The sequence below is a fragment of the Cebidichthys violaceus genome, unplaced genomic scaffold (genome assembly GCF_023349555.1).
Source record: "Cebidichthys violaceus isolate CVI_PGR_0920_01 unplaced genomic scaffold, fCebVio1.0.p SCAF_13, whole genome shotgun sequence".
In the NCBI taxonomy this organism is placed as follows: domain Eukaryota; kingdom Metazoa; phylum Chordata; class Actinopteri; order Perciformes; family Stichaeidae; genus Cebidichthys; species Cebidichthys violaceus.
This window is the reverse complement of record NW_027176296.1, coordinates 6,937,649-7,080,273: the sequence shown is the minus strand read 5'-3', so window position 1 is coordinate 7,080,273 and position 142,625 is coordinate 6,937,649. Positions and strand designations below refer to the sequence as shown.

The 142,625-nt window shown below is 39.4% G+C and overlaps 8 protein-coding genes and 1 long non-coding RNA gene across 15 annotated transcripts in view; 8 read left to right on the top strand and 1 right to left on the bottom strand.

Annotated features, from left to right (window-relative positions):
- The window catches only part of zap70 (zeta chain of T cell receptor associated protein kinase 70), a 13,319-nt gene extending 5,211 nt beyond the window's left edge, over positions 1-8,108 (top strand). For both annotated transcript variants that reach the window (XM_068707571.1, XM_068707572.1), the window contains exons 2-13: positions 1-349; positions 2,340-2,500; positions 2,595-2,733; positions 2,843-2,924; positions 3,095-3,117; positions 3,199-3,232; positions 4,153-4,357; positions 4,471-4,677; positions 5,164-5,356; positions 6,227-6,367; positions 6,463-6,575; positions 7,631-8,108. The exon at positions 1-349 is cut by the window's left edge and continues 78 nt beyond it. In XM_068707571.1, coding sequence (XP_068563672.1) covers positions 1-349; positions 2,340-2,500; positions 2,595-2,733; positions 2,843-2,924; positions 3,095-3,117; positions 3,199-3,232; positions 4,153-4,357; positions 4,471-4,677; positions 5,164-5,356; positions 6,227-6,367; positions 6,463-6,575; positions 7,631-7,748 — 1,765 coding nt within the window. In that variant the 3' untranslated portion in view covers positions 7,749-8,108. The remainder of the gene's footprint in view (positions 350-2,339; positions 2,501-2,594; positions 2,734-2,842; positions 2,925-3,094; positions 3,118-3,198; positions 3,233-4,152; positions 4,358-4,470; positions 4,678-5,163; positions 5,357-6,226; positions 6,368-6,462; positions 6,576-7,630) is intronic.
- Positions 8,109-9,433: 1,325 nt separating this feature from the next.
- On the top strand, positions 9,434-15,266 carry mob3a (MOB kinase activator 3A). Of its 2 annotated transcripts, none has more exons than XM_068707575.1 (4): positions 9,434-9,637; positions 11,499-11,968; positions 13,316-13,518; positions 14,647-15,266. In XM_068707575.1, exons 2-4 carry the CDS (start codon positions 11,551-11,553, stop codon positions 14,674-14,676), a joined length of 651 nt encoding a protein of 216 aa, XP_068563676.1. In that variant the 5' UTR covers positions 9,434-9,637; positions 11,499-11,550; the 3' UTR covers positions 14,677-15,266. The 2 variants fall into 2 exon arrangements, with proteins under 2 accessions (XP_068563676.1, XP_068563675.1); XM_068707574.1 differs by having other exon boundaries at positions 11,397-11,968.
- Positions 15,267-21,186: 5,920 nt separating this feature from the next.
- mknk2b (MAPK interacting serine/threonine kinase 2b) lies at positions 21,187-34,467 on the top strand. Its single transcript, XM_068707570.1, has 14 exons — positions 21,187-21,283; positions 21,882-22,105; positions 22,508-22,589; positions 22,829-22,930; positions 23,048-23,145; positions 26,125-26,204; positions 26,416-26,489; positions 26,581-26,685; positions 26,918-26,973; positions 27,175-27,270; positions 30,723-30,917; positions 31,051-31,215; positions 31,313-31,353; positions 31,468-34,467. Exons 2-14 carry the CDS (start codon positions 22,055-22,057, stop codon positions 31,739-31,741), a joined length of 1,419 nt encoding a protein of 472 aa, XP_068563671.1. The 5' UTR covers positions 21,187-21,283; positions 21,882-22,054; the 3' UTR covers positions 31,742-34,467.
- Positions 34,468-38,736: 4,269 nt separating this feature from the next.
- On the top strand, positions 38,737-50,930 carry rexo1 (REX1, RNA exonuclease 1 homolog). Its single transcript, XM_068707568.1, has 16 exons — positions 38,737-39,045; positions 39,997-41,879; positions 42,020-42,121; positions 43,012-43,213; positions 43,367-43,515; positions 43,726-43,863; positions 44,104-44,227; positions 44,372-44,497; positions 45,331-45,471; positions 45,594-45,707; positions 45,862-45,935; positions 46,162-46,272; positions 46,521-46,636; positions 46,802-46,940; positions 48,065-48,185; positions 49,842-50,930. Exons 1-16 carry the CDS (start codon positions 38,856-38,858, stop codon positions 49,928-49,930), a joined length of 3,819 nt encoding a protein of 1,272 aa, XP_068563669.1. The 5' UTR covers positions 38,737-38,855; the 3' UTR covers positions 49,931-50,930.
- Positions 50,931-58,940: 8,010 nt separating this feature from the next.
- On the top strand, positions 58,941-61,333 carry dmbx2 (diencephalon/mesencephalon homeobox 2). The gene is made up of 3 exons (XM_068708003.1): positions 58,941-59,103; positions 60,263-60,438; positions 60,821-61,333. The coding sequence occupies exons 1-3, from the start codon at positions 58,941-58,943 to the stop codon at positions 61,331-61,333; spliced, it is 852 nt and encodes a 283-aa protein (XP_068564104.1).
- A 1,478-nt stretch (positions 61,334-62,811) lies between these two features.
- Positions 62,812-101,600, top strand: csnk1g2b (casein kinase 1, gamma 2b). Of its 5 annotated transcripts, none has more exons than XM_068707564.1 (12): positions 62,812-62,957; positions 66,508-67,289; positions 85,694-85,763; positions 93,775-93,923; positions 94,239-94,473; positions 94,676-94,761; positions 96,568-96,652; positions 96,748-96,893; positions 97,120-97,203; positions 98,554-98,655; positions 99,612-99,718; positions 100,450-101,600. In XM_068707564.1, exons 2-12 carry the CDS (start codon positions 67,062-67,064, stop codon positions 100,502-100,504), a joined length of 1,347 nt encoding a protein of 448 aa, XP_068563665.1. In that variant the 5' UTR covers positions 62,812-62,957; positions 66,508-67,061; the 3' UTR covers positions 100,505-101,600. The 5 variants fall into 5 exon arrangements, with proteins under 5 accessions (XP_068563665.1, XP_068563663.1, XP_068563667.1 ...); XM_068707562.1 differs by having other exon boundaries at positions 96,745-96,893; XM_068707563.1 differs by lacking the exon at positions 62,812-62,957 and adding an exon at positions 63,099-63,149 and having other exon boundaries at positions 96,745-96,893.
- A 2,324-nt stretch (positions 101,601-103,924) lies between these two features.
- On the top strand, positions 103,925-120,491 carry mfsd12b (major facilitator superfamily domain containing 12b). The gene is made up of 9 exons (XM_068707567.1): positions 103,925-104,195; positions 105,634-105,844; positions 106,570-106,702; positions 106,783-106,968; positions 107,534-107,626; positions 107,741-107,833; positions 107,992-108,165; positions 118,583-118,677; positions 120,062-120,491. Exons 1-9 carry the CDS (start codon positions 103,925-103,927, stop codon positions 120,195-120,197), a joined length of 1,392 nt encoding a protein of 463 aa, XP_068563668.1. The 3' UTR covers positions 120,198-120,491.
- On the bottom strand, positions 111,804-117,660 carry LOC137870372 (uncharacterized). The gene is made up of 6 exons (XR_011102699.1): positions 117,578-117,660; positions 116,131-116,184; positions 114,191-114,867; positions 113,880-114,035; positions 113,225-113,315; positions 111,804-112,491 (listed from the first exon to the last, which is right to left on the bottom strand). It is a non-coding gene; the product is annotated as an uncharacterized lncRNA (long non-coding RNA).
- Positions 120,492-122,510: 2,019 nt separating the features above from the next.
- On the top strand, positions 122,511-141,345 carry si:ch73-61d6.3 (occludin). Its single transcript, XM_068707561.1, has 9 exons — positions 122,511-122,729; positions 129,138-129,744; positions 130,636-130,827; positions 131,408-131,575; positions 136,665-136,828; positions 138,078-138,293; positions 138,940-139,111; positions 139,609-139,650; positions 139,977-141,345. Exons 2-9 carry the CDS (start codon positions 129,157-129,159, stop codon positions 140,073-140,075), a joined length of 1,641 nt encoding a protein of 546 aa, XP_068563662.1. The 5' UTR covers positions 122,511-122,729; positions 129,138-129,156; the 3' UTR covers positions 140,076-141,345.
- The last annotated feature ends 1,280 nt before the right edge of the window (positions 141,346-142,625 follow it).

Below are 142,625 nucleotides of genomic sequence, written 5' to 3'. Positions count from 1 at the left end.
AGACGCTGAGCAGCACCTGAAGCTGGCCGGGATGGCCGATGGGATCTTCTTGCTGCGACAGTGTCTCCGCAGTCTGGGAGGCTACGTCCTGTCTGTCGTGTGGAACCTGGAGTTTCACCATTACCCCGTGGAAAAGCAGCTCAACGGGACTTACTGCTTTACAGGAGGGAAGCCTCACTGTGGACCCGCAGAGCTCTGCGAGTTTTACAGCAAAGACCCCGACGGGCTGGTGTGCGCCCTGAGGAAACCCTGTCTGCGCTCCCCAGATACAGCGATACGTCCCGGCGTGTTCGACAGCCTGAGAGAAAACATGCTGAGGGAGTATGTGAAGCAGACCTGGAGCCTGGAGGTGAGGCTCTGCTGAGGCTGATGGGTACTGTTGTACAGTTTGCAGTCTCTAGGAATTAAAATAAGTGCAGCCATAATTAATAAATGCAAGACATGCATTTAGTAATTAAAGGGTCAGTTCTAGTGGTGTAACGTAACTAATTTGATTTTCTCAATTGCTATGCTGAATTAAAAGTTTGAATATAAGTTACTTTATTATGTGTACTCCACTACAATTCAGAGGGAAATATTATAGTCTACTTTTTACTCCACTTCATTCATTTGACAGATATAGTTACTGTGCAAAATAAGATTTTCCTTAAAACACATACACATGATAAACTTTTAAAGTAAAACACATTAAATCAAGTTTTAACCATTTTCTTTTTCACAGCCATTTGGCTAGACAGTATGTGTGAGTTTGTCTGCTACTTTTGATCTACTCGTCCCTCTCTTACACACCTGAAAGAGCGTGTTCGTCTGCTTCTTCTTTCCTCTCCCATTAATCATCTCATGACCCCCTCAGATACATCTGGTGACCACTTGGAACGACCCGACCTCTAGCTTGGGAACCACTGTACTAAACTATCTGTACTGTAATTAAAGAAGTTTAAACTAGCTCCACTGATAAAGTCATATCATATTAAATGGGTTACAGTTCACAGTTTACTGCATAATGACTACTTTTACTTGAAGTACATCTTACTGATAATATTTTTACAGAAGTATGATTTTAATGCAGGACTTGTAAAGGAGTATTTTTACACTGTAGTATTCATTTTTATTATTAAGTGAAGGATCTGAGTAGTTCTTCCACCGCAGGTCAGTTCACCCAAATAACAGAATACACACACACACACACACACACACACACACACACACACACAAAATAGGAAAGAATCTCCAGGTGATTTCGGAAATTGCACCTTTTGTTTAGTGTTATTGTTTACTCAGTTTGAGGTCTGGCTCTATGAAGTCCAACTTCAATCCAAAATCCTGTAGTTTTATGATTTGTCTCCTGCTGCAGACAGTTACACACTGAGACCAGTAGCCTTTTATCACTGGTGGGCTTCTGCTTAACAGCCAAACTGGCTCCAGATGTATGTGGACTCCCAGCAGCGATCAAGAGGAGCCAGAGAAATCATAGTCGTCTCTGCAGTAGGACCTCTTAGCAGTGGTGGAAAGTAACTAAGTAGATTTACTCATGTAATTTTGAGGTTCTTTACTTCTGTTGAACTGTATTTCAAAAGGAAATATTGTACTTTCTACTCTACGAGTTACTTTGCAAGTTAAACATTTACACAAAAACATATGAAAAGCTCATTAAATACCATGCACTGCTGAAGATTAAACGAATGGTTTCATTCCATTCTTTTTGGACTTGTGACCCACAGAAAAAGCAATTTTTAGTTTATATATTTCAGATCAGTTCTGTGACCATTTGTTTTTCACTGAAATTACATTTCCCAAAACTTCTAAAATATAATTATTTAATTTAAATAACTAGAAAAAATCATTCGATATTTTACAAAAGATAGAAAGAAGCAAAGATTAAAGAAAAGTAAAAATTGACCCGTCAGATTTATTTTGTGACCTCTGGAGGATGATTGAACACAAGGTTACCACTGGAGAAAACTACCTAACCGCATATAAAGTTACAAGTCTACCATTGAACTTATGTCACTTTTATGACTGTAATGGTGCTTCTCCTCCCTTGTAAAATGCTCTTTATGCATCAAAGCATCAGTACTAACGATGTAATAATGTCATTTATCATAGTTCACAGGAGCTATTTCTCTACTTTTAGTACATTTTACATGCAAAATGTGATGTGCACCTCTTTAATAGTAAAATATATCTCTGCAGGCTATCAGGTGTTCAGAGGCAAACACTTTTACAGACTTTGCTGAATGGATTTGTGCATATCGGGATCTTGAACCATGCAAAGTAACTGCCTATTAATTTAAATTTGTAAATTTGTCTGTTTCTTTGGCTATTTTTTTTCTGCCCAGGGAGAAGCCATGGAGCAGGCCATCATCAGTCAAGCTCCTCAGCTGGAGAAACTGATTGCCACCACGGCCCACGAGAAGATGCCCTGGTATCACAGTAAAGTCACCCGACAGGAAAGTGAAAGGCGGCTTTACTCTGGAGCACAACCAGATGGCAAATTTCTGTAAGTTGCTCAAGGTGATGTTTTTGCATCTCTTGTCTTTTTTTTTGTAAGGTCTTTGTGCAGTTTTTAAGCAACACTATTTTTTGGTTCTCAGAGTGAGAGACAGAGATGAGTCGGGTAGTTTTGCTCTCTCCATGGTGTACGGGAAAACAGTGTACCATTACCAGATCCTCCAAGACAAATCAGGGAAATACTCCATGCCAGAGGGAACAAAGTTTGACACAGTCTGGCAGGTTGGCCCTCCATCTTCTTCTCTTCTTGTGTTATCTAGTGATTATGTTGAAACTGAAAGATGGCCTTTTTTTTTCTTTCTAAAATGTAATGTTATCTCAATCTCTCTAGCTGGTTGAGTACCTGAAGATGAAAGCTGATGGCCTGGTGACTGTTCTTGGGGAGGCGTGTGTTAACGGAAAAAATGCTGAAAGTACTGAACATCTAATTTCTTTTTCTCCGGCATATCAACATTATGTACTTGCTGTAAATCTCACTGAGTTTCCAGTTCATGTTTGTGGGTTATTTGTAACATTCAACCTAGTTGATCATTACACATATGGCTGGAATAGTTTGTAAATGTCTAATTTTAAAATCTTTCAGAGACACCCAGCCTTCCTGCAACAGTGAGTACTGACAACATCCTGTTTTGTTTAAGTCAGCAAATGTTTCTTTCTCTGAGATTAATTTGAACGTTTCTCTTTCAGAGGCGGACAAATGGATACACACCGCCACCTCAAGGTCAGACACCTGAAGTACAACCAGCGTATCTCTCACATAGCTGCTCTGTTATATGTACTTGCAGCAAAAATAACTTTAATTTAATGTAGATTTTTACAGATGAAGTATCTGAACCAAAACCACATACCACAGATTGTATAGCCCAAGCAAGTCTGCAATGCCTGTCCCTAGATGTGCCTTTAAAACACACAACACTGAACAAGAAAGTACATACGAAACAGCACAAAACAAAATGATACAATCGGCAGGGAATGAAGTATTCAGATCTTTCACTTTATTAAAAGTAGCAATACAACAGTTTAAAAATACTCAATGACAAGTAGAAGGCCTGCATTCAAAATCGTACTCAAGTAAAAGTACAAAAGTCTTAAGTAATTCAAACTAATAATAATTAAGAAGTATATTTTTATCGGCAAAAAAAAAAAAAAAAGTACTGTCAAAAGTAAAAGTACATTATATTATAGTACATTAATACAAAAGTATTATTACGCTTGTAATGCATGAGCAGCATTTTAATGTTGTAGCTGGTGGTGAAGCTGATTTTAAAGTACTTTATATATTGTTGGCTCGTTCGTAACAATGCACCGTATTTTGTATACTGTGCGTCAGATTCATGTATTAAAAAAAAGTATCAAGTAACATAAAATGTAAATGCTCAAGTAAAATACAAGTACCTAAAAACTGTAGTCAAGTACTTTACACCACTGCCTGCATTCATTTTACAGTTACTGCAGCAGCATTTCCAAACTCACTCAAGTACACACAAGCTTTTACAATCAGTTAAATAATTGAAAAAAAGATCCTATTGCCTACTGAAAACCATGCTGAAAATGCTGACAGCTGTTTAATAGCATGTATAGCACATACAAACCTGTCAAAGTTGCATTTTACTCTATGTGGTTTGCACCTTCACTTGTCAGCTGTTGCAGCGGCCTCAAGGCCGGTCACCACTGTGCCTGCAAACCGCGAGCTTCTGCCGATGGACTGCAGTGGATTCAACCCGTACCACAACCCGAATGAAGTGAGGAGGTTTAATATCCAGAGGAGTCAGCTGCTGATCGATGAAGTGGAGCTTGGTTCTGGGAACTTTGGCTGCGTCAAGAAAGGAGTCCTAAAGACTGAGTCGTGAGGACTAATACATTATGAAACATAAACTTGTTTTTTTAAAAGAAGCCAGTGGCCTCCAGATGCCACACGGTCTTGTTCATCCAAAATGTTTATGGGTTGTTTTCTCTCAGGGGCCAGATTGATGTGGCCATCAAAGTCCTGAAGAGTGAGAACGAGAAGCTGGTGAAGGAGGAGATGATGAGGGAGGCAGAGATCATGCACCAGCTGAGCAACCCCTTCATCGTCCGCATGCTGGGTCTGTGCAACGCTGAGAATCTGATGCTGGTCATGGAGATGGCCTCCGCCGGACCTCTCAACAAGTTCCTCTCCTCCAATAAGTGAGTTACCGCCTCTGATGATTTAGAAATAGTCATTATTAGTATACATTTTGGTACAGATGTTCCTCTTACTTTATATCATACTTAGTAAGGAAAGTGCCCGTACTGTAATTCAAGTCACTTTTGTTTACAACCCTCTCTGGACATTACTAAATGTTATGAGATCAAAGAGTGTTTTTTTTCCTTCTGAGTTTTCATTTGAAGTATTATTGGAGGCTCCATGTGTTGATAGTATCCTGTATTTCACAAGACAAAATGAAACATGTTTTTTTTTTATGAAAACATTTTTGTGTTAGTATTCTTATTTCGTATCTCTTTAATCATTTTGTGACTCCTCAGATTTATGTAGGACCCCAAGGTTGGGAACATTATCTTTCGTCAGACCCTTGATTTAAATAAGCAAAATTAAAATGTCTAAAAGGAAAAGAGAACATATCCTTAATCGTGGTCTGATAACTGTGACGATCAGTGTTTTTGACTCCATAGGGATACTGTAACTGTGGAGCACATTGTCGACCTGATGCACCAAGTGTCGATGGGCATGAAGTATCTGGAGGAGAAGAACTTTGTGCACAGAGACTTAGCAGCTCGTAACGTCCTGCTGGTCAAGCAGCAGTTTGCCAAAATCAGTGACTTTGGGCTCTCCAAGGCCCTCGGAGCAAATGACAACTATTACAAGGTATGTACAACAGATTTTGTTCAAGTTGTTGTACTGCAAGACAAAGTGACGCAACCACTAAAGGACGGGGGTGCAGGGATTATCAGCGTTGCAGCTAATGCAAACATGTAAAGCATGTCTTAAATTGACTGCTTTTCTGGTAATTACTGAACTCCCCTGCTCACATACAAACCCAAAGGTGTTACTGGCTCTGTGCAAACTAAAGTAAAGACTCAGTGGATTTCCTTTTTACGGGTTTATTGATCTACATCTGGAAGGAGTGTCGGGATCAGAAAGTCCCAGGAATTCCAGACTCCAAAGAAATAATATTCAACTGAACACTATACTGTATAATTCAAAAACACTTTCATTGTTTGAGAAATATTCGCTTTGCAAATCCATCCCCTCAATGTCCCCCTCTACCAAACATAAACTTGTGACGTATATTAACAACAGTATTAAGTTAAATAATATAGGTCTGTTCTCAATCCAAAAAAGACAGAGGTTTTAGACACTTTTGCAGTACGGATTTACAGATAAATATTGAACTTGTTCAAAGTTGTACATCAAAATTGGTATGCTATGTTTTTTGCAAAAGTAAAATTAGCTCACATATAGTGAATACAATATGTATTGCTTATTTCTTCTGTTTTGATAGATTTTAAGACGTTATATGTAATAAAATGTAGATAAGGTAAACCATTTTTTTTAATGTGGAGAAGAGTTGCATTCAAAATATGGAAATGAACAAATCTTGCAGCATCCTTTGCCCATCCTTAAAGCACCCCACGACCCTTACCCCTTTAAATACAGTATGTCATCTCTAATTACTGTATCAATACTGAAGTGGGCTGACATGTTGCTTGTTGTCATACATGTTGTGTTGTACAGGCTCGTACTGCAGGTAAATGGCCTCTGAAGTGGTACGCTCCAGAATGTATAAATTTCCACAAATTTTCCAGTAAAAGTGACGTGTGGAGTTTTGGTGTCACCATGTGGGAGGCCTTTGCCTACGGAGGGAAACCTTACAAGGTACCAAGTGTTTCTGCAGAGCACCATCAAAGTCATCTATCAATTGTACATATTAGCTTGAATTACAGCTCTTTTTGTGTCCCAATTTTGTCTAGAAAATGAAAGGACCAGAGGTGATGCGCTTCATTGACAGTGGCAACCGCATGGAGTGTCCAACAGCATGTCCAGAGCGAATGTATACAGTGATGAAAGAGTGCTGGACATACAAGTAAGAAACTGATCGTCTGACTCTGCTCTAAATCCCTTTCAAAAGACAGACCATAAATATAAGATACAACAACAGAATTCAGTCACACAAAGCAGTCATCACACACATACACTCATTAAAACAGTCACAGGTATTATTAAATATATCACACAGTAGAACTTCAAAGTCCCTCTGAGGAATTAGTGTCTATAACTTCAGCATAGTTTGCCCAGTTCAGGAAATTTAACTAATGCTTTCTGTGATTTGGTGTCATGGTTATCTGAGGCTATTGCACCAAAGAAGTGAAACATTTCAGCAAGTTAAATAACATGGCACATAAATGAAAACACTGCTTTTTTGTTTTAAAAAAGTGAAACATGCTCTGTTCTGGTATAAGAATCCAATTTGACTGTTTTTGTTATTGAGTAAGTTAATGTGAGTTCAGTAAGACAATCTGCTATCTACAAATTCCTAAGTACTTACAATGTTGTATTGTATCTAATAGATTTCCATTAAGGCTATGGCTCAGAACATTAAAGCTCTGTTCTCTTGTATATTGCATACATTATTTTTTTCATTACTCTTTTTAAGATTAATGAAAAGAGGTTTGGAGGTTGTTAAAAGACTGTAACCTGAAGAAGATTTGCGTTAGAGCTGATGACACGCAACATGTTATCGTCAGCATAAGAATGACAATGTCATTTTTAGCTGGAAAATATTTGTTGATTTGAGTTGATTTGAAAACAGTCTGAAATCTACCAGAGAGATACGATTTGAACCATGGATGGTAAGATGTTTATTTAACCAAAATGTTATGATCAACAGTATAAGAAGGCCTTGGGCACATCTTATCAAGCAAGTTAACAGTGTCACCCACAACAGCATTAGCAGCAGATATTGTGTCTGGAGAACATAATTTTCCTCAGTCAGAGATACAGAGATAAAGACAAATCACCATGTAATATGTTACATTTGAGATTCTGTCAGTGTCAGACAGATCTGCGACTTCTTAAGATCTTTTGGGATTGCCTTTCTTTAATCATAACCATTCTAATGACCCTCATCTCTCTCACCAGGCACGAAGAGCGGCCTGACTTCAAGAAGGTTGAGGAGTCCATGAGGTCTTACCATTACTCCATATCGAACAAGGCCAAGCCTGAGGGAGCTGCAGCCACCGGCGAGCCTATCAAGTAGACAGCAACAAAGCACATTCTGTCCCAGTGCTTCACAAAGCATCCTTTCTACTGGCCATTAAACAACCAAAACAAAGAGCTTTTTATGAACGGCACACACTGGCAAGCTTTGACTACAGTTCTCATACAGCTAAACAGGCCTCAGTGACAATAAATGTGCATTTGTAAATTGGACTTAAGTGTGTGTGCAATGTAAGGAGGATCTCAATCTGTCTGTCTATCCGTGGTGGTTTAAATGTTAAGAGTCAACCTCCCTATAATGGGAGTATGTGGTACATGTAGAAGTTCTTTTTCACTTCACTTCATCGTTTTTATGCCAAACCAATATAAGTAGAAATAAACTGATAACTGTACACTTTAACTGTATTCTTTCAACATTCCTTGTGAAGTCAGTTATCAAAGGTAAGATTTTGGTTTACTTCAACACAAAGTTGACCTGCAACTTGCAGGTTATAAGTTGAGTTCATTATCAGGTAATACATGCATAATTATGATAGTTATTTTTATTTTAGACACCTCAGAGTAAAAACAAAAACCATATATAATGTAACGATATAATCATTACTCTTATTGTTGACTTACAGAGGGATGACCCACACGTTTTAAAAAGGCCTCAAGATGAATAAATAAAACCAAATTTGTAATTGTATTAATCATGTAAAAGAATATATGGAATAACCTCCTAGTAACATGCCTTGTGTACATGTGCAGAACACTACATCATCAGTATTGGAAAAGCACAAGGCAGATTTTTTGTACTTACTTAAAATATTCTCCAAAAATAAAAGGCACAAGTGAAAAAGTTTACTAAATTTCGAGACGAAATATATCCATTTAAGATGTTTTTGTGTAGGACTAAGTAGTTATATAATCAGTATAAATAAAAGGGGCAATATGGTTTTAATTAAATATTAATCTTGAATCATTTAAACGTCTTTAATTAAAGTGGTTTAATTTAAAGTGGTTTATATTGACCGTGTTATTAAGTAAAAGTCAGGCTCCCATTGCCTTACAGTCACAATCTGTATTAAAGGAAGTACTTCTGAGCTGCCAGGCAACAACTGAAGGGCGCGCTAAACCCGGAAGTTGATGGATTAGTCAAAATAATGGCGTAACGTTTTTACAGAGTAAAACCTCAGGCCTTCAAATTGCATGTTACATTCATGGGCATAATGGAATCTCAAATTAATAACAAGACATGTCATGCTTTCAATAGTTGTGTCAGCAAGTAAGCAAGTACTTAACGTCTGCAATATTCTATGAGCTTTCAGGCTGTGTGAAATCTTTAATCTGTGCAGTGGTTCATAACTACAGCAATCAGAGAATGGTTGTGTTGTAAAATATACAATATTTCCCCCGAAATTTAGTGGAGAAAAATTAGGAAAGTGTCCTTAAAAAGGAAGTGCAAATGATATGCAGCCTACCAGTACCTCAAAACTGACATTTTAGAAACTAACCTTTCTTCTCATTTAATGGATATATATTTATAATGTGAAATATTTTGGGGGAAATAAAAGCAGTGAAGCCGTTGCTTTGAACATATTGTGCTTGATCATATAATTTCAGTTTGGTGCTTACTAATTATAACTGAATACATGTTGCATTACATTACGCTGGTCAAAGGGGTACCTTATTTTGAAGGTTCTGACCGGAAGCGGACACAAACAGCTCTAACTCGACACTGGTGTACTTTTCGTTTCGTAGGGAGGAGTCAGACGATAGTTTCTTTATTAAAGTGACATGTTTATTAAATTACCAGTAATTATACAACATGTATCGCTCCACGTGTCCATAATGTAGTCTATACATGTTGTTGACGTAAAGCTATTGTTTGGTAATCAGATAATTTTCGATAAAAAAAGAAACTGACGGAACAGGAAGGCGGAACAAGTAAGTTCGTGAAAGTGTCTTTCAACCGTTTCATCGTCCGTCTGAGACAGTGAATGTTTTTACACGGTTTTTATGTACGATGTGATGTGAATTACATAGAAATAATGCGGGTTGCGCCCGTCTTGTTTGTGTTGTTAGCTTCTTTACAAAGCAACAAGTCCGACGGGGCTAGCTTGTCACGTAACAAATAAACTTAGTACAGTCGTCATGTGCTCTGCTGTTTAATCTCTCGGCTTTTACGTCCCTTAAAGTGTGCTAAACACGACGTAAAGTCCGCAATGTTGGGACGATAAGAGCGCCGATATTTGGATAAAGGCACAAACAAACCCAGCAATGGCCTGTTGTATTGGTGTCAGACGGTTTGACTTGGTTTTATTGTCATTCCGCAGATTCTTGGTTTCACGGCGGAATTAGTACGTGAAATAGGAAATGACTCATGTTCACTTTGAGGCGATGTTTCATCTGTGAGTTTATGTTTCATCTGTGATGTTGCTGTCACTGTTCAGACTTGTTCTTCATGATGCTCAAGCAAAAGATGAATTCACGTTGCCATTAATTCATTTGGCTTTTTCTCACCATGTAGTTTAGTAAATGACATAATAATAAGTCCTGCATTTAGTGATAATCATTAGCTCTCACGTTTATTTATGTTCTTGTACCATACATGTATGGCTTCATCTTTATGCCACCTCTCAAGATTGTTATGATTTATATTTTAACAGAAGGTAGGTGAGGGGTTTATACTTCTGCTGCCACATCTCCACAAGCAATTTAAGCTGATGAAAAAAACTGGGACACAGATGCTATTGTTGTGCAATTTCCCATCCAGCTCTGATGTATTACATGTTTAATTAGATTGTAATAGAGCTGAAAAGATGACTTGATTAATTTATTATTATTTCAACTGAACTTTTTTTTTTATCATCAATTATTAATTTACGTATGTTTTAAACTTCAAATGCCAAATATTACTTAGTTCAGACAGATTTGCTGCTTTTGTTTAGGTTTTGGACTCTAGGAAATTGAAGTGATGGACAGTTATCTCTATTTTCTGACATCTGATGGAACAAATGATTACTTGAAGAATAATCAGTGATGAAATTAGGGATGCACCGATGCCGATACTAATATCAGCTAATTGGCCGATACTGACTCAAATACCTGGATCGGATATCAGTGACAACGCCGATAATCCGTCTAGATCAATTCTTTGTTTCTGTGCTATAGACATAAAGCATATACGGGAATATTGCTGCATTAAAAAGATTACACTTGAATTGCAATTCTTGTTAATTTTGAAGATTTTTTTTTTACCAAGTTGCTGAGCACCATTTATTATTTTGATAATAGATAACAATATTTATGTATTCATTTGTTACATTTTGTTTTATAAAGTCAGGAAAGCAATGTTTAAGTTAGGCCTGATGTTGCTTTACACATAAATTAATGATCACAGTCACTTCCATATAGTGAGGCATACGGCTTATCGATTAATAGTAGCAATTATTACTACTGAACACTGGTGTTCAGTAGTCGTGTGGGCCGATACCAAAAACCCAAAACACAGGTATCTGTATCAGTACTGAAAGAGTTGGATGGGTGCATTCCTAGAAGCCATAGATTGCAATGTTTTGGTGGTACCCTAAAATCAGGCTTGACAGAAAGTGTGCGCTTAAGTGAAAATTAAAAAAAAATGTAATTTATATTTATGAATCAAACTGTGTCCCTTTCTTTCTCTCCCTCCTCTAATCATATGCAGGATCACAGACTGAGTCTAAACAAAGACCAAAAGCGTGTCCATAACATCATTGCTGCACTGGTTGTTTACACAACCTTTTGACTGCTTCTATTTCAACTGTAGATAATTCACCAAAAGCATTCAAACAAATTGCCGGGCAACACCACATGCAACCATGTCCATGGCCCTGAAACAAGTCTTCAACAAAGACAGGACATTCCGGCCCAAGCGCAAGTTTGAGCCCGGGACCCAGCGCTTCGACCTCCACAAGAAGGCACAGGCGTCTCTGAACGCGGGGCTGGACCTGAAGCAGGCTGTGTCACTGCCCCACGGCGAGGACCTCAACGACTGGGTGGCCGTCCACGTCGTTGACTTCTTCAACCGCATCAACCTCATCTACGGCACCATCAGCGACTCCTGCACCGACCAAACCTGCCCCGTCATGTCCGGCGGGCCCAAGTATGAATATCGCTGGCAGGATGAGCACAAGTACAAGAGGCCGACGGCACTGTCGGCCCCCAAATACATGAGCCTGCTCATGGATTGGATTGAGGTACAAATCAACAATGAGAACATCTTCCCCACCAACGTAGGTAAGTGTCGAGATTAGCTTCGGATGGTGTGTTAAGAATCCAGAATTTTCAATTAATTTCAATCCAGGTGTTATGTGTCTTCTAAAAGAGAGAAACTGTAGTTTAGTTGTCAACTTCCAATAAATCCTACTGTAAAGAAGGGGTTGGTTCAAATCAGGTAGTGAACTCGGTATTTATAATGTCCACACAAACGTCACAAACACGGCAGTGAGCAGCCATTACCTTCATTGTCAATTATGCTATTTCAGTTCATTATCTGCTCTATAAAATGTCACCATATAATCAGTGTCCATCCCAAAAGCTCAATGTCTAGTCCACTTTTTTATGTAGCACATTTCATACATTATAACATGCAACACAATGTTGCTGATTAACCACAGTCAGTCAAGTTTTGTCATGCAAAATACTGAATTATTTAGATTTTGGTGGATTGAAAAAAATGTTTCTAGTAACATGCAGGAAAATATCTGTCTTTGGTTAAACTGGTCACAACCGGTAGACATAGGCAACAGAGATTGTTCAGTTTGAAAGGGTCAAAAGCCAATAAAGTTGGGAACCCCTGCTATAACGTGCAAATATTTTGTATTTTTGCCACTTGAATGATTTATCTTTCCTTCAATGGATGAATCATGTCAGTCACACGAAAGACCAAAAACAAAAGCCACTTAAATAATTAACGTGTAAGTAATACAAAGGAAAATGAATGAAGGCATTTCAAATCTGAAGACAGAGTTTTGCGGTAACCAAAAGACGTTTTAGATTTAATCTGCGAGGCCACATTCATGAGATTACCTACATTGTTGCACATTGCAAACACCACCAGTTAATCTTCTGATGCTGTGGCATTCTCTCCATCTCATTATGTCAGTCTGGAGCTCTGTGCATGTGTGCTGTGGCCTCGGCATCTGACTAACTATAGAAACATCCACGCAATGGGTTTACAAAACGGGTCACACGACGTACAGGAGGCTATGAATAGAAATGACCTCTGATGTGTGTGTCCTCCGGAACAGATTCCTGAAATATTATTGAATTAGTCAAAGCAAAACGACATACTTAATTAATCACTTGGTGAGAGCAAAAGGCTTATCCCCCACACCGAGTTGTGTTGGTTTTTCCATTCATGTATGAAGTAACACTGGCTGGGTCCTTCTTAGCATGCTGGTATCCAACCTGACTCCAGAGGACAAAGAAACACATTGAAAAGTTAACCTCTGTTCAAATATTCTGTAGCCGTTGAATGAAATGTATCATTATTTCAATGTGTTCCTTTTTGTGAAGCAATTAGCATAAGGTCATCTTGGATTCACCGCGGTGTACTCCCATCTCCATGTGTTTGACTCGCAGGTACTCCCTTCCCTAAGACCTTCATGCAGGTGGCTAAGAAGATTTTGTCTCGTCTGTTCCGGGTGTTTGTCCACGTCTACATCCACCATTTTGACCGCGTGAGCCAGATGGGGGCCGAGGCTCATGTCAATACCTGCTACAAGCATTTCTATTACTTTGTCACTGAGTTCAACCTCACGGATCACAAAGAGCTGGAGCCCCTGGTGAGTCAAAACATGGAGCTGAATGCAAAAAAAACAGGTTTTAGAACGTTTTAAAAAGGTTTGATATGTTTTGAAATAATTTAATTTGAAATGCTCTCCCAAAAACTAGTTAAACGAGAGTTGTAAATATTTGTTTTCTCAGACCAATAAAAGGTGTAAATATACAAAATAGAGTTTGACAGGATTTTAAATGGGACTATTGATATTTGAGTGTTTAAAAAATATCAACTGAACATAACATAAAACCTTTTGATAAATACTTTGCGGTTCATCTAACAGTTGATAAATAAACTTGTCGGTATCCTCTGATGGACAAACAATATAATTGAGACATTACTCATCAACCGACATATATGGCAATACTGACATACTCCCGATGAACATGATCCACATTCTGTTATAGGAGGAAAAAAACACACCCTGGCTCGTTTGTATTTCTTTAAACCAATTACAATCATCTTGCACAATAGATAGCGGAAGGGGTGCAAAATGCGGCATGAGATAGATGGCCAACAGCAGGCTTGTGCCTACAGTCTACATCCTGTGAGGCAGTCTAAGCTTATATAGACAGTAAAGTAGTGGATAAAGCTCTGTCCTACATTTAAGTTAAGACAAATTATAGTTGTGTGGATTAATAACAAAAGATACTTTCCTCTCGCATTCATTTTAAGACTTTTATCTCTTATCCAAACACTGGACTTGTGAACCATGCAAGAGCTCTGAAGGACTTACGTCAAACGGGACCCTGACTGGGGACCTTTGGTTCAAAGATACATTTATGTTTGTTTAGCAAATGTTACATATTTAAACAACATAATTGTTTTCAGGATCTCTAGAAATCGCTATTTTACAATAATCTAAGTGGAGAGCAGGGCCGCCTTTCAATCAGAGGGTCGGCGGTTCGATCCCCGGCTCCTGCTCTACTAGTCTCATGTCATTGTGTCCTTGAGCAAGACACTTGACCCCAAAATTGCTCCCGAAGCTGCGTCTACGGTGTATAGATAGAGACTGAATTGTAAGTCGCTTTAAAAGCGTCTGCTAAATGACCGTAATGTAAGTGTGTTGACATTTTGGGGAGTATTTCTTTCACTGCTCTAGCTCCTTGTTCTGTGTTCATTGTGTCTGCAGAAAGAGATGACTTCTCGAATGTGTCACTGAGGGAGCACAACTGGCCGGTCGACACATGCCAGACGAACACATCCGTCCACCTAGAAGACTGCAGAACTAAGAGAACAAATCTATTTTTATATTTAAGTACTGTAATCTATTTTAGCCACATACTGTAGGTTTTAACCTCGTCAGGTGAGGCATTCTGTTCATTTTAAGAAACGTTTTCAAACATTTTATCACAGTATTAAGACGTGTATGTTTGTGTTGATGTTTTTCTATTTTATTTGAATCGCAATCATTCCAGGATGCTTTTGTCTTTCTGTCTGTCTGAAATTATCTGAAATTAGTATGATACTTTCTTTCTGTCCTTCTAAAAAAATCGCTATGTTGTTATATCAAAATGATCCTCCACTCTGTTATAAATTGAATTTGACAATCAGTATTTAAATGAAGTCTGAATGGTTTTCCTTTCTGAAGCTAACAGTACTGGGCTACTGCCCACCTAATCTATTGATTCTTTGGCCCAGGTGTTACTGACAAACATCTGAACAATCAATGCAGTAATTTGGTATTTTTATCAGACAGAGAAAGTATTATGTACAAATGTTACAATAAGAAAAATACATTTTTTTTCGGTTTCTGTGAGTCTTTTTTTATATTTTGGAGACAATTTCATACATTTAAATAAATGTGGGGCTTGGTACCATTCATATAAAAGTTATACACATTTATTGATGAACTCAGAGTAAAGTAATGGCCTGCTGGTGACTCAGACATTATCAAGTCTGAGTCATTGCACACGTTGGGCCTCTGGCCACCAGGAAGGTTCTCAGATGTCAAACCTGCAGGTGTTTGTTGCAGATACGCTCTGCAGCTGAAGGTCACACGAGACTCAAACCTCACACACCAAAGCTCTGGAGGCAGCACACGTTTAAAAGACTACATGTTAAACTGTCCACCGGGTGGCGTCAGACACCAAAACCCATTTGTTCTGAGGAAATGACTGTAATCCTACAGTTTAATGTTGTAAGCTTTATGCAATCTGCCCAATGCCCCAGTTATTGTCATGAAGAGGGGAAGTGGGGCCTTTCTAGACCTGACTCGGGTTAATGATTCGATTAAACTGCTTATGCAAGAAACAGGCCAGACTGTACTGTGATGAATGCACAGAGACTTTTTGTTTTGAATGAGCCTGGCTCTGCATGTCAACAGTCATGAATATGCTTGGGAACAACACTGTTGTTATAAGCAGTTATTGGTCATAATGGTTTGGATTTCGTAAATAATGTTCAGCAATCTTGTACACAAGAAACACCCATGTGTGTAAAAAGTATTCTGACCCAAATAATAACAATAATAGTCCATTACAAGTAAAAGTCCTGCATTCAAAATTGTACTTACGTAAAATGTACAGAAGTATTCTTATATTAAAAGTACTCATGGCCTCTTTCAGAGTGCTATATCTTTTCAGTGAGAATACTTACTTCATTATCACTGAGTTGACTTAATGATTTGGAGCACATTTTCGTTACTTAAGTTTTTTTAATTACATTTGTGGCAAGTTTTCATTATTTAATATGCAATTCTGCATATATTTGTTATAAAGTGGAAACTCAGAAATATGATACTGATTTCTGATATGACCCAGCCTAACTTGACACATAACAATAGTGGAAGAATTACGCAATTTTTTTACTTCAGTAAATGTACCAATACAACAGTGTAAAAATACTCTGTTACAAGTAGAAGTCCTGCATTCAAATATTAATTTGAGCAGATAAGTAGTAGTAGCAGAATGAACCATTTCAGAATAATTTACATCACATTATTGAATTATTATCATTAGTGCTTTGATGTATTCATTACTTAAATGTTGCAGCTGATGAAGGTGGAAATACTTTTAAATACTTCTACTTTGTACGCTGTTTAATCTATGATAATGCACCAGAATGTATCTATTGATAATAATTTGTATTTATAATCTGAATCTGCAAATTAACTAGTAATTAAGCTTGTCAACTACAAATGAGATGTATTGGGGGATTAGTATGAATTAAAAAATGGAACTAGTCAAAGGGAATTACAAGAACCTCACAATTGTACTTAAGAACGTGTAAATGTACTTAGTTACATCCCATCACTGTCAGTAAATTCATAATAATATTTGACACGTTAATACAAATCTCAATGAACCAACATGATGTAACTATCTGCCCCAATAACATCAACCGCTGAAATGACCTCATTGCCTGCTGAAACCTGATCCTCTTACAGGATTGTCCCTCCTCTCTACCTCCTCTCAGAGTAGTCACTTCCTCCGAAACTCCCCCCTCCCTCTGCTGTGTTTTTCCTCTTCTGGAATGTACCAGACTGCTCCAGAAGGGGTTGCAAGACAAGAAGGAAAGTACTGGAAAGAGGCCAAGTACAAAGGGGAGTGGTTACAGGCTGCAACCAATCAGCTGGGAGGTTGTCCAACTCTGTCAGGGTTCACACAGTAATGTCTGCCTGTTGTTTTGATGGTGCAGTGTGATCATTTACACGTAGAGAAAAGGGTTTGGGAGATAATGTGACTCAGCAAATGTTGGAATTGGCAACACACCCTTAACGGTTTCGTGGCTTGTGAGTCAGTTGCCTCGTGTATAGATGCAGCTAGTATAAGGAGGAAGAGTCATCGTGATTTTAGGGGCCCAGTGCTGAAGAGGACGCACAAAAGTTACATTAAGATGAGGACTTATTCAAGTGGAGGACCAGTGGAAAGTATTGGTCCAACCTAAGCCCGTGCCCTCTTTAAATAATGAATCATTAAAACAGTTTTCTTACGCAGAAATGCCAAACATTTGCTTATATCAGCGCTCCATGAATCTGCTGCTTTTCTTTGTCTTATGCTAAATTAAAAAATCTGTCATGGACAAAACAAACTAATTAAAAGTGTCAGCTACTGTCTGATGTCTAACAGGCCAAATTACTTTATTGAGAAAATAATTAGCAGATTAACAAACACTGAAAAATAACTGTTAGCTGCAGCTCCATTGTAGTGCAATAACATCAATGTGTAACATGATGAAAGCCCCCTCTCCTCTCATGTAGAGATATTTTTACATGACCATAACATTTCCATCCCATGTGTGTAACTTTAGTTTCTAAAAAGGAGTGCACCAGTGATGATTTATTACATAAGTGTAAACACTAAAACGTTGTGCTAGTTATTCAGAATGCTACAGCCCAGCCTGAGAGGTCAGGAATGACCAAACATCTCAGCTGTGTGCGGACTAGAAACAGATTTCAGTTAAAAACATTATTAATTTCAAAATGCTGTGTTATGTATGGTTACGTAACAAGAGCGCAGTTAAAAAAAATAGGACAAAAGGTTTTTCAGAGCACAACAGGAACAAAGTCGGAATAAAACAAAGGCTGGTAAATCCTTGGTAACTCTTTCTGTGTTAAAGGAGTACTGCTGAATAATGGATTCATGTCAGTGCTTGTTGTCTTTCTACTGTAATACTTAAAGCAAATACATTTTACTAGGGGTTAAGTTTGAGTATTTTCCAGACTGGAGGCTACTTGTTTCTAAGAATTTTGTTCTAGGAAAGTTCCTTAGAACAGGTGCGCCTCAGCACCCTGGGGTGCTGCAGCTTACTGGAGACAACGATGCACCCTATTGTAAGCGTATAAGACGGTTGGCTGCTTGTAGCACACTTATCTGTTCGGTCTTTGACAGTTTTATTTGGACGTGCCAGACATGTGCCTTTCGTGAATACATTCGCAGTCAAGACAGCATTCTTCTTCACATGCACAGATGCATGTCGCGTGCGTAGCACTGTACTGTTTACAATAGATATACAGGAATGTTTTTACAACAAATCCTGCTGGTTCAGGCTGAAGTTCATTTCATCAACACATCAATCAAAAATGATTTCCAGCCATTAAAGCATGTTTGGTGTAGCTTTTTATGACATGGTCATATAGATGTAGGCTTTGACTCTTTATATGAGGATAGCAGAATTTACGGGCTATTATTATCACCTTATTAAACTTATAGTTTTCTACTACTTAATAAGTAGCTTCAAGGTTTCTGACAATATTACATATAATCTCTAGCTCTTAAAGCTACATGACGTTTACACTGAGAGAAGCATTAAAAAACAAGACTCTATATTTGTTATGGCTGCACCATTGTATCAAATGGAAATATTGTACCGTACTTTTCTCGTTCATGATTTGGTATCTGAGGAACATTTGGGAGCTCAGCTGTAGAGTTTGTAAATAAAGTTTTATGAATTTGAACAAGGTTTGTATGCACCTGAATGAATGCATGAACTTACGCTGACTGGCCCAAAGAAGATTGCATGGTGAAACATTTGCAGAGCAATTTTGAAATGTGTTGAATTCTGCTGCAGTACTGTACTGGAATGTGAAACACTAACTGTATGAGAATGCTATTCATAAAACACAGTGGAAATGACGCAGATGCACACATTCACTGAGACAGATAACAACAACACAATATATTGGTTGAACAAATGTATCTGAGGTTGTTGCCACCTGAAGTTATTTATGATGGCCTTTCCCTCTTCCTTTTGACCGATAGTGACACAGGCCCTCCCCTTGCACTTCGACGTGGGATCTTGTTTTCCTACCAAAGCGACTACACCATGTGCTCCTAGCTGGGGATAGTCAGCCAACAACTTGCGTAATGTTTGCTACCACTGGGCTTATGTTTTAGGGGTAGAAGGTGAAAGGAGGAGGAGAGGCAGGAAGCCTCCGGTCACAAGACAGTTGAGTCCTGAAAACAACCCATACATGGTTTTAACTTGGAACACCTTTGATAAACAATACATCACCGCTATACAGAGCAGGTATAACAGGACAAGGGATTATGTGCAGTGATAAATAGTTAACAAAACAAATCAAAGAGAACATGCTGTACAGTTTGACAAAGCACATGGTACAATAAAGCATTTACACTTCTTGGCATATGATGCAACATGTAGTCATTTTCTAATATCTGTATCTGGACTTAATTGAGGGGATTCTTGGAAAAGAATCTTCTAATTAATAAGAGATAACAAAGGGTTTTGCCATCTCACTACTGTGCTTCTGTCAAGTTACCATTGCTTTTTAATCTCTGAAAATACTGTATGGATTTGTCATGTCTGTGGCAATATTGCATTGGCATCTCACAATTAGCTGATGGGTATAGAGAGCACACGTTTCTACATCATCAGAGTTCTTGGATTTCTTTCATTATCACAACCGTGTGACAGCGTCTTCACCCTCGTCTGAACAGCCTCCCCGTGGCTCCAAAACGTGCTTTGTCTGCCTTGTAACACTTCACAAAAGGAGTGTGTGTTTGTTTGTTGCGGAAATAGACTTATCGATATATATATATATCTATATATATCTATAGATATCTATATATATATATATATATATATATATATATATATATATATATATATATCTATAGATATAGATATCTATATATATATAGATATAGATATATATATATATAAATATTGGAGATTAATTTCCAGTTGCATCCAGTGGTAATTACTGCACTTGAGTACAGTTTTTAGGTACTTCATTGTTCCACTACATTTCAGAGGGAAATATTGTTCTTTTTACTCCACTACATTTATTTGACAGCTGTAGTTACTGGTTATTTTGTATATATTTGTAGGTATAACATATAAAACAGATGATCATCCTACCAAATCTGATGGTCATCAAACTAACCCACAGTATGTAACACTATAAATGTAACTTTACTTCAAGCAGCCGCAATAAAAATGCTGCATTCACAGTAACCAGTACAATCCAGTATAATAATATAACCAACAGGAGTCATTGTGAGTACTTTTACTTTTGATACTGGTACATGTTGTACTTCATAAAAATGTATAGTGCAAGACTTTTACTTGTAGAGACGTATTTGTCATTGTTTATATCGCAACAAAAAGCTGTTCTTTCATAACACTAGCTAACGTTAACTGTAGCTCCTATTTAACGTGGCCTTGACGTCTGACAAAGTTATTATGACTAAATTTAAACTGGTGGAACTGGTCTGTCTCTCTCCACCTTCATTAAGATCTCTCTTGTCGGTACAGCCGTGGGTGCTGACCATGTTGACGTGCACGTACAAGCCGTTTTTTTCCCCTATACATCCTATACTGAGACCCCCAGAACGGAACAGAGCTCACTGGCTGGGTACCGTTTCGTGTGTATTACCACCTTTGTTTCCCGGACCTTTTCGTGATTTACGGTCAGATATTCGCCCAAGTTGATATTAACCTATTTAAATGACCTACTTCACGAAGTTATTTCTTATTGTATGACTTCTGTACCACGGCGAGCAGCTATTTATGCTTCTTACTTCGAGAAGTGGTACAATTACTGCAGAAAGACGAAATGGAACGCAGCCGCCATATCCGTTTCCAAAAAGCACGTGACGCTGCCACTCAGTTGATGCAGGCCTGCGGAGGGAGGAGACTAGGAGGAGTCAGCAGGGAGGTTATAAAAACACCTCCGTTGTTACTTCTTCACCACCTTCCACGCACTCACTATCAGGCCTATCCCCCTTGACTGTCCTCTGCGGCTTGTGAAGCAGCGGGTCAAACAACGACGCTAACGCTGGAGCTATAAAATTAACAACGGGGTGAGTACGCTAAAAGAAAAATTGAGTACAGCAGTTATTAATTGTGTCACTTGTTTTTCAAAATTTAAAATATAACCGTTCTTCTCGCAAAACTACAGTGACGTCGCAGTATTAATGGTAGCTAACATTTGTTACCTGACGTTCAAGTTAAATCTGTCACAACTTGGAAGTGTCGCGAGCTTGTTAATGTTATCTTAACGGCTGTAGCGCTGCAGCGGCCTTCCTGCGCTTATTGAAGAAGATGCTACCGTCATTGTTAAACTAAAAACAGCGGGGCTCAACAATATGTTTACTTATCTTACTCCCTCTTTAGTATTGTAATGAGTTGTATGTTACATCTTCTCAACTTGGCTCATTGAAGTGTCTGTAACCAGTTTAACGGTGACGCTAAACATGGGTTGAACTGTAATGGTAGCTAGCTGTTGCTGTTATTGCACTGTTATTGTTTTTATTGCCTCAGGATCATGTGACGAATATCGGCTAACGTTAGTCTGCCGTGGTCACGTTTATTAGGTTAAGCATTTATTTAAACTATTTAAACTCGGTTCCGGTAATGTGTGTTGTAACGCTGCGGTGTGTTTTTGTGTATCGTCCTCAGGGCTCCCGTATAAAACGCCGCAGCAACCGGACCAGTCAGCGCAGTGTGATCACTTGCGACTCTCTCTCTGAAACGACTTTCTGTTTTTGGAGAAGTGTAAATTGGTATAACCAAAAAAAACCACTGCCGCCGCATATCCGCCAAAAAAATCCCCATCCAAAATCGAAGCAAATATGGTGCAAAATAAGATCACCGAAGTCACTGGATTCCACCGCTCTTTCAAGGTGAGTTTGAGAATAGTTGAGGATGAAAATGCAGAGCTGCTATCATCTTGCCTTTTGCGAAGTCTCTATAATCAGATCACATTTGTCAGCATGTATGAGAGGACCTGACCTCGCTATATATAAACACATAACTCTCCCAAGTCTTATGGCCGATGAATACGCTGTGTGGCCTGGTTGCACGTGTATGTTCAGTAATTAAAGTGTGACATGTTATGAAGGACTGCTGTTGGCTTTTGTGTTACTTGGCAATAATTGTTTTAAAAGTTTCAGCTTTTTTCCTGTTTTGAGCCAACTTTCAGTTTATGGTTTAAAGATGAGAGATAACAAAGGCTCTTATCAGTTATGACTAACAATTGAAACGTTTGCATACTTTAACAAGCACATATTTTTGTCATTCTCTAGGGCCAAAATCCCTTTGAATCTGACGACTTCACCAAAAATGGATCCCGTCTTATGGATTCATTTAATTTTGATCCAAGACATGGTGAGTATTTTTAACTTAAGTGTTTCCATATCTGTAACTTGTCTTATCTGTGAAGATTGTCAATGTTATCGACAATGCTTCAGTTGCAATAATTACCAAGCTCACTCATTATCCTCTTTTACTTTCAACACCCTGATTGCCCTTACATTTTGTTTTCCCTTTTGGTGCTTTTTTTGAGTTTTTATATTTGGATTGTTTTTCACTAGCACATGATAATTTAAGCACTCCTATTTTGACAGACATGCCCTCCAGCCGGCCTATCGACATCCCCGATGCTAAGAAGAGAAACAAGAAGAAAAAGCGTTGCAGGGCAACGGACAGTTTCTCTGGACGATTCGAGGGTAAAAGCTTTTATTTCCAGTATCATACTGCAGAAAAAAACTCTTCATAAAACATTGTATGGTGCACATTGAGAGATTCTGCTCAGTATTTTCCTAACGCGTGAAACTCTGCTACAGATGTCTACAGGCTGCATGAAGAGTTACTAGGAGAGGGGGCTTATGCCAGAGTGCAAACATGCTTCAACCTCATCACCAACAAAGAGTATGCTGTCAAGGTAAGCGAGCAGACATTCTAACACACTTCAATGCATGATCGTGTTGTGTTTGAAAAACATTAGCATGATGCATGCCGTCTTCATTCCTGCAAGTCGGTGCTTCTGTCTCACGAGTCTGTGAATGTCGTCGTTGCCACATAGCACTCACCTGTTGTCTGTAAGGGGTACCATGGCTAGTGATCAATATAGGGACGTTACATTTCTGAGACTGCGCTTGGTTAAATTTGAGATGAGAGTAGAAAGATGAAGGAAGAAAGAAGTGCTAAATGTAGGAAAACCCTACTGCGGGATGCCTGTCATTGTGGCCATGTTTACTTGTTTTCTCTGGTCATTCTTTAGAACTCTTGTTGAGGAAAGGTATTTTTTTTTTTTTTCCTCCTTAGTTCAGCTTTCTAAAGTGGATGTCTGCAGGCTCTCATGTCTGTTGTGCTGCTGTTAGACACTTCCCCTCAATGTTTTTACAGATGGCCAGCCTATCACAGAGCTGGGAGGGATACAACCACCCCTTTTTTTTTTTTTTTCTTTTTTTTTTTTTTTTTACTCTTATTGCCTACAGAGGACGCTCGTTGTGAGAACATAATGTACTGGTTACTGTGCAAAAACAAAACCCACATAGAGCGGAAGGAGGGGCACTGAGTGAGGGCTGTGACCCAGGGTGTTTACGCTGCTTTGTTCTCCTTGCTCAGTACAGTTTTTTTTTTTTTTTTTTTTTTTTTTTTTTTTTTTTTTTTTTTGCGTCCAAATGGGCTGTGGACTTGTGAATACATGACTTGAGACTCCAGGGGACTTCCTCTTTTGTGTGTGTGTGTGTGTGTGTGTGTGTGTGTGTGTGTGTGTGTGTGTGTGTGTGTGTGTGTGTGTGTGTGTGTGTGTGTGTGTGTGTGTGTGTGTGTGTGTGTGTGTGTGTGTGTGTGTGTGTGTGTGTGTACACACATACATTTACATTTTTAGGAACAAAACATTGTGAAAGATTTTTCTTTGCTGAAAGTAGAACTGTGGCTTGTTTTTCTTTTGTAAATTCTTGGCCCCCTGACCCACTAATCCCACACTGTGCTTAAACGTCAAGCTTTTTATTCTTCTTAAAACTTCGAATGGATTCCTTTTTGCAGTTAAATTCTGTTAAAGTTTGAGAAGAGGTGTTGATGGGTCAAGGCTGGTTCCCCATAGGACAAGTGTCCATGTCATACCAATTCATATTTCAGAGGAATCGGAGCACACGTTCTGTCATGTGACTATGATCTGTTGGCGTTGTTTACCCGGGGATGGTTTGGTAGATCCCTTGGGACTTTGCAGTTCTGGGGGAGGAGGCCATTATTGGAGGTCATTTAGGAGTCTGGGGGGCTGCTGCCAGATGTCCCGTCTCTCCCCTCCCCCTCCAGACTGGGGTGAGTTGTATGTGTGGGCTCCCTGTGTTGCAATTGCAACAAAAGCCTCGGAGCACCAAGGGTGAGCAGAGGGCTGTGCAGTGCGTGCCTATCTGAAGCTCTTTTTCTCCCACAAATCCTTCTCCTTAAAGGCATCATTTCCCAACCCTTGGTTGACGATTGAACATGCAGCATGACTTGGTGGGGCCTTGGTTTGCAGCAGGTTGTTGTTCTGATCTTTTATTTGGAAAAACAGACATAAATCTAGTACTTCTTTAATAACCGCCTACCCACTTATCATGTTGATAATTGCATTTGTCAGCTATGTTGTGCAGTTTCTTCTTTATCTGCATGCCATTATCAGCGAGCTGATTGGGGGGCCGTTGTGCTGCTGACTCAGACTAGAACAGTGCAGAGGCTTTGGGCTGCTCACAGGCCTCTCGTCTGTCTGTTAATCCTAGACACACCCACACTGCAACTCTGGCCCCAATGGGCTTCAATAGCAGCTGTAATCCAGCTACCAGGAAGAGAAACATGCACAGACTCCCAAGCAGACAATAACCAACTAGGGCTGGAAAATTCAGGCTTTTTTGCTTTGGTGTCAGCAGTCTATCTTTCTGTCTCTCTTGGCAGGGCATCGTGCAGCTGGTGGCCCCATGATGGTTTAGTTCAAGGCAGCACAAAGTTATATTTAGTGATAATTTTTTGTTTACCGTAAACAGTTTTGGATTAGCCTATGAGATGTTTCAAAGAACATGCATGGCTCCTTAAGAGCACTTAAGATTTAAATATAGGTCACAGATGAAGGGCTAAATATAGAGATGCCGTGGCTTGTTAACGTTCTCATTCTGTTGTCTCTGCTTTGGCAGGCAGTACTGGAAGTAGGTTAAACTATGTTTAGAACTGTGTCACAGGTTGGGATGAAGGTAGGAAAGCGGCTGGTCTGGAAGGAAACTAACTCCAGATCTCTGTATATGAAATGAATACCCTATACACAACCACGGGTGGGGTTTTGTGGTGCAGCGCGAGTGGATGGCCTTCACTCAAACATTAACTCTCACCGATGGGCTGTTTTTAGCCCGCAGAGCATATTTCTAGGGATGCATTGATCTAACTTTTTCAGTCCCGAGGGCAATACTTGGGCTTTGGGTATCGGTCGATACAGAGTAAAGATCTGATACCAGTTTTTTAATTAATACGCCTTAAACTCACTGGGTTTAAGTGACTTGGATCATTCTTTATGTGTAAGGCAATATCAGGCTTGACTTGAACATTAACTATTTAAAACAAAATGTAACAAATAAATACATGGATATAAATCACTGCATTGTTAATTATTAAAAAAATAAATCATGTACCAGTAACTTGGTAAAAAAACTTGGATTACAGGAATTACAGTTAAAGTGTAAACCTTCTTAAATGCAGCAACATCGTGGTCACAACTTGAACAGGAAATTCTTGTGTGTATGCATGTGTACATTGAATTGAATATATCGAGCCTGTTGTTAACAGAGTTGTGATCTTCATCCTAATGCTGTGAAAAATATGGAAGTTGGACTCATTTGTTCTGTGGAATATATTTGGCTAAAATGACTGATCTTATGTTCTGTTACAGATCATAGAGAAGAGACCGGGTCACAGCCGCAGCCGTGTCTTCCGTGAGGTTGAGATGCTCTATCAGTGCCAGGGCCACAGGTGATGTCCTTTTGTCATGATCAGCTAAATTAATGCCAACTGATGAATGTATGGAGACGGTACCACAGACTGACTGACCGACCCAATTTGTGCTGAATCTTATTCAGTTGAAGCCCCTTAGCCCTCTTACTCCATAGTGCATAAATCAACTTAAATGCTTTCTAGATGACTCTGTTGACAGTGGCTCATAGTGCTCTCTCCTTTTCTGTAGCAATATCCTGGAGCTGGTCGAGTTCTTTGAAGAGGAAGACAAATTCTACCTGGTGTTTGAAAAGCTGAGAGGAGGTTTGTGATCCCTGCATCAGATTTATTTCTAAACATCACATTTTTACTTGCAAATAGAGCTGATATGCTCACTTTATTTTGCCCCCATCAGGGTCGATCTTGGCACACATTCACAAGAGACGACACTTCAGTGAGCAGGAATCCAGTGTGGTTGTGCAGGACATCGCCAGCGCTCTAGATTTCCTGCATAACAAGGGTAAGACCACTTGTACAAAATGGCGAGACTGGTTATTGCTCCTCATGATCACCAAAAAGGCTCAACATTCAGCAAATTGGTTTGTTACAGAACATTTTCACGTTTGTTTTGTTCTAACTGACCATGGGACACAAGGCTTCATTTGTTGGCATTGGGGAAAAAAAGCTTGCTTGTTGTTTTTAAAACTGTCTTGTCTATCTCTTTTTTATTTTTATTTATTTTTTATTTTTAGGAATGGCACATAGAGACCTGAAACCTGAAAACATTCTCTGTAAGAGTGCAGACAAGGTGAGTTTACTACAAACATTTTGGAGCCTAATTGGTTCAAAGGGCAACTAATAAGATAACTACATATGATGATATGAACCCTGGTAATGATCAATGGCAGCACAGGTCTTTGGCCCCACAAGTAGATATTCTACACAAAATGCAGTGAATTTATCAAAATGTAGATTAAAGGTAATGATTCTGAACTTGTATCTCTGTCAGATTTCCCCGGTCAAGATCTGTGACTTTGACCTGGGCAGCGGGATCAAGCTGAACAGCGATAGCTCACCCATCTCCACCCCCGAACTCCTCACTCCGGTAAGTCCACCTGCATATTGTGCTGGTTTTGTTTGCCAAACCATTTGGCGCACTGTTATAAATGGGAATAGGATGGTGCTATGGAAGGGAAATGCATGCCAACAATGTACAAGTACAGCTAAGACTGTAGATCCGGGTTGTAAAACAATGCTTTTATCGTGTCCTACTGGCTGCTTACCTATTGGGCAATCCTCAATGGTGTCAAATGCAAGGCAGCTCACTGATTGGGAGAGAGAAAGTGTTGTGTTGTGAGGTTACGGTAGTTCAGTGTTGGGCTTTATTTGAATTGTGATGGATTGCCTCCCGATTGTCCCAATCTGGCAGCTTTTACCTTCAGCTTACCTCCCTTATCATGCTAAGTATCGGCAACACTGGGATAGATATCTCTCGTTTAAACGTCAACATCCTATTGCTTATCAGTTGCAAATATTGAGGCCCATGAGCTTGAGTGTTATGATTGTTTAGCTCTTCCTGCTGTTGTCGCGACACAAAGCAAACGCTGCCCAGAAAAGTTGGGACCCTTGCAAACTCTGAAGGGAATGGTGAAGTTGAACTGGCAACCTTTCTATGTGTCAACAAATACTGTCTGCTGGCTGTCTGGGGCGGGGGGGGGGCACTGGATAGATTGACCAGAGCAGGTGAAGGATAGCAGTTTAGCCTCCAGGAATGTACGGGTGGGTGGGGGGGTTTTCTACACTGGTAACTTGATCTTCCTTTAGCAGAACTAATGGATAGAGCCCATCCCTGGACTATTTGATGGAAAGATAGTTTTGGATCCTAAGAGGCTTCACGTGTTCAGTCTAGTGTGTGTGTGTGTGTGTGTGTGTGTGTGTGTGTGTGTGTGTGTGTGTGTGTGTGTGTGTGTGTGTGTGTGTGTGTGTGTGTGTGTGTGTGTGTGTGTGTGTGTGTGTGTGTGTGTGTGTGTGTGTGTGTGTGTGTGTGTGTGTGTGTGTGCCAATTAATTTGATGAGGATTGCTTCTTTACTATTTCATCCTTCAGTTTTGTTCACCATAACCACAAGACTTGATCTAATGAATATATTTCAGTGGAAGAAAAATTGATGCCTGAGGACAGAGCACAATGCGATAGCCTTGAAGGCTACAGGAAACACACTGTGACTCTTACAAGGCCATGTCCTGTGGTATGAAGTTGCAATGAAACCAAAACACACCCAACTCTTGTTCATTTGTCTTTTTCTCCCTGTGGTATGAGAGAAAAACATCCACCCTCTCTTTCTGCTTAGTCTCCGCCCAGTGGCCCCAACCACGCTTGTGCATGTCTGCGCTTTCTTTATGGTCTTTATACAAAGGCTGTGCATAAGGCATGTTCTAGAAATGTTAGTCTTTCCCCCTATACCTAGCAACTGAGATGTGATTGGCTAGACCAGTGGGAGGGGGAGGGTAACTGGGAGGGACAAATGCTATTCTGCTCATGCGCTCTGGCTTGTTTTCAATGCCCAGATCACAGGAACAATGTTATCCGATTTTCATCTCACTATTGCCCCACTCCCCTGCCCGCATTCCTACAGTTGCTATTGCATAATTTAATGTGCTTTTCCATTTATTGCTTATGTTCCTGATCAAAGTGAATGTGTTAAATCAACGGTATCCAGTGGCTGCTTTTTAAAAACGTAGAAGTTTTCTCTGGATGTGTGCTATCTAGTACAATAAGGACACTTGGAAGAAAAGGGGGACCTTTCTAGGAAAAAGATAATTTTAGTGTACTGGGAACGCTGCACAAGTAACTGACAGCCTGTCAGCAAGGAATAAATCTGACTGCACAAATGCCAACGCTCATGTGCAGCAGTAGGGAAATGGGCTGACCTGCAACATGAAGACACTACACACAAGCTGCATAGAGTTAAAAGAAATCAAGGGACTGCCTCTGTTGTTCATGTCACAGATTTAGGTGCAGCTGCATGACTACAGAACAGGTCTTTTTCCTGTAAGCCTCACCAGATAATCCTGTAGTTTACAAACAGCTGAGGCGCGTGTCATCAGTGGTGTCAGTATGGCCTGACTAGTCACATGGTTTTAGGAAAGCCCCAGGTTGCGATGCCAACGAATCCTGTGGTGGCAGCAGCAGCTGATGAGCAGCTATCTGCATGAAAGTTTGAGGATATGACTGATGCAAGTCCAGAAGGTGTTTGCACCAGCAGCACAGGAAGGACAAATGTTAGATTGTCGTTATTGCCCCCGCTTCAGCTCTTATTACTGGCAGTCCTAGACTGGCTATCTTTACCTTTTTATCTTTCCTATTTTTATCTGACTTGATCAGCCACAATTGCCGTTTTTACTTTGTTTAGCACAGCTATCACATTGCCTTTCAGTTGTGGGGCACCTTGGTGGGCAAACATATTCTTTTGTGCCAGTGTCTTTTATTTCTGTGGCAGCTGCATTTGGCCTGAATCTTGGGGTCTTGTCTATGGGGGCAGTCGCCCCAAACGTGGTGATGTTGATGGTGGAAACGTGGGGGTTGTTTTGGTTTTTTTTTTCTCTCTGACAGAAGCACCTTTGTCTGAGACGAGATTCCTGTGCTGCAAATTTCATTACATAAGGGTCCAGAGAGGTGGAGGAGGAGTTAGGAGACAGCTGGGACATGGTAGTGGGACACAATAGATGCCTGCTCACCCACAGAGGGAAGGAAGGATATAGGCCAGGATGCAGGCCTCTGCTTTTGAAAATAAAAGGATTAACAGGTTCTCAGAATTTATACTAGTAGTTGTCTATATTTAGGACATCCTCTAGAAATCTCAAAGAATCCAAACTCTTGAAGTAAGACATCTTCGAATGAATATAAATGTTATCGTTGGTAGATGGATAATATAAGGCAACAAGGACATATGCGTCCTGCTCAACTAGAGACCTGCTCCCCTTTTCTGTTCCTAAAGTATTAAAACGGTATTTGGTGTTTGTCTCTAAGTTACATAACCGACGAGGGCTCAGTCTCTGGCTCCGGAGGACAACCAATCCTCTTTTCCATGCTCAGTGTTTGGCCTAATTTCTTTCTTAGCTACATAACAAGGTACCGCCAGAGTTGAGCCAACCCTTGCCCTCAGGCTATTCTGCTTGGCTTGTGTACAGCTGGATGGTCAAAGCAGTGAGTCACTGCTACTGCCTATGCACACTAACCTCCTTCACTAGAGTGTAGCCCTCCCTTCCTCTACCCTTGATATGTAACTGTATGCGATGTTCCTTCTCAGGTGTCCTTTTAACACATTGAGAAAAGCTGTATAGCACAATTTAAATGAATCCACTACTGCACATAAGCATGTGACCGTCACATAGGCGGCGGCCCCCTCCCACCACACAGCCCAACAGAAGGCCCTAAGCTTTGACACTTGCAACCATGAGGTATCTGAACGAAGGAATGTGCCCGCAGGCCCTGCTATAGTTACTGCTTTTTGCCATCCCTGTGGTTAACAAACTTGTCTCTTGTTTTTGTTTCACAGTGTGGCTCAGCAGAGTACATGGCGCCTGAGGTGGTGGAGGCCTTCAGTGAGGAGGCCACAATTTACGATAAGCGCTGTGACCTGTGGAGCCTTGGAGTCATCCTATACATCATGCTCAGTGGCTATCCACCCTTTGTGGGCCGCTGTGGAGGAGGCTGCGGCTGGGAATTAGGAGAGCCCTGCCACACCTGCCAGGTGAGAATTTGACACAATAATTCAGCAGTTTCCCGACGTCCTTTAATCGGACATTAGCGCAACTTAAACAACGCTAATCTTCTCCATCAAGGTTATTGTAACTGATGGTACATGTTTTAATGTCCATTTCTAGAACACACTGTTTGAGAGTATCCAGGAAGGAAAATATGAGTTTCCGGAGAAAGACTGGGCTCACATCTCCTCAAGTGCCAAAGACCTAATATCCAAACTTCTGGTTCGGGATGCCAAAAACCGCCTGAGTGCCAGCCAGGTGCTGCAGCACCCCTGGGTCCAGGGGGTAAGTTGAAAATCATCTTCTACATGTCTCTCACAGACACTTTATGTTTAGGGTTAGTAAGCACTGATGTTTTAACTTTTCGTTTTATTTTATTCAGGGTGCATTTGACACTTTATCAACATCCATCCTGCATCAAAGGTGAGAAAACATTAATTACAGCTGCAACAGACTGTATTCCTTTTGTATGCTTGACATAAAATATTTTAACATTGTCATTTTAATAACCATATTTGTGTCTGATCTTCCATTTAGAACCAGCAATGCCAGGGATCTGACATTCTTTGCTGACAAGGCCATGGCTGTGAACCGGCAGCTGGCTGAACAAGATGGCATAGAAGACCAGCAGCAGCAGGAAGTTCCATTTGTTGTCACCGCTACTGGCTCCTCTATGCGCCTCTCCCTCCTTTCCAACTCCAAGCTGGCCAGGCGCAGGCAGCAAAACAGCCAGCTGAAGGGAGGGCCCGTCTCCGCTGCAGAGCTCCGTCGGCTCTTGGCCCCTCTTGTTATTGTGGGAGACTGTGCCTGAAGTTCCTCAATCGTGACCTCCGACCTACCGTTAAGATTCAAGTCCAGATCTAAGACTACCCTGAGACTTTCTCCCCAATCCTGGCCCCCCTCTCCAACTCTAGCTGGCCTTGGTTCTTCTGCCATTCAGGCTCTCTTGCCTAGCTGTAAAGGGAGATGCTGCTTGCAGCCCTTCTTCTAAATGCCTTCTGCCCTTCTGCAGCACTTCTGAAGCACATCAGCCCAAGGCCTGCATATAGCAAACACACACGTGCATGTAAAGGTTGGGGGAGAGGGCCAGTTCAGGATTTGGGAGAGAGAAGAGTTAAGTTATGTTCTTTTTATTTTTTCCATAAAACTCAGTGCAGAAGACTTATCTTCGAAACCAAGCTCAGACACCAAAGGACAACCTGTTGTGCTGCTCCCACGTTGCAACTGGATCCACTGTGAATTACATTATCTGGAATGTTTTCTTTGCCTGTATGTGTATGCAATGGCCCATCTGCACATAGGTACAAGCTTATATGCAATATGCCGAGATGAAGGCTGTTCCTGTCTCGAAAGGGATTCAGTATAAGGGGTTGGAGGGGCTGTAAGCCAATGCTGTCTGTGCCTGGTGCGTCCCATTAACATGGCTGGGGACTTCAAAGCTTTCTGTCTCCGTTTTAAGATAAATTCCTCAACACTGAGCCTCCTCTATAAATGTCTGAGATAAAACACCCACTCATCTAGCTTGGTGGCCACGCACTTAAAGCTCCGAGAGCAAATAATGTCTGTACCCAGCCAGCCATTCATACAGTTTAAAACGTGAACATATAGGCCAAATTATCTGTGGCTACATCTTTCAGTGTTTGAGACCATCAGTCAAGTTCAATGGTATTGAATGAAGCTATTTTACTTGTTACAATGCATGGCCACCCCAAAACTAGACTTCTGAGCTAGCTCTGAAGTATATCTATGTTAAGTTTGATGTTAAATGGCTTGGCAAGTGAAATTGGGTCTGTTCATTGTAAAGAATTCATGAAATGTCCCCTTTGCCACAACTTGCATCCTTTTTTTTTTTTGTTTTGTTTTTTTGTTATAATTTTTGTTTCTACAAATCAATTGATGCATTAGATTTAACCTTGAATATTTTTGACAGTAAAGGTTAGAACTCCTTTCAGGGGTTTGAAAAGTTTATTTTGGCCAATGTGACTCGTGTCATTTCTTGACCATTATCCCCCCCAAAGGCTCACCAGTCTTTTTTTTTTTTTTTTTGGTGTGTGAGACAACCCTTTCTCATTTACAAAAAAGGAAAAACATTCCACAAAAAGAAAAACAAAAAAAGTCTTCCACAGACATGTAGCTGTATTAAGTTTACTTTATTTTTCAGGTTTGAAAACTCCATGTTATTGTGGCACACTGATTTTTTTTTTTTTTTTGGTATGGCTGTTAATAAGCTCTTATTTTCTATGATTTTCATGCAGGTTCAATTCAGGTGAAACACCGGATGTTTTCCTTGTTTTGTTTTTAATTTCGGAGTATGAGGTGATATGGAAAGAGTTTAAGTTGATCTGGAGCGTTCATGCCCAGTGAAGGCAAGTTTTAAGTTTTATTTTATTTTTTTATGTGAAAGAGTTGGCAATTTTTTATTTTTTTTATTTTTTTTTAATTCCGATTAAGTTAAAGCTCATTCTGTAATGACAGGAAATGGACTGGTGATGAGGTCTCACAGCACTGTAGCCATTTCACCAAAGAAGGTTCAGGTCATGACGTTGAACATGTGATCGTCACCTAGCAGTGAGAAGTGGAGACTTCTGATTGTCCATGTCCTCTTACCAGCAATGCAGCGACGGTACTCTGGAAACTGCTCTCTTGGTGTCAATATGCTGATAATGGGACACTGTAATAGTTCTAAAAACCTTTCTACAGATGCATTGATATGGGGGTTTTATGTCTTATAATAAGACTTACTTGAATTTGTGTATGCAGCTGTTTCTTCATTTGGGAAACTACTTTGCTATCAGTAATCTGAAAGCGTTAAGCTGATGATTAAGGCAATCTTGGGGTTTTGAAAATACCTATACAGTTCAGTATTCTGCCTTTCTCTCCCTGTTGAGCATCACACGAGTTGGTCCCTACTTTTTTGATAGGGTTGGCTACTCAAACGCACAGATTTTGGCCATACTCTTAATATCCTGAATGGTGTATATAGGAGTTTTCTTGGTCATGACCATTTCTACTTTTGTCAAATGGCAGTAGCTTTTTGGACTGCCTTTTATTGGGGGGGGACAAAGTTATATCCTTAAGCCTCGCAATTTTTATATTGTACGTCGTTTTGAAGTAAGGAAGTGTTAAAATCCAGTCATTCATTCAAATGGACAGTCCATCAACCTCCCCACGATTTGAATGTAGCCCACAGGTAAAAGCATTTACAATCCAGCAACATTGATCAAATGTTTTCTAAGTGGTTCATTTCATGAACATGGTGTGGGGTCATTCTGTCTGTTGATTCAGTCCTCAATTCTTTATTTTTAATGAAGAGTGGAGATTTTAACACTATCCGAATCACCCCAAGCCTGTGGTGTTCATGGGAAGAAATTTAAAATACATCCTTTAAATACAAAAATATTTTTGATTTAAAATAAGCACTTTACTGTACCATGTGAATGATTGCAGTTCACTCAAGGCAACATTTATGCCAGTTGCTACAGAATTTTGTATTGTTTTTCTAAAAAAAAAAAAAGCAATAAAATGCTTTAAACTAAACCTTTGTCTGATTGTCGTCTTTTTAAAAAGGGCTTAAGTGAAAACTTTACTTTGTCTGAGCCCTCCTGTATCACTAGTTTCATATTAACAGTCTTATCTGGTGGCCAAGGTTGAGGCAGTTTCATCTGATTCTGTGCTGTAAATCTTTTAATCAGGAACACTCCCTGATATCTGAGCCAACTATGTCAAACATGTCCTTGGATGTTGGTAAATATGAGCTCAGTTGTCGTCTCTCACTCTGAAATGTGAAGGTGGTTTCACCTTGTTCGTTATGAGCTGGGGGGGCGGCGGGGGGCGGCGGAGCTGCTCACAGCTGCACAGGCCTGATCTGAGGAGACTGATGCAACCTGCTGCAAGAGCTGCAGCTCCAGTGTGCCACCTCATGATCTGCCTGGAAATACACGACTTCTGCTGAATTGGCTAAAATTCCAGTGTGTTGTTTCAACACTGCTTCAAGTCAGGATTTGCTTTCCTGTGGTTAAAATTCAGCTGTATCAACTTTTAGTCTATTCAATCAAAATCCATAACTCAAAAACTTTAAAATTAAATGAAAATGGCAAATCCTCACATTGTGTAGCAGCAACCAGCAAATATTTGGCATTTACAACAATTAATGAATTAAACAAAAAACAATACTTTCAGCTCAACTATCAATGTATTTTACCACAGTGAACACATTGATATTTTTAGGTGTCATTATTACTATTACATTTTTATTTGCTGCACTTAAAATCTAAAGACACAGATAAAACACCCTGTCTATTGCATAACTTCTATTTCAACATTGCAAACATCAGAAGGCAGGAGGAAATTAAATGATGCAACTGCAGAGGATTTTCTGTACAAGCACCAGAGGACATGAGCATGGATGAGTGACTTCATGTGCGTTTGTCTCCCTCCAGCGGAGACTTCTCACAGATGCGTCGCACTGCAAAGAGTACAATTCAAAGAGTTTGTAGTTAAGTAGTTCATTATAACCAAACAGAATGTTATGTTTTGTTTGAATACTTTGAACAGCACATAAAGGGAGGAACAGATCAACCTTGTGTGAGATCTCATGACTTGAGATTCAATTCTCAGATCTGAAGACAGTCAAGTGAAATCTATTTATGCGCTGCATGTATGAATAAAGTTATTTATAAAATAGAGCTCTTCACTGACTTAGTGCCATTTAAAATTCTAGATCATTCTTGTATAATTTGGTACATATCGTGATGTGATTGTTTTTACATTTTTTAACTCCATTAGCCTTTTCTGCTGATCTCCTTTTTAAGTTATCACTGATGTATGAAAAGTGCTAAACAAAGTAAAATTATTATGTGATATACTGATATTAATAAAATCCCAGAAACAGGAAAAGTTACAAAGTTAGCACATTTTAAAAAAAAAGGAAAGAAATAGTCAGGCTGGACCATAGTATTACTTTAATTTAGTCTTGCTTTTTGCCAAATATAACCAAATATTTTTCAGGAATAGTTGAGACAGTTCAGCAGCTTTGCTCAATGTGCACTGATGCCTCAAGTAGAACGGTCAGTGTGAGTTTAAAGTCTCAGTGGTAGCTTTAATGTCTTTCTGTGAACTTCACCCAGTTGAATTATTAAATTCTTTTGATGCCACACCGTCTGGTCTGCATCTCAATTCAGAAATCTCAAGAACAGCGTGAAGTAATTAAGCGTTGCAGTTTACCTGGTTTTCCTTTTCATCTCATCACGCCTGAGAGAAACAGTAAAGTGTTCATGCACTGAGGTTAATTACCATAAACACTGTTTAATATAAACATCACTTCAGGCTGCTAACATGCCTGCAACAGGATGTTCTCACAGCAGACACTCTTACGCAGCAGGAAAGACACAGGTGTCACGAACGATGGCTCCCTTATATTCAAGTGTGCCAGTAAGCTTAAGAGCCTGAAGTCTCATTAATTATACAATTTACACCTGTGGTTTTCCTAACGTGTAACATGTCAACATTAGAAGATTTTCAATTAAATGAACCCTGTGTTTTAATTAATGGATTGCCAGTGTTTTCTGTTTTCTTATTATTCTGAGATTGAAACTTCCAACTGTACAACATTCAGCTAAATCCGCAGGTGTATTCAATCTTTTAAAAATGTTTGACACTAAATTCTCTAAAGACATGTTTTTTATTTATTTCTCATACTAGGCTACTTCCTGCCCATGAAACAGTGATATCAGAAGTTGGGCAGAACAATAAAAAAAGATCTAACTGAAAATATTTTTGACTGATTGTCATAATTGAGGGAGTGATAATTCCCCAGGACATCTCTGCAGTGAGAACATTATTAATCTAAAATGGTATTTTGACACACATTTTGCCTTTAACAAATATTGTCTATATGTAATGTAATCTAATGTATAAATTGCAGTATAGGCCATAGTGCTACTTTAATAAAAATGTGATTAATTGTGCAGCACTAATGTTCTATTGTAGAAAAGGACCAGAATCAATGTACAAACAGGTCACATAAATCAAGCTCTACTAAATTTAAAAAATGTAATTACTGCACTAATAGCAGCAATAAAAAAGCAGAGATACACCACTGTTATCCAAAAGACCAAACTTATACATCAGAGGTTTATAAAAAGATAGTTATGAGTGCAATAATTTGAGCTATTTCTTATTTTTAAACAATTTAACAAGAGTTGAAAATAGCAATATGTGGTTAACCATTCAGTATTTCTTTGTGTGAAAATGTGTCTCCATTAAAAGATAAATATTTAACTATCCAATTGATGCTCTCATACGAAATAAAACTTTCCTGAGGTGTTTATGGAGTTCATTTTTGAAGACAAGAGTTCACTGGCGGAGAGAGGGCCAATCATTACGTCATTGATTACTTGCACACCTGAGAGTCATGATGATCAGGACTGGGGTCTAATTGGATCACACGGTCTGTCTGTCATGTACAAAAAGCCTGATCATGTGTTAGTCTGATGTTTGGGAGTTGAGCTGGAGGTAGGTATCGTGGAGCATTTGTAGGGTGCCTTTGTAGCGTTTAAATGTTTTTTATTCTAACTACCTGTCAGGACATCTGTGATTTTCATCACAAGGAACCAAGGCGATAAGTCTGGATGACTGGATAAATACAAAAGTGGTGAAGTTTTAGTCTTTTTCCCAATTAACTATTTGTTTACTGAAGGTCAGTTATTTTAAGATTTGCTTATTTCAAGTTAAAGAAATACTAGCTACTATGTCCTTAATTTCTAGGAGTAGTTTGACATTCTAGGAATTTGGTTTTATTTGCAGCTGTATTTAGCTAGTTGAGGCAAAAATGTAATGGTTTTTAAATTCTCAGTAATATAGGGCAAATCAGTGAAGTGTTTTTTTTTTTTCCCCATTTATTTTTTTAATTAAATGGAATATCACTTTAAGTTATACCGTTTTTATTGAGATCTCTAAAATGACTTTTGTCTCATTGCTGCTCTGCATGTCTGTCATAAATGTATATAATCAGTATTGCATGCCTACATGTACTATTGTAGTCTTTGATGCTGTCTTTTTAATGTCTTTGTCTTCAGTCTCTTTCAGCTATCACCTCATTGGTTATAAAACATCTTACTCTGTAACTAGTTGAAAGTTGGCCAGCTGGTGAACAATGGAAGATTTATTGAGATGTTAATTAATGTCCTTTTTTAAAAACTAAAGGACACATTAACGTGGGCCTCACTTAACTACAATGCACCCTCTCTAATGTTAATAAAAACACATTTTCCTACTGACATGTCATAAATGTTTGCTGTGGAAAAAAAAGCCCAATCCTATTGTCAACATAATTATGCAAGTGTCTTCATCTGTTCAGCCCTTTGACTCAACAACTTCAAAACCAAGCCCTTCCATGGATTCCTGTGAAATAAAATGTTGAAAAACATGTCTGTCTTAATTTGCTAAGCTGGCTGAGCTTTGACTTTCAGAAACGGTTTCACAATGTGTTGCCCACACGTTTCTGGTAATGTGAACACTGAGCTCATAGTTAGCAGGTCAGCAAGGGAGATCTGAATAAAGTGGAGAGAGGAAGTTAAATCTTCAGGGATTAACTATAAAACATATCGACATTGCATTAGGAGTTAATGTTTCTTGTCTGACTGTAGCAATATTGCATGTATTTAGCTAACTATTGGACGGTCTGAGACCTAAATGAGTAGACTCCAACGTTTTTATACGAAACTTTTACAATCTATGACGTCAAGGAGCGCGACACGTCTGAACTCTCGCGAGATTTCACATATCCAAGCAATCCAACATGGCGCCGTAGAGACGTTGTTATTGTTCCGTCGCTTCTTCAATCAAGCTCCTGCTATACGTCGAAAACTACGCATAAAAAGCGGCCGAGCGTGTTCATGCGGGTATGAGAGGAACATCTGGGTATAATGCTGAGATCCACCGGCTTCTTCCGAGGGATTGACTGCCCGTTTTACCCGGAAAACAGCGAGGGTAAAGGAAGCAGAAATGGGTGTAACAGACCGTACTGCCACTTCAGGCACAGCCAGCAGAGACGGGCGTCCTACGGAGGACCAGCAGATGTTAAAAAGCAAAGAGACCGTCACTCCGCAAAGAAAGGTGCTGAGTATTCTTCAACTGACTCCTGAATCACTTGAATACTTTGTCTCCGCTCTTGCTGTTGGCAGTGAGGACGTGTGTGTGTGTGTGTGTGTGTGTGTGTGGATTGGAGCACAGTGATGAAACTATTAACGGTGTTAAGTTCATATCTGGGCAGAAAACACACACAATTGATGCAGTTGAAGTTCTCCCCATGGTTGCTGTAAACTGAGGTTGAACATGGCAGTACAAGATGTATTGAGCCCGCAAAAGGAAGTGTCAAAGCAACAGATATTAAGAATTTCTACCTATTACTATATATATTATGAACATCTGCTAACGTTAGATACTAAACGTAGCATGAACAACAAAGTACCAGATAATGTATACCACAACATATATGATTGTGTATTGAGACACTTTGACACAGATACAAAAGAATAAATCAGGTGCAGAGTGAAGTGTCCTGGTTATTGCACCAAAGTGCTTTGAAGAATAATATTCTACTTGTTATTTTGTGTTGGTCCCCAGAAATGTCTGTAGCATTCAGAAGTTAACTGAGAGAATCCTTTCTATAGGATTCAGCCATGGACCATCTGAGCTTGTTATAGTTGCATACTGTCATGTATGTTTTTTTAAGATTGAGTGCTGAAAATGAAGGATGCCTCAATCTAAACCTAAACTCAGAGGCTCTCACATTTTTCCCAAAGCTAAAGTCAGTTTAATGGCAGAGATTGACATTGAGTGAGTGGCATTCTGTCACTGAATGAATGTAACTTAAAGCAGAAACACAGAATTGTATAATTCCAGTGACAAAGCGACTGTTGTAATGTGCTTAAAAATGTCAATATTGTGACAGACCGGACTGGACCGTCTCTAGTTGAAAGCTCCCAAAAAGCTAGTAAGTGAACCTTTTTTTTTATTATTTCATTGGTACATTATGCTAAGACTTTTTGTCATGCATTCCTGCAGAACAAGGTTATGATCCCTTCAACCCAGAAGTCGTGAGACCCCAGGAGCAGGAGAATGGAAAGCCTGCTGCCTCGGGAGACCTCAGTGGCGCTCTGGACCTGGTCAACAAGGCCATCGAGGAGGTCCGCAGCGAGGTGGAGAGGGAGAAGAGAAAGCTCTCTCGGATTGGGGATGAACCATACAATCCCAGCAAGAGTAAAAAAATGTCTTCATCCGATGCTGTTCAAAGTAAAACACCACCTTCACACATGGCTTATGACCCTGGGAGTTATCAGATGACATCTGGAGGTTATAACCCCCCCCCCGGCTGCAGTAAGTATACCTTGGATTCAGACAACCAGGGGAACAATAGTAACTCCATGGAATACGTTCCCACTTCATTGAGAAAGCCTTTATCTCGGACACACACGCATCAACTCCCCTCTCCTCCCCGCAGTCCAAAGTACTCAAACAGCACATCCTCCTCAAAGTGCAAATACACAGTGGACGATTCAAAACCATCTACAGATATGGAGTACGATCCGCTGTCCAACTACTCGGCAGGAATCGCAGCGAAAAGCAAGAAGGGCCGGGGTGCACAAGCTGTTAAGACGGAACGGAGAAAGACGCACAAAATATCGGATATGTCAGACGAGGAGTATGTTGTTGCATTGACAAAAACACGGCAGCAGAGTGTAGACTCCAAAAAATACACTTTCTCTGACTCTGATGGGGAGAGCTCTGGAACAGAGTATCGACCCGCCTTGCTTAGCAGTCTCCAGCAGAGAAAAGGCAACAGTGGGTCACTTTGGGATGCCGTGGGGAAGGAGAGAGAAAAGAGAACTGAAAGTAAGCTAAATGCACTGACACAGAGGAATAAAGAGGACTTGGCCGGGGACTCAGACGTCCAGGAAGAGATGAAAGAAAAGGACAGTTTAGAGAAAAAGAAGGTGGCTAGTAAAACTAGCCACGAGAAAAGTGGCAAATCTGAGAAAGTGCATAAACTTGGAAAGGAAGCCAACAAAACGACTGGCAGTAAAAGTAGCAGCAGCAGCAGTAAAGACAAAGGGTTAATTAAGAATTCAAACCAGGACTATGCAAAGAAGGAGAACAAGAGTCATGGAAAAAGAGACGATAGGAAAAACAATGTTATGGTCAAGACACTTGATAAAGTTCAGGGGGAAGGCAGAGACAAAAAGAGAAGTGATGGTAAGTTCAAAGCTGTGGAAAAAGTAAAAATAGACTCAAGTAAACGAGAGAAAGTTACAGAAAATGGTGCAGGGGAAAGCAAGAAACCCAAGATATTCGAGAAGCAAAAGGAACAAAGCAAGTATAAGGACCGCCAACACAAAAATGGTCAACTTTATAGCAGTAAAAGAGAAAAGGATGCAAAGAAAATTAGTAAAAGCAGTTCAAGTGGTAGGAGCAGCAGTAGTAACATTAAAGGGAGTTCTGCAACCAGTAAAGACAAGGTGAAGCCAAACATAAGCTCACCAAATGGGAAAAGACTGGAGGAGAAACGGCGAAGTCTGAGTCTCAGCCATGCTGATCTATTTGGAGATGAGAGCCCAGAGGAGGTGGAACCGATAGTGGTGGATGACGACGGCGATGACGACGAAGAACCCGAAGAAGTGCTGGTGAGAAAGTCTGCCGATGCTTTAAAGAGGGGCCGTCTGAACAAGAGGAAAGCGTCCGAGCTGACTCCGTCTTCCTCTGACGACGAGGGTGACCGCGGCGTGGAGGGCAGCGGGGGCGGCAACTACGAGGTTGATGATGTTGCCATCAACTTCTCTAGTTTCCAGGACGATCTGGACTTTGACTCGGACCCCATGGAGGAGTGTCTGCGGATCTTCAATGAATCCAAGGACGTGAAGACAGAAGACAAGGGAAGGCAAACAAAACAGGTATTTTTGTCTTGCCATAGTGTTTCACTAAAGTTGTCTCGATCATTTACCTCACACCATTTGTTTTTTTATTTGTCATATTTTGCAAATGCCAGGTAAACATGTTATGTTGTGCACTTTTTTTTTTTTTTTTTTTTTAGCCCTCTAGGCATTCAGAGGAGGAGAGAAGCACAGAGAGCACTTTAACCACTCTCTTTCCCGGGCAAAAGAAGAGAGTCTCCCATTTGGTTGCCAAAGGAAGTGTAAGTTTGTCACCTTGACTTCTCCTGGTCTTTTTTTGTCCTTCAATGCTGTCATGAGGCAGCTTAAGTCAGTCAGGGGGGGTGAGCACACAATATCCCTTTTATCACAGGATACAACGATTGATAACATCACTTTAAACCGTTTGCGTACAGAACAGTACTCGTTTAAAAGAGTACAAACTTTACAGGGGAATGTACAAAATGTAACTTAGCTTAATCAATCTATAAAAGCTTTGTTGTTCTTCTTCTGTATGGCTTTGTGTTGAAAACTCACTTCCTGTCTTTGCAAGCATGCACATATGAGCTAGAGGTAGAAAGAGCAAAAAAAGTCCTCGTTACTACAACAACCTGTTGTGACCTTGTTTTATTTAATCACAGGTAGTACTAGTGGTGATTTAGGAAGCCTGCACAGACACATTAAAACAAACAGGGAAGTAAACACTGAAAGAGCAATATGAAAATGTTGGCGCAGCGAGGATGTGGTTGGGGATTTCCACTCGTACACGCTGTACTATTTACATAGATCATCTGGTTCGACAGTAAGCAATCCTTCCTTACTTACTAGCTTCCTGAGCAATCAGCTGAGATATTTAGCGGTCTGATTATCTTTTATACGGATTCTTTTGATGACACGCATGGCCTTTCTGGACTTCCTGTCTATGGCAGCTTCATTGAAGGCCCAGTTTATTTCTTTTTTTGTCATTTTGAGGTATATTCACAAGAATATAGTACAGTTTGGTACCTAACATGCAAATTTCAGGTCCTTCCACAGACTTCATTTCTAGTGCCGGAAGTCAAAGAATAACTGGACTTATTCCTTCAGCGTCATACTTTCTGTATTAAGAACAAAGCGGCCACTCTCTGATTTAATGCGCTTATGTTTTTATCAGGCTGACTCTACGACTGTGGTGCGACAGTACAAGAGACTCTCGGCCCAGGAGGTCTGCTACAAGCGAATGCAGATGGCTCAGCAGCAAGCGGCTCAGATTTCTGCTTCAGTCAAAGTGGCCTCACAGAGCTCCAGCGCCTTTTCAGGAGAGAAGAAGAGAATAGCTCACCGTCCCAGCCCACAGTCAACATCCTCCAAAACAAGTATGAGTGTCTCCACTGTTCTATATTGTGCCAGGATTCAGCTTTTGTCTGAGTTTTTTTACCAAAGTATTCCATTGCTTTCCTTTGATAATTTCTTAGCGGAACTATTTGGACTGTTTAAGTAGAAAGTAATTTGTGTGTGTGTCTGATCAGGTCCTGCAGATGTTAAACCAGCTGCCAGTCGAGTTTTATCCCCCAGCCAGACCCAGCAGACGGTCAAGGCCCAAACCACCGCTGGCATCTTGCCTAAGACTATGTCCACAGTAACGCAGAGGAGAGTGGCACACACACCCACTATGAAGGTATCCACAGGGCACAAAATATAACGCTACCGCTGGTTGTTTTTCTAAATATTTGCTTTGTGTTGTTGAGTCTGCACATCTCTCCCTGCATAACCTTGATAGTGTACTGGCAGAGGTGGGCCGCCTCTCTAAAGATAAATGTTTGCTTGAGTTGGAGGTGGTTGACTTTCTCTTTCACTCAATGTTCTCTTTCTGTTTTGACCTTTTCAGAGTAGTTCAATTAAGCGCCCCATCATCCCGATTGAGTTTGGGGCCAAAGTTCCCAACAATGTCCGCCAGCGCTACCTCAACACTTTCATAGATGAATGTGTCAAATTTTGCCCATCAAATGATGTTGCCTTCCAAATGGTAAGATTAACACCCAGTTCACCCAGAGTTGGATGTTTTTTTTCTTCTGTCTGTCCTGTACTTAACACCTAGCCTAACTTTTAAACCTAGTTTTGAAAATGTCTCCATGAATATGCTTCTTTATGTAGAGAACGCTGCAGGCTCCGATCACACCCAGTCTTGAATGCAGGAGGACGTTCAATAAGAGCTTCAGTTGAACAAGTTGTGATTTTGACAGTGACAGAAGTTTTACTGTTTCAGGCACTTGACGAGGAGAAGCTGGTGTATGAGCGCAGTAGCAGTAAGAACATCTACCTCAACGTAGCGGTCAACGCTCTGAAGAAGCTCCGGAGCAAGAGCAGCTCCTGTCCATCTCCTGTCACCAGTAAGCCCCCCTCAGTCCCTGTGCAGTATATCACATCATATTTGCACTTAGTCAACATGTAGATGATGCTTTTGTTTAGTTGGTATGTATACGTTGGGCTGCATTTCAGTGGTAACGTGTTTGCTCGTGTGTGTTTCTCTGCAGAGGACCCGGCGTTGGTTTCCAACAAGAGGGCTCAGTCCCACGAAGAAGTTCTCGGAGGTCGTCTTGCTGCTACAACCAGCTTCACTGTCAACAGGATGGGTAAACAGCTGGAGGAGAAACTCACTGGTGAGTTAGATCTTTCTTTCTTAGTCAAGGTGACGAGACGAATCATGTTGTCACTGTTTTCAGTTGTCTTTCTCTGGAATTGTTATGAGCATATTGCTTTTAAAATGTTTTTATGTCTTTCATTCTGTTTTTCTTCAGTCACCTGATAAAATCAAAATAGAAGAAACTGAAAGAACCTTTGTTGCCTGTGGCATGTGGAGACAGTTAACAGTGTAACTGTTCAAATAACCATGTGACAATCTCCAGGTCCTGTTTACAGAAGCAAACTCCCCACAACCCTAACATCAGAGGGAACAAGTTTACAAGACTGTAATGCTGAAAGAACTGTTGATTAGTAGGATTCACATTTTAATATTATTCTTAATCAAAAACTAGAGATGATACGATAAGTGGATTGGTCAACTGAAAATGATCAGCATTATCGCTAATTATTATTCAATGGATAATAGAAATATTTGTTAATTGCAGCTGTATTGAAAACATCTGTGTCAAACAGTGCTTTAACTCTAAACGTTAATATTTTCACAACTACAATAAATCCCGTAGTAATTAATCAACAGAGTATTTATAGATAAAATACATTTATGTAAGGAATCCTTAGTTGCAGCGCTAGATTATTGTAGTTAAATGTAGACTACAACATGTTATCAGGCCGTGTCTAAAGCATCTTGTAACGTATGTATGTCTCGCCACAGGCATAAGTACTTTTTCTGTTTGCCACCACCACCTGTTTCCATCCTCTATGTGTGTTTCTTCGCATTTTCAGTGTCAGTTTTCACACCTCATTGTACAAAAACGACTTTAGTTCAACTTGCTGCTGTGTCTCACTGTAGGAGCCACACTGTACAGGAAGCTGCAGGCGTACTTAATGACGGAGGAGCAGCTCCAGGAGCACGGATACCCGAGAACAAACCCAGAGGCTGCCGGCAAAGCCGTCATATACAACCTCCCAGAGAAAAAGGCTGTCGCAGACCGTGAGCAACCACATGACCCCACAGCTCTCTCTCGCTCATCTCTAATGACCAATACTAAATTATATTAACATATATGTAGCAATCATTTGACTCTCAACTGACACTGCGTAATGTGTTTCCAGCGTTAAACAAGGTATGCTGTCGATGTGGAGCCGAGTATAAGATCAACGTCAATGGCAACTGTATACGGAAAGAGGAGTGTAGCTTTCACTGGGGACGATTGCGCAGAAATAAAGGCACGGTTGTTTGGTATTTTGATGATATTATGAAGGCAAATGAATTTTTTTCTCATTTTGTAATTCATACAGCGATATTTAACTGTCCACCCCTTTTCTCCTCTTTTATTTACCTCAATCTGTCCGCCTTGTTCTTTCCTGTTTTCTCCGTCAGGCGCTGGAGGCTGGGAGACCAACTACAGCTGCTGTGCTGCGGCTGTCGGTGTTCCAGGTTGCCAAGTTTGCAAGGTATCATTCTTTTTCAAGCCAACAGCTTTTAGTTTACCTTCTTTACATGTTAAGAAGCCAGATATATTGTATGGGCTGTCACAGCTTAGTTGTTAAGCAGCAAACTTCAAATCAAGCGCTTTGAGGATACCTACAATAAAACGGCTGCTTACTCGTTTTTAAGTAATTTTCTGCAAGTTGTATTTTTAAAACATCCCCAGACTTAAGAAATGTCATATTCCCACAGCAACATGTTCAGGACGGGCGTAAAGAGTCATTCAATGGCTACGTCACAACGTTTAGTAAAGGTCTACCACCAGATGGCAATGGAGGGGTGTTTGCTTTGGACTGTGAGATGGTGAGTTAGACAGAGGTTTATAACTGCTAAATGCAGCTCTGGCCTTAATATACCACCTTGTATGTGTATGTGATTTGAGAATTGATTTATTATAATGAATGAGACTGGGAGACATTCAGCACTCAATCTATTGTTACAGCATGAGTAAAGTTAAGACTAAATTAATAATTTGTCACTTTTTGTCACAACTTTTATTATATTTTTTACTCACAGTCACATGAACTTGGTCTTTGTCTCCTGTGAAACAGTGTTACACAAAGCAGGGCCTGGAGCTGACCAGGGTGACGGTCATCGACTCCGAGTTGAAAGTCATCTACGATACGTTTGTAAAACCTGAAAGCAAAGTGGTCGATTACAACACGCGGTGAGTTTGTCTCCTTAACCCTATGCTGCACGGCTCGCATCTGCTATTGAATTTAACTGCTAATGAACATAGTTGTCAGTTGTACCCCTGTCCTGAATGTGTCTTTGAAACGGTCACAGTGTTTTAAACGCAGTATATACTGTATATCTCAAATGTGTTTTGCAGATTTTCGGGTGTGACGGAGGAGGACTTGGAGAGCGCCACCATCACTCTGCGAGATGTTCAGGCCGTGCTGCTCAGTATGTTCAGTGCTGAGTCCATCCTCCTAGGACACAGTCTGGAGAGCGATCTCCTCGCTTTGAAGGTACCGTGGCTCCTCGTTCATCTGCAAGATTTTTTATTTCAGTGATTCATTCAATGGCAGCTTTTCCGACAATGCCGTTTTTGTTCCTCTCTGCTGCCTTTTTACTGCTGTGGTGACGAACAAAGAAGTTTCCTCCTGTCAGTCAGTTTGCACCACACCTTTGTTTTTCTCTTTACTTCACAAAAACATGTGTTAGGCAAGTTTTTGTTATTGTAAAAATATAGATTATAGACACGATTCAACTTAATTGTCATTGCAGTTTAGCACCTGTGCAAAACGCAGTAAATTGCAGAGTGATGTACATATGTATAGTGGTAGTACTAGGACTATACAGTAAGGTATGGATATGAATACACTAATATATAAGTATACAGTTTGAACATGTGAAGCTGTTACAGTAGGCAAAATATATACTGCAGGTGTAAGTACAAGTATTCGCAAGGGTAGGAAAATGTATACAGAATAAACTAGCTGGAGGTATAATATGAATATGAAGTATACACTGTAGGACAGATCTATACAGTATGGACAGTAGTATAAATATGAAGGGGTATGTGAGAACATATACAGTGTAGTACAATTACATGTGTGTGTATATATAATTATTTATCCTTATTTACATTTACTGTTGGACCAAAAAGTATTTTGCAGATTAAATATTTACTCAAACTACACTACCCCAACAAATAATACGATATTACTTAACTTATGAACACGATGGAGTCAACCGACAACAACGTTTCAATTTTAATACACTAAAGTTGTATGTGGGTTCAATACCTGTTTAGTAGCTAAACTAAAAAGGCAGATATGGACAATATTGTTGTCTGTACTAAAATGTCTAGGCTTTACTTAATTCTTTATTGAATCAGCCAAAATAATACAAATGCTTTTCAGCTGTGTTTTTCTCTTTTAAAGCCCAAAAGAATTTACAAATCAAGCAGAGCAGTGCGGTAATAGTGATATTCAATTAGGATCGGGAGGTAACTCGAACATTCTTGTTTTTAAAGGGAGAAAAGTGTGTTTTTTTGTTATGCGTCTAGGCTGAGATGCTGTTTTTTGCCGCTGAGTCCGGGCTGAAATAAAAGAAACCCTCTTGATGTAAACTTCTCTCTCGCCTCCAGCTAATCCACAGTTTGGTCGTAGACACAGCCATCGTGTTCCCTCACCGCCTCGGCTTGCCCTACAAACGTGCCTTGAGGAACCTGATGGCCGACCACCTCAAACGCATCATCCAGGACAACGGTGGGAAAATCACACAGAGCTAGCAGCAGTTTTGTTGCTTTTATTCACATGTTTTACTATTAGTTTTTGTGTATCTAATACTTGTTATTTCATATTTTGTTATCAACGCAAATATGGATCGAAATATTTCATGAATTATAAAAATTGTAGTTCAAGTAAGTGGGAAATTAATGATTTCTCAGAAACCATTTGAGTCCCAATACTGTGTAGAAATGTTGTTGCGTTTTTTGTGGCTAAAAGTCTAACATAATCCCCTGTAACATAAACATGGCCCCAGTTACACAAACAGGCCCCTGAGCAGCATAATCACATAATGCATGTAAACAACAAAAGATTAACTGATCAGTCAACATCAGTAAATCTTTAATTGTTGATCTCATTTCATTGTAGCATAGCTCAGAGATTCAGACCTGCCTAGTTAACATAAATTATATTTTCAAAAGATTAACATCAGGTTTACATGTGTAGCCCAATGTCTTGATGGGCTTCAAAGAACCACAGCTGATTCCAAAGCTCTATCCCCTAAAACAAAAATATCGAAGAAACCTTCGGATAGGTCAGTAATGGTAATGTAGTAAATCCTGTATAAAGACGTCCAATAATACAAGTTCAAGGAATGGGTCCAGTTAAGTGAGCTGCTATATCGCTTTAATGTTGCAGCTGGTAAAGATGGAGCTCATTTTGATTACTTTATATGCTGCTGAGTAACTTCACTAAGGGATCAAAAAAGTCTTATCTTAGTCTGTAATAATATATACATTTATTTGTTGATTTATACTCTCATCTCATCTTCAACCGCTTATCCGTGATCGGGTCGCGGGGCAACAGCTCCAGCGGGGGACCCCAAACTTCCCTTTCCCGAGCCACATCAGCCAGCTCTGACTGCCAATTTATACTTTGTTTTAATAATCTCAATCTGCAAAGTAACTAGTAACAAAAACTTTCAAATATATGTAGTACAGTAAAAAAGTACAATATTTGTATCTGAATCGTAGTGTAGAATAAAAGTATAAAGTAGCAGAAAATGGAAATACTTAAGTACTTCAAATTGTACTTCAGTACAGTTCTTGCGTGTACATTCGACCACTGCCTGTATCTTATAAATTTGTCTTACGTCAGCTGGCAATATTATTGCAGTGAAGTCCACTAAAGTTTGACTGCACTGCCTCCCTGTCACCAGCAGATGTCACTCATTTGTCAACAGTGTGAAAACCCAGTTTATCGTCCAATTTGCTGAAATGTCTCCAAAGTTTTAGAAAGTCTTGTTTTTCCGTCACTACTCCTGATGTGTTCCTGAGATATTACGGTCTGTTTAGGACTAATGAAAACCGTTTCATAGTCATAGATTCCTGAAGAAGAAGCAGAAGCAGCAGTCTCTTTGGAAAACTAAACCGTGATGCCAATCCTTTCTCATTTCTTCCTCTCCATATCCTTCAGCCTTAGCTACACCACAAGTTGTGCTATATTATATAATCAGGGAAAAAACGGTTTGGTCTGTCGGATGATCAGTCCACCACTTCAGACTGAAATATTGCAACAACTACTGAATGGATTACCACAAAATGTTCTGTAGCTGTAATGCTACTGTAGCTTTTTACATGTTCAGTGCTGCAGTGTTTCGGTACAAAAGTAATAATTGTCTTGCTGTGTTTCCAGTGGAGGGCCACGACTCGAGTGAAGATGCGTCTGCCTGCATGGAGCTGATGTTCTGGAAGCTCAAGGAGGATGCAAAAGTTAAAAGATGACCCCTTACCCCCTCTGTTCCACTTTCCTCAGTTCAAGGGGGGACAGATGTTCAGATGTTCAGGAGGCCTGTACCTGCTCTCAGAGAGTTACGGTCCTACTGTACTGAACAGGAGAACTGTCAGTCCCTTCAAAGCAATAGGAGCCCAAATTAACAGTTTTCATTTGGTATTTCAGTTGTAAATAATGTTAGTTAAAATGTATATCTGTTTATTTTGAGCAGTGTCTCTTTTAAAGCCTCAAAACAATTTATAAATAAACCCTTTCTATAGAAGAACTACATAAAATGCAGGGGTATTGTCCGCTGAACGATGGTGATTAATATCATACCAGGCTGTGTTTTCAGCCTAATTTGCACTATAGAAATGCTCGTGTTGTATAGGGCCCAGATCTAGGCACCTCATCTGTACTCTAAAAGCATTCACTTCTAATAAATAACATGTTACCTGTTCTTCGTTCCACTTAAGTGCATTGATGTCTTAGTCTCTGGAACACTGCAATGTTAAGGCACTTGTGTTTTCCACATTGCACCTCGTTTCCTCGTCACTGATGTTTATCTCGTTTATCGAGTTCATTTTGATGGATGGCTCTCAAACATGACTAATCCTATAATACTTGATAATGTAAAAGACACTCAGCAGAAATGTAAAGGCTCTGCTTACTACCCATTTGGTATAGTTGATGGAATATATCACTGTATTTTATAGCTCAGACAAAATAGTGATACAATATCCACCAGTGTCTCTGTGTCATGTGCACTGCATGAAATTAATCCACAGGAATCATTGTAATAGCAGGTATGATATGTTATTCCTCCATAAAGACAAAATTAACTTGTTGAATTAGTCCCAGATTATTAATTACAGACCTTTATCATTTAGTGAGTACCAGCTAATCTCTGCTGTTTAGTGTTGAAAATGACTGAAAAATACTTGAGTGCTGTACATACCTGTTTCCTTTTGTATTTGTTCATTTTTGGTTGTTTATCTTTTTATATTAAAAGATATTAGTTAAAAAAGATGTTGCTCTGTCTTTACATCACGGCGGTAAGTAGATTTATTCAAGAACTGTACAAGTTTGAGATGTTTGTACTTCGCTTTAGTATTCCTATTTTATTCTGCTGCACTACATTGATCTGACTCACAGTTATAGTTACTGGTGACTTGGCTCAGTAAGACTTTACATACAAAATATTTGATCAGTGTATCAGTTACAGATGAAACTACCCAAGAGCATGTACATGTTGTAAATCAATTTTAAGATGTTTCAACTTGACAGTTCCCCTGCGGCCTTAAAAATGTGAGTTAACGGAGCTCAGGGTGAATAAGTACTTCAAAGTTTTTAAGATGTAAAAGTAACTAACCACACAAAAGACTGGAGAATCTTAACCCTCAAACAATGCATGCAGGGAAGTGCTCTAATATGCTGATCATTTTTCTTAGGACCTGATTTTGAGGAGTGGAAACTTCCAAGTCAGAACAACTAATGTAATGAAGTGGTCTAAAATGTACTTAAAATACTTACTTTTGATACTTAATTAAAGAACATTTTGGTGATGATACTTTCATTTTAGGACTTCTATTTTTAATGGAGTATTTTTACACAGTTGCTACCTTTTGCTCCAGTAAAAGATGTGTTTACTTCCTCCACCTCTGCTGCACAAATAGTTTTTGACAGTGTGACAGCTTTTTCTCCGTACAGTGGCAGGCCTCTTGCAGTCTATATGTCCCTTTTTTAACAGCAGGTGCAGCGGCCGTAATTCTCCTTTCTTCAGCAGATGTGTAAATTGAGAAAAAAATGGGAGAGAAATGCTAAACTGAGAGGCCCATCCTTTCTTCGGTGTGTTTGCCTGTTAAGCTCCTCCCGTCACATGTCAGTATGCATTTCCCCAGGCCGGTCCACAGACCCCAGGTATTAAAAGAGCCAGTTAGCTGGGATCAATACCTACACAATGTTCCAGTGACAGGGAGGGGGGCTTCCTAGTGTTTATTGAGTGTTGCAGAGATTTTGAACATGTGGAGCAAAGCAGCTTAGAGGGGTCGTCTTCATTATCAAATTCGATCAGTGCCTCTCTTTCTCTCTCCCCCGTGATCACCTTTGACTAGCGGGGGATCACGAGGGGGAAGCTGCAGGCCGGGCTCCGAAACTGGCCCCATGCTGAGAGATGAAGAGCTGCATTATCTCAGCAAGAGCCAGAGCAAATAAACACTTTACTGCCTGCAGACTGGAACAATCAGTCGATTAACTGATTCGTCCCTTGACAGAAAATGAATCAGCAACTATTTTGATTATTGATTAATTGCTTTAGTCATTTATTTCAGCACAAATACCAGAAATCCACTGGCTAAAACCTTCTGTTCTGTTTCCAAATGGGAATATTTGTTGGTCTTCTTATTCTGCTATAATTATAACTTGAACATCTTTGAGTTTTGGACTTTTAATCAGACAAAAGACATTTGAAGACATCACCTTGGACCCATATCTGTGATTTAAAAAAATTGATTGTTAAGGCAAAGCAATTAATCAAGAAAATAGTGCTTGAGAATTGGTATTTAGGGCTGCGGATAAATATTTTTTTTATTTTCAAACAATTTTCTTGACTAATTGTTTTTTTTCTAAAATATAAAAGTAAAAAATGGCCGTTACAATATCCCAGAATCTTAAATGACTTTTTCAGATGTCTTGTTTTGTCTAAGCATCACTTAAAAACTCAAAGATATTCAGTTTACTATCATATATAACAAAGAAAAGCAGCAAATCCTTAAATTAAAGAAGCTGTAACCTGCAGATGTCATTTAATAATGACTAAAACAATAGATCAATTTAATAGTTGCCAATTAATTGTATGTCAACCCACTAACCAATTATTTTACAAATCATTTCAGCTATAACGGTATTTTAAGAAAAGGTTCACAAGCTGTTGCATCCCTAACTAATCGGCAGCTCTGGAAAGATTAAAGGTGAAATATTCTGATGTAACAGAATAAACTCAATGGGACGATATGAAAATATCATCACTATTATCCTGGTCATAATAATTACGAATCATGATATTATCCCAAACAAACAATCAAAATATTTCAGACAGAGAACTTAAAAGACATGATACATGTGTAAAGGCCAAACAAGTCACTCATAATACGCAGAAAAGAAGAAGGGGAACCACTAAATCCAGAAAAGTGCTAACATTCAAAATGTTAAATGTGTGCATAAATACGGGCCTTTCAAGCCATTGAATGTCTGTTTCTGTGCACATATTTTTCCATACTTCCCTGCACTCGATGGCTCCTCTCCTATCTCCTGCGTAACTTCATTCCTCTTCAGTTTGGATGAAGCTCAAACCTAAATCTTTGTTTCCACAGTTTGTATTATCCCTGGGTCTTAAAAGATGGTGCTGAAAAGACAATGGCTTAAACAGGTCAGGGTCTGTTTTCTCTCTCTGTTGGTCTGAGTTCACCCCTTGCACCCCAGTCTGGCCCACATTGGGTGCCCTTGACCCTCGGGACCCCCACAGTAACCTGTCCCCCTGTCTGGCTCTTTAATATATAGCACTCTTGCCTAATTAAGAGTCTGATCTTTACTCAGTCCCTCATATTGAGCTGCTTATTGCAGTGCTCCCAGGGGCTACACAGGAGATCATAAGGAGATAATTGCAACGTCATAAGTCTCGAGGTCTTATAAAGGGGGAATTATTAGAGTCTAATACAATACTCAGACTCATTTCAGATCAATAAAATCAGACTAATGGTTTGGTTTGCTCACATAAAATGGTCTTCTCATTTAAACTCTGCTCTCTGAACCACAGCCACGTATGTGTGTGTGTGTGTGTGTGTGTGTGTGTGTGTGTGTTTGGGATTTTTGTGTGTGTGTTTGCAGCCGGGTCAATGTCACTCTAAGCCCTGAGTGTGTCATAGCCAGTGTCAGGCCTCACAGCTTGATCCTGGGGCTTAAGAAGACCGATTGACCCGCAGCTCGCTCGCGTTGTCTCCCTCAGGTCAAAGGCCAGCCGGCCCTATCGATTCCCCTCGATGAAGAAGCCTTTAGCTTTCCCCTCTTCGGTCCACATGCTCCCGGACTATCATCGAGGCCTCCGAAGGCCCTTCAATTGTGCTCTGCATGCCGATCGATCCAGTTGGTGTTTGAGGGGGGCCTTCCTTTGAGATAACTGACAACTACAAAGGTCCCCTCCTGACAGGCTCTTGTCAATACAAATTTCCACTATTGATAAGTAATTAAAGAAAGCTTGAACATAAGGGGAGGACTGCTTTCTGAAACATCTGTTAAACAGGAGACATTAACAAAAACCTCTTAGTGACAAAAAAAGAAGAAAGGAAGAAGATGAACTGCCCCTCCGCCCTCATTTACTTCAACTGCCTCACTCAAATGTCATTAATAAATGAATTTGAAAAGGAAAAAACAGGTGCATTGAGTCTGGAGCTGAAATTATTTTTCAAATATTTATTAATCAATGGACAGAAAAATGATGTGGCAATATCCTGATGAGGAATTAAGATCAGATTTGTTCTACAAATGATCTAGTTTGAAAAAGTAATCAGCAGTTTTAAGGCAAAAATGGCCATAACATTCATTCCAGCTTCTAAAATGACAACATTTGCTGTTACATTTGCTAATCTCCTATAATAATGAACTACTTAATGATAAAATTATCTTTATCTGGACTGTTTGGCTTTATGAATCTGGAATGAGCCAAAAAGATTTCTCAAGAAAATAATCTGCAGTTTAATCAATAATGAAAATAATCGATACCTGTGAGCCACGATTGAGTCAATTTGTGTGTTTTGCTTATTCAATATCAGGTTATGGATCTTATTTGGCACCTTTTGAATCCAACAAAATAATTTACATTACAGCTTTTGGTACCGTTTTCTGATAAATTACTCTTTTTAAAATGTTTATAAATTATAACGTTCTTAATGTTTCATAAATAGATCAGTTATAATCCAAGTTGTTGTTGCCACTGTTTATCCTTTCCATTTACTAGTGCAGTAATACATGTTGGTGCCCTTTAATGAATGCTTGTTGGTTTCTCCCTTTCTAATAAGTCATTAAGGCCACACTTACAAACAGTTAGTAAGTCATTAACAAAGAGTGAGTGTTACTTTATTATTAGGAGCCCTTACTTTAGAAAACAAGTGGCCAAACGGTCAAAAAGATGTCAAAGGGATCTTTCACAACCAGGCAACATAAAAGTTGTTCTTGTTAATGGCTTATAAGTGGATTACTAAATTACTAGATTATTAATCATTATAAAGGAATTGTATCAACTGTTTTGCAATGAATTTAGCCAATGTTTGCAGGAGTACAGGAAAATATGTGATAGGGCTTTTGTTAGCTGAACTTTAATAACTTCATGTTATTTGCCATCAAGTGGGATGAAGTCGAGATGTTTTGACAGTCACTCACTATTCACGTTGTCATTTTCTTACTGTAATTCCATCTTGCTGTGCGACAACAGTTATTAGACCGGCGCGGGTTTCCACCTGCTCAGTGGTGAGACTGTTGTCAGTGATGTGACTTAGCCTTTTGTCTTTTATTCACTGTAATCCATGCATGTGTAAGTGGATCCTCTAAGAGCAGGATAACTCCCTTTAAGCGGGTTTTAAACACTACAGGAGGGACTCGCGTCCAGTAACTTCTCATTTACCTCTGCACCTAAGTCTTTAATGCAAAACACTCACATCCTGGTGATTAGACCTGCTGCACCAGGGCCTTTTGCAACACTGCTGATTACCTTAAACGAATACGATGTTAGTGTTGTTTAGAGCTCACAGAGTGAGTCAGTCAGCACGTTTTGGATGACAGGAGGCCATTTAGACTGAACCCTGGTTGTCTTGATGGGTAGGAGGTGAAGCCCTGCCTGGCCCATAGAAAAGGGAAATGATCCAGAGAGGAGGGGGTGTTGAGTGAGTCAGTGGTGGCAGCTCTGGGATAGGGAGGGTCACACACAACCACACTCTTTGTGTGCCTTTAATCCCCCCAGCCAACACAGCTTTGGCCAGGTTTCATCATGAAAGTGCCATGAAATAACTACTTTTTTTCTCTCCTCGCAGTAAATCTCCCCTAATCCTGTGGGCTGCGGAGACAAAGACCTCTGGGACCTAATCCTGGAGCTTTTAGTGGGGCTGAGGGGCTGGCCGACAGAGCCTCTTCTAAATGACTTATTTCTATCGGACACTAATATAGCTTGACAGCCAAGAACGGCAAAAGGAGGAGGAAAAAAAAAGTGTAAAAAAGAGCACAAACATTTTCACATATTTTGGAAGTCTGAGCAGTTAGAGAGGAAGAAGTGAACCAGGAATATTTGTGCACAAGTACATAACTGTCAAGACATCTCAAGTTTATCTGTGATTATTAATACAAAATGTATCCATGTCTTTATCGGCTGGAGGAATGTACTATTATTTATGTTGTAACTGAAATTGAATGCAGGGAAGCTCTGCAGTGCTTAATGATATGCAACAAGTTGTACTGGCAGCATTAGTTTAGATCATTTTTCACTCAGGAAGTTTTCTTTCCTGTTGCAAACTAAAACAATTAGTAAATACTATTACATTTTAAACCAACTTCAAGAAAATATACTTTTAAACTAATAATTGCACTCCTGTCTCCTACATTTTTTAATTCAATTGTCAGATTTTAAAGTGCTTTTTTTATTGTGGAATTTTTTTCTTATCCAAATGGAGGATGTAAATATAGACGGTGATGTATGTTGTTGGGCTATATAAATAAAATTGACTTGGCCTAATGGGAAATCAGAGATAGAAGAAGAAATAAGATATTTTCCTTATAAGTAAAAGTAGCAATACCACAGTTTATAAATACTCATACAGTACCAAAAGTAAAATTACTCATTAGACAGAATGGACCTTTTCACAGTAATATTATATTATATATATTATACTTACATATCTAGTTTAATATTATTGATTATAATTATTAATGCATTGATGTGTTCATCAATTTAATGTTGAGAACTTGAGTAGATGCTTTATATAAATATCATTTATTTGTTAGAGTGAGGTGATTTTTTTTCTACAAGCTACTTTACATCAGAATGCATTTGTGTATAAACAGTATTTTAATTAGCAAAACAATCTTAGATGAGATCCATTTCGTAGCTGTTCTGGAGCTTTAAATCTTATCACATGATCTTCCTCAGCAGATGGAGATTGCAGAAGTTCATGTTTCCATTTTTTGTGAGCATTTTAAAGTCCATGTTGGCTCAGCTCAACTTGTAAACATAGACACGAAGTCCTCCATCAAAAGTTCCAGTGCAGCTACAGCACTAAATAGATCGGCAATTTTTAACTACTTGCTGCTAGGCCGTACAATTTACACCAATGCATCATAGTTTATAAGCTTTATAGGTCAAATCTGAATCTATAAATGAATCAATAACTATAGCTGTCAAATAAATGTAGTAAAGAGTTTTTACCTTTAGAATGTAGTTGAGTAAAAGTATAAAGTGGCATAAAATAGATTATTCAACCTAAAAACTGTAACTGAGTCAAGTAATTGCACCCAGTTACTTTCCACCACTGGAGTGTGGTTTCTAAAATGTACCAGAAGTGATGGTGATGGAGGTGTTGATGACAAATTGCCTGTTAGACTTCATGTTGTTAAGTTCTTTTTCCTGTTTTCTGTTCCTGGGAAGACTTCTAATTTAGCTCAGCTGGATCTTTAAAGAAATAGTTCTCATTGAGGAGGTTCGGATTAACTTCACACGGTGACAGTTTATGGGCAAAATATGGTGCCTGTTAGCAAAACAAATCCTTAGAGAAAAAAAACCCTCCGAGGGGAGACTGTCAAAGCCAGCGGTCTGGGAGAAAGAGGACTGGGAGGGAGAGCACAATCAAAGGCTGTTATTTTAATCTGTCCTGCCTCGGAGATTAGCCGACCGCATTGTTTTAATTGTTTTAACGGGAGGGAATGAAACGCTCGCTTATAGGGGGATCCTTGGCATAAATCTCTCAAGTTCAATAGTTTCAAAAACTTGAGCTCCTTGCAACCCCCCTCTCTTCCCTCATCCCACCTAATCCCGGCTAATACCTTTCTTTCTATTGGCTAATGGCTGAGGGGAGCCTGGGTAAATGCTTCTTAAATTGTCCTGGGTGAGAATGGTTTCAGAGAATTAGATTGGTGCCACGACAAAGAGCGCTGGTGTGCGAGGATTTAAGGCCCAAACTGGACTAGGAAATACTGGACACAACTCACCACATTCTGATTTCTTTGCGTAGGAGCGCTCCTTGATTCCACACGCTGGATCTCAGGTAAACAACCAAGGACCCTAAAAAACTGAAGGTTTTAATGACGTTTTCATCTCTGAATTGAAAGGAGATTTTTTGTGTTTTAATAGTTAGATGGATATAAAAGGAATCAGATTGTTGTTGTTGTTGTTTTTTGAGTTCAAAATGCTGCTTTTATGGAAATAAGATGCAAAATAGGTGTACAAATTTTGTCTTCTTGTCAAATAAAATAATGTTGTTTTTACTACTCAATGTAGAATCTTCCAACTGAATTGTTACCAATTCATACAGCTATATTAAGTAACTTATAAAACTCAGCGTTCACAATCTGAACAGTGAATAAAGATATGCCAAGGAAGGACAAAAGGAGGCAAGTAGCCTAATAATAATAATAATATAAGGAGCACTGAGGGATAATATTAGTCCCTCTAGTAATAACTAATGTTCTGTCGTAGACATGTGTATTGTTGGCTTCTCATTCCAATAATTTTATCAAATCAACAGATAATAAAAAATTGTATTTACTCTTTCTGCAGTAATTGCTCCTTTATCATAAGTTTAACCTTTAACAGCCAAAGCGAGTTTATTTATGTAGCATATTTCAGCAACAAGGCAATTCAAAGTGCTTTACCTAAAACATCAGAAGCCAGTTTAGAAAGTTTACTCAAGTATGATCTAATGCTATCCATATAAAAATACACATTTTGGTAAGTTAAAGACGTTTTTCTGCTTCCTTAGATTTAACATGAACTCCTTCTGCGGGACGTCCAGCGGTGGCAGTGTGTATCCCCTCCACGGTGTTCACTCCATGCTGTTCGACCTGCACCACCAGATGGCGGAGCAATACCATGTTTACTCTGCAGCCAGCCCCGCAGCGCACACCCTCTCTGTGGCTGAGAGACTGGCAGGTGGGTCACCCTGGTTCTTATCTCTTCAAGTGACTGAGAAACTTGAACCAAACAGTTTAGTCTCAAAGTTTAAAATGATTTTCTCTTCTCCAGAACTATGTTACTATGTAATGTTTAAAAATGTAGGTGACTAATTAATACAGAAGGATGTTGTAATTACAAAGAGGGTTAACAGTGTCCAGTTGATGATTGTGAACAACAGAAACTTTAATGAACGGTGATTTGTTTTGGGGACATGTGGTGGAAAGTAACTGACACATTTACTCAAGTAGCTCTACTTCAGTACAATGTTGAGATACTTTATTTGAGTATTTCCATTTTCTGATACTTTGTACTTCTACTCCACTAACATTTCCGTGGCAAATACTTTACGTTTTCCTTCACTACATTTATTTGAGAGCGATAGTCCCTAGTTACTTGACAGATTACTTATATATATATATATATATATATATATATATATATATATATATATATATATATATATATATATATACTATATTTTGATGCCAATACTTGTGTACTTTGTACTTTGTAAACATTTAAATGCATGAGTTTTACTTGTTACAGAGTATTTCTACAATGTATTATTGCAACTTTTACTTAAGTAAAAGATCAGAGTACTTATTCAGCAATGGTTACTTTGCAAATAAAGATTTTGCACATCAAAATATATATTTTTTAAAAGATCTAAGTACACTACTAGCATTGCAGTGCTACTTACACATTAATGCATTTTGTTGCATTATGTTGTTGGTAATGCTTATTTACTTAAGTGAAATTCTGAAGGTATGACTTGTAGTGGAGTACCTTTATAAAGTGTGGTATTGCTGCTTTGACTTCTGTGAAGAATCTTTATACTTCTTCCAACACTGTTTGGCATCAACCTGCACAACTTCCACTTGTGCAAAGCGTACTATGAATTCATACTTTACAGATTTATGTGAGCCTGAAAAGAGAAGAAAACAGAAAACTCTTACAAATAAAAGTCTAAAATCAGGTCAATTATTTACTGCATTGCTGATAAGAAAGGAAAAATGGAAATGTGGAAGAAAAAAAGCAAACTACTTTCCTGCCATGCTCCTAATTACAGAACGTTAAAGAGAACTTGCTGCTGAATATTTTGGTGATGACTTTTAGTTTCTTTCTGTTCTGCCAGAGCTCATTCTGGAGGCTCGATATGGCAACCAGCAGAAGCAGCGCCGCAGCCGAACGGCCTTCACGGTGTCGCAGCTGCAGGCTCTGGAGAAAGCTTTCCAGCAGACTCAGTACCCAGATGTCGGCATGAGAGAGAGACTGGCTGTCTGCATCAACCTGCCTGAGGCTCGCATTCAGGTGAGGGCACACTACGCTCAACACCTGACTGTAAACCTGCTGAAACCAATACTGTTTGTAATGTTTTTTTTACGCTAAACATTTAGCTGGAAAGCACGAATAAAACCCTGCTGCATTTAATTTTTGATATTAATATTTATTCTCAGACATGTAACTTTAATGAGGGAAAGAAAATAGAAACCCCTCATTCAGTACAGCAAATCTATACATACTTGCACATCTATCTATCTATCTAAAATGTGCTCTTTTCTTTTACAATTTCTCAGATTAAATTTTTTTTTTTACTGCCAACGGCTTTCGTCTTTTTCATTTGAGGATTACCTTTAAATTTCTACCCACGTTAACATAGGCCTACCTTTGCCGTTTAATCTCTCTCATCCAGGTGTGGTTCAAGAACAGGAGGGCAAAGTTTCGTAAAGGTCAGAGGTGCTCCCCCTTCTCCAGAGACCACAGTCTGGAGGAGGCACCACATTGCAGCAAGGTGGGACAGGAGGAGGTCGGGACCGAAGACAAAAAGGACATTACCCCATCACATACTGACAGAAGCATCCGTCCTCGTCTCTGCCCTCCTCCTCATGTGGATAAAACGAGGGATGTTTGCGCACCTCTCGCTCCTTCAGACTCTGATGTTTCACGGTGCCCCCTCAGACTTCACTCTCCTCCACTTTTCCCCTTCATGACAGGGGAGCGCTACAGCCACCCGCCTCACCAGCCCGTTGTAGGAGTGCTGTCCACCGAGCTTGGCCTTCCCCCGGTGTTCTGGCCCATCATACAGCAGCGCAGTCCCAACCTGGAGGTTCATCCATCAACAGCTACTAAAAACTGTAGCCTCTCCCTTCAGACTGCTTGTTCCAGTAAAGCTGTGCCACACCCTCACCTGCGGCTGCAACTGTAGTCCTATTCTCCAACAGCATGAGATCTCTGCTCCTTGTGGACTCAGGTACACCTGAAGCAACCCTTTGTGGGAAAAGACAAGAGGGAGAAGCACTTACTGCCTTGTTTGTGTAAACCTGACTAAAGACAGAATGTGAATTTATTTAGAAAGCTTTATTGAATGTCTGCCTGTCTGGCTGAAGGTATGTACAGCTGTACAGTCATATACTTCCAGGACAAATTTGGGTCTGCTTTAATTACTAACAGCTACAGGTTGCTTAAAGTTAGCCAGTGAGTTTGTTGGAAAGAGGTTGTTGTTTAATCCATCACAAGCAGTGTAAACACCATTTAAAGATATCATTGTCTCCTTCATCATTACTTCAAAGGTTACACAACCAAGTAGATACACAGTTATAATGATGGTAAAACCATTTGAGATAAGTTCCTAATTGTAACTAGATACTGCAGCATAGAAATGTAAAATAAAATCCGTTGTACCTGAATTTTTTTTTTTGTGGTAAAAGTTTTAGCATTTAAGTGAAATTAAGATGATTTGATTTTTTTTTTTTTTTTTACATATTTTGATATATTGAGTACATAAACTGTTGGAAAAAAAGTGAAACAATGCTCATTAAAAATTCCCCAAAGCCCAAGAAAACATTAAAATTACTTGTTTCGTCTTCCCAACAGTCACATTTTATGCTACTTCACTACAATTCAGAGGGAAATATTGTACTTTTTACTCCAAAACATTTATTTTATGATTTTAATAACCTTTCCTTAACACATTCAGATGAATAATAAAAAATATAATCAACAAATAAATTATAATTTAGTATCATGAATTGAGAAAAACATTATTTATGCCCAATTGAAGTTCACAAGCCACCCAGCAGTGTATAGAATAGTTCAAATTTAGCCACGCCTGTCACTATTGAATTTATGCACACATTAATACATACATTATTATAATCCACACTAACATAACAAACATAATTCTGAAATGGGCCATTCTGCATATGAGTACTTTTTAGGAACTTCAAGCAAATAGTACTTTAACTTAAGTAAACGTTTGAATGGATTACTTTTACTTGTAACAGAGTATTTCTACATTTGGGTATTACTTTAAGTACAACATTTTAATACTCCTTCCATCTCTGTTGACTCAAAATATTGATTGCGGTCACAATTAGTATAGGCTACAACTGTCAAAGAATCATGTTTGAGAGTATCATATTTAGGACAATAACCCCCTGAGTTGTGGTAATATATAAATATTATTAACTTAGTAATTACTAGGTCGTAGAAGTTTGAATGTCTTCACACCATCTTATCTTCAGTCTATCTCAGTTCTATTAGAAGTGTACATATGTCAACTAAATCGACCAGTTTTGGTGCAGTTCCCCAATAAGATACGCACGCCTGATGTTTTTCTGTATTCCTCACACAATTTGCGCACGTTCCTCAGCGTAGCGCAGAGTGAGCCGGCGTGACGCGGTGCCTGTCCGGGTATCGGCGGCTGAGATAGGCTTAAAGAGACAACAGCGAAATCATAGCAACTTGAGGGCAAGAGAAACGCAATGAGAACGATACCAACACACGAAGAACCATGACTTCGACTGCGTTTCGATAGCTGACATGTAAAGGTAACACACTCTCCTTTGGCGACAGAAACGTATTCGTAACCGTTGTTTTTAACACGTTAACGTTCACGTTCGTGCTAATCGTTCGTGTGCTAGCGTTAGCTTGCTAAGTAGCTAGCTAGTGAGCTAAGCGGTAAGAGATCCCAGGCTGCCGTCGGTTGTTCAGGATTAAGGAGTTGCCCAGCAGTAGTCAGGGTAATGGCTATAGCTGGAATATGAACTCTGAAAACGACACTCTTTGTGAAACAACTACCACTTTTATCATAACGTTACTCCAGTCAGTGACATTAATTAGTTACAACGTCGTTTGGGACGTTATTTCTTAGTTATTAAGCATTTACTAACTAACAGGTTAATGTTGCACAATGGATAATTTATGTTCTCTCCAGGTTTGACTTGTTCAGTTTACATGGTTTCGTTAACGGTTAATAGCTTGTGTTGTTATGGTTCAGTCTTGTAAACAGATGAGATGACGTTAAATCGTAAGGTGTGTTTTTTTTATCAGGCGTTGGGCCAAGAGGAACCGTGTTTCTGGTGCTAGCTAGGTTAGCTTATTACTGCTATTGGACATTTATATTTAGTGTTAGCAGCAACGTCAACAGACTCTTCTAACGTTACTCTATATTAATTTACTTAGTTAATGCTGTTTCTACCTAGTTCTAGAAAGTAGTAGAACAATCTTGAAGATATCAAGCTAGCTCGCTAACTAACGCTATAAGATAGCCTCACAGTATCTGGCCTTGTCCACCAGATAGTAACGTTAACCTGGGTTTATGACACTGGTCGGCGGTTATTCTCATATTGTATTGTAAAGCACACTTTGTGCGATCAAAGAGAGGACGCGGGTACTTTGAAACACCCTAAACTAACCGTTAGCGTACAATGACAGCCACTACCCACTATTCTGTTACTAAGCCAGTTAGTGTTAGCTGTTAGCATTATTAGCTATTAGCATTAATACGAGCTCTAAAATATCTTTTATTTCACCACGGGAGAAGAACATTTGTCAATCTGGTGCAGGTGCCAGTGTTCATTGTCGATTTTAGTTTTTCTGTTGGTAGCTAGTTGAATTCATATTTATAATGCTTTGAAATTGTCTTGCGTCGTGTTATTATTAACTTAACTGAATTGACTACAACATTAACTGTAGCAAGCGTGGTATCATTCACAGGTTTTTTTGTATCTGTATTGCATGTGCCTCAGTTTGTTTTAAACAACTTGGTAGCTAAAGTCAAACATCAAAACAAACAGTTGACATGAAAAACAATACATAACTTCCTGAAATGAGACAGTCTAGTCATGTGGGCCAAGATGGCCAAAAAGTTACCTGAGACAGTAAGTTGTTTTTTTTTTTTTTTTTTTTTTTTTAGGGACACCTCTATCCTTTCTCATATTCAATGATTATCATATTTGTGTTTTGAAAAGAGTGGACTAGTGCATTTTTGTGTGTCGCCTTGACAAATTAAGTGCTTGTTGTAGTGCATTTTGCCATTTTAAGTGGTTGTTGTGACCGTTAGACTTTGCCTTTACCTACCTCATTTATTGTGCTTCCAAATCTTGTGACCAAGCAGGCTAGTTTCTTCTCATTTCTGACAGTAAGTATCGTCATTCAGCATGCTAGAAGGAAGAGAGACATTGTAATGATTGACTGCATACCTGACTTTACAAATGTGTTTCTTTCCTGACTGGACTGATGTACAGACATTCTCAAGATTTTCATTGGGTTGTGTCATTGTTTAGTAACTCGCACCTTGAAACATTTCAGACTGTAGCTAGTTTAATTTTAATATAACCGTGTCTCCTCAAGAAAATGGCATCCCTCCAATTGTTTGTACAATAAACTTTCTGTAGAACAAATTAAAATCACAAAGGTATCATATGTGTAAAGATTTGAATGAATATCTTACATAAAACAAAGCTCACTTATCAGCATACTTCTGTCTGATTGTACTGTATTGTACTCCTGTGATGGCTATATTGGTTCACACACAGTTGAACTAGCTGTAGTATAGGCCGTATCCAAATCTCCCAATAATATGCTTCCCAATGATGCAGATCTAATGATGAGACGAAACATTACAGCAGTCATTGATCCGTGTAAGTGCCTTTCCATAGGAAAGACTAGCCGCCAATTGCTAGTGCCTGCATTACCTGCTCTCTGAACAGAATCGTCCACATGTGATTGTTGGCAAAAAGCAGCACAGAGATGGTCTAGTTACACCACCGATGATAACTGAAATTATGGTTGTGATTAACGTTTGTGCCTCGAATTGCGTCTGTTGTAGTGTATGGCGTATCGCCGTATCTTGTCATTTTTTTACTTTTATTTTTTTGATCCTTACCTCTTGGATGTTTGTTAATACTTATTACAAGAAGTGTGAAGATTTTGTATTTATCTGAGGATCTACACATAGGAAAAAGCTGTTTAGGATTGAGCCTAAAGCTGAGCTCATTAGATACATTAGGCATCTACAGAATCCCTGTAAGGCACTGTGTGTTGGGCTTTCAAAGAATAGATTAATTGTAAAAGAGATCTTTTTTTGTTTTTTTGTTTTTCAAGCCTTAGGTCCTCTTTGGAATATATCCGCTAATATTGATTGCTTTATTGAATTTGCCTTGTGCCGGTCTGGAGCAAGATCTCATTTCAGCTGTAGTGAGAAACAGCCACAGTAGAAATAATTTGATCTTCAAGTAAAAGGTTACAGTTTTATTCTGAAAATGTTAATCTCTTCATCAATCATGACCATGAAGTGTTATGAGAATAGATAATAATTAAGTTTTCCAATATTTTGGTTTTATTGATTGCTTCTCAGATTATGTTTATATAGTACTTGAATGGGATAGCTTCTGGAGAGATGGCGTCTCATCTGCAGTTAGTGAACATCTGTGTAAACATAGGGCTGGGTGATACAGAGAAAATTTGATATTTTTGACCAGATACCTCAATATCGATACTGTGATAATACTGTAGTATTGTCCATTGGTGTTTTTTAATATTTACACAATGAGATATTTGATAAATAATCATCAGTAATGAGGATATAATGAGTAAGTGAGTAAAGGCAAGTAATAGAACAGTCTGGTAAGTTTGGAAAATTACATGACTTTACTGTAATGTAGCCTTTAAACCAGGAAAAGAGACGCTTGCGCCATGTTACATCATTACAATTTGGGCTTCAACAAACGATTATTTTCATTATCAATTAATCTGTTGATTATTTTCTACATTAATCATTTGGTCTGTAAAATGTCAAAAAATAGTGGTAAAGTTGCATGTTTCTCAAAGTCCACGGTGATTTCTTTAAACTGTTTTGTTAGTCCAAAAATAATTTTTCTGCCGATTGACTAGTCGATTTATCGACTAATTGTTGCAATTCTAATTACGAGACGAAATCTAGTCTCCTATCACGGTATCGATATATTGCCCAGTTATATTTAATATAATTAAAGCTATTGTAAGAATAATAACGACTGACTTTATTTGTGACAGATGATCCATGTTGTTTTACATACAGGAAATGGACTGATTTTGTTTCTGTTTTTGCTTTTTCAGATACCCAGCTAACATCAAACCCACCAGTTACCCGTTTTTCTTGTCGCTGTTTTCTTTGACTCTGGGTTGCCACGTCTGATGCAGCCCTGCAGCATGGAGAGTGTTCACTGTGTCACTGAAGGCTGACCAGAAGGAATGAGGAACTCCAGGAGATGTTCCAACGTGGCCTTGTGGATGCAGTAGCTGGCTTTCGGAGTGCTTTTTTATGACTAGTATTGTATGTGCGTCTGTGGGCACGTCCTTGCACAACCTGCCTATTCTTCAGGCAGGGACATGCTACTCTGAGACTGGAGCTGGAGCCCCTCTAGTAAACAAGGAACACAAAATAAAAAAGGGAAGCACTCGCCAGAAGAGCTGTCGGATTGACACACGGGGCACTTCAGCTCATTCAAGTGTCTTCTGAACCATTGCACATTTTAACAGCAACACCTTTTCTCTGTCCTGTGAGATTCTGTCTCCCTACCCCTCCCTAAAGTGTCCTCTGTCATTATTGGAGTTTCTATGGTTTGCATGGCTGGAGAATAACCGTGGAGAGGCCAGGGTATCACAAGCTTATGGATTTTGATAAGAGAGGGGGCAAGGGAGAGACAGAGGAAGGGAAAAAGATGTCTAAGACAGCAGGCAGCAGGACTGGACATGGGGGCCGGAGTTCGGGGACCAATTCTGGAGTTCTTATGGTTGGCCCAAACTTCCGTGTGGGTAAAAAAATTGGCTGCGGGAACTTTGGAGAGCTGCGGTTGGGAAAAAATCTCTATACTAACGAATATGTGGCCATCAAATTGGTAAGTGCATTCTCAGGGTTGGTGAAGTAACACAGAAAAAAAAATGAACTCACAATTTCACGTATTATGTACATTACATTACTGTTCCGGTATATTTTCAATATCAACCCACATCCTATGTGAAGAATCCTAATTGCCTGTTGTTGTTGTTTTTTTAGCGGATATAATTAATTAAGTATTTTAATATCCAGCAGACTCCCTTAGTGCTGTGTACTCTTTGACCTAAGGGAGTCAAAGGCAGGAAGTAAACTGTCAGCCACTCCCTCCTCCCACAGGTCGGCTCCATGTACTGTTAATGAGTCAACCATTCTCTGCTTGTGTTTATCAAAGAGGTGAAGACGACTAGATTGGATAACATCTTAAATCATATCTTGACTGTTGTTTCTCTTTCAAAGGGCAGGCGAGCTGAAATTAACTTTGTATTTTTTAGCTTTAACTTTTTTTTAGTTCCTCGAAGTGGTTCTAAACAAGTGTGGGATGACTAACTTGCTGTCCTCTGGACTCAAATTCATAACTTGAAGGTTTCTAAAATGTAAACAATATTCTTTGTAAAAGCCAAAGCTTCAAGCTCTCTCTCTATCCTACATTGTCCTTAGTTATAGGGACTTAATGTCAATTCTTTTGAAAGCTCTCCCTCTAATATGCTCACACCCTATGAGCAATCAATAATATAACCTCTTTTTTTCAAAGCCACTGGTTAAGTAGCATTTATACAGGCTGTGAGAAACCACATGAAATGTCAGGGCCTCTTTGTTTTCTGATTGTTAGATTCCAGGTAGTGACTGCTCAACCATTTCCTCCACACATCAACTTTTCTCTTCCTCACATCTTTTCTTTGCCATAAATGTTTTGCCACTTGTAGCACTTTGATCACTGGCAGATGTTTTTTTTTCTTTTTTTTTTTTTTCCTTCCTCTCTCGCAATGCCTTAATATAAGCAAGGCATAACTCAGACTCCAGTTAAGTAGTCCTACTGGAGCTGAATGGTGGGCTTGGCGTCATCTCCACCACATCGTATCTCCCAGCGAGGTTATTATCTCTGAACGGGCATCCACTGAAGGCTTTGCTAACCACATAGAAGGCAGAGGTTAGCAAACAGCTGTAATTGCAGTTCTCCTCTCTAAAATCTCTAGTTGTGCTGGCTGCCTCTTCCCTGTTGCCTGTGAACCCTCCCATCTGTTTGGGTATTTTTATCCCCATGGTGTCCAGCTATATCTGGATCTGGCATTAGGGCCATAACATTGCTCCATGGATCCTGTAGCTCATTGGACCCAGCGTTTATTTGAATGCATAAAAGTGACAATAGGAAGTGAGTTAATGGTGTCAACAAGCACGAAAAGCCCAGCTAATAGTAGCGCAAGGACTCTGGATTAATTATGATTTCATTTTGAGGACTAATTTCAGGTGGTGATTAATGTTTTCTTGTTACATTGATGACTCCAATTGCTTAATTTAATATATATATTAAATAGCTATGTCTTTTTGGTTTCCATTTTCAAAACAAATTTGACTTATATTCTAAGTAGTTTTCGACCCATGCGCTGGTGTTTTTATGCGTGATATGGAGAGGGCTTCTCCCATGTCAATTCTTGGGCTAACCCCAACATCTCTTACAGTTGTCTGTCCATGTTTCTGTCTGTCCCTGAATACACAGCTCCCTGGGGTAAGCTAGTGAATGTCACTGCCTGTCCAGTAGGGATTGTGTTTTGTCAGAATCAGAGTGACTGCACTCTTCCTTAATGGACTAACACTCAAAACAGCTCTGCTATCTATGAGCATCTGCTAACACATGCTTGACTTGAAGAGTTTCTGCTCACTTATAGATAGTGTCTAAAATAATTGTTGGCAAAGTATAGGACAAGAACACAGTAAAAATAGTGTTGCTCCATATGCGACTCTCTATTGTGATGACAAACAAAAAGCATAGGAAAATGCTATTTTTTGAGATTTATTTATAAAGTATGTTGTACAGTTTGATGGAATGAAGAAAATATAAAAACAGTAGAAATTATTTTATGTGAAAGGAGGGAGTATTAAGTAGGGCTGGGCAATACTTCTGTATGATAATGTATCATATTGTGATGAAATTATATATTGAGATATCGTGATACCGAATTACATTTTAACAGAAAAGCACATACTAACTGAAATTTCTCAGAAAATGTTTTTGCTTAGTTACAGCACAAAATACTCTTAAGTAGTTTAAGTATTAAATTCACATAATCACAAGTGATTATTTCATTTATCCATTTATTTATTTATTAACCAGAATACATTCTATATTGTGATATGAAATGACCTAAACCAGGATAGATGATTTTGGCCATATTGCCCAGTCCTAATATTAGGGTTGGAACTAAACATTATTTTGGTAAATCTAATGATTATTATTTCCATTAATTGGTTTACCATCATCTATCAGGAAAAATAATTTTGACACAGGCATACATACTTTGACAAACATTTGAATGTATTTGAGTACTTTACACCACCGGGAAGCTACAGAATGATATATATAATCCTAAGAAACAAAAAATAATAATGGACGTGCCTTTTTAATATTGGCTACACTTTCTCCAATATTCTCCTTGTCATTAAAATCAAGTAGATTCTTAACTGATCAACTGTTGGCCTCGGTAAACTTCTAAGCAAGTATGTCAATCATTACTTTGTGGTTGGTGGAGTGTTGATCTACCAGGAAACCAAAAAAGAAACTTTGTTTAGATATCAAAGTGTGATTTGTTATCTGTCTTGTTAAAACTAGTTTAATCTTTCCCCTTTGTTGCAACTTAATGACTCGTAGATGGCAGCCTCTGCAGGACAGCACATAATGATGACTCAGTGTTGAGCTGGTGCCTTTATGTGCTGAGTGTCCTGTGTACCAACTCTTAGAGTAAGGCCTGTGGGTGGTGCCTGTCTGCACCTGGGACAAAGGTGAACGCCAGTGTCGCCCTGCTCCACCATGTGATAGCAGAGATAGAGACGTATATCAGGCCAGTGCACAAGATCCTCTGTCAGTGGATCTGGAACTGCTGCAAATGCTGCAGCAGAAAGCAAGAGAGAAGGGGGAAACTGCAGAGTGCTGAAAGGTCTTCTTTGTTAGCAGGCCATGCCGAGACAGTGGTTCAGTCTTTGGTTCAGCTGGATGCTTTCTCACATTGACAAACGCTTATGTGATGGAGGCAGGACCATGTAGCCGCTGCTGTATGTACACTGCAGGCTTTACTCCCAGGGGGAGATCCCAGTGTCTTAAAGAAACAGCAGCATTTAATGCCTGCTTTCTGTCGAGGCTTAACGTAGAAACGAGCCACTATCACCATCAATGCACTCCCCTGGCATGATGACATAACTGTCCACTGAGAAAATGACCATCTAATCCTCTTTTTCCCTGAAACGTTGATCTCACCACTGTATTATACTATTTTTATTTGAATGCTTTTGCTCTCTGTCACTCACTCACTCACTCACTCATATATTATCTTATCTTGCAGCTTGTATTGTATTATAGCCCCTTTGCATGTAGTTGGCCTTTGACAGATAGGAGGTGCCTGTGAGACATGCTGCTGGTACCATCAGTAATAAACCAATTGGAGGCCTCATTGTGTCGACAAACACTTTTGACAATGACAAGTGGCTGTAATATCATCCCCATGTGGGAGGAGTGTAATAAGTGAATGTTACAGTGTTGGGACTTATTGTACAAAATGCGCCTCCTATAGCTAAGGGATGGGGGGCCGATATTGGAGTGACAAACACGGAGACCTACTGTGCATTGTGTGCCATGTACATACAGAGCAGTGTTTTACCCTATGTATGTTGGCAGTGTTTGTTCAAAGCACAGATGGATTTCAGACTTGAAAGGGTTGTCGTTATCTAAGGAAAGGATCTAGCTGAATCATCATGTAAGTTAGAGACAACACAATTAGCTAGCTAGGTTTGTAGTCTAGTGTTAATAAAAACTGGTGCATAATAAAAAAGTGAATGGAATCTCAGTTCTTTAAAGCTGCACCAATGATAATCCTTAGACAATTATCACCGGCCTCTGTAGTTCCCCTCAGCTCTACAGTTTGTTTTAGCATCTTTCTGCTCTTTGTTTTGGTTTACCAGACTGCAAATGTACTGTTGGATCCAGTCTCACTGCTCTTGTCAGTGTTGTTTACAGTTGCACCAGGCAGCTGTTTAAAGAAAAACATGACAAAAACTCTAGCTTGGTAAAGAACAAAACGGAGCTGTAAGGAGAGTAAATGATGGACTTACACATTGCCAGATATCTGATCCTAATGATTGTTGATATAGCTGCATGTTTGCTAGATGTGTCGATTGGCAGATAACTTGTTGGCCAAAACAACGTTTTGAGGCAATGATGGCAGCTTGTTGTGGAGTACTGCTCCCAAGTGGCCAAAAAAAAGATGAATGATGCTTGTAAGTATTTCATAAATAAATGCCGTGCATTGGTCTCAAAGAGCACCTACAGTTGTGGTCAAAAGTTTACATACACTTGTAAAGAACATAATGTCATGGCTCTCTTGAGTTTCCAGTTATTTCTACAACTCTGATTTTTCTCTGATAGAGTGATTGGAACAGATACTTCTTTGTCACAAAAAACATTCATGAAGTTTGGTTCTTTCATGACTTATTATGGGTTAACAGAAAAAGTGATCAAATCTGCTGGGTCAAAAATATACATACAGCAACATGAATTAGCAATTTTGGTGACTTAGAAAGTTGTGTCAATGAAATGGGCTTCATAGCATGGCCTCTTAACTTCTTGTGAGTGATTATGAGTGACTACAGCTGGTGACTTCTCTGAGGCCATTTAAATAGGGCTCATTGGATACAAACGCCCACAAACGCTACAATGGGAAAGTCAAAGGAGCTCAGCATGGATCTGAAAAAGCAAATCATTGACTTGAACAAGTCAGGAAAGTCACTTGGAGCCATTTCAAAGCAGCTGCAGGTCCCAAGAGCAACAGTGCAAACAATTGTTTGTAAGTATAAAGTGCATGGCACTGTTTTGTCACTGCCACGATCAGGAAGAAAACGCAAGCTATCACCTGCTGCTGAGAGAAAATTGGTCAGGAGGGTGAAGAGTCAACCGAGAACCACCAAAAAGCAGATCTGCCAAGAATTAGAAGCTGCTGGAACACAGGTGTCAGTGTCCACAGTCAAGCGTGTTTTGCATCTCCATGGACTGAGAGGCTGCCGTGCAAGAAGGAAGCCCTTGCTCCAAAAGCGGCACCTTAAGGCTCGACTGAAGTTTGCTGCTGATCACATGGACAAAGATAAGACCTTCTGGAGGAAAGTTCTGTGGTCAGACGAAACAAAAATCAAGCTGTTTGGCCACAATGCCCAGCAATATGTTTGGAGGAGAAAAGGTGAGGCCTTTAACCCCAAGAACACCATGCCTACCGTCAAGCACGGTGGTGGTAGTATTATGCTGTGGGGCTGTTTTGCTGCCAATGGAACTGGTGCTTTACAGAGAGGAAATGGGATAATGAAGAAGGAGGATTACCTTCAAATTCTTCAAGATAACCTAAAATCATCAGCCCGAAGGTTGGGTCTTGGGCGCAGTTGGGTGTTCCGACAGGACAATGACCCCAAACACACATCAAAAGTGGTAATGGAATGGCTAAATCAGGCTAGAATTAGGGTTTTAGAATGGCCTTCCCAAAGTCCTGACTTAAATCCCATTGAGAACATGTGGACAATGCTGAAGAAACAAGTCCATGTTAGAAAGCCATCAAATTTAACTGAACTGCACCAATTCTGTCAAGAGGAGTGGTCAAAGATTCAACGAGAAGCTTGCCAGAAGCTTGTGGATGGCTACCAAAAGCGCCTAATTGAAGTGAAAATGGCCAAGGGACATGTAACCAAATATTAGCACTGCTGTATGTATATTTTTGACCCAGCAGATTTGATCACTTTTTCTGTTAACCCATAATAAAGTCATGAAAGAACCAAACTTCATGAATGTTTTTTGTGACAAAGAAGTATCTGTTCCAATCACTCTATCAGAGAAAAATCAGAGTTGTAGAAATAACTGGAAACTCAAGAGAGCCATGACATTATGTTCTTTACAAGTGTATGTAAACTTTTGACCACAACTGTATATACTGTATGGGGAACATTGGAATGCGTCAGGCAGACTTTTTTTTTTTTATTTTTTTTTTTCGCTTGCAGAGTCACAAGAGTTAAGCTTGTTAATGTGAGTGAAGCCACTGGTCAGTCGTGATATTCTGAAGGAAATCTGAGATGTTGTACTGAAATCTCCAGTCTGTCTCTCACTGAAGCATGATAAGCAACTCTTGTTGCAGTCTACCTCAGCAGCTTACACCAGCCGGCAATGAGGCAGTTGTCAAAGAACTTTGAAGGCATAAAAGCGCCGTCAGCATGTTTGGCTCGAATTAAAGTGACATTTTGACGATTTAAGTTCTTCCATACCCTGCTCGGGTTCTCCAGAGAGCATTTTGGGCAAGGCTACATGAATAAATCCTTTGATGTCAACAGCATGTAAAGGCCTACCTTCAGTCAACTAGCTAATCCTCTGAATCAGTAGCTATTAGCAACACAGTACATTCACACAGACACGTTTTTGCTTTAAGGAGAATTTAGTATCAGTCACAAAACCTGCACAGGAGAGTCTAAATGTTGCTCACTTCCGAGTAGCAACAACAACAACAACAAACATTAGTGCAAATTGTGACGGCACACAAAATATGTTTGAATAAGGGGTGTGTGTGCCTGTAGAGCAGTAAGTACTGTGTAATTGTACCTTGTAAGTGTACATCATAGTTCATGGCAAAGCTCATCACATTTTCCATTAAGAGTTAAGTTTGTTTTCCAAGTTATAATTTATGGTCAAGGCCATAGCAATAGTTAACAAGTTTCTCACACTTTCTCTATTGTGATTGGAGTGACTGCCATGAGTTTACACTGTCCTTTCATGACTGTCTTTAAAGTATCATGATTGAAGTGGTATACTAGAGCCAAAATAACCAAACCAGAATCAGATGATTGTCATTTGAAAAGAGCTGGGTTTTTTAAGAGTTTACTTTGTAAGACTGAAATGCAAGGTTTGAGGTTAGAATTATAGCAGCTCATACCACTAAGGAAGAAAATGAATATAGCAACATATTTTGGACAAATACAATTTAGTTGAAAATGCAGTTAATGACTTCTCTGAAGTCAGGGATCTGGAAATATCAGCAGCTACTTGGTATCGATGATGATCTCTCAGGCCTGCACTTGAGACATCTTTAATTTCTTGCTTATTTCAGTGGCTTTTTGCCTCCAGTCTGGTCTTCACTGTGGAAACTGATACTGAGTTGGTCTGGTAACCAACCTAACCAGTAAGGATCATTTCACTTTTTGGCCATAAAAGAAAACAACTAAATTTAAACTACGATGTTTAGTAACAAGTGCTACAAATCATCCATTGCTCTTAGACATTTGAATGTGAACACCATAATGCTGAAAATGAGCACATTAACCTCAGTTATTGTTTAATTTCAAACCCAATAAACAATGTGAACAGTACAGACCGTGCATTAGACCGTACAACAAAGATAACTATGTCAGGACCCAATAGCTCAAAGTTAAACAAATAAGGACGACACAATACGTTGAACTTATGCCACGCCTCGCTCCAGTATTCAATGACAAAGGAGAGTTGCCTCTTGGGTTCACAAGAGTGGAACTTCCTGTTTAGATCTCTGGCAACACTGTGCTGTGTCTGCCTTCCACGGTCTATAACACATGCTGCTAAAGAACCACATTTGACATAAAAGCTGATACTGTATATTAAATTGACAGAGGCCTTTTCAACTTCCTGAGTCCATACCTATTTCTATAAGTCACTTAACGTCAAAACGATCTGAAGACATTTTTTCCCTCAAAATTATTTTGAGAAGTAGATGGCAGCTCTGATTATTTTGTGAAAGAAAAAACAAATAAGAAATCAACATTTAATCGACATTGCTTTATTATTCTTATGTAAACGTAACAAAAAAAGAAAAAATAAGTCATTCATGAGCAGCAATGCTTAAATTACTCACAATTGTAGACTAGGCTATTTCAATGCCAACAACAAATGTATAAAATAAACAATATTCCTTAGCAGCATGGGACTAAATAAAGTTCAACCACACAGCTGCTTCCCTTTATTAATAACTATGTATTAAACACAACAGTTAACTCTGGACTTTATCGATACTCTGGGTATTTACTACTATCTTATCGGTTCCCGTTTAGAACAGGGTTTCGGGGGGCATCCCTCGGCCTGATAATGATAATAGACATTGTATGTGAACTTCTGTGGAAGCCATCTTCAGTGTTGACAATGAGATAACATGATACACCATTAACTGTCCCAAGGCCATCTCTCCGTTCATGTAGCTGTACCACACCTCTTCCTCAGCACCTTCAAAATAGAACAATTCAATTTCAACACGATCAATGTTTATCGACTCGTCTAAATCACGATCATTTATCTCAATTGGCACATGAAGTGAACCTGGGTCAGAGGCCACAATTAGCCAGAACATTCAATTGATGTCTAATTCTGGCTGATTTCAACCAGTGCTAGGTTATCGCTCTGCATTTTGGGAGGCAGCTGATGGCTCCATCTGGGTGTGTTAAATCTGAGCTGAAACAGGAGAAGTGCTGGACGCCGGCCGGCTGTTGCTCTCTGACACCACTCGCTCCTTAACGCCACCTCCCAGCCAAAGACACCTCCGATCATAAAGACTGCATGAATGGAGAAACTCACACACACACACTTCCAATCCTCTCCATTTGGTTTAGCTTTACAGTTAACATCATTACTACCCCCGTGAAGGCTGCTGAGTAGAGATGCACTGTTTAGACGTTTGAGTTGCTCTGTCTGAGATGAGGGGAGTCACATTGCCGGTTGCATATTGTGAGTTGGTTTACAGGGTGTCAGGCAAAGGTCAGGGTCTATTCTGGGCCTCATGCATAATGCTGGGTCTGTTCCCCTGAATATGGCTCACATAGGCATACATATGTGCATGTTAAATGTCAGATTGGCTTTACACATGATAAACAACACAGATGTGTTTTTAGGTGTTGCATTACATCATCACAACTGTTTCACTGAACCATGCTGTTTCAAAAATCTGTGTATTGTTTGTGGGGTGCCCTTTTCTATTTCACTACAACATGGCATCATTTGTCTAGTAAGTAATGTGTGAAATCAATAATTTTACAATATTGGTGAATTACCAATAGTAATATTAAAAGTAACAATTTATTAGACTTGCCTGTAGGGCTGCAACTAACAATTATTTGTTATTGACTTGTTATTTTTCTTGATCGTTTGTCTATATAATGTCAGAACAAAGTGAAAAATGTCCATGTTTACTTCCTTAAATTGTTTGTTTTATCCAACCAACAGTCCACGACTCAAAGGCTATGCAGCACAAAGTGAAGGCTGTGGTTTATTGTTACATATATGTTATTTGCTGCCCCCTCCCTCTCATTTGGTGGTGATTACTCCATCCTGTCACATAGGTCAATTCTGATCTTTCTCAGCTGTGTTGGAGCAGAGATCAGATTTAGCCTAGATGACATCATATGCAGAGTTGGTTAATCCTGTGTGTGTGTGTGTGTGTGTGTGTGTGTGTGTGTGTGTGTGTGTGTGTGTGTGTGTGTGTGTGTGTGTGTGCGCCTACCACAGGTTGAAATACAGAAACCACCACCTAATCTGTCATGACATAATCATATGTTTATACTAGCTTCAAGTGTTTTATTCAAAGAGAGGTCCTTCAAATGGCATGTAACAGTCCATCTCACACTCATCCACTGGATGTTGTAATTACAGGATTTCATCCCACTCGGGAATTATTTGCTGCTTGCGCTGATATTGACAAATCTGTAAGCTTTTTAGCTTTGAGCATCAGCTAGTATTAGTCATATTTATATGCTCATGTCCATGCGGTCGTCGTCGGGATTTGACTGAGAAGTCAGCAGATGAGGGTGGCTGAAGAGTGGTGATATCGTATTGGTTGTTGTGGTCCTACATTGTTGCATGTAAGGTCCGTTAACAGGCACGAACATGTGAGTATAGTATAACAATGGCAGAAACTACAGTTCTGGTAACATGTGGTCTGATTTGATAAGGAATTAACAGTATTAACTCCAAAACTGGATAAAGAAATCAGCAATGCAACCAAAACGGTTAACCTGCAGGCACACAAGATGAGTTCATTTTAAAGTTTGTATTCAACCCGTTAAACAACCCGTATACATGACAGACAATTTATCAGATACACAGAATTTTTTATATTAATGGAATTTGATGGGTGTGATATGATACTGATAAGATATCTAGTCAATCAGAAAATCAGGCAATTATATCAATATATTAACTTTGAGTAATTTATCAAGCAAGGATGTAAGATAATTAATGGAAAAGATGATCCATAAAGAAAATGATCATCAGTTGCACTGTTAATATTTTGCCCAAAATTAAGTTCAACATCATTTTATAGACCACTGAGATGTAATGGCATTGGAAAGGAGAGTCTGAGCCTTTTTAAGACGGGTATATGTACACACATGTAACACTAAATGTATGTTTCAGTCATCGAAATGTCAGATGGACAAAAACTGGCTAAAAGCCTGAACAGCCACAAATCAGAAAAGGTCAATTTCAAAGAAAGGATACACCTAGACCGCATGATTGCAACACAATATGTCATGAACCCAGATACACAGCTGCAGCGTGGAACAGCTGAGGCGGAGAGGTTCCTGTAGCAGCAGGTTAGACAGGAAAGGACCCTTCTGGTCTGGGGTCAGCTGTCCTGGACATGGTCCAGCACACTTGGCAAAAAGCTGCTCTCTGCCTGACACCGTGCCGGGTAACCGAAACTTACACTCCAGTTAAGTATTACAAAAGGAATCAAGTTGAAGTTAAATTTTAAGTTAAGTTTTTTTTGCCTTTTATTTTGCCCTGCAAATGTTGCAACACTAAATTTATATAAAAGGCAACAGAAGTTTTTATGATACTAATACCAAAGGGGATAAGATGACGGGTGAAGCTAACTTAATTTTTTGGATACATGCTTGGGAGAAATTAGTTCTGGGCGATATGACAAAAAAAAATCAATACCACAGTATTTTTTTTTTAACATTTAGGTGGTTTCAGTGTGACAGTATTTTTTAAAATTTGGCATGACTGGGCCTTTGTATATGTTTATGGTGGCTTATTATACACTCAGGAGTACATAGAATATCAAAATGTATTTTCTGAAGGCGTTAATTTCTATAGGGTGTGCTTGACCCCACAATACTGTTCAAAATATAAAGAAATCAGAATGCATGAAACGGTTGCAGAATGTTAAACATTTAGCGTGCAAACTGCAAAGTAGTAAAAAAAAACAACCTTAAAAGTCAATGAGTTAGTTTGAACTTTCTGTTCAAAACAAACTTTGTTTTAGGTAGTTGTAAAACTAACAAATGGTCTGTTGTAGAAAGGTAGGCGACTGTAACAATCGGTGTTGTTGGTACAATGTCGAGATTGCAGTTTGTCTGAAGTACTTTTGACCCGACCAGTCATACCTCGAATTCAGTGTTTTAATCATTGATCCCGTCGTCTTCGGCTGTCTGTAGTCTCATCATAATCATTGATCCCGTCCTTTTCAACTGTAGTAGCATCATAATCATTGAACCTGTCCTTCTCGACTGTCTGTAGTCTCATCGTGAGCGTGACCAGAGTGACCATGGCTAAGTGGAGAGCAGGGCCGCCTTTCAATCAGAGGGTCGTCTGTTCGATTCCCGGCTCTTGCTCCGCTAGTCTCATGTCATTGTGTCCTTGAGCAAGACACTTAACCCCAAAAATGCACCCGTAGCTGCGTCTAGTATAGATACTGAATTGTAAGTCGCTTTGGATAAGAGCGTCTGCTAAATGACTGTAATGTAAAATGTAATGTCATCGTAATCATTGATCCCGTCCTCCTCGGCTGTCTGTAGTCGCATCGTAATCATTGATCCCGTCCTTCACAACTGTAGTCGCATCATAATCATTGATCCCGTCCTTCACAACTGTAGTCGCATCATAATCATTGATCCCGTCCTTCACAACTGTAGTCGCATCATAATCATTGATCCCGTCCTTCTCGGCTGTCTGTAGTCGCATCGTAATCATTGATCCCGTCCTTCACAACAGTAGTCGCATCATAATCATTGATCCCGTCCTTCACAACTGTAGTCGCATCATAATCATTGATCCCGTCCTTCACAACTGTAGTCGCATCATAATCATTGATCCCGTCCTTCACAACTGTAGTCGCATCATAATCATTGATCCCGTCCTTCACAACTGTAGTCGCATCATAATCATTGATCCCGTCCTTCTCGGCTGTCTGTAGTCGCATCGTAATCATTGATCCCGTCTCTCTCGGCTGTCTGTAGTCGCATCGTAATCATTGATTCCGTTCTCCTCGGCTGTCTGTAGTCGCATCGTAATCATTGATCCCGTCCTTCTCGGCTGTCTGTAGTCGCATCGTAATCATTGATCCCGTCCTTCTCGGCTGTCTGTAGTCGCATCGTAATCATTGATCCCGTCTCTCTCGGCTGTCTGTAGTCGCATCGTAATCATTGATTCCGTTCTCCTCGGCTGTCTGTAGTCGCATCGTAATCATTGATCCCGTCCTTCTCGGCTGTCTGTAGTCGCATCGTAATCATTGATCCCGTCCTTCTCGGCTGTCTGTAGTCGCATCGTAATCATTGATTTTGTTCTCCTCGGCTGTCTGTAGTCGCATCGTAATCATTGATCCCGTCCCTCTCGACTGTCTGTAGTCGCATCGTAATCATTGATCCCGTCCCTCTCGACTGTCTGTAGTCGCATCGTAATCATTGATCCCGTCCCTCTCGACTGTCTGTAGTCGCATCGTAATCATTGATCCCGTCCCTCTCGACTGTCTGTAGTCGCATCGTAATCATTGATCCCGTCTCTCTCGGCTGTCTGTAGTCGCATCGTAATCATTGATTCCGTTCTCCTCGGCTGTCTGTAGTCGCATCGTAATCATTGATCCCGTCCTTCTCGGCTGTCTGTAGTCGCATCGTAATCATTGATCCCGTCCTTCTCGGCTGTCTGTAGTCGCATCGTAATCATTGATCCCGTCTCTCTCGGCTGTCTGTAGTCGCATCGTAATCATTGATTCCGTTCTCCTCGGCTGTCTGTAGTCGCATCGTAATCATTGATTCCGTTCTCCTCGGCTGTCTGTAGTAGCATCAGCATCATTGATCCCGTCCTTCTCGGCTGTCTGTAGTAGCATCGTAATCATTGATCCCGTCCTTCTCGGCTGTCTGTAGCCGCATCGTAATCATTGATCCCGTCTCTCTCGGCTGTCTGTAGTCGCATCGTAATCATTGATTCCGTTCTCCTCGGCTGTCTGTAGTCGCATCGTAATCATTGATCCCGTCCTTCTCGGCTGTCTGTAGTCGCATCGTAATCATTGATCCCGTCCTTCTCGGCTGTCTGTAGTCGCATCGTAATCATTGATCCCGTCTCTCTCGGCTGTCTGTAGTCGCATCGTAATCATTGATTCCGTTCTCCTCGGCTGTCTGTAGTCGCATCGTAATCATTGATTCCGTTCTCCTCGGCTGTCTGTAGTCGCATCAGCATCATTGATCCCGTCCTTCTCGGCTGTCTGTAGTAGCATCGTAATCATTGATCCCGTCCTTCTCGGCTGTCTGTAGTCGCATCGTAATCATTGATCCCGTCCTTCTCGGCTGTCTGTAGTTGCATCGTAATCATTGATTTTGTTCTCCTCGGCTGTCTGTAGTCGCATCGTAATCATTGATCCCGTCCCTCTCGACTGTCTGTAGTCGCATCGTAATCATTGATCCCGTCCCTCTCGACTGTCTGTAGTCGCATCGTAATCATTGATCCCGTCCCTCTCGACTGTCTGTAGTCGCATCGTAATCATTGATCCCGTCCCTCTCGACTGTCTGTAGTCGCATCGTAATCATTGATCCCGTCCCTCTCGACTGTCTGTAGTCGCATCGTAATCATTGATCCCGTCTCTCTCGGCTGTCTGTAGTCGCATCGTAATCATTGATCCCGTTCTCCTCGGCTGTCTGTAGTCGCATCGTAATCATTGATCCCGTCCTTCTCGGCTGTCTGTAGTAGCATCGTAATCATTGATCCCGTCCTTCTCGGCTGTCTGTAGTCGCATCGTAATCATTGATCCCGTCTCTCTCGGCTGTCTGTAGTCGCATCGTAATCATTGATCCCGTCTCTCTCGGCTGTCTGTAGTCGCATCGTAATCATTGATTCCGTTCTCCTCGGCTGTCTGTAGTCGCATCGTAATCATTGATTCCGTTCTCCTCGGCTGTCTGTAGTAGCATCAGCATCATTGATCCCGTCCTTCTCGGCTGTCTGTAGTAGCATCGTAATCATTGATCCCGTCCTTCTCGGCTGTCTGTAGTAGCATCGTAATCATTGATCCCGTCCTTCTCGGCTGTCCTTGTCTAGGTGGATATTTATTGCATTCGTAATGGCGCTTTTCCTGTCGAGCGATGTCTGACCCTGTTGTGTTATGTTGTTTCACTGACACTACTGACGGCCTTAAATTCAACGACCTCAATTACACTCTCTGTATTCCACTATGTCTTGGATTTTTTACTACCAAAAAACTTCCAAACAGACACAGCTCTTCTCTCGAACACAAGTTATTGTAGTGTATCTTTGGACTCACCTTCTTCAGCCTCCATCTCTCTTTTCTGTTCTTTAATGTGCAGTAGCGACGGAGCCTCTCCCAACTGTTTTGTGGCTAGTTAGCAGCTATAAAGTTACCCAACGTACCATTCGGCGGTGCAAATTTGTAAATGTACAATTATTCATTTCACAAGTTTGTGTCACAAATTGTTGTGTGCCATGGTGTTTTACCCTGTCAAAGAGTTAATTGTGAGTTATTAATTGTAGTGTTATAACCATGAGAAAGGATACACAGTTGATACCCCTCTCAATGCACTCGCAGGTCCCCCGGTTGTAGCGCTCTTCACGTCTGTATATGAAAAATACAAATTGCACAGGAAATTAAAACCAGTATACCGGATGAATCGGTTTACCGCCCAGCAATACCCAGAATACATTCCCTTTCACAAAAGTGCTTCTGTGGGTGCTGCCCTGCCATGTCCTGGCAGCGTGTCTGCACAGGGAGCAGATCAAAGATTATTTGATATGAGCAGGGGCTGTGAAAAATCCTTGTCATATATGCGATGATGTTACATCAGACATTTGCAGCTTGGTCCTGGTCATTTGCACAGCCATAGCTTAGCCCATCTGCTACGAATAGAGATGACTCTTAAGTACGTAAAGCTGCCATAAGCCTCTGTTTCCTATTGTAAGCTGTTTTAAAGGGTCCTGTGGTTTTGCGCCATCTGCTTTGACTCATTATTTATATATTTGATATTTTCTTTTCCTCTCCTCATTGGCATGGCCTGACTTGTTGGTGACATGCTCGTTGTCCATGTTCATGTGGGAGGTAGATGACGCTCCGCCTCCTAGACGGGTCACGTGTCTTCCTCCCACAGGCCTCCACTCCTCTGCATTGCTTTTCACTCTCTCACTCTCTAGCCCCCAGCATGCACAGAGGCTGCTTACTTCTCTGGCACTTTTTCTTGTTGGCATCATGTTGGAGCAGGATGTTGGAAATCTTTGTTTTTCTAATAACATAGAAAAAATAATAGAAAAACATTTGTGTAATTTCTGTAAGTTTGTACATGTTGGCATCATATGGGAACATGATAATACATCTGGTTTCTGATGAGTTTGCTTGCCTGAATATAACAAAAATGATAAAATATCAATGCATTTCTCTTGTTAGCCATTGCATGCTCCCCATCCCTCTCAAAGGACATGCAGTCATAGAAAACTGGTCATTAACATTAGCCAATCAGGTGTTTTGATGACATTGACACAGGCCCTCCCACTTAAAACCGAGAAGTGTTAGAATAGAAATCTCAGCAACACAGGACTATAGGGCTCCTGCTGTCTCTCTGCCTTCACCTCAAAACATCCAAACAGCTCTGGCCAGCATCCAGAGCGGATCGTGCTGTATGCTGTGTTCACGCCAAACACAGACTTTACATACAAAGTTATTGCAAAGACGCGAATGGACACGAAAGGGGGAAAAGGCGAAATTTACTCGGGCGAGAAATTTGCTTGGCTATCAGCATTGAGATGCTCCCGCTGTCATTACTGACGCCCTGCCATTGTTAAATCAGTAAAAAAAAGATTGTGGCCGTCTGTGTTCACCCAGAGCTCTACGATACCTCATATTTGTAGAGACTAGACCAAACTGTGTATAAATGTATGTGTATAAACCCTAAGGTACAAACGATGAAAAAGACGCTACCGTATTTACGCCTAGATGACGTTAGATGAGTGTCGATGGAGCTGCTACAATGTTAGCATAGAATAGCACCGATCGATCCGAGGTCCATTGAGAAAACAATTATTTTAGTTTAAGTTATTTGGTTGTCGTCTTGGGGAGAGAACTAACACACAACATGAATTTAGACTTTACAAATCAGCATCATTATGTAGTTATTTCCGCATCCCTTTTTGTCTGTTTATTGCAGTTAAAACACAGCAAAATCTGTTCAATTTGTGTTCATACAGCTGTAGTAAACCAGCCAACTTGTGGCTTGCTAGACACAGTGAATACACCTCAATGAAGTTCCTCCGGATGATGTTATGAACCCAGACGGCGTTTAGTGTCCCGGGATATCTGGGACTTCCACAAGTACAAAACAGAAACAGCGGTTATTTCTTCCATGGTTGATGGCGGAAATAAGTGGCTTAGTTGATAACTTTCCATGGAGTTAAGCCACTCCTCCTCTCTGGCACGTCTAGCGCAAATAAACACAAATGATCCCGCAAGTAACACAACGGGGAAAAAATTGCGTTTTGTGTAAACACAGCAGAGTAAACGTAGCAGCTAGTTAGATAAATCTGAATGGCCAGTTGAGAGACAGATTTAGAGACTTTGAGTCCTTTCTCTGTTTTATTCAACACTTTAAATTAATCAATCAGATATTATTGTTTTGTAAAAGGCAGGTAAAGAACAAATTCAGGAATATATGAGAAACCCTTTTGATTTTTTTCCACAATCAGGACTATTAAATATATAACAGTTTATATTGGGGATATTTTGGCACACAGTAAAGCAAAGTTGGTTAATAACTAAACCATCTTTTGATTGAACCTTATAGTGAAACCACAGAACACATCCCATAGGACTGAGAACGGCTATTGAAGAGGATAAAAAAAATGACGGCCCTTTATTGTGCTGAACACAGCTCATACTTTGTGTGTGCACTCCTACGTGTTAGGAGGGCACCAGAAGAGAAATGCTTCTGATTTAATAAAGGCCTAATGGAGTGAATTTGGGAGTTTAAAAATGTTCAGCTTTTAGTTTATATAATTTAAAATAGAAGTGCTTTGGAACCAGATGCACATGGGAAAGATATAATCTCACTTCAAGCACCTCTTGAGAAGTTGCGTGACTAAATAAATACAGGCATTTTCATAAATGTGTAAGTAAAGAAAAATAGTCGTACAATAGAGGTACATTTTATGTATGGCTGTTTCATATTGTTTGGCATATCAGAGCTTACTTATCAATTTGACAAACAAGATAATGTACATCTTTGGACTCCTGTAAAGCCAGTATGGTTGGCAGAGTGTGAAAAGGGGGCTGCATACTGCTACTGGGGACGAGGGCTTTAGGCTGTGGCACAGCTATTGAAGATTAAGGAAAGGAATTAAGTTGGGTGTGTGTTTGTTCTGTCCTCTTCACGTTTGTCTATAATGCCCTTGTCGTCATAAGAGTGGGGTTAATCAGATTACATTTTAGGTTGTAAAGCTGGAGCTAGCGATATAATGAACAATATGTCCCAGCGGGTTGATTATCTGCCTTGTCAGCACAAAAGCCTGCTGTTCACCAGCTGGAAATGCTCTTTATCCTCTCCCATCCCGCAAGTCTGACCCGAGACTGAATTTAAGTTATATTAGGCATTGAAATAAGGACAACATTGTACTGTAGGTATTTAAGTTAATTGCAGACTAAGATTATCCTGTTAATGTGCATGCTTTGTATTTTCTTGTGCTTTTGTGGTGTTGTAGTGAGTATATAAATTCCCTTCACTCTGTGAAAGCCATGCAAGGATTGATGTTTCAAAACTTTACAAATTACCTTTTTTTTTTTTTTTTTTTTTTAAATAAAAAACCCCACAATGCACCGTTACCGCCCAAACTCAGGGTTAACTGAGCCAACCAACCAACATTGCAGAGAGAGATTATTGACATGATGATTTGTGGGCTATGTTCTATTTAACACTCACCGTTCTTTCTTTTTTCCCTCTCTTCTCTTTCAGGAACCTATAAAGTCCAGGGCACCACAGCTCCATTTGGAGTATAGATTTTACAAACAGTTGGGGAATTCAGGTAAGAGAGATGCAGTGTGTAGTTTATTAGTCTCTGATAGACGACACCATAATGATGAGTTAAATGTGAATGGGCTTTTTCAGACCAGATTGGGCAGGAAGAGAAAACTCAGACTTTATATTCGGAAACTGACCCACAGACAATTATGTGCAGCTGGATAAACACTTTTGTGTTATATTATGCGATATTATAGAAGGCAATGCAATTATCATAATGTGGTTATCTAGTTAAATTAGCTAGCAATGGGACAAAGATTGAATTCTAATGTTCACACTGATTTGGAGTTTGCCAAATATGTTGATTTTACTCAGCTAAGTGGATTCTTTTGTATTGATTTTTGTATTTAGCTTGTGTGAGACAATTTCTTTACATCAAGGATTTTTTTTTGCTGAAATGCATCAAATGTGATCATATCTTACTATTCTGCCTTGTATTTTGGAAAACATGGACTTGAGTGCATACTTAATTCAACCTTTTAAATGTCAGGTTTGAAATTTAGTTGTGCAGCTTTTTGTTCAATCGGGTTTTCATTTTGTACTAGTATAAATATAATTTACCTCCCTCTGTAGTCATCCAATTAGCATAGATTGTGTTCAATTAGAAAAAGCGTAGTTTTCCAAAATGGAAACGAAGTTATGCATCTTCATATGTGGATATGTACCATTGGAGAAACAGACGCATACAATCAACTTCCAACAGCATCCATTCTACTTTGGGCTAAATTTCACAGGATGTGTCTCCTCACATCTGTGGGAGCCAATGGATGCTATGAAAGCCTGCTTCCTTTTCTTTCTAATCCCACCTCGACAGCACCCAGCCACTTTCCTCTCCTCCAGCACTGCTCAGAACACGTTAGTGTACTATGATGCAAAGCTGTGGCTCCAGGGCAGCAGCTCTTCTGATCTGGTCTGGCTGGTCAGATAGTTACAGAGGGGGAGAGAGGAGGCGGAGTCAGATGGTTGGGAGGGTTCAGGACTTTTGTTGGCTCCCAACTCTCATGCTCGGTCTTTAATTCAGACTACATATGCAAACATGTCCCCACTACTAACTGATGAGAGGAAAAGGTAGATTAGGTATGTTCAGTCTCCCATTCTGCAACCAGCCGCACCGTCATGTCCTGTCAGCTCTTTGTTTGTTTCTTCTCCCAGACAAAGTCCTTTTATAATTGAGTTCATGCAGGACAGGTACCAAGTTCCAATTGACATTTTATTACTTAATTTAGCCTAAAGAAAGCTACGTTAGTCTTTTAAAAGGTAACTACACCCTCAAATTCTGCTAGAACCTCTCTCCCTTTATATGTAAAAAATGCAATAAAGAAGTAAGGAGCAATGACTGTAGGAGGCACAGAGGGATTAGGAGACTGACTGACCACTGCTCAGTGTAGCATGGACAGAGATGCAGAGTCGCTAGTCAGAGCTAACCAGCCATGAGAAGCTACTGTCAGACTCTTGACAGTCAATAGAATCACGTTTATGCTCCTTTTGAGAGAGTTTTGTAGCTGGGCAAGCGGCTCTACCACGAGTGAGAGTGTCAATAGCTGTAGCCATACTGTTTCTTGTGGTTAATGTCACTGTTGGTAGGACCTAAATAACTTGTTACGCTCCTAATGTAGCACAATTGCTGGTGGGCTCATTTGTTGTGTTCACTGCCACTGCAGAAGAACAGATCACATTCTTGTAAAACTTAATTTTTTGCTCCAGGCTTGCTAATGCTAGCGCAACCAGCAGCGTGAGAGGCAAAACTATGGGACTATGGTTAGCCAATGTTCTGTTTTATATACTTATTGCAGCAACTACTAAAACAGTCGGAGGGAGGGCTCAACATGCATGGTAGACCACGGAGTCTTTCCTATTTCGTGTCATGATTAGGAGGAGTCAGACAATTCAGCTGAACCAAATTTTTAAATCCAAGCTGACGCATACAAGCTAATGGCTTGTGGTATTTGTCTGATAAGAGCATAGGATTCTTCTGGTCCAGGCTCATTGTCTCTCTCTGCCTTTGGTTGTTTACTCTGGCACATTAAACACATCTTGACCGTCCCTTCTGCCATTGAGACCACTGCTGGCCTTCAGCCTTCCTCTTATTGTATGAAGTCTGGGGTTGTGTAACATGACAACAATATTCCTAGCCCTGTCACGCAACTAGGCGACAGGCAATATGCAAAGGAGAACAGGCTGGTGTGATGCCATCTAAGTGTTTCCAAATGCCCACTGATCATTATTACACTATTGCTTCACACAGATGTACACTGCAAGCAGTAACCTTCATGAGTAAAATGCCAATACTTTATCAATACCTGTTCAACAAACATCAAACAAACACTTGAATTGTGACAAACAAAAGCTGTCTAATAGGGGTCAATCGACTAATCGGCACAGATTTTACAAACTATTGTAATCAGTGGAGATGAGCTCCCATAGTTGCCAATGGCAGCTCAGCCGCCACCAGTCGTACATCACCGTTTTACATAGGGGTGGGGGGAAAAATTGATTCTTAGATGCATTGCGATTCTCTCATTAATGATTTTGACTCAATGCAGAAAACTCAATCATCGGAAATTTCAAACTCAGTTCTCAACGTTATGATCGCCGGTCACAATTCTGTGACACCGGGCTGTCCGTTCCTAACCGCTGCCCCTGAACACAACAGACGTTGCATCAAGAAGATCTGATAATCGCTTGATAATCGCATCGTAGCCCTATGAATCGAATCGTGAGAGGCTTAGAGATTCCCCCACTCGTTTTATATAGAGGCTCCATACACATAAAGACTTCCAATTTTGCTCAAACTATCTGTATGCATGTGATTAACTAATGATTGAATACGGGGTGACAAAAAAATAAATGGTTTATTAAAAATGGTGTACGCAAAAGTAGACGACAGAAGTAAAACTCCAGCTGATGTGGCGGTGAGATTCACTTTCACTTCTGTCTTAAATAAGAGGGCTCTCACCTATTTATGGTTAGTTTGATCTTCAGTTCCAGATTCATCAATCACTTGGATTTTGATGTTCAGTGATCCAGATTTAATTATTTCTTATAATTTCTACTACTTGGATGTTCAGTTCAACAGTTATCCAATTTGTACATACTGTAATAGAGTAGATTGTTTATTCAGATTGATTGCTTATTGGGGATAGCGGCCAATTAATCGACTATTGACTGTTCCTGCTCCAAACTATCTTTATCACAGCAGCCTTTAAAATTCCACCAGTCTGTTGGTAGTCTAACTGTTGAGCTTAGTTTGCCACAAAATTTGACACTTTTTTTAAACTTAGCTTCTGGCTGAGACAAACCAGCCACTCCTCTCTCTTACTGTGGTACCTGCAGGCAGGACAGGATGATGGTCTGGTACTGACTAATGTCTGAACTTTGCTCTGTATTGTGATTTTTGGAATATGATTTACTTTTGTCACGGGGTGTGGTGGAGGACTCAAACGCAGACATATGGAGATGCAGTGAAACCGGGTTTTAATGATAACAGAACTAAATAGGAATCGTTACCAGAGTACAACAAGGAATCCACGACAAGACACGAGGGGGAGAAATCCAGCAGGGCAGGCAGACGGGGAAACCGGGAACAAGATGAGCGGGTAGATAAGACAATGACCTGGCAAAGAGTGACTGAGAGGCAGGGGTTTATATAGTAAGTGCAGCAGAGTGAGCAGGTGAGAGTGATAGAGCTGATGAGGTGGGTGACTAACAGGTGCACTGAATGAACTAATTAGGAGGCAGGTGAGGGGAGTTGTGCTGATGACTAGAGTGAGGAGAGTATGGAGTGATGGGAGAGAATGGGCAGAGCTGTGACAACTTTAGTTTATATAGTGACTTTGCTGTTGTAAACATTACTGTTGCCGCTCACCGTTTAGCCATGTTAAATATAAAATTCTAATCTGGTTCTGAATTTAAACAGAAATGTGAATTAGGCATGTTTACGTCCACTGGAGTAAACGGTGCAGTTTTGTCAGAAGTTGGCGCTATACACTACACTTAAAGTATGGCTATGCTCTGCCAGTAAACAGGGTAGAGGAAGTAGAGGTTGCGATCTGGAAACAAAACAAGTCTGTTTGGGCATCTAACCATCTACGAGACAAAATGTTTCAGTTGGGCTAGTTTCAATTATTGGCCGTGTTGACAAAAGCAAGCATTTATATGTAATTGGAATATCCAAAAAGACAGTGACGGCAGAAACGGCTGATCAGTCATGTATGGAATGTATGTATACATTTATGGAGTTGAAGGTTGATTACGTGAAATATTTATTCAGCAAAGATGTTTCAATAATCTATTTAGTACATCAATTATTTTTTGACAAAGGCAAAAACCACCTCAAGCAAGCATAACATTTTTTTTGCAGTTGAGGAAGCACTTTAAATAAAAAATAGAATAAATTCAGATTAGTAATATATTTTTCCTCTGTTTAAGGTTAGACATTGTCATTTGGTTGAGACAGAGACACTTTCAGTAGTTTAACTATCATCTTAAAATGCATCTATAGTTTCACCACACAGTGGAGCAGAGAGGTCTTGTCTCCAGCTGATGACTGGCTACTCCACAATGATATGACAGAAAGGCTCACTTGACTGTTTAGCATGGGAGGAGTTAAACAGTGACACGTGACCCTGTTAGTCCTGCTCAACCCAAGAGCCTCAAATATGTCACAGCATGGACGACTCAGCACTTAACGCTCAGGAGGAGCTTATCTGCACACTGTTAATTATCTTCTGTCCTGAACAGATCTCACCAGTTGGGAGTTCTGAGTGCCTCCCATTTCACATATTTTTGTGAAAATTGAAAGAAAAAAAAAAAGACGTGGCATATCAGTTGCTCTTGGCAGTAATGGCGGTCTTGTATTGGTGAGGAGTTTGTGGCTTCAGTCACTTTACCACTTCTGTCAGGCGACTGGCTGCAGAGAGGTTGTGCAGCTTTTATGGAACCAACTATCATTTAACGGTATTTCACTGCCCGATTTAGCTCATGCAGTCATAGATACATGATTGTATGGATGTTACTGTAATTAGTGCCACATATAAGGAGGTTTCCTCTTGAACAATTTATCTGTGATAGTTATCCTCATAGGCCCCAGCATGGCTTTTTAGGGCGTGATATGCTGTGACAGTGTCCATGTTGATGATATTATATCATTCAAATCATGGATTTGTTTGCATGCCATGTGGCATTTTTACAGATACAAATCTGTTAATGTCTCCCTCTGTTGTTATCCAAGCAGTTTCCTAGTTTTGTTGACATCGGCGGACCGGCATCGGCGGACCGGCAGCGCATGCTTATAGTGCATGTTTTTGCATGTCAGCGTGCCCCCTCCCACCCCCGTCTAGTTTCACAGCCGCTCCGCTCTGCTCTCGTACGGCGTTTACAGCCGATAGGGCCGTCCAGACCGACAGTGTCGTCACTGAAGCGTAGCGCCCACCCTCCGGTTCCCCCTCAAGTTTGCTCTGTCGGCATGTTTGCCGTAGTTTGTGCTGTTATCTCTGTTAGCTCCGAGCCGCTGACTCAGGCATTGAGAAGCAATCGAAATGCCCCCAATCTTGTATTATGCACCTTTAAACATTTTGCCATGATTATAAAAGTAGCATGCTGTAAATTCTCATATTATTTGACACAATTTACACATATCACACAATTTCATTATTTAATGATTGACTTAATAAAAATGTTTTATTTTTTCCCCCCGCTAGTTATTCAATCCTTTTGCATTTTGCTGGCTTGTTGTTTTTATGAGTTATGTTGTGTTTGTAGCTCCAGGCTCAGATTTCAGCCTCGTGAGAACATCTCCAGAACATTGGGCCTAATGGAAATCACTTCTTATTCTTCTCTCACTGCACTCTACTCCAAAATCTGAATCCTTGATACATATTCCCTGTCCTGTCCTCCTCTCTCCTCCAGCCCTCTCCTCTTTGGCCAATAAGTCTGACATTTCACTGTAGGGCAACATTGTCTTCAGCTGACATAATGCAGCTTTCTCTCTCGCTGTGTCGCTGCAGAAGGTCTGTCCGTAGATACAATGGGTTGGATTGTCTCAAATTCTCGAGACAGCGGGGTTCAGAGTACCGTTGAACTAGGCTTGCGATGAAGACCAGACCATATCCCATAAAGATGAACACAGTTGGATGTATTTCTTGATATGACTTTACATCATAGAATTACACAAGTTAATTATCACAGAACTGATTCAATTTGCTTATTGTGTATAGTTGAGAGAAGCCAACTGCTGAAACGTTTTGTTTGGCCTTAAACTGTTGAAGAAAAGAAAAAAGAATGTTTCCTGATTATGATTGGCATAGATGCTTTATCATTCTGTTGCTTTTGAGGCACTCACGGTTTCCTGTTAAAGAAAAATTGTTGCACTGGAGAGTGATTTCACTGTTTTCTTTTGTTATGGTTGAGTTTGTGTCAGCCATCACATTTCCCATAGTCTCACATATCCTACTTTGCACAGTTGCTGTTGGCAAGTTATATCACAGTATATATTAAAGTTTAGACAGAAATCACCCCCAAAAATGTGCTTTGGGCATTTTCCACCCGCCATTGCAAGATTGGTGCTTACAACTGCTGTATAACCCCAATCTTTGCTTACATCCACCAGCAGTAGACAAAAAAATACACTGTGAGCTCTTCCTCTTGTGATGACTGTGTTTTGAATGCCCTCTAGATTTGGGCCAAGCTTTGATGAGTCAGCCCTTCCAGCGATCTCTTGTCACTGCCTCATCTGTCATTGGCTTCATTACCTGGAAAATCCTAGGGACTAAAGGGCAGACAGGTGTGCCTGTGCATATGTACATGTGCGCGTGAGAATATGTGTGTCGGTTGCCCTGATCGAACCCATTTGTAAACGCCATGTCCCCTGGCTCGCAGCTGACACACAATCCAAACTGAATACTTTCAGTTTTTAACTCTCATTTATTTGTGTCACACATACATTTTTCTTACGGACAAGTACGGTACAAATGTGCCGGCCCATTCTGTCAATCCCTTTCCCATTTTTTGACTCTATTTATCTGCCTGTGTTTGCTGTTGGAGCAGCACCGATGTGGTGTTTCATGGTTACTGAACTTTCAGGGAGACGGCTGGCATGTAGATATTGGGCGTTTGGCACCACAGCATGGTTCAAAGGTTTTTTCGATGGCTTCCTGGTGACAGAATCAACTCGACAAGGACTAAGTTGGTAGCGAGGACTGTGAACCTGGAGAGTGGTGGTTTTGATCGTGGGAGAAGTGTTACGATGGATTATTGCGCAAAAATAGTCCATGAGTTATAAAATGCCTCTGAAGTGTCAATGCCAGAGGGCTGATTAATATTCCAGATAAATGAGTCAGTTGTTTGTCTGTACGTAGCGTTGCGTCTTTTTTTCCAGTGAACTGTTGCATGTTGTCAAAGGGTGCTTGTGAAATACGATGCTGGTCCCTCACAGGCCTCAGCAGTTCACTTTGTTTTGACAAAGCTGCCAAGTCTGTAGCAGGCCACTGTGAATCTGCTTGTTTTTTTGTGGTTTTTAGTACTAAATGTTGCACCTAATTATTAATAAATTGGAAATTTGCTTGCGTTTTTCGATAAGTATGTTTTTTTTGTGTTTATATTTTTTGCACAATTAGAAATACAGTTAGTATTGTTCCACCAAAAGGACATACTGTAGTGTTTTCACACTGTCAAAACACTATTGTGTTTATCCATTCTGCCACTTCAATACTCCAGTAAGACATTGCAGTGTTGTATACTCAACTTAGTTGTTAAGATGAAGCATATTACATACCAGTGCATTTGCAGTTGCATAAACCTCTGCACCTTTATCTCTGGGCGAACTCATGGTTGAATGGTTTCTGATGTTTTTTTTTCCACACCAAAAAAAAATATAATCTTGTCAGGGAAGAAGAATAAAAGTGCCCATTAAAGAGAACATGTTATTCTGTAAGACATAGCAACAATTGTATTGTGATCATTCAATTAATAGACCAATATTTTACATGAGGTCACTAACTGTCTTTGTGTCTCCACAGAGGGAATCCCTCAGGTGTACTATTTTGGTCCGTGCGGGAAATACAACGCCATGGTGCTGGAGCTGCTCGGGCCCAGTCTAGAGGACCTGTTCGACCTCTGTGACCGCACCTTCTCCCTCAAGACCGTCCTCATGATAGCCATACAGCTGGTAAGGCCTGGAGGGGGAGGGCAGCAGCAGTGTAGGCTAAATTAGATGAGTTAGCAGAAAAATGAAGTGCAACCTAGACTACATTACAAAGATATAGTGGAGGGGATGCTAAGGTGCTCAATGCAAAGTTATTGTAACATTGTTTACATTTTAAATATTTTCAACTGAAGCTGACAGTAATCATGTAATAAAACTAGGATATTTACTGAAAGCTTCTGTCTTCAGTGTATCCATCGTGTGCCCACTAACTGTCAGCATAATTGAGCGATTTTGCATTTTTATTGACTACTATTGACCTGTTTATTGCTTGTCTAGATAACACGGATGGAGTATGTCCACACCAAGAGTCTGATATACAGAGACGTGAAGCCAGAAAACTTCCTGGTTGGGCGGCCGGGAAGCAAAAGGCAGCACACCATCCACATCATTGACTTTGGTCTGGCCAAAGAGTACATTGACCCCGAGACCAAAAAACACATCCCCTACCGGGAGCACAAGAGTCTGACTGGGACGGCGCGCTACATGAGCATCAACACACACTTGGGAAAGGGTAAGAACAGCTCTGGAGCAGGGCTGTGGTTTGATAAGCCCTTCAGATTTACATAGATGAGTTTTTGCCCCAAGTTACATTAAGTTTAATGGTTTAATCCTAACTCTATTGTTAACAAATACATCACTAACATGTAGACAGCATTTTAAACAATTATCTTATCCAGTTATTTGTATTTCTCAAATCTTCTTGTTTCTTTCAGAGCAAAGCAGAAGGGATGATTTGGAGGCACTGGGTCACATGTTCATGTACTTCCTCCGAGGTAGCCTCCCCTGGCAGGGCCTAAAGGTACTGTAGCGTGTTGTTTGACATCATCCAAATGTTGGCACATACTGATTTATATCAGACTCCTGTAGTCCTCTTAATGCTTAGCATAGAGATGTACCTTTTTCCTGCTGCACTTGTCAATACAGTATCTCTTTTATACCTAGCATCCACATGACATTCGGAACAGAGAGCCTGTTGTTAACAACATGCTCTCACACTGGTGACATTTCAAGGTCTCCCCACTGATGTCTCTGTATTGTTTGCTGAACCTAAAAGACCCTCTGTGTCACTCAGACACAGAAACTATTGAGACCTCTGTGATTGTTTTATTTGCCGTTGCTTAACACAAACTTGATATCAGTTGTGGTGGAATAATGCACAATGATAAGGCTCTCGGGTATGAACGACAGGGCAGAGGCAACATGAAGCAAAGTGGTGTTCCCTGTGCCAAGTCTGTTATTCTTTGATTAAACAGCCGACATGAGGTGGATTGTTAGTCCTACTTACACCATAACCACTTGCCAACAAACTCCCGTATGTCATCAAATCCATATATTTGCAGCATTTTTAAATTTTTTAAATTTTTTTTAAATCTCCCTTGTTTGTTTATGAAAGATCATGAAATATAGTTTCCAACGTCAGAGCTCATACTGCTTGTGTAAGAACAGCTGGTGGCAGCAAAGGGCACAGCTGGTCCTACCAATCACCCCAAACCCACAGACCATATTTTAAACTCCTTTCTACTCTTCCAAATTGGGTTTATATTACAAATCTACAGTAAAGAACAATTTGACTGATTATCTGCTCTGACATCCTAAATAATAGCTAATATTTCCTCCTATTGATAAAGTAACTTGTCATCACTTGTCTTTGTTTTCATGACAGGTTTCACCATAAGTGCTCACAATCAAATCTATACAGCATGTGACAAAACAAACAAACACTCCTCCACACTTGCTTTGCATTTGAACAGTTCACTGATGAAGAATTTATAGCATTAAGAAACCAATGCTTGGTAACGGGTGCACGGAGGGCAGGTTGTAGCTGCAGAGTTTCTGGGCTTTGTTGCAGGCGTCAAAATCAAAGGTGTACATAGAAAAGACTACAAGACACAACACCTCATCTGAACATTTGCTGTGTGGGAGGAAGCTTGAGGTCGATGAATGTGAGGGATGTAGAAATGTGGGGGATGTTGGGTGGCTCGTGCCAAAACAAGTTCTCACCAATACACGACATGACAGTTGGCATTTAAATACAATGAAGGAGTAAAGGGACCAGATGTAGGGGAACAGTATTCAATTCAAGGTTATCATCACTAGACTGCTGATGATTGGAAGACGTTTTTCTGTTCCGATTAATCCTGGTTGGTAGTCAACAATACTAGATTATGTGTGAGAACCTTTCGTGCATAGTTGAAAATGTACAGGCGAGTGGGTGAAGGGCAACCATTTTGGATGTATCAACTGGTATGAAGTGGGTCTTTTAATGTTCATACATTGACACTGTGACACCCATGTATACCATAATATTGTAGCAGACAAGAATGATTCTATCATGGGAATCATGTGTCCCCCACTTTATGCAAGAATCATTCAAGGATGGTTGGAAAAACCTTCAGTGGACATGAACTGACCACACAACCCCCTCATATGAACATTATTATTAACTTGTCACAAGTACATTTTATACCATATTTGCAACTGTCTGCACTCAATTGCCCAATATACATTACATTTGAATATTACAGCTATTCATCTACACTTCCCGCAGGTAAGCATTTGCTCCCATTTTGAGTGTAATATGTATTTTGTCCTGTCTCCTTTCTAGGCAGATACTTTGAAGGAGAGGTATCAGAAAATTGGAGACACCAAACGAGCGACACCCATTGAAGTGCTTTGTGAAAGCTTCCCCGGTCAGTAGATCCAACCACTGCCCTTTTATTTACTTAATTTATTTAATTTCTTCCAGATGTCAAATGAAACGATACGTTCTCTTTTGCTACAGAAGAGATGGCCACATATCTGCGCTATGTGAGGAGGCTGGACTTCTTTGAGAAGCCTGATTATGACTACTTGAGGAAGCTCTTCACTGATCTGTTCGACAGGAACGGCTATGTCTTTGACTATGAATATGACTGGGTCGGCAAATCACTTGTGAGTGCCTCTTACCCAATCCACTAAAATCCTGTGATTGAACCGTCTGGTCTCACGACTGCAGTTGCTTTTTATATATATTTTTTTGCAAACCTTGCTTAAAGTTGCTCACATTATGGGTGCTGAATATTTTTGGTTCTCTCTAAATTCAACACTAAAGTTTTACTCTTTATGAGCTTTTTAAATCGTCTTCATTGTGACCCTGTGCTTGTGTTGTTACCTGCAGCCCACACCGATAGGCCCCATCCCCAGTGACACGCCCCTGCCGCCCAGCAGCAGAGACAAAGCACAACAGCAGACCAAAAACCAGGTGAGGTCATCAGCAGTAAAACACGACATAAACCACACCCACCCACCAATCTACCAACCAACTGACCGACCAAACCGACCGACCAACCAGCCAAGCCTGTCATTCAAGTTCTACTGGCAGGCTTCTATTGTTGTGTGCACAAGTAATCAACTTCCTGGAGAAAATGGCTTCTATTCAGTCCCACTTCTACATTATACCTGTACTGTCTTCAGTTTGACTGCCTGGCAGCAACATCATATGTCCTCAAGGTCTCTGTCAGACTATAAGACTTAGTACAAAATTGATTCTTTACCGGTAAACGAACCAACATGCACAATCATGAGGCAGGTTCTCACACTGCTGTTAAATAAAGCACCTTTTTCGCCTTCAGTTTATTCTTCACACCTTGCCACTCTAAGCTCCAGTCATTGCATGCATGAGTTGAAAATGCAAATTGCATTGTTCATACCAGTAATGACAAGCTACAAGCTTAGTGTATGACAAAGTGTTGACTTAGAATTAATTTCTTTTGTTTTTGGCATGCTATCCGAGCCTTGTTTTCGTTGTTTGTTCAGTAGAAGGGTAATGATTAAAGAGTTTAAGTAGAAAATGATTACGAAATGCTTCCGATGGACTCAAATCATGGTAACAATCATGTTGTCTTACTTGACGAGTCTGACTCATTGTTTCCCGTAAAACCAGACGGGAAGTGAATTAGATTTTATGATTGACTTATTACAGTGGACTCTAACCTCTTTTTATTGTTCTCCGTTTAACGTGATTGGCTTGGCAACAACCTGCCACCTTTTTAAAGCTGGCTAAGCACCACCTCCAGTTTCTGTACTGTACTGTAAAAACCTGTAACATCCTGGTTAAAACAGTCCGCTGCATCAGAACAAGTTAGGTCTGCGCAACAACATACAAAAGAAAACACAATGTTTTAAAAAAGAATAAATTAAAAAAATACTCTAAATGAGCTTCTAGATAAAGTTTAAGTAATGCTCTTATCCAAATAAACAAAAAAATTGACCATTATTTTGAATATGCAGTTCGAGTTGAGGTAATCAAGGCTGTTTTCTTTTACTCCTGCATGACTTTATTGGTGTTGATCTGTGCTTTGCATAAATTTTTGCTTCCCTCTACTCCTCTATTAACATAGTTTTGTCTTAACAAGCCTGCTTCTGCTTGGGAGATGTCTTCTATAATTTTTTTGTATTTGTTTTCATTCACTCCCCCTCCTCCTTGTACCTCCACACCTCTCCCCTCACCCCCTCCCACCACATTACGCCTCACCCTCACCTCGACCCCCCCCCTTTTCCTTTCACCACTTCATGACCACCTGCCTCAACCCTTTTTGCTCTTTGCGTCAAGTCGCCTGAGCCCAAAGGAAGTGAGTCTCAGCCCACTCCAGTGACCAATAAGGAGACTCTGGGGTCGCACCTCACAGCTGAGCGGCTGGGGGGCTCTGTTCAGGTACTGCTGCTTCTGCTGCTGCTGCTACTGCTGCTGCTCTGGTGGTTAATGCATGAAGCCACATGGTTCTGTGTGTGTCTGACCCCCTCTCACACTGCCTGTCTGTCTGTCAGGTGCTCTGTCTTGACTCTCTCTCTCGCTGTGTGTCTGCATCACTGTTTGAATCCCAGTGTGCCAGTGCTTTGACTGTTCTGCTGGCTCTCACTGCTTCTTTCGCCTCATTGGCTGTATATGCAGCTCACAGGAAGGGCCATGCAAGATGACATCCAACAGCAACTGTCATGCACACCTCATGAAATAAAGATTCTTAAATCAACCGAAAAACACATGAATTGATAGATGGATAAACAAAATCAGAGGCTTCCATTGTAAATGTGGCCCAAATATGCCACCTAGTGTTGGATAATACAATTGCAGCATTTAAAGTCTGGGTTCACATTTGTGCAAGTCTGTCTTAAAACAGTATTTGCATGGACATCAGCATATTTGTACACTGAAACAGACTTTGTTTTACTGTTTCTTCCTTTTCTAATGCACTAATGCTAGAGGAGATGGAGGGATAAGATTTATATTCCTCGATCTGCTCAAATCAAAGTTGATCTGAAGCTAATGTGACGCGTCAGCAGTCTGATTTTGTTCGAACAAGTTTGTCTTTTTAGTATGAAATCCATTCTTTATGTTTCCATAAACACAGTTTCTGTGCTAAGGAGGGATAGCAACACAAAGAGGGAATTTTGTACTTAAAATACTGTAACTAAAGTTGTAGTAAACTCAAACTGCTTTAGTCGGGACATTCCAGATTACATGCTGAACTACTCTCCCTGTCTGAGAGGGCAGATAAATAGAGATAATTAAGGTCACATATTTTTATATTAATGTTCATCTCCACCCTGCAGTCAGCAGCTCGTAGTGTACGTGTTTATGATCAGTCTGGTGTCCTTTTTGTTCTCGTGCAGGTGATGAGCTCAACGAATGGCGAGCTGAACACTGATGATCCCACAGCCGGACACTCCAACGCTCCCATCACCGCTCCCACCGAGGTTGAAGTGGCTGACGAAACTAAGTATGAGACAGCTGTCCAGATGGATAAAAGACAGTGCTGCTCGCAGTTGGGGTTTAATAGCATTTTAATCAGTACACATCCAGTGTTAAACTGGAAGTAAAGTCATTTTTTAATACAGCTCAAATTCAAAGGGAGATAGAAGCAAATCCAAATTCTTTTCAATTCCTAACTGAATGTCTTTTGGTTTAGCTATTGCTTTTTGGGGTGATTTGTTACCATGACCTTATGCAGGTTAAGCATTACTTTCTCATTTTAAGTCTAGTAGTGATAGAAGGCGTTGCTACGTTTAAGTCTGTCGTTGTAAATATGAGAGCGCATCTCTATCATCTCTTCTTAGTAGTCTTTGTCCGGCACATGCATACTTGTAAAAAGCACATTAGAAACCTGGTTACCTGTATACGAGGCCAAGAATCTGCTTTCTCCAGGAGGAATCTCACTGGGGGAAATCAGGTTTTGCTTATCTGCTAACTCAAGTATGAAAACTCCCAAGTAATCTGGAGAAAGCCAAGTGTATGCATTTAAGTTAGTGTAAACACACTGAATGTTTTCTACATCGCTCTTTGCTAATAATGTGAAGTGTGATCGAAGCAACCGGATCTAAAATTGAACAATCAAATGAAAACCAACCCTGACAAGCTCTGCTTTATTGATATACCAATATCTTGTTTGTATAGATGTGTCTCCAAATGTATTGTTTTCCTAAATCGGAATGTTCCTCTGTTTTCCTGCAGGTGCTGTTGTTTCTTCAAAAGGAGAAAGAGGAAAGCCCTCCAGAGGCACAAGTGATAGAAGCGAATGGAAAGAACTTGAAACATTGTGGTCACTGTCAAGTTTTAAATGGAAGCAACTACACAGACCCACTGTCCCTTATCTCTTTCCAGTTTCCCCCTCACCTCTTTATCCCTCTCACCTTATTCCCACTGTCACTCTGTACCTCACCCCCTCGCGCTCTCTCTTTCTCGTTCTCAGTGCTCCTCGGCTACTGGCAAGTTAAAGGAATGTTGCAGTTCTACTGACTCCACAACAGACTCTTGATTCCTTTATCGACGACAAATAAACGTATCTGCATTGCAACGTGGGGGCTTGAGGAAAAAGTAAAAAAGCTGTAACAATGAAACTCGAATACCGTGGCGTGAATATGAAAAAAAGATACTGTTTGAAACAGCTGTGTATTCTAGATTCCACAAGAAGGTGTGTTGTTCCAACAGTCAGCTGTTGATCAGGGGGAACCATTCGAGTGGTTCAAGTGAAAGAAATCTCCTCCGTAGGATTTTTTTTTTTCCTTTTCTTCCTTTGGTGTGTGTTTTTGGGATCAAGGTAAAGAGGAAAAGGTGAACTATGCTGATGTTAAATTTGAGTGACACAGGAAGCATTTCATCTATAAAACAGAATTTGGAGGACTTTTATGTTTTTGTTTTTTTTCGTTCTTTTTTTGTAATTGAATCCTCCGTTTTCAAAATCAAAGCCCTGCTTTGAAAATGTGTTTTTATGTTTTAGTGTTCTGGAGTTCTTTTCCTCACTCAAGCTTTCTTTTTGTCTGTCAATGTGGACTTTGTAGCACAGTCACTGGCCTCAGGTACTGTGGAAGATTGAGAGAAACAGATATTAAGCTCTCTTATTATTATTGCACTTTTGGGAAAAAAAAGAAAACAATTACAGTGGAAAAATTTAAGTTTGAAATTAACAACTAAGAAAGCAACTTAATAAAGACTGATCTAGGAAGAGTCCTTCACAACGCTTATATCTGAGTTATGGCCGAACATTTTTGGCAATTTACATGAAGAAAAAAAAGAGATGTCTTTTGATTTTTACTTCTCACATCAAAATAATTTACCAGGAAATCATAGTTTGTGCCTTTCTAAGTAAAAGTTTTAAAGCTCAAGTGGGTGTCCTGCAATGACATTTTATCTAATCTGTCCCAAATACTCACTGGATTACTCTCGCTCTCTCTCTGCGTGTGTGTGTGTGTGTGTGTGTGTGTGTGTGTGTGTGTGTGTGTGTGTGTGTGTGTGTGTGTGTGTGTGTGTGTGTGTGTGTGTGTGTGTGTGTGAGAGAGAGAGAGAGAGAGTGACAGACAGACGAATGTGTGCACATCACTTGTTCTCACATATAAGCAGTATACATCCCTTCATCTGCTGTGACAATCGACACACACGTACAGTGGTGTTGATTGGTTTGGAGAGATCAGTACCGTGTGTGTGTGCGTGTGCGCGTGCGTGTGTGTAAGCGGTCTCACAGACGACCCAAATCTGTCTGGACCATTGTTTTGTTTTGCCAGGAGGTCACAGACAGACGGGTTTACTTTTGATGAGGTCCATCATGTCTATGAAGTTAATGGGCTGCTGTTTCTGAAAACAAAGGAGCCTTCCAAAAAAATCAAAAACCAATTGCCCTTTTTTGAGTTCCTTGCTGCTGCTAACAACTGTAGTTTCATGTAGGGCTGCAACTAATGATTATTTTCATTATGAATTAATCTGCTGACTATTTTCTTTATTAATCATTTGGACTTCAAAACATATTAAAAAAAAATTCACATAATGTTATCCTAGGCCCCACATAATAAAATGTCTTGTTTTCTACAACTAACATTCCAAAACACTAAAATATTAAATTAACTACAATGTAAGACTTAGAAAAGAGCATTTTCACATTCGAAAGCCTGGAACCATCAATGTTTAAAAAAGAAATGAGACCTGATTAGTTGATTAAAAGAATAGTTGCTGATTAATTTTCTTTTGATTGACTATAATCGTTGCAGCTCTAATTTCATTTGTCTCTTTGATTGTTTGGTATGTGTGTCCTTGTTTCCTGGCCGAGATGAAAGCTATATGTCTGGCTTGGTGTTGTGTTCAGGATTGTTTAAATTTCCCCTAATGTTTCAAGCTCATCAGAGACTGCAGCTTTTATGGCCTTCAGTTATTTAAAGGAGTACTCCATCGATTTTAATATTGCGCTTTCTTTAACTTGGCTGACTCACGAAAGGCATTCAAATAAAAAGTGGTCTAAATCTAAGCAGTAGTATTCAAGATATCCTGACTAGTGAGTCCAATTACAAAAGAAATCCTACATCCCCATAATGCAACTGGACTGTCTTTCATTAAATATTTCCTGCCTCCTAAAACCAGCCTCCTTGAAACCCTACTTGCACAGTTTGTAATGCAGGCCTCCTGTTAAAAATTGTGCAGAGCCCCGGAGGAGGCAACTCTGATGACACCTTTATATTATATTGCTTATTATTTAAGAATACGGAAAGCTCCACCCAGAGGTGAATAGCTGAACTTCATGTGTAAAATCAGTGGAATGTCCCATTAAAAAAAATCACCGCTTGAGCTTCATTATTACAATCCCTTCTAGTTTAACTTTAGATCACTGACTGAGCAGTAATGTCACCACTGTGTGATGAGAATGATGACCTCACAACGTGTCAAAAATGAGAAAGTGAAGTTTAGGTTGTTTTCCACGTAAATATTACAAAAGGGCAATAAATATTGCAAATGTATAAATCCACACTGATGGATTAAAACAGAAAATACTTGACATCAGAGGCCGGTTGAGATGCTATATTTCATTTAAGTGTCAATTTCAACATGATTCACCCAAACACATCTGCAATGGGACAAAATTCCCAATTGATTTAAAGTTGTGAAGGAGAGGTGAATATTTGTTTGTAAAAGCATGAGTTAGAGGACTAAAGTGGTTTCTTGCTTGAATCATTTATCGTGTAAAGAACAGAAAGATGAACCAACTGTATGTGGGAACTTTATTGTAACTCACGAGTTTTCAAAACCTCTGATTACCATCTAATTGACCCTGCACCGTAGGCCTGTAGCTTACATTGTATTTCTGTGTAACTCAAGAGTTGCTCAGAGGACACGGTGCACCAGCGCGCCTTTAGGCGTCAAGTCTTCGGTGTAAGTCAAGTGCCGCTGATTGCTCAGAAAAAGCTTTTGTTGGCACAATAAAATATTCTCTGAAAGCTAAACCGCTTCAGCTGACCCAGCTTGGCATAATCCATTACTTTGGGTTTATTATATGATTTGATAATTGAGATTTTTTTTTTTGTGGAGATGCTCAGACCAAGGTTGAACTGTGTTTTTGCTCAACGTCTGTTAGTGTTAACTATTTGCATTATGTATTTGTAAATATGACAACGACAAATCTCTAATTGTGAATAAAGGAAGTTTTATCACAGGAGTCAGATCAATCATGGAGACCTTTGTGCCTGCTGGACGCTCTTTATCGGTCTTCAGGCGGCTATGTTACGCAGTGGGACATTTCCTAAACGACCTGTGCGGCGCTATGTGGTTCGCCTACCTGCTGGTCTACCTGCACTCCGTGCTCGGTTTTCACAGCACCAATGCCGGTGTGATGCTGCTACTTGGCCAGATAGCGGACGGAGTCTTCACGCCTCTGGTGGGTTATGGATCCGACAGAACAGTGTGCGTCTACGGCAAGAGGAAAACCTGGCACCTATTTGGTAAGTACCTGAGAAACGACTTACAGGAAGATTTCTATAAATAAACAAAAGTAGTATATCCTAATTAAAAGTAGGGTTCCAATTAGTTCCATCACTAATTAGAACCCTAAGTAAGTAACGGAAGCAATACTGCAGTGTAAAAATACTTTGTTACAAGTGAAAGTTCTGCATCCAAAACTAGAAAATGTACAAAAGTAGAAAAAGTGAAGCCTCTGGGCTTCCTTTATACACTCTTGCACCGAGCCAATAATAGTTAAAAAGCTGGAGAATGCAGGCTGTCCTGTTGTACGTTTTTCGATGTAATACTCTCTAAACGAATAAAGGCATTTTACCTTTGCCCGGTGTGAGTCTGCCTGAAGTAAGCCCAGAAGGTTTCCCTTTTTCTACAGTTGACACCTTGCATTCTTGTATAATGCATTCATGGAGCCGATTTTGGTTAGGCATACTTTACATACTGCCGAGTAACATCATCTATGGTATCATAAATTATTAGTTAATTTAAATCTGCAAAGTAACTGAAGCTGTCAAATAAATGTAGTGGAGTTACAATAAATGGACATACAATATTTGCCTCCAAAGTGTAATGGAGAAAAAGTATAAAGTAGTAAATACTCGAGTAAAGTATACAACCACAGAAAAAGTAGTCTTACTTGAACAAATGTAATTAGTTACATTCCACCACTGCTTATAATGCAGAATGGCCCCTTTCAGTGTAATATATATTATTGGATTATTATTATTGATGCAACGTGTAGCAGTATTTAATAAAGCTGGTTGAAGTCCAGCTATATTCCACTACTTTATAAACGATGTTCAATCTATAACAATCTTTTATGTTATTTTTTAATTATGTAAGTAGCTATTTAATAAATGTGCTGGTGCTAGGCTAATTGTTCTTCCTCTGAAATGTGGTGGAGTAGAAGTTGCATAAAATGGAAATAGCCTACTCAAGTGAAGTAGCCTATATAACATCTCCTACAACAGCTCCTTCAGTAAATGTGATTTTGGCTACTGATATTATAGAGATATAATGTGCAGAATGCTTCAGTGACCTAATAGGCAATGCAAAGTCCAAGATAGACCACCATAATATTAATAGGCTTATTTTGTTAGAGAGCTGGAACTCTCTCCCCAAACACATCCGAGACTGCACTGACCTTTCCATATTCAAATCACAAATCAAATCCCACCTTTACAGAACTTTACAGCTTTTAATGTGTGACAAATGTGTGTTCTATGTTTTTAGTGTTTAGATTTTTTTATGATGATTTTAATGTTTGCAAAGTGTCTTTGAGAATTTTGAAAAGCGCCAAATAAATAAAACATATTATTATTATTATTATTGTTATATGCTACCTCTCTAAACAGAGCAGGTGTTTAATAATATTCTATTCTAAATAACAATATTCTATTAAAATAATTCCCCCTCTACTTTCAGGAACCGTTTGTGTTGTTTTGTCTTTCCCCTTCCTTTTCAACCGCTGCCTGGCCTGTAACGACAACACTCCTCAGCAGGCTCAGATGCTTTACTACACCCCCTTTGTCATCATCTTCCAGCTCGGCTGGGCAGCCACTCAGATCTCACACCTCTCCCTCATCCCAGAGCTTGTGTCCAGCGAGAGCGACAAGGTGGAGCTTACTGCGTACAGGTGAAGTGACGTCTTCAAGGCCTCAGTTACAGGAACATATTTCCTATTCTGTCCTCTCAATCACAGAGGAAGCAAAACTGATCAGTTCACTTACAGTGGAAGATTTCTATCAGGCCTATAATATTCTTAACAAAACAATTCCTGGTGCTTATACACAGGTTTTTGAGACAGCAGTGAAAGTTGCAGTTTACAGTCAACTAGGTGAGGATTTGGCCTCGGGGAGCAACAGCAGTAAATAGTCATAATCTGGTGTAGTTAATTGTCAGTCAAATTACCCGTTGTTGAAGTCATCTTGTTTTTACAGCTTTCAGACTGGAATATTTGACTTTGTCTGAATATGAAAACATGAAGCATGGGGTCAGTTCTTCCATTGTTTTCCTTCTCTTCATCCATCCAGCTTCCTTCCTAGTCTCTCCTGTTTCCTCCGTACAATCCTTGCCTCACTCCCATATTTGAAAAGTTGTCACAGCTTCCTCTAATGTTCTGTCAGAACTACGTAGACTCAGATCAATGCCACAGCCTATTATTAAGGCAGTGGAAGTGAAACAATGAGGCAGCCAAATTCCTAGTGAAAAGGAAAGAGATGTAACTCCTTTCATCATGTTGTCCAGAGCCGCGCAAATATTGAAGCAAAAACAAGATGCCTCTGTGTCTTCTGTTATCGTTCGGTTAAAACTGTAAAAAAGAAGTTACTGTTTGTTTCAATTATATTCCTCGTTGTGTAGGCATGCCTTCACTGTGGTGGCCAACATCCTGGTGTACACTGTGGCCTGGCTCCTCTTTAACTTCCAGTCTCAGCACAATGTGGACCCCTCCTTCACAGACAGCCTGGGCCGGGTGGACATCCCTCTGTTCGGGGTAAGAGGAGAAATGCCAGAGACATACCACACTCCTGCAAAATCACTATTTGTACTCTATCTCTCTTTCTTTGTCTGTAGACACTGGCCCTCATACTACTGGGCACTGGAACTTTGTTCTCTCTAATATTCCATGTCGGCACAAAAGAGGGCATGTCGGCCTCAGAGAGCGAGAATCAGCTGATCAGACCTTCCCCCTCGCAGGATGCTTTCCCTGGTCCTGTATTTCAGTGGAAGCATTGGCTGAAGGAGCCTTCCTTCTACCAGGTAAACCTGTGCTGAATCAGAAAGTTTCTCCTCTTCTTTCTCACACAAAATGAGATTGTATACTTTGGATAGAATTTGTGGTTAAATCACATGTACCTACTACACCTGTGGTGTTTTTATACATTTGAAAGAATTTTCCTGTCACACTTGGCAACCATTTGCTTCCATTAATTTGAAAAATCCAATTAACACAGGGTATAATAATATAACATATATATGATAAACATTAGGGCTGGGTGTTGAACCTCAATATGCACTGACCAAAATGTGTTCATAGCATCAATGCCAGGACAAAACGCATTGACTGTTTGGTGAAATTCTTAGCCTTGGTAACTTATTTGGGTCAGATATTTCCTCATTTAAATAATAGTTTTGGTGACTTTCTTTTGATCAGCATTGTTTTCAGAAGTTTCTAGAGTATGCTAATTGATTTCCATACTAACAAAAATCTAATACTGTATAGCAAACATTAAAAATGGTCAGCAAGAATGTGAATGTATTTTTTGTAGGTGTGTTTGCTAAAACTTGCAAAAACACTGAATTGGTCCTTTACATCTTGCAACAGGTGGCTTTCCTGTACATGTTTACCCGACTGATAGTCAACTTATCTCAGACCTACATCTCCGTTTACCTCACAGACTCACTGATGTTACCAAAGGTAAGGCCACACAGTGTGTTTTCATACAGTGACTTGATTAACTCATCATGTAGCCTCTACTTGTGAAATGTCTGTGTTGCAATTTAAACACTAGTGTCCCTCCTCTCTCCTCAGAACTTCATCGCGATCATACCTCTGGTGATGTATGTCAGCGGCTTTGTTTGCTCTCCGGCCATGAAACCAGTCAGCAAGCTCATAGGAATCAATGTGAGTCTCGATATAAATATGATATATTTTGGCAACTCTGTCAACATATTGGCAACAACACTCCCTTGTGTTATGAATTCATCCCCGTTGCATGAATAATAAATGATTAATTACACAAAAAAGTTATATTGAAATTAAATGTGTTTGTCTGTTATCAGGTTACGTATTTCGTCGGCCTGTTGATGGTGTTTGGCTTCGCCACCTGGGTGTTTGTGGACAAGAGCATGGGAGTTAAGAGCATCTATGGAGCAGCTGTGCTGCTGGGAGCCGGTTCGGCTACAATCCTGGTCATTTCTCTGTCCATGACGGCCACACTCATCGGGGAGCAGACGGTAGGTGGAGGGGAACTAACCTACAACATTTTATAGCTTTGCAGGAGAGAAGGAATATAAAAGAACAAGGCTGGCCATATTCTATATTTCTTTTGATGTCAACAAATCCCATAAAAAAAGCTAATATCAATAATAAAATGATCCTATCAACAAGTATAGTCTGTGTGTCCAAAGCTTGATGCATCTTATTCTTCTGTGTCTTTCACTGGAGCTCCAATGTTGTCTAATCATGTTAAAAACATTTCAATAAGGCCAGACTTCATTAGAATTGAACAATAATTGAATACACATGCATACAATTTGAATAGTGCAAAGTCTTTGGCGATTGAAATCCATCCTTAAGTAGGATAAACGAGGGGTAGTGATGCTGAGGTCAGATAAGGCCTAATCCCCCTGGAGTCCAGACACTGGTGGTGGTGGTGAAAGGAGTTGCTGCAATCTGATGATGAATGAGGAGCATGACTGTGATGATGACTGGAGGTGACTGGGGTGGAGAAGGGTCGCATCCGATTTGAGCTGAAATGACAACTGACAGCAACCGAGAGGAGAACATTTTTAAAGTTTGACAGCAACGATGTGATTGGCTTAAGGAAACTGTGCAGAACCACATTGGTTAATTTAAAGTGAACACCCACAATCAGCTGATCGAGTAATCACAAGTAGAGAGAGAGACTGTGATTAGATAAATAGATGGATACTTTATTCATCCCGCAAGGGGAAATGTTTGTTACAGCAGCAAAAAATATACTAAAGCAATTAAAATAACAGAGTAAAAATATTCATATAAAAAATGCACAGTATATACAATGAAATAGTATAGTATTAAATGAACTAACTAAACAGTAGTGCAAAGATTAACCAGCAGCAAACAAACAGTGTAGCAGTGTTATAGTCTTGTGGATGATTTGGCCAGAAGTGATTTATTATAAAGTCTTATTGCAGTGGGCAGGAATGTTCTCCTGTATCTGTCCTTGTGTCCCTGCAGTAGGTGGTGGAGAGGGTGGTCCGGGTTATCCAATATGGATAATGGTTTCTTCAGTGTCCTCCTCTCCACCACCTTTTCCAGAGTGTCCAGTTTGCAGCCAATGATGGAGCCGGCCTTCTTAACCAGTTTGTTATGTATAAAAAGGAGAGTAAAGATAGTCTTCCTGACTGAACTTCTGCTGAAGCTTTATATAAATGATTCACACTGAGTGACATGTTCCTTCGTTAGTTTATTTTGAGTTAATAAAGCATGCTGCTGCTCTAAATACTCACACTAGAGCAGCAATGAATAAATCTGTATGAAAATAGTTCCCAACAAATATATAATTTTCTTCTGCTAACGTTTTGCAAAAAACTACAGTGCCCAGTTGTTTTAGGAAATGACTGAGCCTTTTTCAAAGTGAAGCCATATATTTGTGACCTGTTTTAGAGATCTTCAGTAGGAACAAATGTACTTGTAACTGACAGCAACAGACAGGGCAGGGGAGTCAAAAAGAACTGAGCGACACACATTGTTGGCAACAGTTGAGTGCCATGGCTGAACAGTGACAGTAACAGCAAAGTAGTTCACCAGTGTGCTAAAAATTTTCTTTTAAAAAACAAAAATACTGCCTATAGGGGTACAAATAAAAAGAAAATCACATGCCACTTCAAAATTTACTTTGTGGTTAATGTTCAAGAAAAATGAGGTCAACGCAAGGAAGAAATAAACAGCTACCCTCTTGTTTCAAACGTCCCATCAGAAACAGCCATCAAGTCACAGGACAGCTGAAGGTCTAAAGCAGGAGTGGGCAATTACTTTCCCCAAGGGGCCACATGAGAAACAGGGACTGTTGTGGAGGGCCGGACCAATAGACTGAAGTCAATCCCGCTCTATATTATTCCACCTCTTTATGAAAAGTAAATTGTATGGTTTTAATAAGCTGTGGTAAGACTAAATATTATGATCAGTGGTGAAATTAAAACTAAGTATATTTGCTTAAGTACTGTACTTATGTACAAATTCAAGGTACTTTACTTGAGTATTTCCATTTTATTCAACTTTGTACTAGCTACTTTGTACATTATGATTTTTCAAACCTTTCCTAACTACCCAAACTGAACAACAGAGTATAAAGGAGTTAAAATGAGCTCCACCTGAAACATTTGCAGCAGGAATAATGATCCAAACAAATATACATTTGTAATATCCATATATAGTAAAACACTGACAGGAATCATGTTTCTTATAAATTAGTACTTTTATTACTATTATTTGTAGTCCAATGACCTCATTTTCTGTTTGTCAGTTCAATTTTCAATTCAATTTATTTTTGTATAGCCCAAAATCACAAATTAGCCTCAGAGGACTTTACAATCTGTACACATACGACATCCTCTGTCCCAGGACCCTCACATCGGAAACAGGAAAAACTCCCCCAAAAAAACCCTTTAACGGGGAGAAAAGTGGAAGAGACCTTAGGGAGAGCAACAGGGGAGGGATCCCTCTCTCAGGATGGACAGAAGTGCAATAGATGTCATGTGTACAGAATGAACAACATAACAGAATTGCACAGAGACTCCAGTGAAGAAGCAAAGTCAGTAATGTGCGTTAATGGTATTGGTAATATAGAACAGTAATGCGAGTAATAATAAAAATGATATTAGCAGTGGGAGTCAGCAGGGCCATATAGGGAGGAAGGACCAGAGTCCAGATATAACCACGATCCATTGAAACCTGTGAGGCGAGAAAGCACAAAGACTCTGGGGAAGAAGCTAAATTAGTAATCAGCATTAATTGGACAACAATTCATACAGAAGGAGATGAAGAAGAGGAGAGAGGAGCTCAGTGTATCCCAAGTCCCCCGGCAGTCTAGGCCTATATCAGCGTATCGGGCTGGTCCAAGGCAAACCTGAGCCAGCCCTAACTATAAGTGTGACAAAGTGGGTGAGAACACACCATTTGCCCCAAATTACACTAATCTTTATTGATTCAGTTTGCATTTCATGCACTGAAAAAAATGATACTTTGGACTAACCTAAAAAAAAAATACTCTCACTTGTTACATGTAAATGTATTAGTTTTTCTCAAATTATATTTATGATTTGATTGAAACCTAAAATTTTATTAAATACAAATCAAAATATTAATTTGGAAAAAGTAAAAAAAAATATTCACACAAAGAAAAAATATTATTTGTTATAAAGACCATAGACCATTTTTTTACTTTGATACAACTTAATTTTTTATTTTGGGAAAACCTTATTTTCTATTACATAAAAGCAAAATTTTTACTTTAGACTAAAGTAATTAAAATACTCTTAATTTGTTACACGTAAATGTATTAGTTTTTCTCAAATCATATTTTTGATTTGGTTGAAACCTGAAATTTTGTTTCAATACAAATCAAAATATTACTTTTCAACAAGACAAAAAATTACATTCACACAAAGTAAAATAATTAATTATAAAGACCAAAAAACTTTTTTTTTTACATTGATACAACTTTATTTTTCAATTTGGAAAAACCTTATATTTTCTATTACATACAAGCAAAGTTTTTACTTCAGACTAAACTAATCAAAACACTCTAATTTGTTACAGGTAATTTTATTAATTTTTCTGAAGTTATATTTATGTTTTAGTACAAACTATAATTTTAATTACACAATAATCACATATTTAATTTAGTCCAAAGTAAAAAGGTTACTTAATGTAGATGAATATATATTTTCTTGTTGCTTTTTTACAACCTAAACTTTTACTATAAACAATAGCTAAATTTGCTAGAATATAAAACATTTTGTTACAGTCAGTGTCTAATTTAGTTCACTTCAAAAGATTCACATAAATCTTAACATGAACAACATGGTTACATCTCTCCATAAAAACATGAGACAATGGAAAAGCCATTACTGTTTCTAACATTGTAAAACTGGTTTGGACATCTCTCCTTTAAAATGTGAGACAATGTAATACCCATGAAGAATATTTGAATACAAGTTACATAACCACAAAACACATGCTGTATCCAAATATCTTTTCATTGATTCAATATTTAGAGTTTGACACTCAGACTGAACACTCTGCGTGTCATCTTCTGTGGTTCGATTTCCATGATTAGTTTTTGCAGCGCATCAAAAGTGTTTTAGCTGACTTGGATAGCTCAAGTTTAGAGCATGAATGAGCCCAAATAACATAGCACATGCATGCGCTACTGATGGCAAATCATTAAGGACTTCCACACCATTGATAACAATTCCAATGTCGTGTGGTGGCTGGAGGCAATCCTCCTCCCTGATGACAAAAAACACCATTTCGCACCTCTCAAGCTCTGTTCCAGCTTCATCCTTCTGAACAACCTGATAAAAGACAATACACTTATTAAAAAAGTTATTCTGATGAAACCAGTTTTTGATGTACCAATTTAAAAAAACTACACCGTTCTCTAAATCAAATCTCAAACAAATCAATTGGAGCTCTAGTAATGCAAAAATGTAACAACTTGCAAAGTCCAGCCGATAATGGCAGCCAAATATTTTTATCATAGCAAATATTTGACATTATCACAAGTACAGCATCCACAGAAGTTATAAATAAAAGATATCCTCCAAAAAGTTATAACATCTGCTGTGACAAAAAAAATATCAAATAGGACAATACAGTAGTATTAATACTTAAATTAAGATTTCCTACAATGTTAAAAGATTGAAACAACTGCTTAGTGTTTTCTGTTTTTCATTAATTTCACTGTGACACTTTACCTCAATGAAATATTTGGATATCATATACATTTTATGTCCGGGCTAAATATTTTTGCACTTTAATTAAAATATTTTAAAATGGTCCAGCAACACTATACAGGGTTTTACAAATATAAACCAGAACAGATACCTTAGTAAAAAACAACTGTTTGTTAAGAACCACTGGGGGACAGAGAACTCCACAATAATTATATGCATAGGCATACTAACATGCATGTACAATAAGCCTGAGTATTTGTATAGGACTAAAGAACATGTATGACCTTGAAAGTTTAAATATGTAATGTTTTATCTTGTCTAAAGCTTATGTGATTAATGCAAAACTACTTACCAGATACTCCTTGAGAAGGTTGTCCCCATCTTCCCCAAGGTACACAACCAGGCACTTAAGCAGACACTCTTTTTAGATTCACCTCAGGGCTCTAGGTGAGAGCACAAACACACAAAATTATTATAAAATGCAAAATGATACTGTCCAATTTTGCCAATTGACTGAAGATGCAAACACTACACAATGAACAAATGGGCCCTTGGAGTTACAGTAATAGTGATCTAGGGCTGTCGCAGTTAAGAAATTTTCCCTGAAATTTTTTGTTTCAAATTACTCAGTTTGTCCTGTTTCAAGTGCTATGTAAATAAGCTATTTTGTAAGGCTAGAATTGGGTATATTGTTGCCTTTTAAATGACAAAAATGACTCTTAATACTAAGTAAATACTTAATTATTATTAAATACAGAACACAGAAGGGAAATGAGATGCAGACTTTCATTTTTTCAACTTTTGCTAATGACAAAGTAAAATGTGCCGCACTCACTTGAAATTCGGTTGGATGGTCAATAGCAATAATAGCACTTTTTGCAAGGCCCTAATGTACACACGCTTTGAGCAAACCATTTTAAAGACCTTTGAAACTCAAAAGATTAATGTAGTACATCTGTCAACAGGTAATCTCTGACTCCAAAGTCGTAAGCAAAGCAAGTACATACGTGATCAAGAACTTTCAGTATATTCCGGGTTTTCTCTCCGATAACTCCTCCCTTCTTTTTGATGATCTCTATCAGCCTGTCGTAGTGCTTGTCCAAGGAAGTGAGGAACCGTGGTTGAAGTGGCACAGTCGTAATTCTTGTAAATTCAGCATTGATCTTTGAAAAACATAATAGCACATGCAAATGTTATAAAACAATACATGTTACATTGCAGATGTGCTTTTTAGTAGGTTTCTTATGATAGGAGAAAATATAATTTACTTTACAAGCCACCACTGACTTATTGCCATTGACTTTAAAAAGTCACATACCTCATCCACTGAGAACAACGCAGGCCATCTCTCTTTCAACTCTTCCACTCCCAATTCCTTTTCCACAATTTCCCGTCTTCACACTGAAAAAGTCTTGTCCATTTTGGACTTTATCACTGAATGATAGTTTTGCTTCTTCACCTCACTTAAAAGTGACAGTCTCTCATTTTCCAATTTGTCTGAGGTCTCTCCAGTAGGAATGTCATGAATGTGGTTGGCCTCTCCTCTCTTAGGTTTCTTTACTTTTTTTGCTGGCAATGCATCTTCTGGAGCTTTGGACTTGAGTGAATTTACAAGCAGTTCAGAACACCCGATGCCCTTCAGCTGAGTACGGTAGTTGCCCATTTTTGTCTTCAGGCGCTGCTTCCACCCATAGCAACCATTGTACGAACCAGGCTCAGAGAGACATGGGTGCTTCTTGAGTAGTGCTTCAGCCACGTCACTGAAGTCAGCATCTGTTGGGTAGGCTTTGTACTTAAATATCTCTTCAGCTACCTTATCCAGGATATCTGACTTTAATTTTGAACTCATTGACAATCTTGTCATGTTTGACCTATGCTAATAGCTGCTCTATTGTCTCTGGAATTCCATCAGGCAGAATTAGCTTCCTGGTGTCATCAGAATAACTCGCAACTTGGCTGGCCTTTTCTCTGCCATGTCAGCCCATCCAAAAAGATCTATTAAAAACATAAATAAAAACAGTAATATTAGTGTCATAACATTGGCCATAACATCCAATTCATATTAACAAATGTATTGATATACAACCTTATGCATGAATGTATCTCTTCAGAGAGATGAAGTGCTGTCCACTATGTAGTGAGCCAAAGGATAGGGATCTGTCAGTTCATGCACCCCAACAAGCCGTAGTTCTTTAGGAGTAGATATGACCAAGTCATAAGCTCGATAATGTTCCAGATACCAGGTATCCACTTTTTTGACAATGAAAATGAGTTTCTCTTGTAGAACGATCATATGAACTATTTCCCAAAACTCTGGAAGTCCAGCCAGCAACCTATGGGCTACCACCATTCCAATCCCATAGTTAAAGCCGCTGTAGGATACATTTTTTGCCAGGTTCACATTGTCCATATGTGGGTGTTTCTGTTTCACTGCAAGTGCAATATCTTCATTAATAACATCAAGGGGAAGTGTTGAAACATCAGTAACCTCCAAAGATGGCTTAGAAAATCTACACATGTACAGATTATATGCAGTCTGAAATTGGTGCCTTTGCGCTAACGAGTACAGTACATTTTAGTAACAGTTTGTATGATGAATTACTCTTTTGAAGAAGCTATGTTTTGATTCAAATCTCATAGTCCATAGTGCAACAAGGGGGACAAACTGACGTATCAACTGTGGATAATGCTCCAAGTAATGATGTTTGGGCCGAATTTTTTCATGGGGGAAAACTTCTTTGAATACTGTCCTGTGTTCAGATATCTTGAAGTCAAGATAAGAACTAGAATTCTCAGTGTGAAAAGGTGCAACAACAAGTTCCACAATGTCCTTCAATTCACAAAGGACCTGCCACGCTGGTTCGTTTGATGGAACTCTTGTTCCGATCAAGAGAGGAAGAAATCTCAATAGGCTCCAATTCTCGTGTGCATTTCCTCCAATTGTTCTTTTTGTGGCATAGGTGATTGGCACAAGATGAGGACGATTTGTCTTATCAGTCCACTTAAATGGAAATGTTGTTATGGCTTCATTTAAATCGGCTAATGTAATAATAATAATAATATAATATTTTTTAGAAATTAAGCTAAGTGAATCTGCCATTAAAATTGTATACTGTCATGTTATGTCCACTACAATACAAATTCAACACAAATTATTGAAATAAATTCAAGGTATTCTCTGAAGTGCTGCAATTATATTTTGGGTTTGTCATTTAAACATACATAAAAATAATGTTCAGTTTTCATATTGGGACTTACCAAATTCAGCAATATGGCTACAATTTCGGACCTTTACGGGAAACACCAGCAAACCTGTAAACAAAGGAAAAAGAGAGAAATAACTTTTGTGACAGTTGGCACTATCCATAATTGTCACAACAGACACATTTATTAATTAGGCTTTAGACATACTGGAGGTGTTGTACTATACTGCAAAATACTGACAGCTGAAATAATGGAATATTAATTCCGTTCCTCATTATCTAGTACTTAATAGAGGTGTACTGCGACATTATCTGCAGCTGTTTAATCAAACAAAATTCTGTCTCTGTATTTGTATCTGAATAGAAGACCAGAAGTGGGCAAGGTTTATATCCGTAATTGCCTTAAATCAGGCAAATGTTGTATTTTGTTACCCAATATTCATTGGCAGTGGAATATGTGGCTTTTAAGTATCCAATTAATTTAACAGGCATACAATAATTTATGGAACATATTTTCATATCCAGATAGTGTACTGTTCATCTTTCTCTCACTTTATGTTTTACTAACTTTCTTGATATATCTGACCACCCCATGGATAGAGACAGGGATACTGGCTTAAATACAAGGTAAAACATTGATATTTTAATAATTAGAATGCTTTATTTTAAATTGAGGAAATCACACATACAGCTAAAAACTACATGTTCTAAACTTCATTTTGATGTGTAATTTGTGGTATTTGAAAGAAATGAAGTTGCCACACCAGGCTGCGAAAATACACAAGTTACCTACTTAACTGAAAAGCAAATGGCTAATTATTATGCAGAATGACGGTGTCCGACCTGGGCTGACATGGCGGAAGAACGGGAGAACGAGAGAACATAGCGATCGCTGTTCTATAATGTGTAGAATATGATAGGACTAGCTGGTTGGTGAAATCAAAGTCATATGTTGTTCCTATGAGGCGGCAGTGTGGTTCATACAGTAAACAGACCGCTCTGGCTCTGTAACCATGTGGGCTGTGGATGCCAAGCAGCAGGCAAACAGCACGTCAACTCCGATTTTTATTTTTTTTTGTTTCAAACAGTTTTACTAAATCTTTTTTTCGTTTTTACTCCAAAGATATATGGCAGTAACGTGCATTTCGTCTCACCTTTTTCGCCACTCTGCCATATTATGTCCGTATTATGTGTGTGTGTGTGTGGTGCGGGAAGCCCGCCTTCACCGTATTAAAACATGTCCCTAGTCCAGACCCAGAGCAGGACCGGCTTTCTCTCAGTTTACTCTACCGCTAAAGAAAAGCGAGCGACAGCTAAATAACATTAGCAACAATATTAACTTTCAGAAGGAGGAAACAAAAGCAGCTAGCATTCGCTAACGTTAGCTAGCGTTCGCTAACATGTGTGAAATATAAAGGCAGTCAACAGACTTACAGTTTACAGAGTGTTAAGTAGTTGTACATTCTCCCACTAACGATAAATATGCAAATATCCATTATTACCTTGTTTAAATGAGTTCCCTTGAAGAGCAGAAGGTTTTCACTTCAGAAGTTCAGCGAAGCGAGGTAATGGCGGACATCAGAACCCACAAGTAGCGACCAGATGCGACGTCATATGGTCACGTGGTGGTCACGTGACATGTAAACCTCTGGTCTTAAGTGAAAATACAATTTGACTGAAAGAATTGCTTTTAATTTGGTCTATGGGGAGTGATATTTGCTTTTAGGCAAAGTGAATAAAACATGTTTAAACCGGAAAACCATGATTTCCGATTAGACCAAATTAAAAATATACTTTACATGAATGATACACATTCACTTTTTTCAGTGTGAGTTGCTTTGTTACTTACCATACACACCATGTGTTCTAGAGGTTAAAGGAGGAGCCACCCAATCATTTCCTCTATTTATACTCTGGATGATGTCAGCAGTGATGTCAGAGGGTCAGAACAAGTACAGGGGGAGAAGAGTTTGTATAGATATGTTTGTAGGTTAGTTATGAATTTACATTGGTGTAAGTGTATAGCAAATTGTAAACTATATACAACTGTTGGCTACCTAAAGGTGCTGTAAGGTATAGCTTGTGTCTATTAATTATTGGAGTCAGTAAGTGTTGTCACCTCTACTCATGGTAGAAGCTAGAGCCTGCTGATAGAAGGCTTTATATAAGGAAATGACTTTGACTGTACAGGGGGAAAAAAGGAACATCAGTGTGTAGCTGTGTGCACCTGATTAAGTTATTTTATGATGAGATGAGTTTATTCAGTTAAGCTAAGTTAACCGTGTGTTTGTTTTGTTCTATATATGTTTGGTTACACGTGTAGCAGGGCACTTTTGTAAATAAAACACCTTTTTGTTATCTGGAGAAAGTCTCTTGTGTCTGCCTCCTACCACTACAGAAGCCACTCTGGTCAGGCTTCACCACGATAAGCACTATCAAAAAGGAGATTCAATTTGTGCTTTGATGTGGCGACACTCATGATCCTTGATCTCTATCTTGTTTGGCAGCAAAGTGGAGCCTTTGTTTATGGATCGATGAGCCTCACGGACAAGGTGGCTAACGGCGTGGGGGTTGTCCTCATCCAGAGCATACGACCAGACAAGTGAGTGTCTCTGTGACTGAGTCCTTTTAACTGATGCGCCATTAGAATGAAAGTTTGAAGGAAGCTGTCAGAAAAGACGCGGGCATCTCCCACAAGACACATCAACCACAAAACAATTTTCATCTCTCTCTCTCTCTCTCTCTCTCTCTCTCTCTCTCTCTCTCTCTCTCTCTCTCTCTCTCTCTTTCTCTCTGGCCAGACAACCATAACTTATGATTTTTATTTAACCTTTATTTAGCTAGGTTATTTCATTTGAGTAGTTGAATCTTGTTTACAAGAAGGATGGCAGTGTAAAAGTTCCACCACTTAAAAACACAGAACAGACTTTGAAATAGATAAAAACTGTAAAAGTTTTAAAACAACTTGCAGCCTTTGGGCCGGGTTGTAACATATGCGAGAGGTCCAAATCCCGGACGAGCCCCCATATGTTACAACCCGGCTCAAAGGCTGCAACATGAAGGTGTGGCTTGTCAGCGGCCGATCAACATCCTGAAAGACAGAAGGACAGCAAACAGGACACAGAGGAAGGTGGAAGGGAGGGGTCGTCACAGATGCTTATAAAATAATCTAGTTTAAAATGTCTCTACATCTCATTCTAGGATGAGGGTCCAAAAACTTTAAAAGTGCTTTCAGGGATTCTAGGGATGACGTAGCGAATGTGTTCGCAGGATGGGAAGATGACAGCTGTTGTGTATCTATATTTTTTCCAAATAGTTCCTTAAAAGAGTTGTTCCCAACCTTTTTTGCTTGTGACTCCTTCATTTGAAGAAATATATCATCATTACCTCTTGTCTGTCTGAAATTGTACACTATTTCACAGAAAAGAGACTCTAAAAAAATAAAAAATATCAGCTCTCCACCCCTTTGTGAGAGGCCCTGGCGCTCAGGTTGAGAACATAGTTCATATTTCTCTGCCTCAGATAGACCTCCATTGTTAAAAATATAAACGCCTCAATGACCCATATGATTGTACCAGGTGACGTGTTCCTTCACTACAATACACGTGGGAACTGTAGTTTATTTTTCAATTACAGCTACCGCCTGAAACACTCACTAGAGCACCAAATTTGTTTTAATCCACGGCTGAAAATAGTTGGAACCCTAACCACCTTTCTTCAGTAGGAAGCAAGTGCCACGGACTTGGTAGGGAAGTATTGAGAGATATGATATTGATGTCAGATAGAAACATACAGAGTAACACCAGCGTTCTCCTTTAATTTATGAATACTTGTATGTTTTTTTCCTACAAAATGAATTCAGTAAATAGTCGATTTTTCTCAAGATTCATGCAGCTTTATTGCACACAGTTGACCCCTTCACTTCTCAAAGACCAAAGACCACAACTTTAACCAAAGTTCTTCTCATGTTCTTTTCTCTCTAACAGCATAGAGATCTGCGACCCGGACTGTGTTGGGTTTTATCGTGACGTCATGGTTTCGGTAACCGGGGGTGTGGCCGTGGCTGCAGCTCTTTGCCTGATCACTCTTGTAATCTGGCCAATAAGGATACGGAACAGTTAAGAGTTCAAAATCTGCACCGCAGTCATTGGTAGTGATTGGACTCATACCTGCGCACACAGAGAAAACAACCTGTCATGTCAGAACAGAGCACATTTGTAGTTAACGTCCACAAGGAATATGCCTTTCTGACTAATCTTTAAAATATCTGACAAATATTTTACGTAATTGACTTTGATTATTTTCCCGAAATATTTTGAGGTTTTGAGAGAAAAGCAAGGAGAGTGGTGCAGAAGATAAAGCGATACTACCACCTAGTGTATGAATCTGTAACTACACTGCGTTCCCTGAGGGATATACAGGTACATTTCTAATAATATATACGTATATTTAACGAGAGTATATTAAAAGCTTCACATCACAGGTGAAGTTTCCTTTAAAAAGATCTTTAATGGGTTCAATTGTGTAGAAGAAAAAATAAAATCACAGACTCATAAATATAAAATATTTCGTATAGATATCTAAGTCTAAGTGAGGGCAACTGATAGATATACCATGACCTGGATGACAGAGAATCGTTGCAGACATTGGATATTGATATACATGAGACCCAGTATAATCTATTACTGAGAAGGAAGCCACACACACACACACACACACACACACACACACACACACACACACACACACACACAGAGGATATATAACTAATAATCAACCTTGACGTTTTATTAATGTTATTGTGTGTTTATGTTATTGCATGTTCATTTTTTTTCATGCCAATAAAGCCACATTGGAGAGTGATTGTGATATATATTCTTCCTTAAATGGAAATGAAAATCAACTTCAGCTGTTTCAACCATTCATTTGTGGGTCCTGTTTTCTCATGAGCGTGTATTGGTTCACTGCAGTTAGGGTAGAAGTTTGTATTTCTTAAGCTTTGATTTGTCACCTTCTAATCCTTAGTTTTGTCAATTTCAGTTTTCCTTTTGTGGTCACCCTTTATTGTGCAGCCTTATTCATTTTATTCAGACTAAGAAAACAGGTTTAGTTTTACTTGACTACTTGTAGTGAGGAAATCAGAATGCAGCACAGTTATTTTTGCCTCGGCTCCACACCCAAAGTGAATTTATACACTGAAACAAAGATATAAAAGAAAGTTAACAAAATACATACATCCTGTGGAGTGTGAGAAACAATGTAAGCGGGGACCTGTGAGGACAAAGAAAAAGGACAAGTATTTATGTTGAATGAGAGATTAGCACTGACAAGCAAACTAATTAAATCATATTGGTCAACTTTTCACTTTTTTTTTTTTCTTAATGCACCAGTGTGATTTTAATAACCAGACCCCATCAAGATTAATTTTTGACTAAAAAAATGTTGTCTAAGAGATTCTTCATTGAAGACAATTTTACAACTGTCTAAAGATTAACATTACAAGGTGAAACATATAAAAACACTTTATTTATAGTCTTATCTTTACTATAATCAGTGGTGGAGGACGTGTTCAGATCCTTAAGTGCTAATACCGTATAAGATAAAAACATTACAGGTAAAAGCCCTGCATTGAAAATGTTAAGTAATCAGGAAAATGTACTCAATGTAGAAAAATGGCCTCTGTGTGACGGTTATGCCAATTTATATATATCATTAGATTATTATTACTCATGCATTAATGTAAAAGCAGGATTTTACTGTTGTAGTTGGTTGAGGTGTAACTAATCTTAATTAGTTTTTATAGGACTGCAACTGATGATTATTTTCATTATGAAATCATCTGCAGATTATTTTATCCATTAATCCAGTGATTGTTTGGTTTGTAAGAATTCTGAAAATAGTGAGAAATGCTCATCACAATTACCCAAAGTCACACTCTTACAATGCTTGTTTACAACATTTTGATGAAGTAATTTTCTGTCATTCAACTAACCGTAACTGTACTTTTTTTAAACTGTTGGGCAATTTAATTTATAATAAAACCATACGTTTTATATAAAGTTAGTTAACTAGTAACTAAAGCTGTCCAATAAATGTTGCAGATTAAAAATTACAGGTACAAGTATACCTCAAATTTGCAATAATTAAGTAAATGTATTTCACCACTAATTGAAGCAAGAATTTACAAAACTACTGTTTAAGAACTATATTGTCTGGCGGAAGACTATGATGAGGATCATGTTTATTACATGTTAACTTTTGTTAATCATTCTTTACTATAGTTTTATTATTGATTAATTGTAATTAAAAGTTTCCCTGTTTCTGAATCCGTACGGTCGCTGTAAAAAGTCCGACCTCTGGCGGTTGAGCCTCGGCGGTGTTGCGGTCTTGTGGGCCTCATCCCTGCAGACAGACAAAGCACTTGTTCAGAAGCTGTGTGACTGTGAAGGAAACCGTTGTCTGTCTCCGCCTGGGACAGCAGCTTCAAGCGGAGTGGCGACTTTTACATTTAGTCTCAACTTAAGAAGTTTACTTTAATATTAATGTAAACATTCGGTTGATTTTCTGACGGACATATTTTGTTCTCGACTGTTCCAAACTTTGAGATCAAGAAGAGTTTTGACAGGAAACAGAGACTCCTTCAGCGATCCTCAGGTAAGAAAACATGACGTTAAAAGGTTAAATATGATATCAATAACAGTAAGTCGAGTTATTCTATTGGACTACACTTGCATTAAATGTATGTCTTCTTATCAAACTGTTATCTAAAGTATTCAAGTGAACAGCGCATTAACGTTAGTAACGGTAGATTTGTAACAGGTGGGACCCCTCATGTTGTTACCTAATCACGACACGTTAACGTTCGATTTGTAACAGGTGGACCGTGTTGTTACCTAATCACGACACGTTAACGCTGGTTAGCGGTGTAACGTTAGCTGAACTAACTTTAAAGTTGGTTATTGGTTATAAAGAAGTCAGTTAAAACGATCAATACAAGAAACCTTTTGGGACAAAACAAAGAAAATCACACCAAGGAAAAACATTACTCAAACCTGTTGCATAAGTAAATGTAGCAATGCCACAGTGTACAAATTGTATAAGAACCAAAATATACTTAAAGTACCAAAAGTAAAAGTAATCATTTTGTAGAATGCCCCATTTTAGAATGATACACTACATTTTATACTGCTGTGCAGCTTAATGTGTTATAATACATAATTTATTAGTGGATTTATATTTTGTATTAATAACTAAAGTTACTAATACTTTCAAATATATGTAGCACAGTAATAAGTACAATATTGGCTTCCAAATATAAATCTATTTAGCATAAATATAAAGTATCATAAAATCAAAATACCTCAAACGTACCCCGGTAAAGTACCACTAAAGTAGCTCAAGAAAAGCATCTTTAAGTACAGTATTTGAGTAATGTGAATGGTGACATTCCAATCCGATCCTAAAATCGCCGCAGGTTCACAACCTGTAAGCTGTAAATTGTGATGTTTTCTGTGATGTTAAATGTGTGTGTGTGTGTGTGTGTGTGTGTGTGTGTGTGTGTGTGTGTGTGTTTTGTGTGTGTGTGTTTATATCATTGATTGCAGAGCTCAACAGTAAGGATTTCCATTGGCAACCATTTTGAGAAATTCTTGGCCTTTGGTTTCCAAATCAGTGACTTGGTAAAACTAGGTACAGCAAACAGCAGAATGTGCACCCCAAAATAAATAAATGTTTAATAGTCGTTTCAGTAATATCGAAATATTGCTGTTACAGTCAGAACCTTAATCAGATATCAAAGCTAGTGCATTTACTTGCGTGCGCACAGCATCTGTTTTAGAGACAGTGGTAAAGCAAATTAGGTGGTTTGACTCTGGGGTAACTTTCGACTAACCCATCAACATCACAAACAATGTTCTAACTAATTCAACTAACAAAGAACCAGATTAACCTGAATCAAAAACTAAAAAGGAAATAAAGTGGTGCATGGATGACGTATTTTTGTAGGCCAACTCCGGGAAGTTAGCATCACATGGTTTGTACGGACAGAGATCAACAGACAGAGAGACACGGTTTCTTAGCCTGCTTGCTTTTCGTGGTTGTGAATAGAACTTTCGGCCCTAATTCCATTTTCCATATTGTTCCATATTCGTATTTATTTGATTTTGAAATAGCCATGTTGTTATTTTGAATGATGAATGGTCCTTTTTCTCATTACACATTCCTCGTCCCTGCGGTGATTCGACTGTGAGATTGAGAGTCGAATCAGGCTCCTTAGATCGTAGAATAGTAGACTATTCAGGGTCACCCCTTCAGCCAACTACAACATGCTTGCATGAGTACACAACGAGGCTGATAAGGCTGATATAGTCTCAGCTAGCCACTTGTTAGCATCTCCCTTTTTTATGACACAGAGGAGCCTCAAAATTCACAAGAAGGGTATTTTATATATCGTAGAACAAAAAATGAAAACCTCTTAAGCTTAAACCCATTCAATATAACCATTGACTTAGAGACTAGGGAACCGGTAGTGCAAACAGGCTATCTCATATCCAGGCTTTAGGATTCATTCCTGCAGCACTTTTATTTGTGAAGTCGTGGGATGCGAAGCGTCCTGGCATCTTTGAGCTGCACAAAAAATTGTACTGCAAGCATGTACAACATACTTATTACATGTCATGTCACATTTTCATGATTAAGTTGACCTATAACTGCATAGTATCAGGATTACTAGCGTCGGGTCCTTGCTGGGTTAGCTTAGCTGCCATGCCGGCTCTTCTCCCTCTACTTCTATGGGAAGTTGACTCTCGGTCTAGCTAGACGGTCGGCCGTGGGCGGTGATCGTCTCAATTCGCTGCCCACGAATGAATCCTATCCCCACGCTTCCATCACCAGAGTTCATGAGTGTATTCTGTTGTATGTCTTAAGTGCTACAGTAATAGAGCCGAAAAGACAAAAAAGTAAGACACAAATGTAGCAAAATTCATGGGCGCTACCGACTCCAGCATCTACAGAACATGCTCTGCCGTGCAGTGAGATTAAATGCTTCCTTCATGAATTTTACTGTATTAACTGTAGTTTATCTGTTTTGCATAATTACTAATATGGAGGGTTTTTTGTTTTGTTACTAGCTAATGACTTATTAATTATACTCAGGTGCCAGTTTATTAGGTACACCAAGCTTAAACTAATGCATTACAGTAGCCCTGCAATAAATCCTACCATCATGAAGAATAGAATAGAATACACCTTTGTTTCCCAGAGTGCTTACCAAAACATAAAATCAACACAAGAGCATACAACCTGCAACAACTATGGCAATTGAACACCATTGACCACTAAAACACAGTTTACAATTAAAAAAGTATGTATAAAATACTTAAATACATCAACAACAAAAAAATCAGGTTTTGTGTTTATTCAACACCATTTACTCTAACTTCATTAATATAACTGGGGTGGACAAGCTATTAGAATCCCCCCTCAGTATAATGTCACACCCTTCAACAACACGACAGTCTCCAAAACGACAATTAAGTTGAATCAACATCTCTCTTAGCTGTTCATCTATTACTTAGTTAAAGACATGTGTACCTAAAACATCTGCAACTGAATGCATATCATGTTTTTCCACAAGTTTTTTTGTTTTTTTAAGACCCAGGTATTTTTCAGCGGGGTGTTTTTGGGCAGGAAGTCGTGGCTGACTCCTGTGTGTATGCCAGTGGGTCTCAGCCTACATTGGGCTCGGGCCTGATTGTTTTTGACAGATGTGAGACATGTGACTGTTTGACTGGAATTCCATTATCAGCAGCAGATGATAGAATCTCTGTGTTGTAGAGGAGCTCAGGCTGGTGGGTGTCTGACTGTGGTCCAAACACTGTGCTTTCTGCCCAGCATGAAAATGAAGTTTGTGAGCCAGTTTCACACAAACAGCACTGTACTATTACTAACTGCTTCTGATAATACTACTGCTGAGTAAAAGTACACTGCACTGTGTTGGGAATTTTCTGTTAATTTTCTGTTAAATAACTAAAAAGCTTCCCCTCAGAGCTTTAAAGATTCATCGATTAGTTGTCAATAATTAAATTAGTCGTCAACTATTTTGAAAATCAAGTAATCAGTTTGAGTAATTTTCTAAGAAAAGTAAATATTTCTGGTTTGTTTACTCCTATTTGACAGTTAACTGAATAACCAAAACAAGACATTTGAGGATGGTCATCTTGGGCTGTGGGAAATACTGATGAACATTTTATAGACCAAACAACTAATCGATCAATCGAGAAAATAATTAATCTGCATTGAAAATAAACATTAGTTGCAGCCTACTTCCCTTAATGCAAAGCAAATGTCCCAGATAAGACACAATCACATATTTCTCGTCTACAGCTGCAACTAAGAATTATCATCATTATTGATTAATCTGCCAATTATATATATTTTTTTACTTAGTGATTAATTAATTTGTCAATAATATGTTAAAAAAATATATTGGAAAATGCCCAATATCCCAAGTTAAAGTCACCAAATGTTTGGTTTTGTCAGTTTAACAGTCCAAAACCCAAAGATATTCTGTTTTCTACAACTAAGACCAAGCGGCATATTCCTATATTTGAGACAATTAATCATTGCAGCTCCAGCTGGGTCCAAAGAAAACTGTCTGTGATTTCTGCCTCACAAAGATTCGCACTACTGTCGAATGCTTCCTGTAGAATTTTCCTACTTTAATACACTGAAAAAAAAGACAACGTTTTGAGCCCATATTGGCTGTTTGGCAGGTTTAGAGGAGTTTAAAAAAACAGCCAGTTTGTGCTCAACATGTTGTACTTTTCCTAATCTTATATCTGGGGCCTTGGGTGGTAGAACTTGCAATTGTTTGGTCGTTGTCAGTATAATTTAGTTTCATTGTAATTTCAAACACTGACAGTATAAATTAACCTAAGACCCAGTGGCTTAGGAGACGGACTGTTTATCAACATTAAAGGACACCTGACACTGCTGTGCACCACATCCACCTGTCCTCCTCTCTTTCTGTCTCTTTCTCCGGCCTCACTCCACTCAGGAGCAGCACAGAGAAGCCCTTGTTTGATCCTGCCGGGACAGTGCCCCAATTTTCCTTTTTTTTTTTACCCTGACTCCATGGCAACATTGTTCCCGTGACGAGCAGCCTTGACTTTTGCCCCTCCTGCTCCCAAAACAAAGGCAAGAAGTTATGGAGGGAGGGATCGAAGGGGGAGAGGAGAGTCTGGGGACAGGAGGAATTGTGAGGGGGATGAAGGATATGGAGGAATGAGGAAGGGAATAATGGGAAGGTGTCTTGGATGGAGGCTCTGAGGCGAGACTTCTTCTGCCGTTTGTGCCAGTGTCCCATAAAGAAAGGAGAGTTATTACTGGAGACTGGAGACTGTGGGCAGTGCCAGGGACTATCTCTCTGTCTGGGTTATGTAGACAGTCTCACAGATGTGAGCTGCCGTGGAATTGTGAGGAGGAAACGTTTGGATCGTTCATATCACATCGTGCAGGATTCTCCTAGTGTCTGATAGTGTGACGCTCGTGACCTTCGAAGATGCAGCTCGCATCTTTACTCCCTCACATTCTCATCAAGGTGCCTGAACAGGAACAAAATATAGTTGAAAGAGAGTTATTTGTCATTGTTAAAACTATTGCTGTTGTGCCGCTGGAAGCGTTCGGAAAGCACTTTGCAAACATCCCTGAAACGATTATTCAAATATCCGTTATTTTCATCAGCAATTAAGCTCTTGATTATTTTCTCAATAAATTGATTGATCGTTTGGTCAATAAAATGTAAGTAAGTGTTTAAAAAAACGGCCAACCCAATTTCACTGAGCTCTATGTGACATATTCAAATCACATGGTTTGTTCAGCTAACAGTCCTAAAGTAAAAAACTTTCAGTTGAGTTCACTTTCATTCATGACAAAACCTTTTTACTTGAAAAATGACTCAAGGATTTATCAATATATCAAAATAGTTAATACATTTTCTGCTTTTTTCTGTTATATATTTTGAAAACATTGTGTTTTGGAATGTTGATCTGATAAATCAAGTCATTTTAACAACTGACCTCTGGCTTTGGGAACATGTACTGGGCATTTTCACTACTTTGTGACATTTTTATAGACTATACAATTAATCAGTTAATTCTCTAAAAAAGATAAATCAACAAAAGTAACAATTAGCTGCACCTTTTGGATTAATGACGTATGTCCCTTATTGTTGTGTAGTAATCTTATTGATAGATGACATGTTACTGTCTGTTACAAGGACTCAGCATTGTGGTCATATCAGGTGGAGATTAGAGTTGGCAAATAAAGTAAAAGCAGTATTAATGTTCCATTTTTTTTTTCTGCAGTAACTTTCTCAGCTTTTTACATGCCTTTTAACTGAAACATGTGGGCAGCCCCCTCCCTGTAGGGCTCAATGTAGACGATTGTTAAGTCGTATACACTGTGGCCTTGGATATCTCTCTGTAAGATTTGTAACGAGAAAGAAAACAAGAAAAATGTGCTTGGGGATTAGCGGGAGTTGAAATGTTCAAAGACTGGCTGGACATTGTGGAGGCCGGAGAGAGACTCCTACAGTCAGTGAAGAGGCAAAAAGGAAAGTATTGTTGTTTGGCTGCGCTCCCTGTCCTGGTACCGACATCTCCACACTGATTCAGACTTCGCTGGTTCAGAAACCTCAAAGCTTAAGGTCAATGTAGGAAAGCAGTTCTAATCTAGTTTATATTATGATAAGTGTTGAACTTTCTGCTCTCTGTAAAACCTAATTTACTGAACCTGACAGAAATATAAAGTTGCACAAACAAGCCTAACTTGTGCCCTCATAAATCACACTCCCTGGAAATGGTAAAACATTTACACTGTTCTGTTACTAAATCTCATTGTCAAAGACAGTCACGCCTAACTTTCCATATCTCCACGTAGCATTACTCATATCAGTGCAGCTGAAAAACAGAGATGGACAAATCTTACCAGCTTTGTGCAGTACACTTTGCTCTCTCCACTTTCCATAAACTCTTTCTGTTTTGTTCGGTTTTGTTTTTACAGTCCGGGACATCTTTGAGCGATGTTTGACAAGCAGCACTACGAGAGTCCACCTGTCTACAGTCCTCCCTTCAGCTCACCATCCAACAATGGCTTTGGCCCTCCAGGCAGCTTCAATGCCCCTCAGAGCGATTACAATGCATACCCACCTCCCCCGGGATCGTACTACATTGAGGACAAACCGCAGCACTTCTACAAATGGCTGTCACCTCCGGGGATCATCAAGGCCATGATGGCTACGGTGATCGTGTTGTGCGTGGCGATATTTGCCTGCGTGGCCTCCACTCTCATGTGGGACATGCAGTATGGAATGGGCATGGGAATGGGAATGGGCTATGGCAGTGGATACAGTGGCGGCAGCTACGGCTCAGGATACGGTGGTTATGGAGGAGGCTACGGAGGAGGCTACGGAGGAGGCTACGGCAACAGCTATGGCACATCCTACATCTCACCGTACTCAGCCAAAACCGCCATGATTGCCATGGCAGCCATCAACTTCATAGGGGCACTGGCCTTCTTCATTACCAGCTTCTCTAAATCCAACATGGTCCGCTGTAGGAAGTTCTTTCTGGCCCTCATGGTAGCCAGCATCATTATGGCCATCCTGCAGGTAAGACTCACATTTTATAGTCTCCAATCACTCTATGTGGAGGAAACATAAAACATGACACTGGTGATGGGTGATTCATTTGAAGCATAAGATTTATCTGTAGAGGGAACAAGAAATATTGCAGAAATCACAATCTAAGTAGAACATAGATAACTTAAAATCAGACTGAAGACTCAATTGTAAAATTATTACAAAAATGTAATACAATACACTAAGATGCAGGGTGATATACTCATGCTAAAACTGAAATTAATTTTCAATCGTACCGCCTCATAATGGTTCTACACTGTAGGTGTTTAAAAATATATGTGAATTACATCAGCAATTTCCTGCTGCAGTATCCCACATTCATGTCTAATATTTGGAGGTTTCCTTCTCACATCCCAACTAACAGTGAAAACACATATCTCTGTCATGAACAGTATTTAAATGTGCATGTTTTTGAAACACCCTGAACACCAGTGTATAATCTGAAACAAGACTAACTGTGTATACAGTTTAACTCTCTGTGGTCTACATACTGAGTTGGTTAAAGCAGATGTTCATACACATGTACGTTCAAGATCACACTTTTATAATAGTACTAACATATTAATAGTATGAACTGTAGATTCAAAAATTAAACGGCACCAGTCTTTCTGGGATCCAATCTGTTGATTTTATTTCAACCTGAACAGAATATAGCCGAGATGTTCAATATAGAAAGAAAGACTTCAGTTTAGGAAAATGTATACAAGGACTTTCTCTTCATTAAATCATCAACCTTTTGATGTTTATTTTACATATCAGGGCCTTGTTTTCTACTTTCTTAAATAGTTGTTTGTTTTCTTAAACCTGTAAAGGTGTTACAGTTTATCTGTGCTCATTTTTTTCGATCATTGTTTGTTCCAGGGCATCATCAGCATCGTCTACATCGTTGGGGTGAACCCCATGGCCCAGGGCTCCTCCAGTATGATGTACAATCCCATGTTAATGATGTGCCAGAACCTCTACCAGACCAGCTACTCACAGATGGGAGGAGTGGGAGGCTTCCCCATTTACAACCAGTATCTCTACCATTACTGCTTTGTTGACCCACAGGAGGTGTGTTGATATTAAGTAGATACCAACGGTTGAGTCAGTATTTGATATAACTCTCTTGAGGATCAATTCAAGTGGATGTATTATTCTATTTATAACATAATTTTAAATTGTAGTAGTAGTAACTGTAGTAGCTTATTTGGAAGGTTGAATTGGATGAGCGGTGACGGCCACAACGTATATTTTTAACTAACTATTTTGTCAGAACTACAGCCCAAAACACAAATATATTCAATATATTCAATTCAATTCAGTGATGTGAAACAAAGACAAGCAGCAAATCCTCACATTTTTCGAGCGTAACCAGTAAATGTTTGGCGTTGTTTATTATTAGATTATTATTTAATTATCAGATTTTTTGTTGTTGATGATTAGGTTTGTGTTCATAAAAAGAATGTGATGGAAATGCTTTGTGTTTATTCGTGCATCACTCACCAACGTTTTTTGTGAAAATTTGTTAAAAATGTGAGATAAATCTGGACTCAGCATATTCACATATTATCAGCATAATTAGCAGCTTTATCTTACAACTTATCTCCTTGAGAACATTCCAGATTTTATTGTCATATTCTTGCTTTTCTAGGGAGTTGCCATGGTGTGTGGATTCCTGGTTGTCATTGCCTTCGGTGTTGCGGCTTTCTTTGCTCACAAAACAAGAGGGAAGATCTGGCGCTACGGGAAACCAAATATCTACTGGGAAGAGCCTCTTGTTGGTGGGAAGGCCTCAGAGGGCAGAGACGTAGAGGAATGGGTAAGACAAAAGGATGGTAGCCACAGGTTAATAAGATTTACATGGGATTTACAAAGAAAAATCACATTTCCGACCCTAACTGACCCTGAGTTTGGGCATGCACAGCTTGCAGTCAAATGAACAGGGTCACAGAGGGTTTAACTCCAGCCTAAGGAAAGTTGATGGAATACAATGTTCACAGATGGATTTGATTAGAGGATGAAACTAGAGAACATCTTGTGTTGGGGTCACACCAGCCCAAATCGGGCTTTATTTTTTTCAGGTTCCATCTTATATTTTTCCCAAATTCCTTGTTTTCCATTTGGATTGTTCTAAATTGCCGGTCAGCTACCACCACAAATAGAATCTAATCCTGTAGGAAATACTGATTCTGTACCTACGCTGACGTTGTTCTTACACTGATGTAAAGTAGGTCCAGTGAGGTATTCCTACTGCTTAGGTAGTCATCAGTTATAAAGATAGGTTAGGGGATAGTGGTGATGCAGTAAAATAAAGCTGCGACTTTGCACATTACCAAAGTTGGTTTGTCACTTGTTATGCTATGTGACACAATATGTCCAGATGTTGTTCACCAGTTCAAAATCTCTCATATGTTTTCATTGTTTGAGTTTAAGAGTCCAAATGGAACGTCATATACAGATCTTTATGAGTTTACTGGATCCAGCAGGGAAATGGTCACACTACCGTAACAGTGTCTCCTCTGACTGACTCACTTTGTTCAGGGTCAATGACTGTTTGCTCATGGTCTACTACCTGGTTTCACTCTGAATAATCATTAACCACCTGAGAAGATAATAAGCAAGCAGGCAGTTTCTGGAGAGACGGCCTTCCCGTTTTTAAATGTCAACATCACACTAGTCACATGAGACCTGAGATATGGGTTAATTATTGACTAGACCTGCCACTTTTCAAATGATGCCTGTTTTATACAGTGAATGACAACACGTTAACATCAAAAGCTCTGTACACTCAGTTTTTTGTATTGTTCTGTATCTTAAAACTAGGTCTGTAGAATATTTCCGCTCTGTTTCTAAAAACCATAGTCAGCATCCTCCCCAACACATGGTGTCCACATCCAATGTTTGCTTTAACATTGTGCAGGGGAGTGTCAGGAACACAAATCAATACATGCAGACACATGGCATATTGTACGTGAATGCCAATCGCAAGTGAAATGAACACAAATAAATTAAAAAAAAAGCTAAATTCCTGAAAGAAAAAATAAATAAACAAAACAAAATATTGCTAGAAAACCCCCCATCCAGCCATCTATTTGCCCATGCTAACTGACAGTGATATGTCTAGCATCCAAACCTTATTTAAATGGTGTGCTAATTGTTTTATTTTAGTTGACAGGTACACTCCAAGGGCTTAGAAGTTCCAGCTAGGCTCTAATATTTGATCAAATCAGTCAATGAACTACATAGAAAATGCTGCCGGTCACACTTTATCTCTTGCACTAAACAGACATGGTGTTTTGTTGGATCATATAGAGCTGTTTGTTTTTAAGAGTGGTCGTCTTTGCCTCGAACATGGATACATGCACATGGAGGTGTACAGACAGAGCAGAGTAGATGAGTCAAGCCTAGAGTGAATACTATGACTAGCACTAGTGTCTGACAATGGAGCCATGCTCACTGATGTCATCGGACTTAATGGTGGGTACAGTAATGGAGTGTGCACTGCTGCTGCATTTAAAAGTTTCATGTTAAAATTGCTTTAAAAAAGAGTAAGAGATATTTAGTTTACTATAAAGGGTAGTGAAAAGGGAAAAGGGTTTCCAAGGAAGATGAATCTTGGAAGATGTGATTGTTATTGAAGGTCTGATGACTTTATTATCTATAGTTACGTATTTTATCTTTGGAAAAACCTCAATAAACAGGGTATGTTAGTGTGGTAGAACTGAACTCATTTCCCTCATATTTCCAATGTTCCACACTGCAGTTATTTATTTTCTATAAAGCTGTGCTACCTGCAGTCTGTATCTGTGCCACAAAATGAGTCATCCGCCTTGTTTGACTCCTTTAAACACAAGGCCAGTGACAGTCTAAGGCTGTGGTTGGTTTGAGATTGTACCCATCTCTGTTGCTGAGCTCAGGGAGGCCTGGCATGCTCTGATGACCTCACACACTGGCCTCATTCAGCTGCTGCATTGTGTCTGCTGCATGAGGTCATCAGAGTGGGTCTCTGCAGGGCTGTGTGCTGGAAACATTGAAGAGCTGCACAGCTGACAGGGAAAGCATCCTAGGCTGGTTTCATAGACGCCGTTTAAACATCCAAAATAGAGAGTGAATGTTGTTTGAAGCAAAAGTATAACGTTGTTAAAACATTATACCATGTAGACATTAAAGGTGCAATGTGTAATACCTGGCCACATGCTCCAAACAAATAGGGGGCATGTATTTCACCTCTTTTACTAGTTCCATACAACCTAAATTTACAGTCATCAGTTTAAAAAATAAAGTTACGGGCCAACTGATAATTTACAGCTGAGCAAGAAAATTCTATCAGACTCTGAGAGCCCGTCAAAATATCACTGCTATCTTTATATCACGTGTGGCGTCGGCCTACAGTTTAGGTTAGCCATCTTTGTATTGACTGTGCCACTAAATGCTGGCTGTACGGTCAGTGTACGTTTTGATAGTTTGTTTAATGGATTAAATCCAAAGTGGCAGAAACGGGGAAACAACTCGTATTTTTGTCCCACCAGCAGGGGACTACCTTCTGAAAGGGCTAAACGAAAATACGAGTTGTTTTCTCTTTTCTCACACTTTGGATTTAATCCAATAAACAAATGTACACCGACCCTGTAGCTTCAATGTGATTGACAAGTTCTTGGTGCAGCTCTACTTTTTCGTCCTCTCATGTTGGACTGAGGGCAGACTGAACACTACAGCATCTCACTATCGCCTTTCAAGGTACAAGTAGTATGACAAAACAGGACCAGCCGGGGCTAGTGGTTAGCATGCTCATTTCAATAGATATCTCTGTGACGCAATACATAGACATCTTTGACATCATGTCAAAACTGTTACTTCTTCATATTCTGTTGATAACGTTAGGTAATTATTTTAAAATTCTGGCCATATCTTCCACACATTGTACCTTTAAACAAGTTAGAATAATATTGTATTAGGAAACAAAATGTTGCTGCACCCTGAATAACAAAGATTTTTGAAATATTTCTTTCAAAGTGGAATCCCTGGTCTGACAGATTGGGTTTATTGTTTGCCACTTGAAAAAAGGCTTTGTGTTATTGACATAGATAGGTCTCTTCAAGGAAGAGTACTGTAGAGTGTAGAGAAATATCTAAATGCGATTAGTTTGACCAGTTGTCCATCAAATGAGGATTTCAGGTTTGAAGACCTGATGATTTTTTTTTTCAAAATTAATTCCCGACATTTTAGTGAAAAGACAACTTTTAGCTAAACTTCAGATATTTACCTGCTTATCTACAGCTGACGTAATTTGCCAGCTAAAGTTGTCCTTCCAGATGATGCAGTCCAAAGTCGATGGTGGCTCATTCATTGTATTTTCTCTTTTAAATATGTCAATCACTGCTACTCAATAAAACTTGCTGTGAATACATTCACAATAGATTTGCAAAGCACAAGTGCATCATCTTTGGTAAAGCACATCACTGCAATTAAGAGTGTTTTTTTAATATCCAAGTAGACATTTCTACCCTTTTCCATCATGACTCTTCTTTTATCACACATACACTATTCCCTCACTTTGCATGTCGCTGTGCTTTGCTTTTCTCCTTCTCTCATCAACATCCACAGCTTCATCTCGCTGCCTCACTCTGTCTCTCTCCATCTTTGACTTCATGCTTTTCTTCACCAGGTCCAGGACTCTCAGACATTCTTACTTTGCGTACACACTGTGCTCACAGCCCAGCAGACGCTGTGCTGCACATTGAGAGTGCATTGTTGGGATTCTTACATGTAGTGAAGTCTTCAAATAGGATTCTCCTGCAGCGGCAAGAAGGGCAAGTCTCCCCCACCCAAGCACTCCACCCACCATGATTATTGTTTCTTGGGGGCTAGGCTGATGCTCCTGCACTGTGAGGAATTTAAGAGATTGCTCAGTAATATACCACCCAAGTAAGCAGGAGGGTTAATGTTTTTTTTAGGGTTATGTAAAGTTGGGGAATAGTACATTCTCACCTCTAAGCAGGACTGGTTCTGAAATACATTATAGAGAAGTACAGCAAACATTAATGCCTTCTTGTACAGGTGCAGGTGCCTCACGCTGCTCTGCACAGTTTCAATGTTTTTCCAGCCCCAACCATTTTCAGTGCTATTTAGTGTACAAAGTCATGTGCCTGCTTAATTTAAAACCCGCCTCACATCCTCTTTGTGTTATTACATTTGAAAAACAACCAAAGGGTCTCTGCTAAAGCCAGTTAGTCCTTCATGTAGCAGAGAAACAGTAAGACTCGTTTACAGTTTAGACTTAAATGCTTTGTGTAGCGGTTATGTAAAAGATGTCTAATGATTGATACGTTTACTGGAACCAGTGGGGGAAACAGTAACCACCCCTGAGGCCTTCATTGTGAGGAATTCCCTCATGCAGGCTGTCTGAACTCACAGGAAGGACTTGAAAATACAGATTAAGAGGAATTTATTTACATGACAGACCTTTTGTTCGAAGACAGAAAGGGTGAACACATCCGTTCCAGGTGTTCATGAAGACATAAGACAATATAAAGTAAAAGTAAAGCTGAAATTATTGTCAGATATTTTCTGTGTGTATATTATATCCTCACTTATGACCACTCTTTTTAGGTTATAGGGCTTTTAGAAACAAAGTTAATGAAATGCTGTAAACAAGAGACCATCAATGGTTTAGTCAGCCTTTGTTTTTGTTGTCTTGACCTTTTCAAGCGCGGTGAACCAAACAGATAACCCTCATTGGAGGAGTTGGCCTGTGCTGTCCAATTACACGCCTGACTGTTCTTTCAAGGAGAAAAATAACGGTTTCTTTAACAGGATGCCAGTCAGAAAATGAGCCTGTTCATTGTGAGCGCTGTAGTTGTTTGTTTGTGTTTGCTGAGTCTGTTCCTTCTATTTCCTGCCTGCTATAGGTGAACAATGTGGAGGAAAGCCGCAGTCTTCAAGACGCCCCAACCCTGCTGGTGTCAGAGAAGGGAGCCGGGCTGCTCAACGCCTCAGCGAACAGCGTCATCTCCTTCCCCCCGCCCAAGGTGGACAGCAGCTCCTACAATGAGGACACCTACGACAACAAAGAGTGGGTGACCTGTATTCACATCCTCCTTGTCCGCTCAGATTATAGAATTATACATACAAATCAGATGAAGCATGTTTTAACTAATTTGAGCCCCAGACTTCAAGATGAGTCGTCAAAAATATTTGTATGTTTTACAGGAAGACAGATATATTTGGTATATAACATGTAGATAGATAGATGGATAGATTCCACACAAACAATGAAACTCCAAACATGTGACTACACAAGCAATATCTAATCACTGCTTTGGTTTAAAGCCCATGAAAACATATTGCCTCTGTTGAGCCCTGTGTGTGACCTTTGAGCCCTTGTTGGATTAACTTTCCCTTGTTTTTTTTCTCATGTTCATTGAAATCTCTTAGGAAGGGAAAAGGCAGGATGTTGGTGAACGAATGTATTTGCTTTTCTTTAATGCTAGAAATTATTTCTCATGCACCTTGTTTTTGTTTGCCTTAGTATTCTCAAGACTGCAGTGTGTTTGACTAAAAGTGCATTTCTCTTCACGCTTACTTAACATCTCAGGACCTTTGAAAAAAACATGTCAAGCTCGTATCAGAAATATGCTCTGAACGACCTGATTAAGGAGAATTGCAATAATACAATTTTACAAAGCAGGATTTAGATTTGGTTCAAAGTACAGAATATTATTGTTTTGATGATTTCCTCTCTCACAAAGTAAACATAGCTGGCGTTTTCATAAGCAGAAGAATGTTGGAGTGCTCTATTGTTGACAGCCTTTTTTTCAAAGAAGTTGTAATATCTGCACTGCTGGATTTGGATTCCTCTGCAAATCCCTCCGAACAAAATTGAGCATGTTTCCTCCTTCCCGTTATTAAAACGCTGTACCTGTCACTGAGGGCCCTTCACATGGAAGTCAAAGTGTAGGGTGTAAGAAACAATAATCATCAGTGGGTCAAAGTGTTTACCTTCCTCCATATGTTATCTGTCTGGGCCATATAAGTTAATATTTGTTTTCTTTAGACACTGTCTCACATTAGACCTTTATTTAAGTTCCTGGTGTTATTTGGGTCATGTTTGCTTTATTTGTTCTATGTGGTTAAGAGCACAATTTCCACTGGGAATGGGGTGATTTCAGTAACCTCTTTAAGGTTTTATTTTTTAATAATATCTCTTTAACAAAATTGTCTTAGTGTAATGCTATTTCCATGAAAAATACTTTTTCATTAGTGGTTCCAGTGGGAAGGCATTCATTACAGAATGTTTTAATTTTTATGTTCCTGTCCTGCAGGTACTCAGAGAGGACCAGCAGACCGTCAGAAGCCTTCTCCCATGGTGGAAGAACCAGCTCCAGCCCGTCAGAGGAGACTGGCGGCGGTCGCAAACCCTCTGCCAACAGGGGCAAGAGACGCAGACGTAACCCCGAGCTGGACGAGTCTCAGTATGAGACAGAGTACACCACAGGAGGAGAAACGGGCAATGAACTTGACGGAGAAGAGTGGGACAAGTAAGAATGTACTATTGTATCTCCCTGCAGCTCATACTTTGTCTGGATTAAAAATGGAAATGTTATTATCTTGGAACAAAGAATGTTGATTGCAGTCTCTCCCTTAGGACCAGACCCAAATTCTTTGATTCAAATGAACAACTGTAAGCTCAGAAAATCAAGCTCACGTTAGAGTGACATGATTTACAGGAACATGCAGCTGGAGCATCTTTTGGATACAAGTACAGAATAGTAAATAAACAGATGCTTAAACAGGAAAGCTTGGAAAAGGCTTCAGGCTGTACGCGCTTCTCTCTGTCCAGGAGGGTAGTTAATCCTCTGAGGCATTCAAGTTCACATGGGCTGTACTCAGGAATAATGAGAATTGGGCCAAAGGTACAAAACATGGTCGTCATTGGAGTTTATGAGAAAGCAGTTTTATTTGGCTGTTGTTCGATCCACCCACACTAACACAGCATTATTGAAACCAGTACCTACACTATTACTCATTGACCAGTGCACTGTGGTCCTGTGGTTCAGTAGTAAACTTCATAACCTCAGTAAAGGTTGTAAGGTGGGATGTTCTTGTGCAGAAAGTGTTTTTAAGTCTTTCTGATGAGGTTTTTCTCTGATGCTGAATTCTCTCCTCCTCCTCTTCCTCCTCCAGTACGTACCCAGATATAACATCTGATGCTCAGCGTCAAGACTATAAGAGAGAGTTTGATGTCGACCTTAGGGAATACAAGCGCCTGTGTACTGAGATGGACGACATTAATGACCAGTTGAACAAACTCAGCCGACAGCTGGACACACTGGATGACACCTCTGCCAAATACCAGGTCAGATATATGCAGTGCTCACCTCCTAAACTCAGGAGAAAGGAATGTATGAGCCTAAATTACAAATCAGGAATGCAATACGCAATATCATCACCTTTTCACAGTAACTTGAATAGTGATAAAATAAGCCTCATGAATTAAGAAATGTTATTCTTGTTTCTGCCAAAACAAGCTTCTCTTTCCTTACAATTCATTCAAAATATTTTTACCATTTGCAGCTGTAATTTGCTGAAATCTGTTCCACACTCCTAGTATCAGATGTGGGTCTATGCTGCGTCCTTCTTTTTCATAACTTCATTTGTAATGTTTTATGAGTTTTATGTACGGCATTGAAGAGATGCAAGTATACATTGCAAAGACTTAGATAGACACACGAAGACTAAAATCCCTGATCATCAAGGTCCTGAATGCACTAAACAGATGGAAAACAGGAAAAGTTGTATGTTGTATGTGAGAGACACAGGATCAACAAATGTTTTTTCGTCATTTTTCCACAGGCTGTAGCAGAGGAATATAATCAGTTGAAGGATCTGAAGCAGGTGAGCAGACATCTCTGATGATACTTTATATAAACTAAACTCCATAAAGACTTTATTCAAAATATATTGCAGTTATTTGTGGAAGCATTAAGTTATTAACATCCAGCTACAAAATGTCACCTCATTTAGATTTCATCGTATTCTTTTGCACATAAAACTTCTTCTCTAAACATTTTCCTTGACAGTCTATCATGAAGCTTTTATTACTTTTTATTTAGAGCAGAAGAGCTAACATTCTCACTGTCTAGAATTATTAAATAACTCGTGCATTTTTGCGCTGTTTTGTATTATTCAACAACTCATCTAGTGTTCTCTCTACTCTGTAGACATCCGACTACAGGTCTAAGAAGAAAGAGTGCCGCATGCTGAGACACAAGCTGTTCCACCTCAAACGCATGGTGAAGGACTACGACAAGAACCATTGATGAACCCACTGAGTGCTGACACTCAGCTCTGTGGTCCTCACAGCAAACACTCACAGACACACAAGATACACTCCAAAATACTACAAAGACTGTGACATACCAAGACCAAAGTTACCTGTACAGAATCAACACACTCTGGATAACACCCCACAAACACACACACACACACACACACACACACACACACACACACACACACACACACACACACACACACATACACACACACACACACACACACATAGGGAACATCAGTTATGAATAAATAACTACTTCTTTTTATAAGAAAATGGAAGCAGGGCGCTCAGCTGTAGCCACTTCCACAGCAAACACTGCCTTTTCTCTAACAATTAAGCATCATTGTTCGCAGTGTTCAGTCACTTGTGAGGATCAGAGGGTGTGGTTTTGAGAAATGTCATTAAAAATGTACCTGACCTTCAGTCACCTGTGATAACACTGCGCTAAGTTTCTGTGGCTCTGTTTGCTCTCCAACTTTTCTTTGTTTTATCTCCACAGATAGGTGGAACAGTATTGTAGAGAACTAGTAATGGGTGAGACGGGTTGCTAGGATTGTTTTGCGAGCGAATCTTTGTCACATATGAACTTTAGTTGTGCTTTTTCTCATCTTCTGCGTTAGTGTTTGTAACTAATTTTAACGTCAGTAAAGTTGAAACTGCTTTCTGCTGGGACCACGTGTTTTTACTGGCTTTTTTTTTTTTTTAAACCAATATTTTTATATTGATTGTCATTGATGCAGTGAGACCAAAAAGGGGACAAAGTCGCCAGTGAGATATGTGAGACATCGTTGTTTTATAAATGCTTTTAATGAATACTGTGCATATACGTACCAAGAACAAAATTTACAGTATATGTCTATTAGATTCAGCAGATATCTTAGTTCTGTTTTCTGTACCTACTAAAGACTCATTGTGGTTGATTTTTGATCATTTAAAATGTGCTTAAGCTATGCAAATGAGCAAAAAAAATCCTGACTACTTTATACTATATTTTTTATCATGCAAGCTCCTCAACAAACTGGAAAACACTGTTTCTTTCACTGTCTATAAGCTACGCTCATCTTTTCATTTGATTCTTTGCCAATGAAAAACGATCATCTGCTAATTCCATGTGGTAATTTTTGTATTAATCCATTTCTTGTGCAAAGTGTTAGGATCTAGTGGATGTTATAATGTTTTAATTATTCAGACACACTTTTGATTTCTCATGCTTTTGTATTAAAAGAAGAACAATGTTGTCATTTTACAAACCATTTGTGAGCCATTTATTTTTGTACGAATTTATTTTCTTCGATGCTATTATAAGACCATTTTTTGTAACTGTATACTTCCATAAGGTATGATGTCTAAAAAGTACTGAGTTCAATAATAATAAACATTTGTAATTCTCTTATAATTAGATAAACCTGTCTCTGTTTTTTTCACATCTTCCATGTTTTGCTGACCCTGCTGATAGATGCAGCTTTGTGCATCTGCAGTGAGCCTCCAGCAGGGAGAGCAGGATGACTTCAGGGAACCACGATCCAATCACTGTCAGCTCATGGTAAGCTGTTGCTGCCCTCTTTTGGTAAACTACTTTAAAACCAATTTACTATACTAGAGCTGTGCAGTTTCACAATTGTGTTGTTTAATTGTCATCATATATTGTTTTTTGCAGTTAGTACACAAAAAGAACAACAGTTTTATTTGAATTTTTACTTGAATAACTAACGAAATGCTACGAAACACTTCTAATTAACCTTCAGTTTTGCTTCTTGTATGTTCGTGTAATCTGTACTCTTTCCAGATTTCAGTGGTGGAAAGGTTTGTGTGTCTGCTCGTAACACCTGAAGTTTCTCGACAGCCTCCTGGACTCAGTTTCTTCATTTATATTTATAATCTATAATTTTATCATTCTGTACACATGACATCTATTAAATGTCCCTCTGTCCTGGGAGTGGGATCCTTCCTCTGTTCCTCTTCCTGACGTTTCTTAATTTATTTCCCAGTTAAAAGATTTTTTGGAGAGCTTTTCTTTTTCCAAAGTGAGTGTCTTAGGACAGAGGGTGTTGTATACTGTACTGATTTTAAAGTACTTTGAGGCAAATTTGTGATATTGAGCTGTATAAATTAAATCAACTTGACATTTTAATGCAAATGTGTATGTCCAATATCAATAGAGCTGCAATTCACACGCATTTTCATGATCAAATAACCTGTCATTTGTTTGTCATTAATTGATTAATGATTTAATCTATAAATTGTCACCAATCGTGAAAAAGACTCATCACAAGTTCTAAGAGGTAAAGGTGTCATCTTAAAATGTCATTTGTAGCTTTGTTTGACCAACAGTCCAAAACATATTCAATTAATAACGATAAAAAGCACAGAAAAGCATTATGTTCTGACATTTTGAAGCTGGATCAAATATTCAGCAATTTTACTTGATTCGACGAATTAAATAAGTAATTTTGTAATTAATTATTTCAGCTCCAAACAGGAACTTTCTGGAGTGTTTCTGATTTTTACAGATGTGTGCAGTGCCTTAATGTCT

What these genes read in the sequence shown, in the direction of transcription:
- mob3a (XM_068707575.1), top strand. Translation starts at nt 11,551, where the DNA reads ATGTCCATGGCCCTGAAACAAGTCTTCAACAAAGACAGGACATTCCGG. An exon ending in CATCTTCCCCACCAACGTAG is followed by an intron (nt 11,969 to 13,315) that starts GTAAGTGTCGAG and finishes TTTGACTCGCAG; the next exon opens with GTACTCCCTTCCCTAAGACC. An exon ending in ACAAAGAGCTGGAGCCCCTG is followed by an intron (nt 13,519 to 14,646) that starts GTGAGTCAAAAC and finishes TTGTGTCTGCAG; the next exon opens with AAAGAGATGACTTCTCGAAT.
- mknk2b (XM_068707570.1), top strand. Translation starts at nt 22,055, where the DNA reads ATGGTGCAAAATAAGATCACCGAAGTCACTGGATTCCACCGCTCTTTC. An exon ending in GATTCCACCGCTCTTTCAAG is followed by an intron (nt 22,106 to 22,507) that starts GTGAGTTTGAGA and finishes GTCATTCTCTAG; the next exon opens with GGCCAAAATCCCTTTGAATC. An exon ending in AGCCCTGCCACACCTGCCAG is followed by an intron (nt 30,918 to 31,050) that starts GTGAGAATTTGA and finishes GTCCATTTCTAG; the next exon opens with AACACACTGTTTGAGAGTAT.
- rexo1 (XM_068707568.1), top strand. Translation starts at nt 38,856, where the DNA reads ATGCTGAGATCCACCGGCTTCTTCCGAGGGATTGACTGCCCGTTTTAC. An exon ending in ATGATGTTGCCTTCCAAATG is followed by an intron (nt 43,864 to 44,103) that starts GTAAGATTAACA and finishes TTACTGTTTCAG; the next exon opens with GCACTTGACGAGGAGAAGCT. An exon ending in TTGCTTTGGACTGTGAGATG is followed by an intron (nt 46,273 to 46,520) that starts GTGAGTTAGACA and finishes CCTGTGAAACAG; the next exon opens with TGTTACACAAAGCAGGGCCT.
- dmbx2 (XM_068708003.1), top strand. Translation starts at nt 58,941, where the DNA reads ATGAACTCCTTCTGCGGGACGTCCAGCGGTGGCAGTGTGTATCCCCTC. An exon ending in TGTGGCTGAGAGACTGGCAG is followed by an intron (nt 59,104 to 60,262) that starts GTGGGTCACCCT and finishes CTGTTCTGCCAG; the next exon opens with AGCTCATTCTGGAGGCTCGA. An exon ending in TGCCTGAGGCTCGCATTCAG is followed by an intron (nt 60,439 to 60,820) that starts GTGAGGGCACAC and finishes TCTCTCATCCAG; the next exon opens with GTGTGGTTCAAGAACAGGAG.
- csnk1g2b (XM_068707562.1), top strand. Translation starts at nt 67,062, where the DNA reads ATGGATTTTGATAAGAGAGGGGGCAAGGGAGAGACAGAGGAAGGGAAA. An exon ending in AACAGCAGACCAAAAACCAG is followed by an intron (nt 97,204 to 98,553) that starts GTGAGGTCATCA and finishes CTTTGCGTCAAG; the next exon opens with TCGCCTGAGCCCAAAGGAAG. An exon ending in GGCTGGGGGGCTCTGTTCAG is followed by an intron (nt 98,656 to 99,611) that starts GTACTGCTGCTT and finishes GTTCTCGTGCAG; the next exon opens with GTGATGAGCTCAACGAATGG.
- mfsd12b (XM_068707567.1), top strand. Translation starts at nt 103,925, where the DNA reads ATGGAGACCTTTGTGCCTGCTGGACGCTCTTTATCGGTCTTCAGGCGG. An exon ending in TGGACATCCCTCTGTTCGGG is followed by an intron (nt 106,703 to 106,782) that starts GTAAGAGGAGAA and finishes CTTTGTCTGTAG; the next exon opens with ACACTGGCCCTCATACTACT. An exon ending in GCAAGCTCATAGGAATCAAT is followed by an intron (nt 107,834 to 107,991) that starts GTGAGTCTCGAT and finishes GTCTGTTATCAG; the next exon opens with GTTACGTATTTCGTCGGCCT.
- si:ch73-61d6.3 (XM_068707561.1), top strand. Translation starts at nt 129,157, where the DNA reads ATGTTTGACAAGCAGCACTACGAGAGTCCACCTGTCTACAGTCCTCCC. An exon ending in GCAGAGACGTAGAGGAATGG is followed by an intron (nt 131,576 to 136,664) that starts GTAAGACAAAAG and finishes TGCCTGCTATAG; the next exon opens with GTGAACAATGTGGAGGAAAG. An exon ending in AGTTGAAGGATCTGAAGCAG is followed by an intron (nt 139,651 to 139,976) that starts GTGAGCAGACAT and finishes TCTACTCTGTAG; the next exon opens with ACATCCGACTACAGGTCTAA.